This window comes from Melospiza georgiana, chromosome 1, assembly GCF_028018845.1.
Source record: "Melospiza georgiana isolate bMelGeo1 chromosome 1, bMelGeo1.pri, whole genome shotgun sequence".
Taxonomy (NCBI): Eukaryota; Metazoa; Chordata; class Aves; order Passeriformes; family Passerellidae; genus Melospiza; species Melospiza georgiana.
This window is the reverse complement of record NC_080430.1, coordinates 15,200,366-15,339,092: the sequence shown is the minus strand read 5'-3', so window position 1 is coordinate 15,339,092 and position 138,727 is coordinate 15,200,366. Positions and strand designations below refer to the sequence as shown.

The 138,727-nt window shown below is 41.7% G+C and overlaps 1 protein-coding gene across 7 annotated transcripts; it reads right to left on the bottom strand.

Annotated features, from left to right (window-relative positions):
- Nucleotides 1–45,454: 45,454 nt before the first annotated feature.
- On the bottom strand, nt 45,455–120,249 carry ARHGAP12 (Rho GTPase activating protein 12). Of its 7 annotated transcripts, none has more exons than XM_058023424.1 (18): nt 120,168–120,249; nt 114,074–114,825; nt 88,101–88,364; nt 82,927–83,067; nt 81,292–81,372; nt 73,026–73,151; nt 69,742–69,816; nt 66,949–67,010; nt 65,267–65,348; nt 58,723–58,827; nt 58,271–58,369; nt 55,643–55,751; nt 54,785–54,904; nt 51,851–51,949; nt 49,731–49,808; nt 48,820–48,954; nt 48,449–48,551; nt 45,455–48,029 (listed from the first exon to the last, which is right to left on the bottom strand). In XM_058023424.1, the coding sequence occupies exons 2-18, from the start codon at nt 114,740–114,742 to the stop codon at nt 47,855–47,857; spliced, it is 2,523 nt and encodes an 840-aa protein (XP_057879407.1). In that variant the 5' UTR covers nt 114,743–114,825; nt 120,168–120,249; the 3' UTR covers nt 45,455–47,854. The 7 variants fall into 7 exon arrangements, with proteins under 7 accessions (XP_057879407.1, XP_057879357.1, XP_057879373.1 ...); XM_058023374.1 differs by lacking the exon at nt 120,168–120,249 and adding an exon at nt 119,135–119,260; XM_058023390.1 differs by lacking the exon at nt 120,168–120,249 and adding an exon at nt 119,135–119,260 and having other exon boundaries at nt 54,785–54,901.
- Between the last annotated feature and the right edge of the window lie 18,478 nt (nt 120,250–138,727).

Here is a 138,727-nt window from a genome sequence, read left to right as displayed (position 1 = left end):
CCCATTTCTACAGTAATCCTGCAATTCTGCTGTTCTGCTTGTAATCTCCTCACAAAAGGGATTCTAAGCAAAGCTATGGGGTATGCCCACAACGCAAAATTTTCAATATAGGTCTCAATCTTTCCAGAAAATTGCATGTTATAATACAATGAAACACTTAGAATTGAAGAGACACCTAAAACATAACAAAAGTTTTAGGTGTACTGACCAAATTAGGATTTCAAGGACATGGGCCTGAGATCCTAAGGCAAACTGACATGCGATATATCTTTTTTTAAAAAAAAAAAGCAAAGGTAAGAAAGGCAAAGAAAGGGGCCCCTGGAAGGAATACTTTTTGCATTAAGAGATTATAAGTAATAACAACCAGCTGGAGAATGAAAGATCTCAAATTTATGTAGAGATTGTCGAGCTACTCAGACTCAGCATGCCAAGAAGATAAACCTCTCTCTTCCAGGTCAAGTTACTGCCAGGTAAATTATGTCTAAGCTCTATTTGTAAGAAGCAACAGTGACCTCACATGGCTTTCTAAATTATTCCAGCAGATTTGGGTCCCAGATCTTGTTATTACCTTGATGAAATAATCTAAATTCAAATCAGGCAGCCAGGTCTGAATGCCAGGGCACTTCTGTTCTCTTGGAGATTAGACTTCTTTACCTAATGGGAAGGTTGGTGACATGGGGTGGGAGATGGGAAATACTGCTCAGCCCTTGAAGGATCCTGACAGACCATGGACAGGGATGGATCCAATTATCAGATATCTATTTTGCATCCAATATTTTCAATACCAGTTATCCCCTTGCAGCTGACTTGGAATGGTGAAGGAGTGATACCCCAGCTTTGATGTTTCCCTACTGACAATTTTTGGGGAGCACTTTTGGGCAGCAGTGTCTATTTGAGAAAAAAAATTATTTTTACATCTCTTTTGATACAACAGGCATTTTATTTCTAAGACATCAGTAACTGTTCAGCACAGGCACCAAATACAGGAGCTCCTGTATAAACTCCCTCTCTGTTCTCCATGGCCCTGTTACAAAGCTCTTACAGGGCCTGGGCCGGGATCCTTACAAATGGGAAGGAGCACTGTCCCACATGCTGACCCACAGCAAAGTCAGTAGCATTTTTCTATGAGACATGCAAGGCAAAATTTCCTACTAATGTCATATAACAGTATTAGGGCTCTGGGGGCAGAGGCTTGTTGGGCATCCAAGGCCAAGATGTATTGATGCAGTTTCCCCTGCCTATGTTCCCAGATAGAGAAAGAAACATTTTAACAGTTGCAAAGTAGTTGGCTGCCCAGTATAATCAGAGCTCACAGAGTAGGTTATTCTGACAAAATGCACTGATGGTGACAAGGTGAACATTACTTAAACTTCCAGCCAGGAAGCTCCTGAGCATGAAGTGCTTCAGTTCAGTACCAGTGGGATCACAGCCATCTCCTGGTTAGCAGTAACCCTTGCTCCAGCTTTGCTTTGGTCCTGGAGCTACAGATTCAGGGTGTGTCTGTACGTGGGACACTGCCAAATCAGCCCATGTCACATGTTTGACACGAGCTCCGGGCAGTCTGCAGCTAAGTGGGGAATAAAACCTCAGGAAGGATTTGTAGATGCTCACGTCTCATCTGCTCACAGCCCTTTGGCAGAGTCTGAATAGACACTGGAGCCACAAATCCACCCAGAGCAGGGTGCCTGCCTGAGAAACTGCCTGCCAAATATCTGCTCACATGGTAGTAAGTGTGCATAGGGTTTAGTTTAAAAGAGACCTGTGCATGACTGCCTGTGGGGGAAGAGGAGAGGGCCCGAGGTCACCCTTTATTCAGAAAGGAAGATGCTGAAGAAAATCGGTGCTGTGTGTGCAGCTTTCCACCACCTCTGAAAAGCATTCCTGAAAGCTGACACTGCCAGTAATTTTTTGTTTTGTTCCAAGGTGCTCATACTTCAGATGGCGACATCTTGACATTCACATCCATTATGTGAACGGATTGCGGAAATAACTCAGCTCTTACTCTCTCTGTGATATTAATCCCCAGCTGCTGGCTGCAGCACAGAGCTGCCTTGGACTGCAGGCACCCAACAGCCCACCAGCTCCCCAGCCCCTGCTGTGCTTGGCTGCAGAGAAGGCAGAGGAGCATTTCCTAAATCAGCCTTTCCCTGCTTCAAAATCTGAATCCAAGTTGGCACATTACTGCTTTCCTCCTTGCTGTGCAGCCACAGGTGCTTGGGGTGAAATATAAGGCCTTTAACATGAGCATTGTGATAATATAATTTCCCATCATGGGAACCAGACGGGCTTCATTAAACAACGGCTCAAAATTGTACAAATGAGAAAGGAGCCTGCAAATTAGGATACACAGCTCTTGTTCACATGGCAAAACATCATTAGCTTTGAGGTGGGAGACTCTGTTACCTTTTACACCCTGTTGACTTTTAATGCTGGTGTTTTTAATACACATGCTGCGAGCTGGTTTGGAAAATACAAACTGTGGTAATTGCTCCAAACTCAGTTCATCATTCCTGGGAACAGATGTCAGTAGGGAAGGAACCTGCTGAAGGAGAAGGGGAGGAGTGATCTAAAGGGCTGAGGAGTAGAAAAGTAGAATAATCTGCGTGACTGAAATAGGTTACCCATCTGGACACAGAGACAGGGCAGGCACTGCTCAGGGCTCTGCCATTGTGCCTGGTATTTGCTTTCACCACTGGGCCCTTGCACATTCTACAGAATTTAGGAGAAAACACATCAGATGAGGGATACATCAAAGGCTGAAAAACAAATGGTCCCTTTGCTTAAGTGTTCCCTCAGCTTAAACCTTGCCTAGCCCCAAAAAGCAAGGGTGATGCATTTTCTTTCTGTCTGTCTTTCTTTGAGGATGGAAGGAATAAAGAAGGGAGGAAGACCCGAAGTGGAAAAACAAAACCAAACAAAAAAGCCTCCATGGACCCGTACGTGTGAATGCTGCCGAGGAGCAAAGACGTGCTGACAAAACAGGCCAGGAATGCTGAGGCCCGAGTTCTGAAACACATACGGTTTATGTTGTTCTTACCACAAACCAAAAATATGTTCCCATTTGAAATGGTTGAATCCACAGCTGTTTTAAAATCCCTTGGTACTTCTGAGACAAATGATCCAAGTCAGACTGTGCTAACAGGGTCAGTTTTAGAGCCAGGCAAGAGCTGTGACTGATGCAGAATCACTGCAGCTCCATCCTTTTCCACATCAATCATAGCTCAATGAAAATCCTGTGGGGCTGTCGGGCTCTCTTACAATATTGTTTACATTACAAGATGATGTAAAGCTCCTCCAGCAAAACTGCACTGCTGGATTATGATCTTCACTAACAGCAAAAGAGCTTAAGCTGCAGCTGCAGGACAGCGCAGAGAGATGCAGGCACATACCCCCAAATTTACATCTACAAAAGCAGTCATTAATGTTTCATAAAATACACCCATTGATTCATCTCTGCAGGCAAATTCTCTCCCTTTAAACCCATGATTATAAAGCACCTTGGGGCGAGTCTACATCCTAGATGGTCTATAAAGTAACCAGCTTGTATTGTCATAAAAGCTGAAACGGCTTTAATCCATTTCCTCACAATAGCAGTTTTAATTCACTCCAAGAGGGCTGGCTGTCAAGAAAATAGTATTTTTCTCAGATTCACACCTGAGGTCAAAACCTTGCCCTCTGTGCCAGAGCTAATAAATCACATTTCTTTTTTCCTGTTCCTTTTGAACAGTGAGGACAGTCTTTTGCAGAAAGACAAAAAAAGGGTCTTTGCAGGAGCGTGTGCAGCATCGTGGGGGAGGGATGTGGAAAAAGTCCCAGCAGCATCCCATAATCATGTACTGGGGAGGGCAGGCTTGCAGCTGTGCCTGGCCTTGAAAAGAAAGACTCAGCACCTGTTTACTCTTGACTGAAAGGTCTCAAGTTATGGCTGTAATGCTCTAATACACCCCATTAAATATTTGCATATTAAACATACAGAAAATAAAACCCTTTTGAAGTGACAGAGAGTGAATAGCATTGCAGCCTCTCCCACTCTCCACTGGTCCCTCTAATTGGTCCCTCTCATCCTGACACTTGATTGCTGTGGAGGCAGGGTGGGTTTTAAGGCAGAAATTCCCCAGGCATTCCAGTGGTGCACAGCCATAGCTGCTCGCAGACAAAGCCCTGGCAGTTGCCATCACAGGATCCGGGAGCTGGCAGCCTTTCCCTCAGCCAAGGAGAGGAGACTAGACTGTGCCTCCTGCACTGTCAACGAGAGCAATCACAGCAGGTCATGACCTGTCTTCAGCCCTGCTTTTTCACCATCAACATCCTTTTCCCAAACCAAAGGGAAGTCTGAAATCCAGAAATATTTCTTTCTACCTGCAGGCTCTGCCTGAATCCCCTAAGCCCCTGTGAAAGGTCCTCCTAACTACCACAGCTCCAGCTGTAACTAAAGCCAGATAAAACAACCTTCTCTGGGCTGGTCAACAAAAAGTCAAGGTGCCCACAGGGCCTGCTGCCCTCAGCCACCAACAGCTGCATACCATGATGGTTTGGGACCACCCTGCCCACCCACCAATGCCCTGTACTGATGCCAGCAGATGCAATTGAGTCTCACTGCACTTCCCAGCTCAGTGTTTGAGTGCTTGGACAACCTGCCAGGGGGCAGCCATGGGGCTGGGGAGCAGCCATGGGGCTGAGGAGCCCTGGGACCATTCGTACCAAAGTGCCAGAAGCTGGTCCATCCCCTGGCAGCACTGGGAGCATTTATACCAAAGTTCCAGAGGCTGGTCCATCCCCTGGCAGCACTGCAGCATTTGTACAAAGTGCCAGAGGCTGGTCCATCCCCTGGCTGCTCCCTGGAATGAATGCTCTGCTTCCCAGCACCGCAGCACCCAGGCCTGGGCACAGCAGGAAATGTGCCCACACCAGCCATTTTGCCATGCACATTTGGCAGACTCAGCTGAAGTCAGACTTGCATGTGGTTTCAGAGGTAGTCAATGTCTGGTTTGATGTTCTGTTGACATGGTTTGTTTTCAGTTGTAGTTTTAAGCACCAGTCTCACATGTGCTCCTGCCTGCACAGAGTGTTTTTCATTTCAGTGGCAGCAGTGACCCACTCAGCTCACAAGCTGGGTTTGGACCAGCAGCAGGAGAACATTTAAGAAATGACATTTCTGCCTGGGGTATGAACACTTGTTTGGGGCTTTCCAGCTGTACAGCCTGCATGTGAACCGCAACCCCAGCTTTGCAGGGCGCAGGAGAAGAGATTACCAACTCCTGGTGTCCTGTCCATGTCTGGCATCATTGCCAAAGGTCCCAGCATGGCCTGGTTGTACTAGAGCAGCAGATATTGGCCACCTCATGCTTTCAGAGACAACCCTGCAGCAGCAAATCCTCATCTTTGCAGCCCAAAGCTCCCTCACAGAGCAGTGAGGTGACCACCCGGGCACAGCTGGCCCATGGCCTGGGGGAGAGGCAGGTGCAGGAGAAAGCCCCTTTTGGTATCCTGCATCTTTGCAATCAATGCTGCAGTGTGCTCTGCAGCATCAGAGGAAGATGCCTCATGCTGGGAAAGGATGCCTGATGCTGCCCAGTCTCTAGGGGTGTTCCTTCCACTGCCACACACTGGAAATGCTCTGCTCCTGGCACAAAGAAGCTTTATTCTTATGGCAGAGACTTTTATTGTGCCAAAGGAACTTGTCCAGCACAAGGGCCCCCTTTGTACGGCTGCTTCAGCCATGAGCCACATGCAGGCCCAAGGCAAGGCCTGAATGCTGTGGAAGGCATTACAGGGTCTCTCAGCACAGAGATACATTCAGTTCAAACAGTGACATTTTTGTCTTACTTTTGGTGACTGCCAGGGGAGACTCAGATGAAGACAATGGCAGGGAAAGTGTGCATGAGCCCTGCAGACACTTTGTCTTTTCACTTCTGAACAAGTAGAGAGGGAAAGAAGCTCAGTGAGTTCCTGATGTGCCTAATTGCCCAGCAGCAGCAGCAGCAAGTGAATTGGCAGTGTGTGCATCACCCGCACCGGCTGCTTCCTCGCCTCACCATATGTCTGCTCAGACACTCATGGCTCCCATGAACAAGACACATGGCAGCTTGGGCACTCCATAAGGGCTGTGCATGCTGTTCTAGAGGAGTAATCAAAAATAATTCCAAATGTTCAGTGTTCTGGCCTTGTCAGAGACTAGAACTGAGCTCTTGTGGTGCCATTCTATTCTGTAGTTTATTATAAACCTTACAGATGTTGGGAATGTAACCCTGCCCTCTTACCAGTCACATTTTTTAACAAATTATTGAATTAAATGACCAGCTAGGTTGGCATTTCCTATTGCTCTTTACTGACTGGATTTTTTTCAGTCACAAAACATATTCAATCACAAGTTAGCCTGTAAGAAATGGTCTCTCTGTCAGGTGCTACTGCTAAATGACCTTGAGCTAGAATGGTCACAGGCTCTCAGAGGTCTGGAAGGTTCAGCTAGTCCTGCTCTCACCTACAGGATGGCTTTCTGCAGCAGCACAGCCTTGCCTTCCAGCTGGCTCCTGCCTCCATCCCACCAGCAGAAGACAGCACTGCTGGGTATTACAACAGTTGCCCCCTCCACAAAACCAACATTTTTCAGAATTACATTCAACACTACTCTGAGCTCCTACCTTATTGCACTGAAGTACCTCTTTACCAGGATATGCACCAGCAACACAGCAGTCTCAGCTTCTTGGTTCTTGCTTCTGGGGCAAGGAGAATGCTTTCAAAATCCCTTGTCCCTAGCATACCATCAGCTCATCAGCATTAGATGATTCCATGTAATGGAGGTGTTTTGGCCTGACATAGTCCTAACAATGGCAGGATTTGATAAAAGTCTTGCTGCGAGTATTGCATGCAGCTCTCTCAGCATTTAACTTCCAGCAGCAAAAAGTGGACAAGTACATTTCTCTAAATCTGCTGCCCTGTTGCAGGTTCAATTAGGAAAAATCTTGATTCCCTTCTTGTGTCAATGAAATAAAAAACTTTACCAGCAAATAGGACCACAGGTGCAGACTCATAAATTCATTACCCACTGGAGTCTCTACACTTTTCCTTCTCAGCCAGCTTTACACCCCATGCAGTCAGATATGTGAGCTCCTTTTTTGAATTACCTTCAGTGGGTGAACACTCTGTGGAGGCAGGGGGAGAGCTCTACCAGCTCTCAAGGCACTGGGAAGAGCTTGGATCTGGCCATGAAGTCACCCAGCCCAAGGCACATCCAAGGGAGGATGGGGTGTGTGGAGCAGTGTCAGACTCCCAGGCCGTGCTCCTCTCCCCCGGCAGCTGTGTGCAGAAACGCAGATGGAAATGTTTTCCAAGCAGGCACTCTGCAAACCCTCACCCAGGGGGCAGGCAGCACAAATCCTCAAACAAACAGCTACCAGCTGAGGAAAAGTGAGCAGCGTGGCTGTTGCCATAGCTTTGGGCCCACCACTACCGCTGTGCCTGGCACCTCGACCTCCCTCACCTCTAATCCCTCGCCGCCATCGGCCTCGGTGCAAGGCCAGCCTTGGCCAGGCTGCGTTTTTTAATCTTTTCAGGCTGCCAAAACCCAAGCTGTCAAATACAAGTTAACAGACCGAAAACACAGATGTCCGCTCTTGACTGAGTTTCCCATGCAGACTGGACGTGCTCAGAACAGCTTTTAAGGCCAAGGCACTGTGGTACCTTTCCCCAGGCCGTGCTCCTCAGCACTCACTGCCCGTGGCGTCCCCCATGCCCGTCTTTGTGAGCATTGCTTTTCATGCACCTTGGTTTGACAAAGCTCTGCCTTAGACACACGTGGCTACAATTTATCAGGGACAAAAGCAAGGACTTCATGACACAAACACTTTGTGTGATACAGTGCACTGGGGATCAAAGATTTCTCAGCTGCAGTGCTCGAGAGTGGCCTGAGGCAGGGGAATTCAAAGTGTGCAGGAAGTTTGTCTAAATGCCCTTCTTACTCACCTGGAAACAGAGATGCTCTGCTTGCTCACAGGCCTGAAGAGACTTGACCTGCCCAAAGACATGGCATATTTGTATTATTTGTGTGTTGCCTATGAAGAACACAGCATTGGGGATCTCTAGGATTTGCTAAGAGCTGCTATTTGGCACCCAAGGCTGAGTATTGAGCACCTTATTCATCAGCAGGCCTCAGATCTTCTCCAGAAGGCAATTATACCTGGGCTGAAATCATCACTCAGCTTCCATGTCACTGAAACCTCAGTTTCTCTCCTGACACTGCCAATGAAACGATATACTCAATGAGCAGATCAGATCTGTCATTGTACCAGTGTGGGAGAATCCTGATAATTTTTCCTGATAAGTGTAGAAACTTGCCCTTCACCTTCCCTGCTGGCTTACCTATTCCATTCTCTTGACACAGATTCTATTCAGGATGGGGTGTCAAAAGGGGGTGTCAAAACTGAGATAAGCTCTGCATGGGCTACGACGGTGGGTCCTGAGCAGGGTGACCTCATAAAGCCTTAATACAGGATAAACTGCAATAATAAAAGCAGAACCTAATTGTTGGAAGCAAGCAATTGTTGCTGAGGCCACCCAAGCTGGTGACTTCAGGGGCTTTTGAACCATAAGTGAAAGGCAGGTTTTGTGTGCCAGACTGCCAGAGTAAAATCTGATTTCTGAAACACTCACCCACAATACTATCCCTGAGAAGCCACAGCTCATTTTCAACAGTGTCAGAGATACTCAGAACTGCATAAATATTAAAGTAAGGTCTCTCCTAAAGAAATGATCAATACAGTGAAGCAAAAATAAAATTAATGCAATCATTCCCCGCAGTACTGTATTAAGTTATTTTGTTCTCTGTTACTCTGGTCCCGGCTACATTGAGATGAGGTAGTAAGTCTGAGTTAGGTATTTGGGATGCATTTCCAGACAGGTGCATTGTTTTTTAAAATGTTTTTTCTTTTGTCTGAAGCATAAAGAATGGGCCACTGCCAGAGGCAGGGTACCAGGCTTGACAGACCAGTGGTCTGATCAAGTCTGGCATATCCTTTGTTCTTCTGTTCCAATTTAATGCCTGCTGGGAGTGAATTCCAATCATGAAGGGATGTTTTTGCCAATGAATATTTACCAACATCCTGGCTACCCTGGGAGTACAGCTAAAAAACTAACTCCCAGAGAAGTGAACACGTACTAGAATAAACACTTACAGATAAGCCATGAGCTTTTTTCTTTAACACTGAAGGGAACAACATTTGCTTCAATTCCCATGTACATTTAAGACGAAACTAACACAAAGGCACATACTCCATGTGTCATTTTACTAGACCTGGATTTTTAGGCCAGTTATAAGCATATCAATCATGTTTAAAGAATATATTATTTTAACAAGCCATTCATCCTTACAGTCCAGGAGACAAATAGGCAGGTTGTAACCTAACTTTAATTTCCTTAACTGCAGAGAAAGTAACTTGCTAAAGACACAGGGTTTGTGCAGATAACCCCAAAAATTAGAACCAGAAACTCCTCCATCATGTTGAATCTGTGTATATGTCTGTACCTCTCATCTTTACCAACTGCTGTCCCAGTTGTGGTGTGAGGATCAGTTGGTGCTTACCTGCGAGAACTGGTTGATGATGCAATGTTTGTTCTACCTCTCTTCTAATTGCTAAGCTCCATTAAAACAGGCAAGAAATCAATGATACTCTTCCCTGGTCTCACATGGAAGAGCAGGCAATTGCAGCTATGGGAATTGTTGAAGAAGATGAGGTGGGTTCTGTGACAATGTGAAGAGCTGGAGGATGTTGTCACTGGGTGATCGATGCTCCAATCAGTTGGTGAGTTTCAATCACCACACTGCATTTTTTCATCTCTTGAAACAGCATCAAAGATAGGTAAATGTGAATTCTTCCTGGCCCCAAACGTCTCAAGTGAAGCCTGTGAGAACAGAAGGCACCTAAGGTCTTCTTCCCTACATGAAATTCACAAGATACACACCTGCAGAGAGGCTTTGTAGCACAACTCTGCTAACACAGCGGCTGGAGAGAACTGCCCTGGCTTGCATGGTGTTCAACAAAGTAGGGCTGGCAGCCTCAACATTCCGCCTGTCCATCTGCTTAAAATGACAAGATTTTACAATAGTCCACAACAAAGATGGGAGACTTTTGAGTTTTAAGTCTGTTACATGGCATTTGCTCATCTTTTTTGGCATTTCTCTGTAAGAAGAAGGGTTAGAAAGTTGATGGGGAGTTTTGTATATATTTTGGTTTGTTTTATGCTAAAAACATACTGTAAACCCTTGTTGCAGACCCTATGGCTTCAAGAAAAAAGAAATCAAAGCCTCCCCATGAAAGCTCTGGCAGCGCAAATGCTCTGTTCTGCTCTGTGATGTTGACCTGGTGTCCTGCACACAAATCCTCAGTCTCTAGAGGGGAGAGGGTTTCACCTTCCCACTTTCATGTGCAAAATGATGACAGGGCCAGGATTTTCTCAGATGGAAGCTGTTTTGGGCAGAGAGGGATCTAGTGTTGCCAGTTTCACCTTGGCTCACAGCACTTTGGAGCTCTAATAAAAGCCAGGCTCTTGGAGTAGTGTGCCTGTTCCCATGTGTGCCTTTGCTGGCATTCACCTTCTCCCTGCCCATGCATGGCCTCACCACAGGTATGGAAAGAGGAGCAGCTCTGAGGACCTTCTTCTTCTTCTTCTTCCTCCTTCTCCTGCCTTATTTGGGCCTCACACACTCTACTAGTGAATATCTGCATCTCATCAGTGAGAGCAAATGGGCAACACAAGGGAGCTGTTAGTGAACAGCCTGACATAGGAATGCAGATTTGTACCTCTTCTAGTCCTGGATAATTTGGGGTGATGAGATCTGACTGCACTGGAGGGAGTGAGACAGAACTCCAATATTTATACAGGTCACCATATAACCACAAGAAAAGTAGGACAGACAATTTTGGATTAACCTGTAATGTTAAGTACTTAATCAACAACTTAAATATTCTTCAAATTCCCAGCTTGACTGACAGCATCTGAATAGCTTTCTGCAAATTAAGTGGGCTTAAATCTAAGTACATTAGGGCTCTCTAGTTAGTATTGACAGTCATAACCAGGGCTTCAGCTATGCATATTTATGCTACAACACAGATAGGGTGTTCTGTCTAGATTTGGAGGATTTAGGAATTTTTAGAGTTCCAAAAATAAACGTAATGGAATGAAATATCAGAAATATGACATCTGCTCTAGTGCATGATTTGCAAGAGACTGTAGGTCTGTTACTTTGAGAACATTATCATTGCCAGAAAATACTAAGTCCTAAAAAAAGTGTCAACTATAATTTGCAAATACTAAGCCACATTCCTCAGCCATTCCTTTCCAGGGCAGCCTGTCTACTCCGTATCCGTTCAGGATGCTTCTCTCTTTATAGTGCCAGAGAGTCTCAGAGTATTAAATGTACATATCTTCATCATCCTTGCAGGGCCGCAAAGTGCTGTCACCAGCCTTTAAAAGATGGGGAACATGAGCCTTTGGCTTGCCCACAGTCTCTGAGGCAAAGCAAGGAATAGAAAGACTGTTTTCAAAATCCTGGTTTCCCTTTCATCTTTCCTACTGGGTGGCTTGGCTGTTCAGACAGCAGCTTTTAATGTGTGGGTCTGCTGGTGAGAAGTGCAGATTAAAGCACTGGTTCCCCTTCAGCCACAGCAGTCTGGCTTCTTGCTACTGGCTAAAATAACAAAGTCCATAGGCTTGCCAGAACAGGCAACCTCTCTATTTTTACACAGTGCTCTGCAAATAATAAGCAATTTGCAAACAATTAATATTTTATACCAGTTTTTCCAAACGTTGCCTGTCATTTCCTCAGGTGCCCTGAGTGTAACTGCTATTTTATCTTTTCCAAAGTGATGAAATCAGAAGTCCTGTTTACATGGATACAGCTTTTTGGCACATCCTCCACATCTTTAAGAGCAAAGTTCATAACTACTAGCAGAAAGGAACTGTACAAGGGCTTTATAGGGCTTGTGAAGGCTGGTTTCAGTGCCTCTTACTCAGTTCCAACTTTGCCAGGAGATATAGTTCTGACTTAGACACTTACATGATTAAATGCTGCCTCCACAGTGGTTTTCAAAGTTTATTTTTTAGCATGGAATTAACAGGACTTGAATTATAAACTGTTGCCTGGTCTTTCCATCTTCCCCCCTACCCCAAAATTGCATAAATATTTTATATTTACTATATTTTAAAGCCTAAACCTTGCCATATGGGACATGTAGACTGATTGGTTCTGAAAAGAGATGTATTAATAGTGATATATTTTTTTTAATCTGGCAGCCAGAACTGTTACAAAAGAGTGAACTCCCAAATACTGTCCTCAGGCCAGAGACAAAGATAGGGATTTTTGGGGGTTTTTTTCTGAATTACTGGCCCTTACCATTATGATTAGCATAAATCAAGGTTAAACAAAAACAAGTAATGTTGAATTTAAAATAAATGAATAATGTAGAAGTTTCAAAGTTTTCTTCCTGTTTTGGGGCAGCCTGTTAGGGTCCAGCCCAGGTGGTTCACAGTTCACACTGACAGATTTGATTGTCCTGCAAACTTCTGGACCATCCAGCTTGGCAGAGGCAGCTGCTGCAGCCTGGGCTGAACAACACTGCTCAGATAAAGGTTCTGCTCACTGAACCACTTGTATGGCAGTAGCTGCTTCCTCCTGCAGCAGTTCCTTGGAAGTCTAGCAGGGCAAGTTGCCTTTTAGGCCAAAGGTAGGTGCTAAAAAAAGCAACACATTTTATCATATTATTATATGGAAACAGTTATACAGCAAATCTTAAAACTTAAAGTCGCGTCATCAATCTCTGTATTCAGTGTGTCACTGAGAAAACGGAAGACTTCAGGGGCACACCTATTGGACACTTTGAATAAATACAGTTTTCTGTTTTCAGAAGTGTCCAGTACACACTTTGCCAGCATCTCTGAAAATGCAAATGGTGTCCTTTTTTGGTCTTTTTTTTCCCCATATATACATATAAAAAATTAAAATAAGATGGTACTTTGTGCATGATGCAAAAAAAAACCAAACTGAAGATATCTCTTTGGGGGAAAAAAAAAAAGCCAGCAGGCTTCAGGAGTGGCCTGCTTGGGTGGCAGACTTGGCTCAAATGAGGGGCAGAGGCAGAGCACTTCCCTTATCACAGAATCACAGAATCACAGAAATTCTAGGTTGGAAGAGACCTTTAAGATCATCGAGTCCAACCCATGTTCTAACACCTCAACTAGATCATGGCACCAAGAGCCACATCCAGTCTTTTTTTAAACTCTTCGAGGGATGGTGACTCTACCACCTCCCTTGGTAGATGATTCCAGTATTTGACCACTCTTTCTGTAAAATACTTCCTCCTTAATTCTAGCCTGTATCAAGTCATGCTTGCTCAGAGCAAAGAGTTCTGTGGGATCTGCCTTGGAGGGGACAGCTTTGGTAGAGAAAAAGAACATTTACTAGTGTAGCTGCCATTAGCAGGAAGCCAGGTGTAGACTGTGTGAATATTTTAAGTCTAATTTAATTTGGTGCTGGGATTAGGTGTGTGCTATTTATAAGCAAGCCGTGCCAAGTGGTTGCTCAGGTCTTGCAGCAGGTGGGAGCCTGTTTAGTGCGGAGTCAGGGAGCGCTGTGCACGCTGCAGGGTGAAGCTGGAGCTCTCTGAGGCTGGCACTGCCAAAGCCCAGCACACAGAGAGCAGATTTACATTTTCTAAGCACCCGAGGGGTGATTAACAGGCAGAGCATGTGCATCCCCCGCCTTTGTAATCGCATCCCTGAGAAACCGCGCAGCCTTTTGTGCTCGGTAACATTTGCATGAGGTGAGGACAAGTGGTTTGTTCTTGCTGTAGGGCTCTCCCTGGTACAGGAGTGCTTTGGTATCTTCCTCTGGACACAAAGAGCCATTCCCAGCCATGCTGGCAGAGGGCTGTGGCCAGGAGCTGCGCAGCACCAGCAGTGCTGGTGAGCAGAGGCCGGGCTCAGTGTGTTCTGCAGTTTGCTTCACTATCTAGATACTGAATTTTATTGGACACACGGCCCTAAAAGAGTTTCCAGAGCAGTAAAACATTGTCAGAGATAGGAACAGGGCATTTAACCCATTAGATCTGGACCAGCTGCAACTTTTTTCAATGGGGGACACATTTGATCCCAGAAAAAAACCCTCAAAATCCGGACAAAAAGTGCTATAGGGAATAGCTGAAATTAGGGGAAACTGCTAGCTCAGTTAGTGATTCTTATTTCCCATGTCCCTTTGTTGGGGCATGGAAAAAATTTCACAGTGCAGTCTAAAGAAATTGATAAAAAAAATATATAATGTCATTTTGTCTCCTACTTGCCATACTAATATTACATTATTGCAAAAATAAACCCTTCAGATGGAGCAGGCACGTTCCCTAGACATTCAGTCACAGCAGCCCTACACTTGTGTCTGCCTGAAACATGACAGGCACCCAGAAAGGCTGTCTGCTCGTGGCAGGAAGTTTGTCCTGGCTGCCCCAGCACTGCCAGGTGCTGTGAATGTGCCCACTGCTGACTCACAGGACGTCTGCGCATGGCTGCTATGTCATGCAGAGAAGACCTCAAACACTGCTTGTCTGGGGTTTGGATGCACATTGTCCTATTAACTCCTTTCTCCTCTTCCCTGCAGTTTGCAGGCAGTACTGAAATGGGGGCAGGTGGATAATTCATATGAAGGAGGGCAGAGCTGCTTCAGGGCTTTGCTGAACAACCTGGAGAATCAACTGAGAAGAATCTCATGAAACTCAAAAACGACAAACACAGAGTCCTGTACCTAGGATGAGACACCCCCCCACAGCAGGACGGGGTGGGGGTGAAGCAAACAGACAGGGGTTTGGCAGAGAAGGATCTGGGAGTCTTTGTGGACCAAATGTGGGACGTGAGGCAGCAGTGTGCCCTTGCAGCAAAGGCAGCCAGCTCCTCCATGAGCTGGGGGAACATGAAGCAGAGGCAGCAGGCAGGGAGATATGAGAGTGTATCTGGAGCACTCTGTCCACTTTTGGGCTCCACAGTACATCAACAAACAGGATTGAGTCCAGAGGAGGCCACAGAGATGGCGAGGGGGTTGGAGCAGGTGATGTATAGGGGGAGGCTGAGAACTGGATTTGTTCAGCACAGAGAAGAGAAGGGAAAGCTTCAGGAAGGGGGTCCACAAAGGGGCAGGTGGAGTCAGACTCCTCAGTGGTGCACAGTGATGGGCAGTAGACCAGCTGGAACATGAGAAAGTCAAATTAGCCAGTGGGAAAACCTGATTCATCAACAGGGCAGAGGAAGGTCCTGACCCTGTAACAACTTTCCAGGGAGGTTGTAGGGTCTCCATCCTTGCAGATGTGCAAAGCCCAGCTCATCGACACCCTGAGCAATGTGCTGCAGTTGACCCCCTTCTGAGCAGCAGGGTGACAAGATGGTCTGCAGAGATCCCTTCCAACCTAAATTACTCCGTGATTCTAAGGCATGATCCAGGCTAACTGTTCAGTTGGTCTCTTCAAGCATGTGCTCCAGAGCACAATTCCAGGTTAGGTTCTTTGAACTAACAAGCCTTTTACTCTTTATTGAGAGCTTAGAGGGGTTATATGGGTAAATAAGTGTGCAATATTGGTTGTGGGAATATCCTCCTTAATTGTCTGTAAGCCTGACGACACAAACACAGGTGTGAATGCTCAATTCTACTGAAATTGCTACTAGATCCTCCTTTTTCTGGAAATCACAACCTGATTTCTGAATCTTTTTGTTTCTTAAAAAAATATTAAATACTTATTTTTTCAGCTTTCCAAAAACCTCAGATAAATTCTATTAGTATTGCAAAGCATTTAAACACATGCCCAGCTTAATGATTACAGATGTTATTGGTTAGACCAAGGTACTTGTATCACAATCCATCTTCAGACAAAAGTCAGAAGTGTCATATACTGTATTTTTCACTGGGATTTTCTGTTTGCTGCTTGTTTTCACTGTCTCAGTCATTTGTTGTATGCAGAACTACATGATGAAATAAGAGAACGGTTTTTTCTCTATGCAGAACTACATGATGAGATAGGAGAACAGCTTCAAAACTGCAGAAAAAACCCAGCAAATTCTGGCATGAATAGCAGTTTAGGATTTCCTAGCATTCTTTTACCAAACCATCTCAATACCTTTTCCTAGGTATTTTTAGTTACTTGCCATGAACCTACTAACGCATCAGTGCATAAGCTATCTGCAGGCCAGTCCACACTGCTAATTTAGCTGGAGATTAGGCCAGGAGCTTTCTTATCCTATGTTAATTTATATTTGAGCCCCTAAACCTGGGTCATTGAGTGACCTCCCACTGTGATCTAGAGCTTTCTCTAACCCCAGAGTCACTGGCCAGTGAACTTCTTAAGAAAGACTCAATTTTTCCCTTAAGCACCATTTAATTGAGAGTAGTTTTCCTTCCTGTTGGAGAGAATAGTCAAAGTTTAGAACTTCCGAGTACCTGAAGCTACTATGAGCTTATAAAACCTCAGGCAAGTCCCTATGACTGCTTGTATATATGATTTTATGGCATGAACTGTAAAACAAATACATTTTAAAGCCTCATCCTTGCATGAGAGTGTTTCAATCTGTTGTGACAGTGTCCTGTAGCTGTGCTTTTCAGTACATACTTGCAGTCTCAGGCCACAAAGCCAACCAAATCCCCTTTCTGCTTGGTCTGAAATGAATAGAGGCTATCAGGTTGTACTCAGAAAAATGAGAATCCAGCCTCCCTCTGGATTGTCGGTATATGCAGACACTTATAGCTGTCGTGAAACAATGAAACTGAAAGAGGTGAAGTATCTCCAAAAGCAACCTAGGTATCTGGTTGTCCTAGCTCTGATTGTCTTGAAAAGCAGAAAATTCCCTCCATTTTCCATTGGCTTTCGAACAGCAATGATTGTTTTTGAGCATTGAGGTACCTTATGTGCTAAGGAGGTTCTTAGTGCTTTCATTAGACCAGAATGAAATTAGAAATTTAATAACCAGAAAGATCTGTTAGATCTTTCTACCATTTCCCACCAACAAAAGTTACAGAATGGAGTAAAATAACAGCAGCACATTTTGTCTCTTTATTTTAGATAGGATTGATTGCAGCACAGAAAGTTTCTGCTTAAGGTTATCCAACAGGAAAGTGCTGGATGTACAGGAAGTGGAAGGACTTGTCAACTCTTCAGAGACACTTTCTTTGCAAAGGTGAACTCTTTACCAGAGTATTTGACACACGCAGAGAAGAAGGTGTTAATCTGTTCACATCCAAGGCACAGTCTGCAGGCTGCTGGTAATTGCTGCCCCATAAATGTGCTTGTCATGCCTCCTTAGTCTTTAAATATCCAAACTCAAAATAGATGTCTGTGCAACATGTTGAGCCCAGCACTATTGTTTTGTGAGGCAGTATTATTCATTTAGCTTCAGCCAGCTGCTCTCTATATTCAGCCTGGAGGAACAGACTGGAATTTGTAACCAGACAGGCAGGCTGGGAAGCTATAACTTATTCCCTGGGCTGATAAACCAGTGCATCGAAAGTACAGTAAACAAACGCCCACTGGAAACCCATTCCAGGGCTGTGTCCCCTCCTTTCCCCTGCCACAAATAGCAGTGATCACAAGGGAACCTGCCTTCATAAACACATACCCTAGACCTTAATTCTAGTATCAGCTGCATGACATAGTGTTGCTGGTATGTTAAACACGGCACATAACAGCAGGATACACTATTAGGTCACACATGGCAATATAAAACACTAGGTAAGGTTGATGCCTTCTGCTGGGTGGGGACCTGGAGCAGGTCGGTTGTTTGTAACTACATTGCCCTCTACTGACAGATGCCCAAAGAGGTTGAGACCCTAATTCGGCTGAACTTCACTCGAGAAGAGGCTGATGGTGAGGCAAAAGCAGGAGGTGGTGTCATGGCCCAGCCTGGCAGGAGAAACCAGCATTCATCTCCTTTGGTGGAGACACCATTTATTCTAGTCCCAAAGACAGGTACTCTGCTATGAATTGATGTTCTCCACTGAGACAGTCTCCTTCTTTTCCTTTTTTGAAAACAAATAAACAATTGTCTGAGCTGTTTTCTCTGCATTCTTCAACCTTTTGTGGACATTGGAAGCAACCATGTGCATAATCCAGCTGCAGGCAAACAACCATTGTGAGTAGGAGTGCCTCCAGCCCTTCTGCATCTCCCTGCAGCTGTGTGGAGCCTCAGCACAAGCACATTCTCTGGCAGCTGTTACTGGTGCTTGAGGAACAGGCATCTTCACAGGGCTCCACTGGGAGGTCTGTGTCCATGTGCTCCTACAAGAAATAACAAAGCAATGGGTGACTTCTCCTCAGCCTCCAACAGCTCCCAGTCCATGACTGTGACTCTGTGCTGGCCTGTGGGAGTTGCCAAGGCTGACAGAGCACTGGGCTAAGCAGGCACAGCCTTGACTTCATGTGTACACCACAGGCTCTCAGCTGCATTGTGTCTGGCCTCCAGCAGAAGCTGTGCTGTCTGCTGCTGGTAACAGGCTCTCACTCCCCATATGTCTTTGAACCACCTCCAGCAACATGTGGGTTGCAGAGGAGATGGCACTCATCTGTGAAGCTGCAGTTTGAAAGGCTGAGAGCTGGCACAGCAGATTAAAAAGCCTGTGAACTCCTGTTCTGGGACAATGGTGTTTTACTGGGGTACTTCACTTTCTCTGGCCTTTATTTACTTGAGGCAGTACCAAAGTTTTAAAGAAGGCAAATGCAATTCTACAGCTATGATAGCAAGGAAAGTTACATTGTATCTTCTCAATTAGCAATTCATACCATCGAGATTCATTTATGTATGTTCCTTAATGTAGGGAGAAATCTCAGATGCCAAGTATTTTCCCAAGGGAAATTTCCACTAGTGCCTTTGCCATAAAAATTCAAATAGTAAAAACATCATGTCAGTGCTATGCAATTTTTCATGTCTCTAAAGATACTGCTTCATACCAAGAGAAAACAATAGAAGAAACATATTATCTGCATAAGAAAGTGTGTGGAATGTATATGCATGTGTGTGTGTCCCTCTCTACAACAGGATTCATATGATTAAAATCATCACATTTACTTCAGGCATGAATTATTTTCATTCAGTCACTGGTGGATTTGAAATGAAAACAAGTGGGAACATCTGCGAAGCTGACAGACTGTGGTGAGTGTGTGTGTGAACTCGCCCTGTGGGTGAGTTCAGAGGAAGGAAACCAGCCATTGATCAGCTCACCATCAGGTGTCATCTCCATGGCTGGAAATGCTGGCAAGGAGGGAAGCTGGACACGGGAAGGAACTGAGCAGCAAACAAGCCATGCGTGAAGCCCTGGAATAAAAAGTGCAAAAACAATGAAGCTTAGGTAATGGGAGAACTCCTGCCATGTAGGAAGAGGAACAGGCTGCAATTCATTCCAGCCCAATCACTCCAGGACAAGCATGTAAATCATCTGAGTGTGCACACAAGATGCTATTTATAGCTGTTAGTTGAAGTACTTCTTATTTATTGTTGTGTTTTTGCAGAAGGAAACCCACTAGTACAGGAAAGATGCTTCTCCAAGTCTCAAGTGTTTCCTGCAAATTTTATATATGTGCTTTAGCCCAGCTTTATTTATGTTCACATTCTCTGTTTTAAAAAGTATATGGATTAATGGTGCACTGCTGGTAAATATTTATTTATACCAGTGTGATGCCCTCCCAGGGATCCCTGCAAAGGTGGTGTGGGGCATCCCTGGGCTGATGAGTGTGTGCATCTCCTGCCAGGTCTTCCATTATCTCCTCCCTCAAGGGCACAAAAGGCTGAAACATGAAACGCCCTGGGCTCATCCTTACAAGATAAATAAATAAGCAGCAGGCACAGGGCTCGGTGGGCTCTGGGCTGCTGGAGCTTGGAGGAGGAGGAGGCAGCAGGGGAGTGAGAGGGCACAGTGAAGGTCAGCTCTGGCTTTCCCCTGGGACTTTGAACAGCTCAGCTGTTCCCCACTAAATGCTCCAGGGTGACCAATGCTTTAGTCCGGAGTGTGCCTGAGAGAGCAGCCCAGCAGCTCTGCTTCCCCTGGGGCTGCTTCCCCTCTGCCACCACTGCCTTGCTGGGAGCACTGGTGTAGGGCAAAGCAGGAGCCCCAGGCACCACCCCTTTGGCCCAGCAAAATGCCTCTGAGGCCTGCCTGTCTCCTGGGAAGGCTGACAGTGCATCCCTAAATTGCCAGCTCTGCAATGCTGGCAGGCTTGCATGGCCCCAGAGATTTTTCCTCTGCCCTTTCCGTCAGTGAAAACCCCCCCAGCTGGTAATGCCCATGCAGAAGGAGGAGTGTTTGTGGGGCAGATCCATTTACACTATTGCTTCTCATGGGATGAGACATGAGGCTGGGTGGTGGTTCCCACCTCTCTTCCCGTGCCAGCTGGCTCCCCATGGAAGCATTTCTGTCCTGCCTGACTGCTACAGCTCTCAGGGCCCTTATCTGGTGGGCTGGAGATCTGTCCAGCAAGGAGCTGGGGTATCTTGGATACTTTGTCCTGATTTGGTTAGAGGGAAGCAGTGAGAGAGTGCTCAGCTGTAGGAATTGTCCTCTCCATTTGCATGCCTGTGCAACCCCATTTCACTGCCAGTCCTGCTGTAACCATCCAGCTCTCCTTTACTGAGGATCTCTGTTTAACCCTTTCCTGAAACATCAGCATCATTTCTGTCCTTCCAGAGAGCAATACACAGATCTCAGTTATTGACTGAAGGTGTCAGGGGCTCCTGTTAGCATCAGTGAGGAAATACCATTCAGTTCCTTGCTAAACAAACATTTAATGCATTGTTAAAAACCCTCCCGTAAGTACTATTTAGAATACCAGTGCTTTAGTTTTAAACAAAACCCATTCAAGCAGTAAATCCATTGGCTTTTCTCACACAAAATTTCCCCTTTGTTGCCACTACACATACTTGTAGGGAAAGGTCACATCACAGCACTTGCACTTCTGTACTTCAGTATGCACAAAGAAACTCAGTCCTCTCCAAATGTCTTTCAGGGTAATTTTCCTGTCTTCTTAGTATAACTGCAATTTGCAGTCCAGACCTGAATTTCTTAGAGCTGGAAAAGAAGAGTATCATCTTATTTGTTACCTAAACACTTCAAAACCCCTTCAGCAAGTAACCTGGGTATCTTCACAGCCAACAATATTTTCCTCTTATGACTTGACCAGCATCTTCAGCTGCAGTGAGACTCCCCTGGAGTTCTGCTTTTGCACCTACACTAACACAAACTCATTTGGCCAATTAGTGCACACACCTAAATTTAATTTCTACATTTACAACCTCTCTCCAGGCTGAGATCCCTGTCTGTCTCAGCAGAGCTGTAGTCAATAAAGAGGAGATGCATTCCCCTGGTAAGTTTTTGAGTTGAGTGAACTTTGTCAGAAGTTAGAAATCAGAGATTTTCTTTGCTTGGGTCCTGCCAGCTGAATTGTCCTGGACACCATGTAGTCAAATAAAAAATGCATCTTTGTTTCATATGATTCCTCTCTTTTGCTTATGCATTTCCCATCACAACTGAGGTGTGAAGAGGGTGGATTGTTCCTCCAGTTTGAGCATTGCAGAATGAGAAGTAACCTAGGGAGATCTCACTCCATTCACAGCACACAACGTCCAATTTAGTATCTAGGTGGAGTTTTCCAGGTTCCAGATTGTGTTCATTGCCTTTTGCTGTGCACCTCTTAAAAGAGTCTGGCTCCCTCTCCCTTCTTCCCTGCCAGCCATTAGCTGTAGACAGCAGCAGGAGCCCAGACATCCATCCCTCTCCAGGCTGGCCAGGCCCCTCTCAGCCCCTCCTTGTCCACATGCACAGCCTCCAACAATCTTGGTGGCCTCCACTGGGCACAATTCAGTATCTCAAGGTCTGTTCTGTTCTGGACAGTCCAAAAGTGGACATGGTACTCCCAGTGTACATAATTCTGAATGAGTGTTAATCATGGCTTTCCTCGAAACATGAAAAATTGCCTCAAACTGTGGGAGCAAAAGCAGCCACTGCTGTGTTTCTGGGAACGGGGGCATCATAAACAAGAATTTTCAAATCAAAACAACCTCTTCTTTTCCTGTCTTCAGCTGAGGCTTTAAGCTGAGCATCTGGGAGTTTCTCTCCAGTAGGGGAAACCTGCATGGAAACCACCTTTTCATGCCCAGTGTGTCCTTATAACAATTGAGAAGTGGATTCATTACAAAGGGTAGAGGAAATCGGCTGTTCTTAACTTTATTTTCTGTACTTTTTTGGTCCACAAAACCCAAAGCAAGACTCTTTTTTAATGTCTTGGCAGCAAGGAAGAGGAAGCATTTAGCCCAGATGCTGTATTCTGTGTAGATTATTTTCTATAATATGCATTAATAATGTCATTATAATAAAGTGCAAGGAAGAAATTTGATCTGCTTTGCTCTCCCTGAAGGGAATGCATTTTTTCTCTGCTGAGTGAACCTCCCAGCATCTCACAAACATATGGTCTCTTAGGTGTAAGTGATGCTCACCCGCTTTATTGTCTTTAGCAGGAAAGAACTAAATATGTAACAGATGCTCAAGTACCCTGAAATGAATGTATTGTGCAAACAGAACTGTCATCACAGCCCTTGCAGTCACATTTTTCACCTGTTGTATGCTTGTTTATCTGTAGTTTGTTTTGACAATGTGTAAAATGTTTTTTTAAAAGATTGGAAAACTCCCAGTTTCAGAGCTGAGCTAGTGTCTTATGTCTCCATAGGTGGCACCTCCATATCTAGACTATTTAATATCTGTTTAAAACTCAAGTAAATGTATTCCACTCCCCCCTCCTTTTAAGTTTTTTTAAATTGTGCTAAATTCGTGCTTGGTAATGACAGTTTGGCAGAAAAGAAAGGTGTTTCATCTTCAAACAGCAGAAGACAGTCCTTTTTTGTTTTGCTTGGATTGAATCCAAATATGAACTCATACCTGAATTTGAATTCCTTGCATTGCAGATGTTTTCAGATCAGACTTCAGGTTTAGACCATCACAAAGCACAAACCAAAATATACATTCTGGCTACTGACTCTGGCTTTTTCCTTCTTTTCTTCCCTTCACTTTTACCAAGTAGAGTTTGGATGAGGATTTTTCCTGCCCTCAGGTTCCTCTTTGCTGAACTAAATCTGTGTCATGTCAGCATGTGAGCCAGGTCCTCAGCCCAGGGCCTTCAACAGGTCTTGTATATAATGAATTGTCCTGGTTTTATTAAATATCTAATCTTCATAACAGAAGAAGAGGAAGGTTTGTCCTGGCCTTTAGGGTCATGGCTTTTATATTTCTGTCTGTTAGGTAATTTGTACTAAAAGCCTTTTGGCACTGAGAAGCAAGAAGTTGGCACTTTTGTCCTCCTGGGCACCTCTTCCCAAGGTCTCCACCAGTGCTGGGATGTGAGAACAGCACCCATCCTCTCCTCTCCTCTCCTCTCCTCTCCTCTCCTCTCCTCTCCTCTCCTCTCCTCTCCTCTCCTCTCCTCTCCTCTCCTCTCCTCTCCTCTCCTCTCCTCTCCTCTCCTCTCCTCTCCTCTCCTCTCCTCTCCTCTCCTCTCCTCTCCTCTCCTCTCCTCTCCTCTCCTCTCCTCTCCTCTCCTCTCCTCTCCTCTCCTCTCCTCTCCTCTCCTCTCCTCTCCTCTCCTCTCCTCTCCTCTCCTCTCCTCTCCTCTCCTTCTCTGTTTCTTGGTAGCTTCACGTCCATGGCTGCCAGCCATGCTGCACACAATGTATGACTACATCAGAGTTTACCTGCCCCAGAGCTTTTCTTGTGGCATCCCAGAGACAGGAGGTTTGTTTTCTCTCCACAGGTGTAAAGCTGTGATGGAAATGGTGGCTCCATGGACACTCTGCTTGGTTTGGGGTTGTGCTTGTTGAATTTGAGAACAAGGATGCAAATACCACATGGCAAAAGTGTGGCTAAGTGATGAACTCCTGGCAGATTCCATGCTGCCAGGCATTCTGGCATGTGCCTGGTGGGCTGCTCCACAGCTCACATGTAAGGCAAGATCTCTGTCCAGATGCTCAGAATAAACTGAGTGAAGGCAGTAAAGATTTGCTGATATTCTAGTGGTTTTAGCTTTTATTGTCTCCACAGAATGTTTGAAAACCTCTCTCCCTAATTCAGCCCAGTCAGAAGGATCAGCTTTTCTCATTTGAGGCACTTCATGGTGGTGGTTAAATGGATGGAAGAGAGAAGCTCACACTCAGTGCAATCTGCCTCAGAGCTGCTATACCTGTTTGGCTGAGTGAGCTTTCTCTCTCTTTGATCCACTCAGGCTCTCCAGCCTTGTCCTGCATTGTGAGGCATAAGAAATGGCTTCTGCTATGGGGACTGGCAGAGCCACCTTGCCCTCAGTCAGACCCTCTCTGCACTGGGGCTGGCAGGGACATGCCTGAGGCTACCACAGCCAGGGAGAGCTGTACCTCTGCCTCCTACCTCATCAGCCAATGTGCCATTGCAGGATTTATAAAAGGCTGCAGACAGCTCTGCCTGAGGGATATAGGCTCTGTAGCTCCAAGGGTGTCAATCTCAGCAAGACATAAGCCACTGCCCTTGCTGTAGGACTTCTCTGTTTGCTGGGTACATGGGCCAGTGCACAAGACAGATCTGAGTGTTGCCTAATTGCTGTGCAGGGTTATTTCTTACCCTGCAGCTTGGTTTTCATCACTCTTTGTGTGCTGAAAACCCAGAGGGGCTTGACTCCCTGCAGTCATACAATGTGCAGAGACCTCCAGGACATAACTCAGGGCCATGACTCCAGTTGGCAGATAAGGTCTAAAAAACCCTTTTTGTGCATCTTGCCCTGAGAGATGTGTACTGAGAGTGTGGTGTTAGCAGAGGGTCACTTCTCATGCTCACAGGCCCTGATCCATGGCTGGCTCCACTCTGCACCAGCACACGCTGGGATCATTTTTAAGCTCTGCTGTGATTTTTTGAGGGCTGCTCAAAGGCTTCAGTCTGACTCTGGGATGTGACTCTCAGGCACTGTGCAGCTGTGTTGGCTGACTTGCCTCCTCTTGTTTGCTGTGGTTGGGGCACTTAGATCTCAGCAGAAGAGGAGGTGCCCGAGCTCCTTCCTGTCCAGCTCACAGGGGAAATGGCACCTCAGCTCCTTCTCCAGGCACCCAGCAGCTCAGCCAGCCCCAGGAAATGGTACAAGTGCAGCTCTGCACCTGCAGGAGCACTGAGGCAGCCCTCACATGTAGTGTCTTTGTTGGGAGGGGCAAAGGCTTTCTAACATTGGCACACTCACAGTCCAACTTCCTTCTCTTTAGCTGCTCCAGGATCTGCTTTAGCCTCAGTAGGACTACTCGGAAAGGCAAAGTGAGCAGAGCCTGACCTTTGACATTAAAAAGTGTAGTTTCTTCATCCCAGGCTTTCTTCTGTTTACTGTGTTCATCTCTATGTCGCCTAATTCCTGGTACCCAACCACGGCAATTTTAAAAAGTAACAGCTTCCAGGATCAGTCCCTGCTGCCCCTCTCGTGAGTGACAATGTGCCTGGAGGGCTCAGAGGTGCAGGTCTTGGGGATGCACAAGCACAGTTTACAGGGATAAAGTGGGAATTGTGTCCCTGGAGGCCCCTGCTTCAGGCCTCCCTGTGGTCAGGCAGGCCTGGGTGTCTGGTGGGACCCTCAAACCCTGGGCAAAGAACCTAAGTTTTAATTTGATGTGACCCAAACAAATCACAACTTCTCTGTTTAAACAAAAAGGACTCTGTCTTGTTAATTAATTTGTTCTTTTCTCATAGTGTAATAATACCTAGAAGCAACACAATGACTGTCCAAATCCTTATGCCTTGAAGTGCTTTCAGAATGAGATACTACAGAAAGTCTTGTACTGGTAATAGAATATTTTTAGAAGCCAGAAAAATCTTTGGAAGGTAAATGAGGATAATTCTTTGTGTTTGTTTACTTCACAAAGAACATATCTAAGAAAAACTATTGGTATATCATAATCTTTACAAAACTGTTATGATATACCAATGTTGTGGTAGTTAAGCTTCAGCCAATTTCCTTCAGTTCTGCAGCTTGCAGGCATGCATGAAGTGGCAGAAATTCCCACCTGTCTTGGCACCTGTTGTTCAACTATTTCAAGAGGCATCTCTCATGGATTTTTTGTTTACAGCTTCATTAAAGGCAAGGCACTCTGAACCCCACTTGATTTAGAAGAACGTGTGACATCTTGCTGCAGTGGCATCTCCAGCATCAGAGATGTTCACTTGTTCACTTTGAGATCAGAACTGTAGAAAACTGAGACTATTTGCAAAGCACATTATGCTCTGACTGAATACAATTTCAATAGGCATTTATAAATTCAAGCAACAATGACCTAAGTTAATTTGACCCTCATTCTCATCTACAATATCCTGCATTTTTCCAAATGTAGGTTTTTATGGCTATTGTTTAAACTAAGGCTAACATTGATCAACACAGGTTTGAATACCAGCCAAAATATCACTAAATACAATTCTTTGCTAATTCTGAGCAGCTGCACCTTGCAGGTTCTGTATGAAGTTGGCCTGCTGGCCTGAGAACAATTCCATGAAGAAGGAGTGAGTGCTCTTAGCAGCAGGGAGGGTTTGGCAGCAGGGCTTGGCCACTGCAGTGTGCAGCCCCCTCTCGTGGGAGCTGGCCCTGCTCCTCCTCCCCTCACTCCCAGGGATGCAATCATCCCAATCATCCTTTTCATTGCAAACCTGCAGGCTGATTCTCCAACGATAGCATCTCTAGTTTCCAAAATCCATTATGGTGCACCTGCAGATGTCAGTATAGCCTAAAAAATATATATTTTTATAAAGGTGCTCCTAATTACTGGAGGCTAAGCCATTTATGCAAAGCTCATGACCTCACTCAAGACTTGGGGCTTCTGTGAGGGAAAAGGCTCCTGCAGGAAGTGTCCAAATGCTTCAGCCCACAAAATCAAAACAACTGGAAGGAGACAAAAGGGGCAGAGGATGGAGAAAGTGGCTGGCAGAGCACAGGTAGGAATGGGTTGGGCTTTCTGGTCTGTGCAGCAGAGGCTGTGGCTCAGGAAAGCACAAGCTTCACTTTGCTCAGAGGTGAAGCAGCTGTCCATCAGTGCACCTAGAATTTCTCTTTAGGCTGTACTTCTAAAGGGAACACATGCTGAAATAGTGTTTCAGGACACATTATTTGCTTTTAGAACCTAAGCCCATCTGTTTCAGCCTGGGCTGTTAGCCCAATGTAACATTTGCAGATGAAATATGGGCATTGTGCATCATCTTTGTGTATTTGCAGGAGGTTAAAAGCGTGCCTGTGGGTGAGAAGCTGGAGCCTTTTTATTTCATGTGATTTCTGCTTTGGAGAAAAAGGCAATTATAGAGGTCAGATTTCCTGCTACATTCTGAATTTTTTGGAACAATAATGAAGATGGGACAGTTATTCTTCATTTGTCCCTCATGAAGTTAATCCTCTGTGCTCAAGGACACTGCCTGCCTTGTGAGCTGATGTCTGTGTATCACAAATTCAGTCCCAGCAGGGGCTATTGCTTGAGGGTTGGGCTTGGTGGTCCCCTCCAGCTGAGAATATTCTGTGATTCTGTGAACACAGCAGCCTTTCTGCTGCCAGGGAGGGCAGAGCTCTTTGCAGGAGGGTTGTGGAGGCTCTTGCTGCCTTTGTCCTGCAGGCTCTGAGGTGGGAGGAGCTGGGTTAGCTCTGTAATGCAAAGCTGTAAGTATGTACATCATGATTTTGCAGCCTATCCCAGGTAACCTGCCTTGGAACTGAGCAGCAGATGAATGCCAAATAGCTTTCCTGTAAGGGACTTCACACTAAGCCTTTTAGGAGCCTGGCTTATGGCAAATACCGTGGGGATAGAGCACAGCAGCAAACAGCCTGCACAAAGCTGGCACAACTCAAGCCTGGTGCCTCTGCAGATCACTCAGAGGAAAAGCAGCACACCTGGCTGAGCCCCTGCCTGAGCAGGGAAGTGCCTGTATGTGCACAGGTCACTTTTCCTCTACCCCCCAAAATCAAGGGAGATTTTTTTTAGGGTTTTTTGGTTTTTTTGTTGTTTAAACGTTGGAGGGTTACAAAACACAGTGTCAGCTAGTGGCTCAATGCTGCCAGCAGCCTGCACTCCAACACATGGCCTTTGTGCCCATGGAAAATCAGTGCAGGGGTGTCTGGTAAAGGTTTGCCTCCTACATTAACTCCATCCTGTGCCAATCATCTTGTTTTGGCTAAATAGGACCATGAAAACGTGTGACTAACTAATGCCTGCATGTCCCATAGGTAGGGCTTTGTGTCACAGGCCCTGGACTGAGTTCACCTGAGGCTTTTTCCAGGACATTGCAAGTACTTGGTCAGGGTCTAAAATTAGACAGTTGCAGACATGGAACAAATGGACCCCCACAAACCCAGAAGAAGAGTCCAGGACAAGAGAACATGGATGTGACTTCTCGCCCAGGGGTGAGCCCTGGTGCTGCCCATGGAGAGGTGCCCCAACAGAGGCGTGCCCAGGGAGGAGCGATGCTCTCAGGTGTGGATGCTCTGCTGGCAGCCTGCACTGCACCACCTCTGCCCCAGCCTAGCGGAGCTCCATGCCTGTTTGTTGGCTGGTTTACCCCCTCAATCTGTATGTTTTAATCCAATAAACCAGTGCAGGCATGCAACTAAAGCAGAGGAATGGAACAAAAGCTGTTTCTTCTACCCAAGACAGTCACACTAAGCAGTTAAAAGCTGACAGCACAACAGTAAACAACCACTGTGTTTGGCACTGAGAGTTTGCCCTAAGCTGAACAAACTGAGAGTTAACAGAAGTCTTCCAAGATTGGGTTTGTTTTCTGCTTTTCTCATCACCTGTCCATGGAGAGAAAAACTTTGCAGTTCCTCCAGCTAACCTCTTTCCCCTGATGTAAGAGGATACCAGTCCTTGCTACCTTCAGACTGAGTTGGAAAATAAAGAAATTACTGGAGAAATGAGAATCTTACTGAGTATAACTTGTCTTGCTTCTCTTGATGTAATTCAGATCTCCTGAGTTTGCAAATAAATTATATTGAGGTATACACCAGACTCAGGATATAGCTCAAGCCTTAGGTCTAAGTAGAAAAGCAGCCCCTTTTCTCTCTCCTAGGACACATTGCATCACCAGTCAAACTGCTTTTGTCAAGAGTCTCTGAGGTTGTGACAAAGTGGGGACCCACAGCATCTTTGTGCCTGGGGTTGAGGCAGCAGAGGATGTCAGGGGAGGCTGAAACATCAGCTGCATGATGCTCTAAAAGTGTCACTTTTCCTCCCTGAGCCCCAGCAAAGCAGCCAGGGCTGCACCTGCAACAGAAGCAACAGCTTTTCAGGAGCCATCTCAAATTTATCCCTTAGAATAAGCTGTGTCTGAGTTGCCCAGTGACCTATGGGTGGTGGCCAGTAGTAAATGCTGGGAGGAGGAATGTATTGGATCTGTCTGTACTGTAAGTGCTCCTGATTCATTCCTACCTGTTATCCTCTGTGTTTGGAATCTTCCTTGATGCCTTCAGTAAACTTCAGTTAAGTGACAGACCCCGAAATAACCTTTTTTTTTCCTGCCAAGGGACATAATTTAATGAACAGCAGTGGTGCTTAAAGTTTTGCTGGAAATGCAACAAATTAAAGGCAAAATGGTGCTAAGTTGTGTGGCCGTGTGTTCCTAGGAAGCCTGTGCAATGCTGAGCTGCCTCACTCCACCTGCTCTCTGGTGGCTCAGGTCCTGCCTGAAGCTCTGGCAGTTTTACATTCTACAGCTCTTGCAGGAAAAACCTTCAACCAGCAGCGTTGCAGCAGGCAGGAGTGAGAGTCCCAGTGGAGCATTTCCCGGCATGGGAAAAACGCACCAAAGAGAAAGCTCTCACTGCAGTGCTTCCCTCCTATTAGGTTTTCAAATAACAGATGTTTCCCTCTGACATTTCACAAAAACTTCTCTGTGAGGTTTTCACTGCTTTCCAGACACTTTCCAGTTAAAAGAAACTTATAAAATTGCCTACTGTTTAACACCTGTTTAATATCAAGGCGAGTGGCCACTCACGGTGCCTGTGCTAGCACTAAAGGACCACTCTCTAAACGTGTCACTTCCAGTTTCAGCTCCTGCTGTGCTGTGAACCAGGACATGGTGGTATCTTTGATCTCAGAGGGATGTGGAGAGCACAGGGAGCAAATATGGAGACTTGCAGGAGCACGAGTTTGCTGTAGTGAGTATTCCAGCTGTGCCCATATGCACCTGTAGCAACAGTCAGTCAGAAGTTCTGGAGAAATTTCATAGCAGGAAACTATGGAATGACTTTACTAGGCCTTGTCACTCAAAACATGTTTATGTCCTGAATATATCAGCTTAAATACCATGGATGAAGTGGCCTCTTATTTCTTTAATGATATAAATACACAGCATGTTGACTTGAAGGTTTTTGGCAGAGCAATCCTGCCAGTTTGTGGGTTATGCTGCAGGGAACAGAAAAGCACGATGTTTTCAAAAAGGTACAGTACTGGCATAAGAGCAGAATGATGCTGTAATTGCTGTAGTCTGCTTTGTGCTCCACTTGTGCTTATTGACCTTTCCCAGCTCCCTTTGGCTTCTATCTTTTTCCTTCTTTGTAACCAGCTCTTGCTCATCATGATCTCCTTCTACTGCTGCATCACAAGTACTAATTTCTAAGGCAAAACCTCTCAAAGCCTTTCTTTGAAAACCTCTGCCTGAAGAGAATTCTTTTGCACCAGGACAGCTTCAAAAGGCACCAAAATGTAGAAGACTAAATTGTTCTTTGAACATCCCTTTTCTTTGGACATGTTCATTTTCTTTTGAAGTCATTGAATCCACAACCCTATTACACACATTCTCCCTCTTGCCCAATGCAATATTCCTTCCCAAGTGTGGGTTTTGTGCATGTGCAGTAGGCAGTTTGTGGTGTCAAATCATAGTCAGTGCAAATTTTCAGGGTTTTTGTATTGCCCTTAAACTGATACTTAACTGTCTTGTAAATCAGCTAACAAGTGGTAGGATGTTCTGTGGGGGTCTCTTCAGATTCCTCCGAAACACCTGGAAGGGACAGCAAGAGAGTAAAAAAAGTCCCATGGCTCTCTGTATAAAACTTGTGGTGCTGGAGTTTTTGCAAATTCATCCCATGCCTAAATATGTCAGGAGACTGAAAAACACGGGCTTAAAATCCAACCAGGTTTGCTGAGATTCCCAGTGAGCTCCAGTCTGCAAGCACCAGTGACGTCTTTGCCAGCTGGGAGCTGAAAAACTTGATCTGCTGCATACCTGCTCCCAGGGCTCTTGGAGAGTTCTCTGACAACCTGCCACAACTAGACATAGTAAGGTGAGCTAAGGATAGCTTAGGGTAAACTTCCATTTTTCTCTTCCCTTATTTGGACTTACAGCACAGGCTTAACTTTTTAAATGGCTTTCTTTGTCTTGGCAGATTGCTGTGAACTGCACCATGCCGGGATGACGTTTTAATATTAATCTCACTGTAAGACCAATTTAGGGCTTCATGTGTTTTCTGAGATGTTCCCAACATCTGTTAACAATTTGGGCATGAATGTTCGTTTTTGCTCTGTCAATGGGTGCAGCCACTATTCCAGCAGTCAATAAAATCGTGGTAGGAAGGGAGGAGGCTGGAGAATCATTGCCTGCTGGCCACCAAAGAAGCAGAGGTAGAGTGGGTTTTTATAGTAGGAGTGCTAGTAAAATATCTGTATTGTATTTGAATACCTGTATATAGGCCTTGCCCTGATAAGCCCAGGTTGTTTTTGATGGGCTGCAGCTGCGATGGCTGTAATTGGACTGCAGCTGTAGCTAGTGAAGATAACTGTGATAAAAGGGAGTGGGCTTGGCCAGCTAGGGAGAGCCTGGAGGGAGTCCTGACTAAAAAGCAGCAACAAGCAGAAGAAGAAGTCTGTGCTGTGAAGAACTGCCCCCAAGAAATATCGCCGAGAAGGTACGAGACTTTAGAAATATGATTGCGGCAGTATAGGACTCTAGAAATATAAAACACAAGCAGAAGGTAACAACAGGTTTTATTGCGTTCTGCTCCTGCTTCTTCACAAGACCCTAAAGCCCAAGTGCTCAAAACATTTTAGGTAGTGCAAGGCTTCCTCTGAAAGTGAGGAAACACTTTTTCATGTGAAGGTGATCGAACGCTGGCACAGTGCCCAGGGGTGTGGTGCAGTCTCCATCATTGGAGATATTTAAAAGCCATCTGGGCATGGTCCTAGGCAGCCTCCTCTAGGTGTCCCTGGCTGACCTCCAGAAGTCCCCTGCAGCCTTATCTCTACAGTGATACTGTGGTTCTGCCTGCTCCCATCAGGGCAAAGTTCCAGAGAGCCTATTGCTGTGCACGACAGGAATGGTGGCACTGACTGCCCATCTGTACCACAAAGATCTTGCAGTTCTTCTGTGGCTTTTCAGCAACCTGCTGCTGGAGTTACAGCCCTGGCAGGAAAACCCCTGAAGGCCACTGACACGGCTGGCATTTCCAGAGCAGCTCCAGTTATGTGTGCCAGAGCAGGGTCAGACACAGGGCCGACACTCGGGAATGTCCCTCTGGGTCCCTGTGTTTTGGTGCAGCCCGTAATTTTTTGTTCCTTTCTAATTTTTGTAACATGAAGAAGCAAACATGGAAAATCTTGTTTCAAAGCCCAGTTTGTTGTAAAAGATCAGGAATGTCAAGGCTGTGTAGCTGTAGTTGTTTGGAGAGCTGTTAACAGCCTGGAGGAATCTATGCAGGGGTTAGAGGTTTGCTTGCCTCTTTTTTAAAGCTTTTCCTTCTGCTCACAACTGGAATTAAATAAAGAAAAATAGGAAAGGAGCTTTAGTAATAAGAAACACTATAAGGCGTTTTTTTCCTTTGTAGACTTTCTATAAGCAACATTTTGTCAATTGTATGACATTTCTTCCTGTGGCTCATTCCTTCACCTGGCCTGGATGGCTCCCTCTGGCCACCTCACACCTGGAGACTGAGGCTCCACCATCCTCCTTGCACTGGCTCTGCTCAGTGTGCATGTGCCTGACAGAGCAGGTGTGGCTTTGGCAGAGATTTGTACCTTCTGACCCCTTGTTGCATGCCAGTTCCTGCAGCAGCATGGTCTCAGTGAGCTCTAGGAACAGCACAGTGTCCTCCCCACACGGGTGAGCTGTGGCTGTACTCACAGTCCATCAATTCTCCCTCCTCCCATCACCAGTGCATGACTTGCAGGGTGGAAAGTTTGGGGAATTTTTTTACCAAGTTCTCTTATCTGCAGAAAAATTCCCTGAGTTGCTCCCTTGTCCTGCCTTGGAGATGCATTTGTTTCTTGGTGTGGATATTTTTGTCTTGCTTTCAATTTTTATTGCCTTGTTATTTTTACTACTTGCTTCACTTTGACGAAGGCTTTTGCTGAGCCTGATTTCCAGAGGGGAGAAACTCCTGCAGATGCTGTCTTTCACCCTTCTCAGCATTCTGCATCCTGAGCTTTAGCCTGATGGCTTTTCTCCTTTCTAGCCTGTGTCCTGGCAATGTAATATTACAGACAATCCATGACAGAGCCCAGCAAAGAGGAGCTTATACCAATTGCACAGGCTTTTTTTGTAAAGACATCATCTTGCTCTTTTAAACAACTCTGTTATTTGAACTAGTGTGTAAATCTTGGTAATGCAGTGTGGAGCAATAAATAATTAAACCATTCTTTTGACAAACAATAAAGACATACCTTTGACATTTTTGGTTATAAGAACATGTTTCTTGTAAAAGCTTTATTTTGCATACTTTAAATACAGCAAATATTCATTTCTCCAATGGCTCTGTTACAGTGGGAATCTTCATCTTGTTTGTCTGCACAGCTTCCAGTAAGGTCATTCAGCCAAAGCAATTAATAAAAGGGGCCTCTAAAATTATGGTTTCTGAAATAATTTTAGTTTTGTCCTTTGCGCCCCACAAGGGGAGGTGTGGAAAGCTCATCTGGCATCTCATGGCCCCTCAGTGGGCACATGTTCAGTGCAAAGATATTTTAGCTGGCAACCTCCAGCTGGAATTTATTGCCCATGTGCAGTCTGAAAGTTTTCACAGACTCAAAAATTGGCCAAATTTGGTCAAGCTGCATGGAAATGACAAAATCTCATTACTAACATGAGACCTCTCAGCCAGTTTCTGAATTTCTGCCTTGAACAATAGATGTGCTAATGCTCCCCACTGAAGGCCTCTCACCTCAGGGTCTTCCCCTGAGCTCCTTCTGAGGTTTCTCTGAGCAGATTTTGTGACAGTGCCTCCCAAACACTACAAAGCAAAGTAGAAATCCCACACAGCAACCCTTGTAAACTTTTCTGCCCTTGATGGGTTTATCATCCACCAGAAAATGATCTTATATTAAGGAATTTTGGACTGCTTGCAGTATTTATAATTATAAATCCCGACATGCCTTGGGAAAGGGGTGGAGGGAGGTGAGTGAATAAAATGCAAGATGAGGAAAAATAAATGGAAGGAGATAGGGAGAATTGTTAAAAGGATCTAGAGGTAAAGGCAAGTTGCAGCCTTTACAATGTAGGAGAAAACCCCAAGAGTGTGGCAGTGGTTAAGCTGGGATGAGACACCCCAAAGCACTTTCCCTAATCATGTCCTGCTCCCGGGTCATGGAAACTCCCAGCTAGTGCCAGGTACTGTGACCTTAAAGCAGTATTTGCTTCCTCTGGTGCAAAGGTTTTTAAGTCCTGTGTGTAAGCAGAAGCTGCTTTCAGCCACCCTCTAACCAGGGAGCTGCTCTTTGGTCTGAGCTGGGTTCCTCCTCTGTGAGGTGAGCTGGGCTGCAGAGGAGATGCTCTGTGGGTGAGAATTGACCAGACTATAAGCATGGTCTGTGCCTCTGGCACACTCCTTATCTTCCTTGCTCACTTGGCTTATCATATCCAGCAGCACACAGGTCTCATTTCCTCTTCTTCCCCTCCCTGCAAGCTTCTATTGCTTCAGTGAGTCATCAAATACCCACGTGGGGACTGGTGGAAGATGGTGATGTGGTGCTGACTGGAGCACAGGGAGACATGCAAACGAAATATTTTCTGCCTGAGTCTGACCAGCACTAGTGAAGCCAGTGCCTGTCCCTGCCCCACACAGAAAACTCTGCTGGGCTCTGTGCAGGGTCTGGCTGTCACCAGAGACCCCTGTTAGGGATTAAGAAGAGGACCAAGAGCTCGTGGCAGCTGCAGGAAGAGGCTGCATGAGCCTCAAGTGATCCTTTGGGGATGTGATGCAGCATCTGACTGAGATGCTTCCCTGTGTGAACACTTCACAGTGCTGATCTGCGCTGACTCACAGAGCTGAGGCTGTACCTGATTTCAAACTGCTCTGCACTCTTAGGCTGACTTTCAAATATCTTTCCTGCAAAGATGAAAGATGCTAAGAAGTAGGTCCTATAGCTGCCTCTCACACTCCACTCTCTCTTACATATTAATCCAATAAGATGTAAAATGATAGACAGCAGCCCTCAAAAATGTCATACAAGGTGTTCATTAAAAAAAAAAAAAAAAAAAAACAGTCCAGCTTTCAAAATGAAACTAATATAACTCACAGCACTTCTGTCCCCAGTACCAGAAGGCTTAACTTTGGGGGACATTTAGGAATAAGCAGTGTTTAAAAACAAAGAGGTTGGAGGTACAAAATGTAGATCCAGACTGCATGGCTGCCCAGGCCTGGGGTTCAGGTTAGGGAGGGATGGAAATCTCAGAAACAGGCAGCTCCACAGACCTCATAAGCGTGAAGATGCTTTTCTTACTTTCTGACTGTTGGGGCCTATTAAGTACACCAGAATTTTTAAATAGTGCTTTGGAGTCAACACACCATTTTCTTATTTAGCCAGTTGGGATGAGTGGTGGTTGTTTACAACCTTAATGAATCTGCACCTCAAGACAGGAGGACTGCATGTGAAGTTTAATTAAGATTTGCAGGGGACTTTCTGCTCTCACCCACCCCCAAGCTGCTAGTACAACATTGGAGGGAGGTTAAGGCCTCACTGCTGAGCACAGATGGTGAAGGTGCAGAGGGTAGAACCCTGTGGGGGCAGCATCAGCAGCAACAACACACTCAAAATCCTCCCAGTGGGGCTGTGGATGTGTTCACATCAGCACCAAGGCTGTGAACAAGGTAGCCAGTCCAACACAAACCTTTTGGCACCATGCAAGGGCAACTTCTAAAAGAGAAGGTATTGTCTGCACGCTGCTTTTATGCACTTATACATCATCATGTGCCAAAAGCAGAAAGGGAAGAATTTTGAAAACATTCTCTTCTTTCTGTGTTTGCTCTGGGAATAGATAAATATTTCACATTAACTGTGTTTGTCTGCCAATTTTTGTCGTGAGAGCGCTATCTCCGAATTGTAGAGCCTGTGAATTATAGTGGTAAACGCTGTATTGCTTTGACCTTTTGAAATGTCTCCAGCATGACTGGCTGCCTGTCCTCCCCTTCCCCCAGAGGTCAGGCAGGTTGTAAATATAGGCGAAATGGAATAGCCAGATAATCAAATTGAACCCATTTCACTGCAGTGCGGTGCAATCACAGCACAGCGAAATTCCATCAGCGTCGGGGCTGCATTTCCAGCGCCACGGAAATCGCTCTGTAACTGTCCACACAGCCCCAGGAGCAGGGCTTGTCATCTGCCACAGCCTGGGCTCTGCATTTTTAAGCCTCCTTTAGCAAAGAAAAAAAGAAATCCCAAAGCCACATAAAAAAGGGTAAGGAATAGGCTGACATTTAAAAAAACACATCATCTGAAAAGAATTACCTTGACATATAGGATGATTGATAAGTTATATTTGCCTTGTTGGTTGGTTGCTTTTTTTCTTTTTCTTTTAAAGACTCTAAAATGCTTCCTCTGCTCCAGAGCAGATAACAGAATTGCTTGCTGCATCACCTGAGTGTGCCTTCTTCAAAGAATAAGTACTTTAGTCATTATATTAGCAACAGCATTGAAGTACAGCACATAAGTAATGATACAAAGAGCTCCATAACTCTCATTATTCATGAGGATGGAATTTAGGAGCAATGTCCCTTGACCAAGCAAGACAAAAACCTGGAAGTTGAAATCCATATAGGTGTTTTTTGGTAGTAGGAGCCAAGCACAGCACTGTGCTTCTGTTTCTTGCAAGCCCAGAGATGTTAGCAGTAGGGTAGCGGGGCATAATTGATGTTTACTTACAATCAGCATCTTTCTGTGCCAGCAATCATGGCAGACTGAAACTAAGCAGGGGAACCAGAAACCCTGCTGCTTTCAGCTGTCTGGAACAATAATTACACAGTGCCACGGCACCTCTGGGAGTCTGGCACCATTTATCCTCCGACTCTCGGCGTTGGTTACCTGCCACAGAGCAATCCCCAAAGCAACCAATCCCCAACATCATTTTCATACAAAAGGTGGAGAGAATGATAATGGCTATGCTATTGCTCTGCCTTCAGAAACCCAGGCTGATGGCTTAATTGAGGTTAAAATAAGCTCCAATCAGAGAGGTAAAAACTTAACAGGGCTACTTAATCTTATATAAATACAAGAGAGATACAAGTGCATGAGGAGAGAATAATAACTGACTCTGGTGAGGTTTCTATGGAGAATAATCATTAGCCAAGCAGTGAACAGATTGGACTGGGAACAGGCTATTTAGCATTCATGCCCTGGTGGTAAAGGCTTTGAGCTGGAGGCTAATTTGAATTTTAGGGTTGGGTTTAAAAGGAATAGAAAAGAAAAGAAAAAACCCACCCTGTCTGGAGCAAACAGCATCAACCTAATTTTTGTCCTAGACCGTGCCAAAGAAATTCGCCTGACTTTTACTCTGTCACCTAAATGCAGATTGTCTAATGCAAGGGAGAAGTAATTGCAGGGCAGGAAGGCTTTCAGTTGTCTCGGGAGCAGGGATTTGCCCTGCCCAGGGCAGTGTCCCCAGCCCTGTTTGTACCTCCTCCCTCTCCCCACACTCTTTGTAAAGCTGAGCAGGCAGCCCAGCCTGCTGCCCTTCAGCAGCAGCACCGGGAATGCTACCAGAAAAATAAATTTTAAAAGAGTTTGATTTTTGCTTTACATTTTCATTCTCAGAAATAATTCCTTTTTTAGAGCTTGAAATGAAAATATTTACTCTTTCGCAAATCACTGGAAAGGTTTGGCAAGACTCAGATGTTTTTATTTTTCAGGCTTGCAGATTGTTGGTTATCTGCTTTGTTAAGTTAAATTAGATGGTAGATTTCAGAAGTATTTGCAAACACCTCTTTCATGCAATGGCCCTTCAAATAGGAGCTATAATTTCAATCCTCTTCTGCTCTGTTTTTTTGCTGTTTTTCTTTTTTACCAGCTGCTCGCAAGAGTGATTTCTGTAACAGTTACTTTCTTTTAAACAGACTATGTGAAAAAATGCAATAACTAGCTGGAGATGTGCAGATCCTGCCAAAGTACAGTTTCTGGGCTCTTTTTTCCTCAGTATGTATCCCAGAGATGAAGTGATGTCTTTCCCAACCAGCAGCTCGGCTGACACAGTCCCATACCAGCTGCAGCTGGATGCGGCCTCTGGATCTGTAGCTGGGGACAGATGAAGTTAGAAGCATGTATGATACTGCTGATTGTATTTCAGAGTTTATATATTTTGGTGTAACTTAAGATCCAGTCTCTCCTGTTACTTTTTACTTAGTATTTAGTAAAGCATATCTTGTTATTATACAATTTCAAAAACATGTTGCATGCACTATGATAAAATCTGTGGTTTGCTAGGAGGTTCTCCTGTGTACTTACTAGCTTTGCTTATAACTCCCCATTTTCCTGATCTTAGCTGGAAGTCCTTCAGATTATGCCCATCAAGAGATAAAAATAAACTGCAGGCTGCAGCTCGGTGTAGCTGGATGCTCCATTACTGTTGCAAAGTACAAGAGTCCTCAGGAAAGCAATGAAAAATTACCCCTCTCCAGGCAGTGAAAAATGTCAGGAGCCTCGTGGTCTCTGAGGCCTTAGCAGAGAATAATTGTGCTGTGAGCAGATTGCTCTGTGCCAGAGGCCTCACAGCACTCTCAGAGGGAAAGCTGTGAGACCCCCTCAAAAGGGAGCTCAGAGCCCTCACATGGCACTTTTTGGGAGAAAGCAGGGAATGATAGAACACCATGCTCCCAGACTGGCTGCCTTCATTGAGGTGAGTGGTCCTGTGCCTTCCAGGACTGCTTACAACCAGAAAAATGCAGGATAACTATGATCCAACAGATAACTGGGTAGGTATTTTTAACAAACTGAGCTGTGACCGTCGTTCTACTGGTGGCCAACAACTGGACAGTAAAACAAACAGAAAAGGAATGTGAGGTCCCAGGCAAGGAGAGAACTTGGCCTGGAAATTTTCCTGGAATACCCACTTGGCCCTGTGCTTGTAGGCACTGCCTGTCCTCTCCAGGGCACTCTGCAGACAGAGCATCCATCCCACCCTGGCCCAGGCTGTGCCTCCTGCTCGTGCCCATCATGGTAAGGGCCAGCCCAGAACTTTGCCCTGGTTGTTGTCCCTGGAGCTGGGGCCCTCCAGCCCACAGGGAGCTGCATGCAGCGTCTGACTCCAGAATCAGGATAAAAAGAGGGATTTTTTTGCAGCCTGGTAGCATTCATAAGTGTGCTCTGCAGAGGAGATGTAATGAGGATGATGACCAGGACCAAGGATGACCAATGTGATGAGGTCAAGGCAATTCTGAAGCAATTTGTGCTTAATGGGTAACAGGGGCCAGAATTTGTTAGATATTTCACCTCCCTAGGAAAGGGTCTGACAGAGCCAAGTTCATTATCCTGGGGAGAGGTGACAGTGCTGTTCTGCCAGATTGTGCAGGAGCAGGGTTAAGGTTGCAAAAAGAGGACCAGAGTCCTCCTAATTGTGTCTTCCCTCTCTTTTCAGTGCTTTAATTATAAAATGTGTTTGTGCAAGGCTGTGAGATGCTGGGCAGCTTGGTGGGGAGCAGAGCTTTGGGGGCGGGCAACAACTTTGCCCAGGGTTTGTGTGCAGGGCAGGTGGGAGGGGGCCCAGATGGTGGGATCAAAGGAGCAGTAACTCACTCACTCTGACTGCACCATCTGCTCTGCCCTGGCTTATAATTTCCAGCTCTTTCAACTTCACCCAGGATTTGGTGACTTGTCTGGGGACCACTTTGTGTGAATAAAAAGGGAAATGGAGGCTCTGCTTTGCAGAACTTGAATTTCTGGCAGGAAGGGGATTGGCCATAACCTCCACACAGCAATGCACTGTGGGGAAATCATTACTAGACCCCAAACTACCACTGAATGGCTTTACAGGGGTTGAATTAAAGGCTTTTCATGGGTTCCTGTAAATGACAGGAAGTTCAGCTTTGTCACCCTCTTCCTGGTGTTGCAGGTGTAATGTTGATCACCAGCTCACATAAAATAATAATAAATAGCACCTCTGTTAGTTCTTTTAATTTGTCAGCCAAATGTGTTAGACTAAGCCAAATGTGCTAGTACCTTATTTTTATTTTAATCTTGGTTCTGAATGTTCAGAGCCTTAATTTTTTGTACATAATTACAAGATGCTGAGACCCATTACGAAGTTAAATAGTTCATTGCCACAACAAGCTTTGTCTCCAAAACAATAATCAAGCTAGATGTGTTTGGTGTTTCTGTGTCCAAAACCTCTTCCAGCTGCCACAAGGTAGCTAACAGCATGGTCCTTCAATGTTGACATTCATCCCATGAGCAGAAAGGTAATTCCAGCTTTTCCTTGTCTGCGCAGGGCTCAGCTGGAGGGCAGCTCTTGCCCAGGTGACCTGACTCATGGAAACTACAGAGCAGAACAGGACAGAGTGGCAGCTGTGATGGGAGACACAGAGGGGAGGGCACTGCCAAGAGGAGGGAAGGGGAACCCCAGGGTTTTCCCCACTTTGTGGCCCTTGCCCCTTCCAGGATGTTTGTGAGGCTTTGTGGGGCATTCTAGGGAGAAAACAGCAGAGTGTGCCAGGGCTGCTGCTTTGGTGACAGCTCCTGGAAGCCATTCTTCTTCTTCCCCATCCAAAGTCTGGTTTTGGGGTCAGTGCAGTCCCTTTGCAGTGCCCTGGTTTGCCAGTGCTGCTCCAGGCTCCCTCACCCTCACACACAGCCCAGCCCATGGAGCAGCACTCTCTGCCAGTGCTCTGGTCCCTGGCACTCCAGAAAAGCTTTGGCTCACAAGGATAACAAGAGTTACCTACCTGAGTGCTGACATCACCTAAACTTGCTGTTCTGGAAAGGAGTCAGAGTAAACAGCTCCTCTGCCCAGACCCAGTGCAGCTGCCCATGATGGTTTTCACTTTCCTCCCTGATAATTAGTGCCTTGCCAGTTCTCCTTGCCAACTCTTCTGAGTAGATTTGTAAATTTTGGAGCACTTTGATATATCAGCTGTTAATGTGAGGTTTTGCTCCTCCCAAGGACATGTCCCTGCAGACGTCAAGCAGAGTGATTTGCCCACCAGCAGGGCTGTGAGTGCTGCCATGGCTGATGAGACAGGTTTGCTCAACTGATAGTGCTCATTTAGGACAAAAATGGCAAGGAAGCCTTTGGCCAGAAGAAGAGCTTTCATTTGCTAGAGACCATGAATGGCCAAGTGGGAACAAGGAAGCCCATGGCTAAACAGGAGGCTACTGCCAATTCCATTCACTGATTCTCCAGAACCTGGGAGGACTGCTACAATGGTGATGTCTGGCTTGCAACGTGCCCAGAGCCTTAGATCACAGCCTAGCAAACGAGAAAGGCAGCAGGAAGGAAGGAAAGGCTCTGGTCCCCAGCCTCTGCCTTGTACAACACGGGCAGCACTTCTGCCATCTGAGACTGATGCTGGCAGAGCAGGATTTGCTGTGCCACCAACAGCAGCGCTCAACATTTCACTGTGCTGCTTTCCACCCTCATGTGCTCAGGCTTTCTTTTAATGTCAGGGATGCAAGGAAAGCCCAGAACACATTAGGACAACCACCTGGGGAGTTAGTTATGATTTTTAAAAGCTAATGATGCCGCCCACTGTTCAATGTTTATAATAAACTGTCTTCTCCCCCTCTTAACTAAATTGTGCTTATACAGGGTGGGAAGCTGTACCCAAGGGCCCTGAGCACCTGGCTTGCTGCACAGAGCTGCTGCACTCCATAAATAGGAAAGGTGGACAGAAAGTTATTCATTTTCATGCATTTGAACGGGACAGGCTGGGAAGCTCGGGCAAAAGAAAGCAACAAGGATGATCCTGGCCTACAGCTGCAGTGTTTTAATGCAAACCTGAAGATTGTGCTGTCCTCTTGGCAGCTGGCTCACAGCTCAGCCTGCCCAAGCAATGCAGATGGGGATTCAGAGGTTGCATGGAAACACTTTGCTTTCCTCCAGCCCTGTGCCAAATGCAATTCCTGATTGCTCAGCTTACAGACATTTCTGCAGCACCAGAGGAGCAGTACACAGCCTGCTGTAACTATCACCTGGAAAGGAACATTTCTCTCATTCTCTAGTCCCTGGTTTTGCCCTGATGTCTGCTTTGTGCTGTGTCTATGGCTGAGTGGCCATGCCTCAGCCCTGCCAGGGAAGCAGCGCCCTGGGCAGAGCCCAGCACATTCCAGGGCTCCAGACTCTTGTACAAATAAGGAAGCAAAAAGTCCGAGCTGGATCAGAGCAGGACTAGTGTGTAGTGTGTCAGTGAGAACAGCACTTCAGCTCTGAAAGAGCTTTGTCATAGCAGGAAACACAGTGGCACCCTTCAACCTGCCAGAGGAGGGGATTACCTTTGGCACAGCCATGTCTCAGTTTTTTCCTCACAGAAGAAAGCTGTGAAGTTGAGCAGGTCACATGTGTGTGGCAGGGGCAGGGGCCTGGCAAGGCCAGCACCCACAGAAGATTCACTCAGTCACTCAGTGCCAGGGAGAACATCCCTGCAGCAGCAGGAGAGATTGGGGACAGCACTGTGCAGCTCAAGCCCCTGCAGCCAAGCACCACCCAGCCCAGGCTGATAGGAGAGGTTTTCTTGTAAAAAGGTGATTTTTCAGTTCTGTTTCCAAGTTAGTCACCTCCTTTACTGGAACAATTGGAGAGGTGCATGCAGGAGCCACCAAGCCACCACCAGCTTAGCATCAGTCTCCTCATAAAGGCAGAGAGCACTGGCACATCAGTGGCCAGGAAACACTGCCAGGGGTTTCATTCCAGTCATTTGGCTGCAGCACTTGATGAACTAGACAGGCTGACCAATGTTTAACATGTATTTTCCAATGCCTGATATAAGAAATGACAGCTTTTAATTACAGTACCTAATTTTTTAGGGGACAGCTGTTTCTTTCACATTATGAATTAACAAGCCATTCTGAGCAGATTTGTACTGTGCAAACAGATCTGAACTAGCTATGAAGATAGTTTAGCTTGGAGCTTTATTTTTTTGGCATACTCCCCGCTTTTGAGCTTCATGCATTTGTTTCTTCTGTGTGCTGAGGTTGTAGCAGACAGGACCACCTGTGCTTCTCAGGATCTGCTGCCACAAGGGCTGGATCTTGGATGGGGCCCTCAGTGCCACCAGAACAACATTGCCAAACTGAGAACAAGTTTATTTTTTTATTGCACAGATGCTGGTTGAAGGGACACAGTTCTTGACTCCCATTGGCACTCAGGTGCTTGTGTCCAGGGAAGTTACACACAAGTGCATCCCTGAGGAGCTGACACACAGAAGCCACTCCAGAAAAGATGGAGAAAGGCAGGCACTGCTGCTTTGCAATGGTACTTAACTCCACCTGTTTGCAGAGCAAATTACCCTTAAAAACATAGCTGGGCCTTCATCTGTATTTTAAGACATGCAAAGGAAGAAAAATAGAAAATAAAAAGCAACTCCAGCCCACACTCTAGGCAGCCTGGCTCTCTCCCAGGTCTCTGGCCCGGATTCCTGCAGTTCTGAGTGAATGTTTCTTTGCTATCTTGCTTGTCCATCACACCTGCTTTGTCTGTTGCCTTCAGTGTTCTGCATTTACTTATTCCCACACTCAGGATCTCTCTCCCCTTCCCCAGCCCACTATATGTTAGTGTAATAAGCTGTAAAATGAGATTCTATGAAAAATAAAACTGACACTGTACCAGCTTGTTCCACTTTGCATTCCAAGTTTGCTGAACACAACACAGATTTCTTTTATTTTTTTAAAGTAGCAGCTGAAACTAGAATCTGTTTGGGGAAGTTGTAGGAAACTAATATTAGAGCTGCCATTTAATTCTCAGGGCAATAAAATGGACTGAGAGGCCAAGTCGCCTCTGAATGCCTTTCATGTTGGTTTGTTACACAGTGTGAGCTTGTTTTACAAGTGCTCTGTTTACAAGAATGCTGGGGGAGCTGGAGAGGGGGGGAATGTTCATTTAAGCCCCACATTCACATAGGGCTACTTTTGTAAAGGCCTGATCCAGTCCTACCAGCTTGTGCTTGCCCACAAGACTTCCCAATTGTGGAGGCTAATTAAGATTCTTCAGAGGAGCTCTGCTCTCCCCAGCGGCTGCAGGCAGCCTCATCAGACATGCTGTCCCTCCCCCTGGGCCGGCAGAATGCCCCACTGTGCCTGCCTTACGTGATGCCTTATGAATTAACCAATTGATTCTGAAAATATCACTACTTTAGGGCTAAATAAAGCCGTTCCCTTCAAGGGGAAAAAAGTCCAGCATAGGAATAAACTGATACTGTGTTACCTATAAACTCCCTTCTCTCTCATGCTGCAAGGCGAGGATTCGCTTGCCAGGATACAGTGAGTTGAGTACAAAGGGAATTTATCGTGGATTTCTGTGAAAATAGGGAGGCTTTCCTGAGCCTGGACAGTTAAGCATGACCTATCCACTTGCAAGTAAATAAAGTTTCCTGCATGCAACTCAGAATTAAAAAAACTAGTTTACCTGAAATGGTAAACTGACTGTGCATATTTGCCTTGCCTTTTTTGTGCCCACTTCTCTCTCCAGCTTCAAAATGAAGAAACCTGCAATCAGTAGAGATCAAGCACAGCTGAAAGTTGCTTGGTACTACTGCTGTGTAGCTGAACACAGCTCTAGTGCTGGAACAAATATTTCAGCTGGCACCAATGCATAATATTGCTCCTCCAGTTTCTCTTGAGTGGTCATGGGACCCAAAAATTTATATTCAGGTTTTAAATTGCTTTTAAACCAGAACTAAATCTGATATAGAGCCTGAACTGAGGAATATAAAAAATTAACTATGTTTCATCTGATACAGATAGCTTTCCCCTGGTGAGTTTGTGCAAATCCCTCATTTTGATGACTTAAAACAAAGCTAACTGCAAGAACAAGACAGAATCTTTCAAGCACTGAAGAAACGTAATGTGGTGACATACATAGTTTCATGTTGACCACAACAAATGTACCACTAGCTTGGATTTTCTCCTCTTCTGAATGTCTCAAGTGTTTGCCTACACCTCCTTCAATTAAAAAGAATCCTCTCCCCTCCCCAAACTAGAAATTAGAACATTAAGACAACTTCACTGCACAAAACCATACTAGATATTGTAATAACAAAATGCTTTATTTTTGGGGAATACAAGGAAATGTGTGACATCCTCATAATCAAATTGCTTTAAAAAGGCATTCTTCCTTTGAAAAAGGTAACACTTGCAACAAAAGGTGACCGGTGAACAAGCCCTCTCATGTAGCAGCAGGAATTCTTCCTTTACAGCCAAAGGCAGGGTTTGAATAATGCACAGCCACAGATTCCATCTCAGTCAATATTTTCCAGCAGGTCGGGGCACAGGCTCAGCACTGCTCGGTGACAGCCCAGAGGGAGGCTGACACCACACCTCTGAGACAGGGCTTTCACAGCTCTCACCCAGGTCGCTTTGCAACAAACCACAAGACTTCACCATTACCACAAGAAGACACTGAGAAAGCCACAAGGTTACTAATCTCCTCGCTCATCTCCAAAAACTTTTCATGCAAGCCTTATGAAGTTCTCGTGAAATTCTCGTACCATCAGTCTGGTTAGAGCTCAGTGTGTCCCCACAGGTCCCCTCTGCTGCCAGCCAGGGCTGTGTGTGACAGGGACACAGCAGAGCCAGGGCTACTGACACAATCCCCTCCTCAACGTAACTGCTTCCTGTACAGCGGGCTCCAAGCTGGGATGTGTTTCAAAGACTGCAAATTTATATCCATAAATTACTTCTGCCCTCTCTGAACCTCATGTTAGAATTCAAGTTGTTAAAGAAGGGGACTGGGAAGTTCCTAAAATTGTCAGGTTATAAAGTAGGCATTCATATTTCAGTCCAGTGTGACAGCTCTTTGTCACAAGTGGTATCCATCCATGCTAAGGGGTGAGATACATTGGTCTTGTTCAAAGGGGGCTCGTGGTGTCTGAAGTGGGTATGGTAAACTCTAAAAGAACTATTGGTTTTCTTTATTCAGGTTAGACATAACAAATATGTCAGATACAGCAGTTAGTCTAGAAAAATACATTTAAAAAAATCTTCAGCAGACCATGCTCCCTGTAACAAAATCTTTCAAAACCAATTTTACAAATTATTCTACATTAATGTAAAAAGAAAATCTTAAATTTAGCATAGTGGATTCCATCAAACATCTATCTATCAAAACATGACTTTCACTATCTGCAGATGTTAGAATTCATAATACATTTTTCTAATGTATCCTGTACATATTAAATAATCTAAAAGGCTCTTCTTGTAGTGCATTAACAATTTAGCAAGCACACTCAGTATTTCTCCAGTACCATTTGCATTACAGTTATTTGCCCGCAAATGTAATTAACATCTAAAAGTGCACACAGTTAGATCTCCCTCCCTCCCCATAACCTGTTTCCCTGCTGAAACCCAGACATCCACTGGAAACATTATGCTACTGTAGCTAATCTACCCATGATTAGAAATGTGTCACTAAAGTGTTCTTCAACTATACAGGAACTGACTTATATACAGGAATCAAAAGGACAGCCTGTATTTACACCAAGAATGAACTTCCACTACCACAGCATTAACCAGAACTCAATACAGTGTTACAGTCGGTATTTACTTAGGACTTTAGCTTTAGATCAGTATAACACAAAACTTAGCTCAGGACATACCCTGAAAAAATGAACATGTTTATTAAATATTACTTCTATTATGTCCCACGACAAATAACCGTAGCTGGATATTCTTACAAGTTCAGTGTTTGAAATAGTGTAATAGTGTGCTGCTCTATGAAGCAGCAAAGAACTTCCAGAGAGGCTGCTGGGGAAAAAAGAGGAAGAAAGAAAGAAGTAAAAAAAATTCTAAAAAACAAACAAACAAACAAAGGGGAAAAAAAAAGACAAAACAAAAACCCCAACAACAGAAAAACAGGAAATAAAGAAGAACAGAGGGCAGCAGACATGAAGGGAAGAATTAGACTTAAATAACTAAACCAAACTGTTAGCACAAGTCTAGGACAATCAGGCATGCAGAAACCCCTTGGAAAAGTGTCATACAGATCTAAGTAGGCTGTAATAAACAAGCTTAAGATGTAACTTCACTGAATTTTTCCATACTGGGAAAAATGGTAGGACTTTCCCCCATCATATGGAAGAATTTTGAGATTAAATTCCAGATTATCCAGTCTGAGATTATTAGTTTTACCCTCCAAGAAATCCAGTGTATGAACCTATATTAGATTTTTCCAATGATACTTTAAAAAGGCAAACTAGAAACTTTTCAATTAATTTTTTATATTGAACTTTTCAAAGAAATCTGAAGTGTTTTCTTTAATTCGCATTAAAGTGGTCAAACATTTCTCCTGTTTCTTCCCTCCCCAAAAGTGCAAAAAAACAAGTTGCTGCTTGGTCCACAAACATAAAACATCATATACAGCAAGAGGTTTTTCTTCTGATGGAGTACTGCTGCCAACCCATCACTTCCAGTTTCTCCTCCAAGAAAAATGTCAGCGTCCAAAGATGGAATTCAATTCCAGTAGAATTAACTCTACAATCTGATTCTGGTATACAGTGTGGACTGCTATGTTACCAGTCTCTTTCTCTGGTTTTAATAAGGTTGGACCAAAAACTATTGCTACACTTTGATAGGTCATTCGGTTCTTTTCTCCATTTTCTACAACTCTGAAAGAGAAAACAATACACAAGAAGAGATTTATCAGTGTTGGGGCAATAGGATAACAGAAAAAGACACATCCCAAAGCAAATGGCTATTCAGAGTATTTATTTAATGAGCAGTCCTGCTATTAAGACATACAGCTGCTGTAATTCCTCTCTCTATGAAAAAAGTTCTGTTTTGAAATGTCATTCTTGGTCCTCTCATAGTCCCTCTAAAGGACTTGGCAGCAAACATCACAAATATGCAACATACTGACTCTAGTCTGGTGCTCTGCTAGCTCATATCCAAACAGACTGATACATGCTTTTTATCAAGTCCAATATAAAAAATGCAGTAAGAACAGTCACTTGGTACTTTAAATTGGATTCTTTATCTTTAAGGAAAGATCAGCAACACAAAGCCTTTCCTTCTACCTGTCACTTACCTTTTCAGGTGTCTAAAGAGTACCTGCATCGTGTCCTGATTTGGTTTTGGCAACTGTTTGATTAAATCTTTAACAGCAGGGACACGCTGCCGTGGTTCTTGCTCTGCAAAAGGGTGAGGTTGAGAAACAAAAGTTCAGCATTTTTGTTTAAAACTTGAGAACAGATTTTGAGAGGCTGGGCAGGAAAGCCGCGGTTTGCGGCGCTAATCCGAGATAGGACACTGCCACCTCCCGGCCAGCCCCGGCAGCACCGACAGGAATCCCGGACAAGTCACCCCGCTCACAACCAAAACATCCTTCTCATGGCCAAAATCACGTTTGAAACTGTACAGGACTTATCCAAACACCATGTGCAAGTTCTCCAGACTTACTAATTGCATTGACAAAGTCATTGAAGTGGTTGTAAGTGAACAGTGGCTCTGGCAATTCTCTGAAGAACATTTTTAGAGCTCCTGTAATGACATGTATATCTTCCCATTTACTGTCATTCAAGTCCAGCTTCTCATCTGAGAGAGAGAAATAAATAATTAATGATAATATTACAACTATAAAGGCTCTTTTTCTTTTTTCATTTTTTTTTAATAAACTCAACTTTTCTTCTGTACTTATTGATTTCAAAGCAGTGAAGACTCCCTCTACTTCAGCACATTCCATATCCCAGTCTGGGATACAGAGCTGCAGCAGCAGATGGAGATGGCTAAACTCTGCCTACTGCACTACATACAGTTCCCCTACTCCTAGGGCATTTTCCAGAAGGGAATAGGAGCTGCTGACATAACACAAAATTTACTGTTAGATCCTGTCAATCAGGAAATGAGAGGTCAGATTCTGGATGGGCTATGCTAAGAAGAAGGGGTTTTATACACAGAGTACAGTGAAGAGGAGCTAAGCCCTCTCCCCACTAAAAGGCAGTAGCAAATCTCACTAAATAACCCATAAACTTACAATTTTAATGTTAGTAAAAGCTCAACATGCTTGCTGTTTTCCCATAAGGCAGTGAGATATTTTGTTTGAAACAATTCCCCTTCCTCAAATTCTATTACCATCTTTTTTTTAGAATTCTGTTCTAGCAATGCCTCTAAGGTTCACATGAGACTTAACCTCCAGAATATCAGGTTAACTGTATGTTACACAGTCAGTTCTGTAATTCTGAAGTAACTTTACTTCAAGGATGACAGCCATTTCTCGTGATATGTTACAGAGAAATCCTTTTCTTTAGCTTTCTATGGACTTCAACAATCTGAAAATATATGCCATTGTAATATAACTGGAGGAAGCTTACCATGATTGACTGCAAATCTCAGCTTCTGTATCACTGCAAGATTGCCACTAACTCTGTATAAGCCATCAATATCTAATCCTGAAACAAAGGGATAAATCCATTTTAATAACTTACATATGTATAGGTCTAGTAGACCTAGTAGCAAAATTAAAAGCAAAGGAAACCCACCTTGTAACAAAGAAATTAAAAGTTAAATTAGCTTGTTTTGATGGGCAGGGCATATAAAACAGAGGGGTTTTAATTTGCTGGCACAACTTTGGCAGCATCAAGCTCAACGTAATCTCTAAAACTTCCTATTCAAGAAGTAATGAGGCAACAGCTCCAAGTTTCCCCAATGAGATCAGATGTCTTGTTTAAGATGCTCTTGGTGGGTGGGTAGGGAATACATGGGAGTCCAACATGCAATAACCAGGTATTTTGTGGATACAATGTTCAATTTTTAATGTATGGTTAAGAAAACCCAATCAAGTCATGCATAGAGAGCATCTCAAAGTTGTCAAGTGACCAGGTTTACAAGAAGGAATGATGCACATGCACACTCAGAGCTACCCAACAGCCCACAGAACTAAAATGGGCAGCCCCTGCCTCACAGGATTGCACACTCGACCAGAAAAGAAGAAAACTGTGTCTCTGTGGTTGCTACTGCAGTTACTCAGCAGTGATTAGGAGGTAAAAAATTTATCTGAAAAGCCATTTGGATGCAGCAGGTGAGTCAGTGCCACTGAGAGGGTGAGTGTTGCCAGAATACCTGCAAGTCCCTGTAGCTCCTCAAGGAGTTGTCTGATGCAACAGAGCACAGTTACCAGCACCATCTGACATATCCCTTTTCCCCAAAATCCACTACAGAAAGAACTGATCTGAAGTGTATTGGCAGAAGGAAGAAGACTTGGAGAGGTAGGAAAAAAAAGCTGTTCATTTCTGTCAGCTTCCCCTCAGGTATTTAAAAAAGGAAAACTTCACTATCTTCACTGTAGTCCTGCCTTTAAAATAAAAAAAAATTAAAAACCAAAAAAAAAAGGAACAAAGCAAGGAACAAACCCCTTTCTCACAATCTTCAGATCACAAATGGAATAAAGCCTGCAGCCACAAGCAAGGTGGCAGTTTGTCAGAATGGAGTAATGCAATGTAAGCAGTTTTTCTCCCCTCCCAGGCCACAAGATAGAAACACTGACAAAGAGGACTAGAGGCTAAATGAAGGTCCCATGGAAGGTGCCTTAGAATTCACATGTACTCCCCTGTAACACTTACCCTGATACTCAAGGGACTGTTCTCAGATTAACAGACTGGTAAATATCTGAATGATGATTATGGAGATTCCATAATCCCCTCTCAGTCATCTTTTCCAAGAGATAAGGCAAAGACAACAGCAAGAAACAGGCAAGAAAACCCACAGAGACTACAGCCAAGCCAGGAGTCACAACCAACAAATTTTCAACAAAAATGTGAAGATGTGCTTTACAGCAGAAAACCCAGAATGTCACATGTAGCTTTCAAACAAAGTGTTCTCACTTGTTAGGTAGGAAATACATATTTTTCAATCAAAGCAAACAAAAACTGAGTCAATATGTGGACACTGATAATCTCCAGAATTGCACAAAATACAGTAATTTGTGTAACTGGCTGAAGGGCATCAAACAAGCAGGCTGGTCTTCTGGCAGTCAGTGCATACACAGAGCAGGAACAGAACTTTTTCCTCAAAGCTCATTTCAAGGAATTTTTAAAAGAAGTGATTGCTAGCATGCTTAAACCTTCCAAAATGAATAGTTGCATTTCAATAGTCTCATTTTTAATCTGGGGGAAAAAAAAGAAACTTGATGAGCCGAGCTCTTCTACTACTTCTTGTACTCCCTCTTCCTTTGCAGCCTTGCTGCCAGGGGGCTGTCCTGCCTTTTCCTCAGCTTGAAATACACTCAAGCAGATTAGGTTCTCAGATATAAGATTTCCTTCCCTCTCCCCACTTTGGATCCCACCTGTGTCCTCACTCTTGAAAACCCAATGCTAACTCCAGATACAAGTCTCAGATTAGCTTCCCCAAATAAACCAACAGCATTTTAAGATTAAATGTTCAACATTAAGAGTGGTGAGCTAGAGAGATTTGTAAACAAAAAATTCAACCATACCATGTTCCTCAACATGCTCAATGCACAGCTTCACGAACTTTGGCACCGTGCTGTTTTCTCTTTGACACAAGCTGGTGAGATTTGAACCAAAAACTTGATCTGGAACCAAGTAAAGAGACTGATTTACAGTGGAACAGGACACGAGTGACAGAACTAGTTCAGGTTAAAACAAACCTCTACAAAGGGCAAAGTCTACTGGATACAATTGTTGCAGCATTGGAGAGGAAATAGGAAAGTTTTGAAAAGAGTTCTCAGCAGCTCCCAGCGAGAAAAGCTCCCAGTAAGAAGAGCATCAGCAGCTACACAAGAAAGGAAGTTTTGCTACTGAAATCCTTTTAATCCATCAGGTGATACTTTATGAGTCATTTCATCAATAATGTTATAAGAAATGTAATGGATGCAAATGTGTCCTGTTACACTCCATTCCTGTCCCAAGATCAACATGCATTTATTGCAATCTTTGTTAAAAATTCAAAGAGATTATGAACTTTAACCGGTGTGAAAGCTTTTGGCATTCCTTGGGGAAAGAACCCTGCAAAATGTCATCTTTCCTGCACCCACTGTTTAACACAGCATTATATATTACTTTTTTTTAATGTAGAGTCTTCTGACATTATTAGATTCTGATGCAAATTTGTAAATGACAGACTTTTACCTCAGAGCTCTGAATGGATGCAAGTCTGACCATGCACAGGCAACCTGGCTGCAAAGTCAGAATCTAAATACAGATATTTATGGGCAATGGTAAATCTGAATCTTATTTTCAAAACTGCACAATCCAGGGGGAGAATTTTCCATCATAAAGTGAAGCAAAATTGAAAATTAGCTTGGACAGAGAGGAGAATCTTGCAATGTCTCAGTGAATTAGCAGCATGTAAATTCTTCTTGCTCAGATTGTTATCACCAAAACCTTTGATAGATCCATTTCTATGGCTTTGATCAAAGATGCCAAAATAATAGATGGCCTCTTCTGCTCAGATGCATGAGGGTGACATGGGGTCTTGAGACAGAGAAGCAAAGATTCCACTCTGAAATGGAAGGGGTGTTTGTTGGTTTGTTTACTCTGTTAAATTAGATACATAAGTGGCCATCTTCCCAGAATCTGGTGTGTCTTACTTCAGAGCTTCTGCAAAAGAGAGACTGCTCCTGCATTTGCATCATGCACGGCACCTAGCCCATTTTTCAGGTTCAATAATTTCAGTAGATTAACAACTCTTACATCTTGACCAGTGCTTTGGGAAACCCAAACAGCACACCAAACCAATTTTACAGTATGAAAATGGGCATTTAATGGCATTCTTAGCTGGATGTGATCAGGCCAGAGGTCCACACCACCTCGGTGCTGTGGCAGCTACTCACGCAGCGAGCTTTATAAGCAGAATCAGTAGCAAAGGATTGAAAAAGCCCACGCAGCAGAAAGCCAGGCTAGCATGCAGCTGTGGCAGGTAAAGCAATGCAGATTAGCTAGCAGAAGAAAATAGTAGCATGTAACAAAGTAATTTGCTACAATTGCCTTCGACTTTAATAATTTCAACATACACAGAAGTAGTATTTTTTTCTTCACATCTTAAAAGTAATAACTGTACTTTTGATTTTCCATGTAACAAAACTTTTACACAGCTCCTTCTCCACTTAGTGCATGCTGTTTCAAGTGGATTTTTTTTCTTCCAGAACTTTTCACTAGTTTTTCTGCTCATACTGGATTTTCAAGCTTTCCATTTACTAGGTTTGTTCTGCAGCAGCCACCAAAGTACACTGGGCTTTTAAATGAAGACTTCTGTATTCTTCATTCATACAATAAATGTAAAGCTGTACAGTGCCCATCCAACTTTTAAAACTTACACCATGCTTTTAAATAAAAACCAAACTCCTCATTCCTTAATGCCTTTATTAAAAATCCAGTCATTAGCACGCACATGTACAAGTTAAACTTGGCTTAGTGTTCACTGTTGCCAATGTCAGAAGTTATGTCACTGAGCCATGACATGAATATTAAGTTGCAAAGCAGAGCAAAATGTCAAAGTCTGGGAATAATGCTCCCTTATTCCAAACAAAATTTCCATCATTTACAAGTAAATTATATTTGCAGATACACAAATATATCAAATGCCACATGCAACAGAAGCACACCTGTTAAAGTATGCAGTGAGGCAAATCACAGTAGGATTTGGTCTGGTATTTGCCTACCCATATGCTATTTTCACCCTATTAGAGCACCACCTAAAAGTCCTGCTAAAGCATACAAATAAATAAATAAATGAAGTTTTACAATGAGTACCAAGTCAATAATTTACACAAATACATTAACTGAAATCTGTGCAAATACCATTTTGTCAAATTGTGACAAAAAGAAATCTTTCATAACTTTGATTCAAGAGTATCTGAAACAATTAAAATAATGTATACATTCAAAAAAAGTTATGGGAAAAAGATGTTTGAGTTAAGACTCCTGTAACCTCATCCTGGATTCCCTAAATATTTAATTTCTTATGATATGGCACATGATTGTCTGGTTCCACTCGGACTAAAACACCTTTGGGTGAGCACACGCACTCAGCTTTGTACCCAAAGGGCTGCTCCTTCCCCTGTTTGCACAAATGAGGGTCAGATATCTGGATTTCCAGCTCAGAAGGGTGGAATGCAGTGCTTCTTAGCTAGAGAGTCCAAGTCCAAAGGGGCTCCTGGGCCCCCAGTTCTCACTGCAGTTCGGCCAGCACGGAGCCGAGGGAGAGGCATCCTGCGAGCAGTTTAATGGCCAGTAACAGCACTCAGAAGTACAGCAATCACCAGTTCCACTATACATCCAAGACTTTTGTTAAACCAACTATACACATGTATTTTACTCTGAAACTAGACCATTTTAACCCCATTTTACACATGAACTACTAAATTCAGCTTTTCAAATTATGTCCTTTGTTAAAAAGGTTCATTTACCCTTAATGTAGCCTTTTTCACGGACAGCTTGTAATGTAGGGCGCCGTGTAAGAAACTTCTTGAGCTTCGTTTTGGTCTTTTTCTGATCTGTGGAGTCTATATTGCTGGGTGCTTTCACTGCTGAAAACAGAAACACATTTGGCATTACTACCCACAGAACCAACACTGCATTTATCAGCCAAGGAACCAGCATTAAAGAAAAAAACAATTACACTCCAAAACACAAAAAATCTACTCAAATTTGCAATTCATCCCTAATTTTTTCCTTTCTGGAACTCCTTGTAAATAGCATCCATTTCTCAAACTACCAAGAGACAACCCTATCACTAAACACTTGCAAAACCAACTAAACAGTAGCTTGTGTATGGAATTGATGTGGAAATTTACAAGTGCAGCTATGTTTCATAACCCGTCCTGCTTCCCATTAGGTTAACTATCTTGAGAAAAACAAATACTTTTTTGAAAATTTCATATAAGAGCCTGGAAGGAAAGGAAAGAAAACAGTTTGTCTGGTAAGTCAGATACTATTTCTATGCATTTGACAATACCCTGAAAAAAATTAATTTCACCATTGCTTATTTTCTCCTGTTTTAAATGTGTCATACAACAGGAGCTAAAGACATTTCACACTTCTTTTCTTCTTCTTCCCTTTTTAAAGTATGATTAATAAAACATGGAAGAAAATTTACCAAGTGGTACCAAGATGCAGAATGAACTATATTAAGATTGTTTCCAAACTCCGTTAGTTTCATTTTTAGCTGTCCTTTAGAATTCTTCCCCATTTACACAAAATACTGAAGATGCAGAAAATGAAAACTGCCATCGCTAGAATAAATTAATGGAAAATTTTCAACTCACAACGAAGCTTCTTAGAGTCTTTATTTTCTTTCTCTTTCTCTTTGTCTTGTTTTTCCACTCCAGGGGAATCTGGTACCTCATCATCTAATGCTTCATCAGACTCTATTACCTGTGGGATTTAAGAAGATATGCAGTGCTCAGTTTGCCAGTTCAGATAATACAGCACTAACACACACATTGCCTGCAGACAGTTCTACAGTACACAATTTCTCCCCCTAAAATGACATTCAGTTTGTTCTTTCCTGAACTCTAGATGTTAAACATCTTCAGAGACAACTCTCATTGGCAGAGTGAGTAACTTTGAGAAACACTATTTATTCATAAGGCTCAAAAAAAACGTTGCTGGACATTGAACAAAGTACAACCAGTCTTTCATGATAACACTTCATTACATCAACCCATAAACAACAGAAATTATTTTTGGTTGGCCTTATTTTCCATATCCAATAGACAAACATCAGCTATTTAATGGTCCTGCCACAGAAATGCCTGACTGATGGAGAAGAAAAAAAATTCTAGAGCATTTACCCAATTTGTTTTCTCTTTAAGTAAAATTTTCTTAATAGAAAATAGAACTATCAATTGGAAAATCTCACTACTGTCAAAACATACACTGAATTCACTCTGAAAAATAAGTGTACCAGTGTCTAAAATTCTTTCCCAGTGTTCCTGCTATCAGCATATTCTCCTTAAACATTGTCAAGTGAAAACACAGATCATGTTGAAGTGTGGAGGCAGATTCCAGAGTCTGCTATATCACCTGCAGCCCAGGCTATGCATGTGACTGCAGACATACCAGGAAATGGGGAAAGAAGCTTCCTCAGCTTCAGTACAACATATTCCCCTCCCAATCTGTGCATGTCTTACTTCACTTCAACTGAAGTCAACTGGATTGCTATGCAGTCACCAAAATCTGTCTGCAGAGTGCTTTCTTTTACAAGAAAGGAAATCCTAAAAAATGAGGCAAGATTGTGCACTCCAGAGCACTGAGCAGCAGCATGACTTCCTGGACTAAGCTGTACTTTAATCTGTTACCTTTAAACACCTTCATTCCTGTTCCTTTTCCAAAGCTTTGGATAGCCTTTTTACACATCACAGATCAATATATTCAACTGGCAAATAATGTCCCCATTAAGGATCCTCTGCCACTCTTCAAGAGGCCTCAAAGCTTTTTAGGATTGGCATATTTTAAAACTATTAAATGCTTTGGAAAAAAGTCAGCTGGGATCTAGTTTGTACTATGCAACAAGTCTAAAGTAATAACATGAAAATTTCCATGTTTAAAAAAGAGTAGCCACATCCTTTGCAGGTTCCTCTTGTACAGGACATTGCCACAACAGAGCCTGAGGGAGCAAAGAGAACAGAATCTGATCTGCATGTTCTTTTGAAGAAGATCTTGTCATGCTAGCAATAGTACCTTGGTCACGGGAAAGAGATCACAGCTGCTATTACCGTAAACTTTCCAAAATTAAAAGTTGGCTTTAGATCTGATGGATTTTTGTACCCAAAGCTTCAATGCTTCAGATTATCAGGTACTCTAATGCACTTTCTTGACTTATGGCTTGTAGTCTTGGGTCTCTTGGCTACCAGCTCCCAGCAGTATCCATCACCATTTCCTCCAGAATGCCGATAAACTCTCCTTATTCCACCATTCCTCAACCTAACAAGTAATACCCCACATCTCAGCCTATCTCAGCCTTTCCATTTTCACTCTTTTTTAAGCAGAGATGGAGTGGCCTCAGTTGTGTTACGCAGGGCAGACAGGAGAAAGGATCCCTGAGTGACTCTTGCCTGGGTATTAAGGGCCATGACATTCCCATACCAGGAGACAGCAGATTAGGAACTAAGCCATGAGTGCTCAGAAAGAAACTCAACCATTCATATCAACTTGCTGTGTTTTGGTGGAAAACACTCATATGTGAAAAGCACTAACAGAGCTAAGAGAAATGAAAGACACTGACTGGCATTGAAAGTAACAAAACTGGAGCTTAGGGACAGCAGCCAAGCCTGGAACTATTAAAAAGTAAGAATATAGATGAAGCAAACTTGATAGAGAGCAATACTTTCTCCAAGATCTCCTCCAACTTCTGAATTAAAAAATTGTTAATCCTATTTGGCAATATCAAAAGCAAACACTTGAGCACTTCTCTGATAATTAAATACTTGGCATTATGCTGTCAGATAAGAAGAGATAATACAGTATTTTGCCAGGACTTTTAATCTGCACTTCAGTGCAGCCATAATAAGTGAAGAGCAGTATCAAATGCTAATAAATGTATGTCATTAAGCTGTCCCTTGACCATCCTCCCCCTTTCATTCCCTCTCTATCAGAACCTTTCAGGTCACTGAGACAGAACAAGTATTTGGCCAGAGAAGTAAGTTCATTTCTCAGATGGATGTCAGCCCACACCTTCTGCATCTTAAGCTAGTGGACCATCTTTATCCCTTTGCTACTATTAGTTATATTTCACTTACCACCACCAGGAACTGCCATATCCTCAAACTCCTGCCTGCTCTCAAGAAAATCAGTAAATGAAGATGCACATGAAACTTTAGAAGCTGTTATATCAGTTAGTTTTCTAAATAATATTACTGTGAAAATAGAACCTTCATGATACAAATACATACCTGATTGTTGATGGTGTAGTTAAGAACTTTATACCACTCATTAATAAAGCTGTCATTATCTGATTGAATTAAGAGCTCAGTACCTTGGCGGGTTTTTAGCTTTAAAGAAATAGAAACAGATATCATCAGAAATGATAAACACATAATAGTTCAAAAGTAAAATAATTAAAATAAAATTAAACTTCTCACTGGCAAAATTGTTAGCTAATACACAGACACTCCAGAACATTTACCAGGGAGGACAGCCTTTAATAGTCTGCTTAAAACTGCAAAACATATCCCATACAGCCATATTAAAAATGGACATTTCTTGCAGGTACTAACAGCTACATCTAAGCAGGTAGATGTGGATAAAACTCCGTTTTATGAGGTTTTAATTTTAAGCTTAAAGAAAATTTCATACATCAGTAATTGAAGTGCATATAATTCTGCATTTAAATAAAATAATTTACCTCAATAACATTCTTTTTGCTGGATTTGTCCTTCGAGGCCCAGTCAATCAAAGCCCCTTTGAGATCCACTGTAAATTCTGGCTTAGACTGATTAACACCAAACTTCTGGAAAAAATTCCGAACAGTGATGATAAAATTAAACCTGAGGAAATTCTTTACAGTCTTGCAATCTTTTAAATGTAACATGTATTATTTACAGTCTGTACAACTTAGACCAGATACAGTACTTTGCCATGAATCAACAGGCATGTCACCAGGAAAACAAAAAACCTTCCACGGAACAAACTTTAAGCACGTCTGTTACAAGCTGCTCAGCCTAAAGCCCTCAAAATTCTACAAATTTAAATGCAAATCAGATTCCAGCAGATATTTTTTTCCTATGACTAATGGCAAAAGTCCATACAACATTTGACTGTAGCTTGATTTTAGCCAAGATAGTCCCAAGCTTTAAACAAAACCAGCTAATAAGTAACTGAACAAAACATCCCCCAACATTCTGCCACCTAATCAGCCGTTGTATACAAAACCAAAAATCAAACCAGAAACAGTACACTTGCTGGACAGGAATCACATCCATCCACACTGAAAGAGCACTCTCAGTTTGTACATTTCTCTATTTATAATTTTTAAAAAACATTTACCCCCCAACACTTATACTTTTCTGTAGTGCTTCTATTGCAATACTGGAGTACGTCCTACCAAGTAAACAGAACTCACTGTCTGTCTACTAAAGAGCAAATAACCCACAAGCAACTCCTTCAAACAATTTGGAGGAAAACCTCAGGGAGCTATTCTTACCTGCGACCTTCCCATTTATATTAGATATCAGAATTTTTTAAAATAAAGTACTTTTACTATGATTTCAACATACACCACATAGCTTTGAAATGTAATTCCTCAAGGAAACCAGTTCAGCAGCCCACACAAACAAAAAGCTCTAATTGCAAGCGACATGAGTAAAATATGGAACAGGGAAAGCTGGAAGTCCCTCAGTTTACAGCACAGAAATTTCATGCTGTAGTTCCAGGAAAAGCTTGTAGCATCTGCTCCCCCAGAAAGATTCTTATTTCTTCACGAAGCCTTTGATGTGTGAGTGCTGCTCCTGTGACAGCTCTGGGGGACCCAAGCCCCAGGACAAGCTCCTTGCTGCAAACACAAGTTTCCAGCCTGTGCAAGAACAGCCATACCCAAGGGGAGAAAAGATGGTTCAGAAAACAGGACTAATCTGCTGCTTCTGAATAAACTCCCAGCATGGATGTTAATTAATGCTAATTGTGTTTCAGAAAGGCTGTTTACCACTGGAAAATCTCCAGTCTAGAGTCCTAACGGCAATGAAGTGTTGAATGGAAAGCAGCATCTTAACTTCTTTATTTTACCCACGAAATATCAGAATAGGGCTGTACTTCTAATTTACCCAATGCCAATTAGCACTTGGGAAAAAACTTCACACCACCTTCCACTTTCAAACTCAATTCTCAGATACCTCATCCAAGAACATTTCTCATTGATTACAGCAGAGCTTTTGAGAGAAGCCCAGCTCAGCAGCAGAGTCCAAAGAACAATCTCTGGGCCATTTTGGCTCTTGCAGCAGCTGCCTGTTCAAGAGAAAGTCACATAACTGCTGCACACACACCCAAAGTGTCCCAGACGCACTTCCTGGCTGTCTAGATCAATCTTGCTGCGTGTTGGAAAAAAATTAAATCAATTTATAGAGTTTGGCACTGAAGAGAACAGGAAACTAGTGCCAAAGTCCTCTACAGGATTGGGGCAGGGGGGTGATTAGTTAAAACCACAGCCCACATGATGTTGAGATTCACAGGACAGGACGTACTACAGGTGACATCAGCACTTAACAAGAAAAAAATGTCACCTGTCAGTGCTGCTTTGACCAAAAGAAAAGCCCTCCACTACAGTAGCTTGCTGAATCCACACCTGACAGATTTCTGCACTACCTCCAGCTTTAAACTCTACCCCTCTTTTTGGCCTGAGTCCCCTCAGTATTTCAGAGAAGCACAGAAGAAAGCAAAAACTAAAGCCAAAAGGGAAAAAAAAGAAGACTTTTACCACTCCTTCACTCAAATGTTGGCCAAACTGCTGTGTGAGAGCCAAGGATGGGGAAACCCAAGCAAATAATCCCAGCTACCCTGCAAAGCTCTTCTGAAACACCAACACATTACATTCTTGTCACAACCTTTTTATTCAAGGACATTTTAAATTTACCATGCAGGCTCTCCCTTGAGCTTTCCTGTCAAGGTTCTTTTCTGCTCCCAGATCTATGAAAATGAGATGCCAGCAGCCATTTCCCTCCTCAAAGCTTTCAGGAGCAAGTGCTGCACAGGGCTGCTCACACAACCTGCACACAAAGGTTGCTGAAGGCAACTGAACCCTCCTGAAGCCAGCAGGTTCTGCTGAGAGAGCTCAAGAAAAGCCTTTCCTTTTGCATCTGCTGCCACACAGATACTGCTTTCAACAGCGCTAGCTAGTCAGCACCAGTCAAGAGAAATCCAGCTCTTACTGAGCAGACACCTTACTCTTTCTGGATTCCTCTTTTGAGCTGCCTGGGAATATTGGAAAGGGCAGCAGTAGAAGACAGAAAGAGGGAGAGGTCTATATGTGGTGCTGCCAGCTGTCCTAGATATGAAGCTGTCCCACAGTCACTTGACACCTTTTTTTGGACAAAAACATAGTCATGGGATGTACTTATGCTGGTTGCATGGGAGAGGTAACTGTTTTGAAAGAATAGGGTGCTTTCCTTGCTTTAGATAGAGAGGATGTTGTGCAGCTTAAGGATAGCCTTAAAGATGTGTTCTGACATCAATAAATAGAAGGCCTTTTCAATCTTTCCAGGATTTTCTCCAAGTCCTGGAAGCCTGCACAGGGACAAACCACACAGTCTGAACTGTGACACATTCTAGCACTCTTTGGAAACAGAACTGGAAATTATTTATTGGAAGACTTTGGATGTACAAATGACACCTGGCATTCTTGTAATTCTGTTTCTAATAAGAGTTGGGTAGGATGCTCTAATTCCAAGTCCTCCCCTTCCATGATAACTGTGGAAAGCAAGCTGTGGAGAGAGAGATGCACCTTTTTGGCTGGCAGGGGAGTTTCAAAACTACAGCTTAAGCAAAAAAAAAGCGGGGGAGGGGATGGAAATTCTTTATTGTCACAGCAAAATGATGGATTGTTTTTAAATCAGACTGATAGGGCCATTTGCATTCCATCAAGTTTTCACAAAAGCATGTGAGATCCTGCATAATCAGCAGTGCAATACTGATGAACTGTGGTAATGTACACATAACATCCTTGGCTAAAATCACAGTTCTGTATCAACAAGAGTTTGCTCAGATGAATCTTGAAGAGCATCTATTTCCATGATGTTTGGGAAGTTTACAGGCTTAGTTTGCCACCACTGTACTTGTCACTGAGGGCATGTCACTATTACAGACAGCTGACAGATGAATCCTTCTAAGCAGTTGCCATTTTCTTTGCTTTAGGAAGCCCTGTCACTTTGACAATAATACATCTCATTCACACCAAAAACTGAATGAAAAATACTTCTAAAAAACATCCAGATGTCCTTATAACAAGTAGCCTTTTACAAGGCTACCAAACTGTCCACAAGTTCTCTGTTCCAGGCTTCCACATACAGAGCAATTAATTTCACAAACAAGAAAAAGACAGTTGCATCATTTTAAACACAAGGTTAATTAATGAATTTTTGATAGGCGGCTCTTCTGTGCTTGGCATTTTCAAAACATAACTACAGATGCTTAAATTACATATAAAAATCCTACAAATTTACATCAGCTTTCTGTATGTGGAATATTGCCAGAACATACTTGTTCTCTTTTCCTTTCACCTCTTCATGCATAACATTTACATTTTTGAGTATTCCCATTACAGCTAGAATTATCAAATAACATGTACACCATTGTATCAAAAGTATCATAGGCACCATAAAAAGATTCCAAATTAGTAGTGTTAGAATGAATCAGACAAAATATCTGTTAAAAAATTCAGAATATCATGCTGCTTATTAGTCAAGGCACTAGTGGTTCAAATAGTAGGTAAATTTGGGATTATAATTCTAGCACCAATGAACTAGGTACGCTTTCTACTTTGTTCCAGTGGAACAATTACAGGATTATTGCAATAAACTTGTGTTAATCTGCACCTTGGATGACTTTCAAAAACAGCAAACAAGACACATGAGCTGTTATATGTAGTGTCAAAACGAAATCTTGGAAAAATTCAATTTACTTTCAGGATTAGTGGCAAATAGCCTTACAGTGACAAGAGGCATGCAACAAGAACACATACAGTGATAGCTGAAACTTGGGCAGAGTTTACATAGGTGACAGCAGGTCGATGACTGAGAGCATTTTTCCAAGAAGAAAGCAGCGAGAGCAAGAGCTCAGGAATTGAGCCCCCTTGGCAAAATGACTTGATGAGAAAAAGGAAGAAAAGTGATGAAGTCAAAAAACAATGCACAAAAAAAGAAGATATGGTCATATCAATCACTAGATGAATGCTAAATATTCTCATAAGGTGAAGAAGAAATGTAATTCTTATCATATGTCACACTGTTAGACTTGACTTCACCTTATCAAAATATAGACACAGAACAAAGTTTGAGAGGTGGAATTTTGAATACCTAAAAAACAAAAATTAATTGCCTACAGAGACCAAGAAGAGTGTGTGCTCAACACTCAATTACGTACCTACAAAGTCAGCTATGATCATGCAGGTGTAAAACATTAGGTTCTTGAGAGAGATTCTCTTTTAATATTTCCAGCTTCATTTTATTCTCTTTGTACTGTTGATATCTATTTTGCTGACCCTACTCTAGCGCTCTACACTACACACAATTGATAGTGTCTCACAGAAATATTCTGACCATGGGACTTCTGCTCCACTTAAATTATCAAAAGAATTTACACATTTTTAATTTTAAATTTATTTGTTAAGATTTTTATTTATTTTTAAATTATTCTATCTGGCATAGCATGACTTACACTAGTGCTCATAAATCATGCAGCTCTGCTTATAGCTTATCTTTTATGGATAATAAATCTGGGCACACATCATCATTGTCATATATTCATGAAGAGTTTAGCATTGTGTATTTTAATGATATGAACATACAGCTGTAAAGTACAGTTCTTTTGATTTACAGCCACATCTGAATTAAGAGTATTAGTAGCTGTAACTGAGATTTTGGAACTTGACTAGCTACATAGGCAGAACTTTTACTTTGCAATATGCCTATTAATATCTAAAACTGAAACACTTTTTGGATCTTTGGCTGCAAAAGTCAATCACAGAAGTGACCAAAATCCACTTCCTGCCATACAGTGGAACTGACCTTCTTTCATGCCTTTCATTTTTATTGTTTTTCTTTCCTCCCTCTGCATGATCATCTTGCCCAGCTTTACCTTTTTCATTCTCTTCTACTCCAAATTTTACTTATCTATCCTCATCTACTTTCTTCCAGCCACCCCTTCTACAGAAGGGGGGAAAAATATATTTACAGGTCTGAAAAAAACTCAATACTATGGAAAGGAATTGTCAATTCCAATTCATTATCCATAATGAAGCACAGCAGGAGAAAGTGAGGCAGGTAGAAAGACCAGTAAAACACAGCAAGACAGCACAGATCTGTAAGAGGCAATTTTGCTGGAATTGACGTGACAATACATGAAAATAATGAACATTGGCTCTGGTGTGTCTTTACTTATTAAAGGGGATCCACACAGTTTAATGTCAGACCTCCAAAAGAGGCTATGAAAGCCATACATAAAGAGCCATTTCTATACCTATTAATGCAGGAATGCAGCTGGATAAATACAGCAAATTTAATGATAGTGCTATTACACTAGAGGTGATTAAAAAATTGAATCATCATCATGTTCAGTGTGATGTTTCTCTTTTGGTCTTCATCAGACAACAAAATAAGTACAAGTACTTATCATGCGCTATGAAGACCAAGAACAAAATATGGAATCCAGCAAGACAAAGACTAAATCATAAGACAACAACACTGCATTGCTCAAACAGGCCAAGGCAAGAAGCCATGTGTCAGACTATTTTCTTTATTATATGTATCACATTCAAAATTACCTGGAGTATACAAAAAAAATCCAAGAATTGTAAAACACACAAACTGTTTAGACAAACACATTAGTAAAGAACACTAAAGTATCTGGCATGGAGAAATAACTTCTAGCCTAAGAAACACCTGAATGTTATCAGCTTCTTGCCTGTCAAAAATACATACATACATCTGGTTTTCTTCTTACTCTACATAATAATTACATTATGGTTACGTGAAACTATTTTATGCCAACTTCTACACAGGTATTTTTTCAGGTATTAGGTGCAGGTGTGTGTGTGTGTGTGTATATATATGTATATATATATATATATATAGATATAGATAGATATATATAGGTATTTAGGCCCTGCAAGTAAGAGGGCTTTAGTTTATGGTGCTTTACATGACTAACACTTCAGTGAGGGTGGGGGTTGTTCCTGGGCTTACCCAGCCAGTTCCACTTCCTTGGGTTTTAGTGAACAGCAGCGATGACCCTTGTAACACTGCCCATGATGACATCCAATTCTTTCTGTAAATAATTGTAAACAAACATAAAATAAATTGACTCTGAAAGCAGATATTTAACCCGTCGATCATTGTTGCTCAGCTGACCTGTAAGTTTATATAGTTAAGCACATATATAGTCATTAGTGGCATCAGTAAGTCCTAATTGCTATCATATTTGTAGAAGGAAACATATGTTAACAATCCCAGCCTGACCATCAAAGTCTAACTCAAACAAAGCTAATTAGTAGTAGAAGCAGTACACCAAGAGAACACCATGCAATTATAATTTCAAAGAGGCTAATCTGGAACGTTCAGCTCCCTGTGTACTTAACAGAACATGCCAAACTACTGCATAATTCTGAAATTCACTGATCTGAGATGCAACTGTCCCATGTTTATGTAATAAGCTCATTTATATTGGCAAAAAAGTACTTCCTACACATCTGAAAAATTAAGAGAAAGAACAAGTTGTTTCAGTTGTCTGACTATTTGATTTTATGCCAGCAGACCTGTCCTCCTGAGGTTATTAAAAAAAAATCTTGACAAGCCCAGAATATCAATTCCCACTGCCCATGAATTATTACTTAGCAGCTCTCAAAGTGACAGGATGGCCACGATGCATCTTTCTGTTCAGCAGTGCAACAATCCAGATCAATGATTCCAGCAGATGCAATGTAAATGATGACAGCACATTGCACCAGCAGCAGCTCACACACACTGCTGTCTACCCAGCCCCAGCAAACTCTCAGTAGAACTCTGAGGAGCCAGGCTGGAGGTCAGATGTGCTGCCCAGCCAGACTGGACTAGGTCAGGGTGGCTCTACAACAACAGCTGGGTGTTGGCTATTTAATCCTCAGAACAAGCATGCTTCATGTATCACAACTCTGGGAAACACTGAACTAGACAGAACACACTATTAGATCTAAAAGATTAAATTAACCAAAAAATAATAAAAAAGGGGGGAAAGGCAAGAAGCAAATCTCAATTAACTCTGAGGATGCCACACCTCTGCAGTATTTGCCATTGATTCAAAACACCAGAAATGCAGTTAGACAGCATCACCTGATTACACATTATGATTTATAGTGCAAATTGCTGCCTGGGACGCAGAGGAAAGTTAGAAATTAGGTCAATCACCTACAGGAGACTGACACTGGGCAAAATACTGCTCCAAAGCCTTCACAAGCACAGTGAAGGGAGAATTAAGGAGCACATGGATGTACACTCCTTCAACGTTAAAGACAGCACGTGAAAGTCTGAAAGCTCCTCTTACACTGATTTTATCCAAGGAACAAGGCACACTATAACATATACAGACTTGTTCTTCAGTAAATCAATCAATGAATCAATCCCATTTTAAAGAGCTGTCTCTCATCAATGCCCCTTCAGGAAATGGCTGGCCTGTGTGAAGCCCTGATCCATGAGCCTCTGGCTCTCTGCAGTCCATCAGCTTTAGCTCACTGGGACAAACACATGGGCTAAGGTTAAGCTGTGTCACACAGGAAAACCTCTAAGGCAAATTCACACAAAAAGTAAGAAGTTGCAAACTCCAGTATGCTGTCCTAATACAAAAGACCTTGGATAAACCCTAAGCACATGCACTTTTCAAGTCCAAGACTTACCGAACTTTCTTCCCATTTTCTGTGATTTTTGTCACATTTAATAACCCATACTTTTCTTGACCCTGTAAGATAAGAGTAAGGCATAAGAAATATAAAAGAAAACCTGCTTCTATTAACATCACATCACAGAATTCAATCCCCCAAATAATCCATTTCTGGCTGTAAGCCATCTTTGCTCATGCCATAACTTCAAGAAACTGTCTTTAAGCATATTTAAATATTCAGAGATCAGCAAAATCAAAATTCCTCTGGGAAAGTACTTATTACCATTCAGAGGGTAAAAAACTTTCCCTCATCAAGATCAAGGTTCTTTGGGCAAGCCAAATTAAATAATTTGTGATAGTAGACAGTGAAAATTATTAACGTAAAATTTAAAATTATTTACATAATAGTAATATAATAATACCATAGTAGTCCTTTACTAAAAAAGGAGGTGGCTGACAAAAAACTAGCCTAGATTCCCATATAAATTCTTCCTATTAATTTTAATATAATTTCATATTTTAAATAAAACATGGTTGAAGTGCATAAAAAATTCACATATTCATGTTAAAAACAGAAGAGTGAAGCACTTCTTTGATGTCCTCTTTTCTTCCTATCCCCATGGAAAACTACTTAGTTATGTCTTGTTGATGAAAACCATCTATATTAGTATGCCTACCAAAAAAAAAAAAAACTGGAACACCAGTCAGTGATTGATGGGAGAAGAACACTGCTGAACAAGAAGTCTGTTTGCAAGTTTCAAATACTTGAAGTATTTCTAGTCTCTGTGTAAAAATAATGAAATGAAGGAATATTTGAAAAGCATTCTAGGATAAAAAGATTCACTTAAACCATCACCTTTAAATGAGGTATGAAAAGCTATCATTTTTTTCTGACACCCCAGCCTTGTCCAACCAGCCAGTGGTGCTAAAAGAATGCTAAATTATTTTATCATCAATTCCTTTTCAGTAACAGCTTCTAACAGTTCCTAATGTATGTAATAGTTGAAACAATCAACTAGGGAATGGATCCAAGTGAGTTTTATCATTAAAAAAATGACCTCAATTCTAGACACAATGAAAATAGAAGATAAATCCTCTTTAGAATTTTCCTCTCAATCTCAAATTTAAATAGACCATAACTGCAAAATACAATTTTGAAGATTTTTTTTTTCTGGGATACCATGGACAACACTCTTATCAGAGACACAGATCTGTTTTTCATGGACTTTAAAAATTCTACCTGCATGTTGCAAGCCCAGCATGTAAAATACAGAAAAGACACATTATCAAAGACAAAGATGTTTAGCTGGTGGATCAGATGTTACTCCAGTCCAGTGGTAACTGCTGCTCTTACTCAGTTTAATATCTTCACTGGGCTGAAATGCTTTTCCAAGCCAGTGACAGATGCATTATTTTCCAAAACTGGTATTTTCAACAGAAGAAGTGAGCCCCTTCCCTCATCCACTCTCCAAAAGGCCAAACAAAGGAATTATCCCATTCTTTAGATTACTCTGTTTGTGATCCATGTGGACCAGCAGTCCCAAGCATTGCACCCTTTTAACAAGCAGAACAGCCTGTTGCCAACTTTCACAGAGATTGAGCAACCTGTGCTCACTCCCCAAAATAAATCATGGGTTTTGTCACTTACTCACAGTGGAACCAGTGGGGATGTTCCAGAGAATTATTCAGAGCAAGGATCATACTGCCCTACTTTGCAGCAACACTAGGGGGTACTAACGGGAAAATTAATGGAATCAGGAAAAAGAAGAGGAAAGCAGGTTAAGGATCAAAATTCTCAAAATTTACCAGCTTTCTTTGGAATATTTGAATCCCAGGGAATAGCTTAAGAAAATACAGATGTTTTTTCTATTACCTAAATCAGGAGTGCAAAATACAGTTTCAAAAATTCAAGATCCGAGCCAAATTTAAAGAAATTAGATCACATGCAGCAATAATTGCTTTTGTGTGAGGTTATCAGCTATGCTTGCTTAATAAAAAAATGTTTATTTTACTGTGAAAAACTGTTTGAAGTGTTGTGAGAATGGATTATCAGGACTAAGCCAGAGAATTATTCCCCTGCATGCAGAGTAAGGAATAAACAGGAGAAGTTGTGCCTTTAATACCCTGAGGTTCCTATCACAGGGCTGGTAAAACTGACCAAGTTAGTTATTTCAATGCTACTGTAGTACAGTTCCAAAAAAAAAAAAAAAAAAAAAAAAAGGAATGAAGTTTTTTTTTATCCATTTCCTGCTGTTTAAAAATGAATGGTCATGTTTTAAATATAAACTGAAATTTTAAAAAGCTGTTTAGCAGACTAAGGGTTTTTTTTCCCAGAAGTTATTCTACTAAAACAAAAGGACACAGTTTATTTATGCTAGGTCCCCAATGTCTCTTTAATAAGACTGACACACAAGCCAAAATTAGAGATATCAACTATTACTAGCAGTGAGGGATTCTGTGAAGAGGGGAAATTTTCTGGTTTTACTGTTAGCATTTTCTAGATGCTATGTAAGAAGATGTGACTGTTGGAGGAAGCAAAGCGAGTTCTACATCACTAGGCACAATTTGGCCACAGTAAATTTTTGACTTAAACCTACTATCACTAAGTTGCATTTAAAACAAGGACATTCACATTTTTTCCCGAAAGCAGAGCTGGATGTAATGCATTCCTTTTAAAATGCAAAGCCTTCAAATAGTTTTATCCCATTGTTTTTCCCAAGAACAAGAAAGCTTGCCCTCAATTCTCTAATCATGAATAGCTCAGTTTCTACAACATCTACTTATTTATTTGAACATTTTGCATACTGACTGTGGCTTGATGCTTTGGTGAAGAAGGAGATGATTCATTTTCAGGAAAACTGGCCTTAGAAGCAGTTGATGATTCCTATAAAATTCAAATAGTCAATGTCAACAGATACTGTTATCATCTTTTATACAATTATTTTTTTTAACCTAAAGATGCTTTCTCTCTCTCTCTCTCTCTCTCTTTCTTTTAACACACTCATACATTAGAAAAGTACCTCTTTTAGGCATTCATAATATTCTCAGACAGTTACATTCTAAACTCACTTACTAAACAGTGTTCTTACAAGGTTTACAGACAACACTCAAACTGGGCTAATTAGTACATAACCATTTGAAAAAAAAGATAATAAATGCTGCATCAGCATCAAGCAAAGGCTTCATCCTTATAAAGGGATAGATTTTTTGCATGACATTGCTATTACATTTTAATGTATATTTAAAATAATGGCTGATTACATGATACCATATGCAAATAAAATGATTTTTAAGAATACAATATGTTTCTGTGTGGTCAGTAAATACAAGATTAGCAGAAAAAAATTATATATATAGAAAAACACATACCAACTTTATTAATTTTTGTGGCTCATGATCATTAATCTCCTTATAGTCAAACACTGAAAATCTCTAGAAATTTGGTATTTTGTTTTGAACTGTTAACAACAGATGAAAATAAAATACTTAATCTCTGAAAAGTAGAAAAATTGCCCATCTGAGGGGGGGAAAAAAAAAGGCATGTGCATTTCCTCTGAAGTAATGATTGCCTTGCACAAACACACTGCTTGAAAATCTGGTAAAGAATTTCAAATGGAAGAAAAACATCACTTGTTCTCTGTTACTGTTAACACATTTCTCCCCCTCTTTCTTTTTAAATCCCTTGATAGCTCTCCTAAACCCAGTTTGCTTTTGCAGCATTACATAGCACTCTGCACACTTGTGCTTTAAAATTCACTTGCAAATCTACCTAGAAGTGACCCACTAGTTCTTTTAGTAGCATAATAACAGAGAACTTTAGCACTCCTAAGTAGAACAGCCTAAATGTTCCATATTTTCAGATGTCTGCAAAGAAAAAAAAATTTCAAATTAAGAAAATCAATTGTCCCTCCCAGGAAGGTATTTTTTCCTATGCTTATCAAATTTTTTAGCTGATGGCTATATCCAGATATGTGCCACAGCCAATAAACTGTTAACCAGTATGTTTGGTATCATCAAATTCTCATGAGCCCTGGCAACCCATACTTTCATCCTGACACATTTCAGGTATTCTTTTGGCTGCCCTATTTTCATGCAGTTGAATTCCATTGTTTTTCCAGGAAAAAAACAAATAAGGAAAATAGACAGAAAACAGCTTCCCTAGGAGACAGCTGAAAAGAAAGTTTGGGGTTCATGTGGCCACCCAGACAAATACCAGCTGCTTTCCTTTCTATTTCATGCTGAATTTGAGGCAGCTTTCATACAGCAACAGCAACTCTGGAACAAGAAATCCAGTATTTGTGGTAATGAAACATTCCCTTTCCACATACTAATTTAAAGCAGAATATATTAACAGTGTGCCTGCTAGTGCTAATAAAACAGCTGCATTAATGAACTAAAAATTATTTGTCTTTCCATAAAACATTAGTTTATTGCTCCACTACATGTTTTAAATTTTCTCAAATGTTGTGCTCTGTATAAACTATTTTCTTCTCACCAATAAAAAACACATGCTGCCTACATGTTTGGAGACTGTTAAAGGAGCTTTAGGCTGCTGACTTAAGACTTCACAAATGCAGCTCAAATAGAGTTTCTTTTGGTTATTACCCATAAAATTTGTGCATTTTCATGTTTGCTTCACTAGGTTTAAGTTCTCAGTATGTGAACTCTGAGCCTTGAAGAAATGTAAACAGCTCCACTTATTTAATGTTTTACAAAAGCTTCTTCATTCAGTGCAGCACTACATAAAGTTTTTTTACAAAATGGAAACAGCAATATATATTATACCAAAAATTAAAAAGTTAAGTCTTCCTTTGAAAGCGAAGCCAGAAGTTCAAGCTATCTCCAACAAAATCGTTCATTCCTGTGAAGCATAAACTGCACATGAGGTTAGAAGTGTCCACTCAGCCTTGATTTATCAGGGCTCCATCTAGGCTGTGTCTCATGGAGTGCCACAAGACTCTGAGTACAGAAGGATGCAGGAGGCGGAGGAGGGAGGGGAAAGGAGCAGCAGCAGCATCTCAGAACTGCTGGAGCTGAATTAATGCCCAGAGGTGCAAAGTCCCAGCCAAGCACGGCCCACTGCCTCCTCAGCACCACACATGATATATCCCAAAGTGACAACTCAAAAGCTCAAGATCAAATCCAATAAATCCTGCTCTGAAGAGCTAAGTCAACTCATGGAAAGCAAGTCCGTTAAAATGGATACAACAGGTCGAGCAAGTAAGGTTCTGGGCAGCAGATCCATTGTCATTACAACTATTGTGTTTTGTCCATTCAAGTTTGGTTTTGACATCTGTGATTACACAAGGCCACTCATAGGCCTTTCCTTACATTTTCAAATCTGCAGTGGTTTATTTTTTTTTCTCTGAATTTTAGGAAAAGGGAGCTTACAATGCCATTTCTTAGTATTTCATTCTGAGAAGTTTGTGCTAAGATTTCAGCACTACCAAGTTATTTTATTTTCCAGGTATCTTGGGATGGACTGCAGTGAAGACACAGAAACCATGCTACCACTGTACATCACCCATTTCCTCCTGCTCAGCTCACATCAGCTCAAGCAGAAGCAGAAATGGCCCAGCACAAGCAGAAATGGAAAAAGTCAAAGCAGAGGGAGAGCAAGGGAAGGCCCAGACTCCTTGCTGGCCTAAACAGCACCTCTTCCTGTACAGCCCAAAAAGAACATGCCCTGGGAATGGGCAGAAAACAGCTTTTGTTGTTACTGACCCACAGCATTTTTCAGGCTAAACACCAGCTCAGCTGTGGAGGATCAAAGCCAAGTGTTTCAGCACTTTCAGTACTGTCCTCTGCCCTTCAAAAACAAAATTACAACCCTGCTGTAACCATGCACAGCTTTTCCCCTGAACTAAGGCTAGTTAAAATACTTCAAGGACAATAAAAGAGCTACTATTCACAAAGTAACAGTAGTGAAGTTATTGAACAGCCCTTGTTTTTGCTGCATGTTATACACAATGATACAAGAGACCAAAAGAAAAATGAAATTTCAGAAATTCATGCATAGTAACTTCTGGCACATTAAATGCATCACACATCAGAAACAAGTGGCATTTCAGCATGCTGATAACTTGCTCCTACCTTGTCATTGGTGTCCAGCACAATTGTGCTGTGCCTCCATTTTGTTAAAACTATTGGTTCCTGTAGCCTCCTGTCCAGACTCCTACTCTTTATTATATCTCTCTGCTGCTGTGGTGAAGCATTATACTAAAAAAAAAGAAAAATAAAATTTTAAATAGAATCTAAATCATGCAAACAAGACCTGGACATACCACTCATATGCCTAAGCAGTGCAAACTTTCAGACTTCTGATGTCACCACCCAAGTGTGTGAGAACAGCCTTGGTTTTATTCTGCATTTAGTCTTCAGAATTCTCCTTTCTCCTGTAGTCCTCTCTGAAACAGCAGCTAAGACTGGCATGTTGGGATAATACTCTCAGTTGGCAGAGAGGTGTTTGATTTCTTCTGCAGCAGATGTTGCTGATTTTGCAACCCCCAACATGGTATTGAGAACCACCAAGAAATTACAGGAAATACAAAATGTAAACATTCACTCTTCATGTTGCATTGACAGAACTACAGCACCTGACCAGCTCTTGTGTAAGAAAATCTGTGATCCTAACAATATTTAGATTGTTATGACTGCCTGGTATGACTCTGACCCAAAGATTTGGGATGCCTAGGATGAGGAGACATGAGAGTGAGGACTTGCTTTTACAGAATAAACACATCAAATTGCTTATAAAATAATTTGCTGGTTTGGAATGTACTTACCATATACAAATGTACACATTCCATAAACATGGAAGATAAATATTTAGCAGGAAATAATTTTAAGACCTAGCAGAGCTGTAATAACCAAGGAGAGACCATATTTATCATAGGTTTTCTAGTAACTCAAGAGCATGCAAACTCGCTGAGAAAATGTGAGGTTCATGAGAAGGACAGAGCATTTAACCAGATCTCACAACTGCAGCATATTTTTCATTAATAGTGCTGCCATTTTACATCATCACAATACATTATAAAAAATTCTAAAAATATTTCAGACAAAGTGTTACACTGAAAACACAACAAAGAAAAGACAACATCGATGTATGGGGGTTTTAAGCGATTTACTAAAATCTCATTTTTTTAATCAGTATCAAAAGACTGAAATCCAAACATACAAAGAAACTTAAGGCAGCATTTGTGGAGTGATGTAAAGCACTAGAATCCACTAAGTAGGAAAAAACAAAGAAAAGTGAAGGTCTCCCTTTAGCTAAAGCAATAATCTCTGCAAGGACAATGAGTTCCACAGTTTTGATATTGATTCCTGCTATAAACTCAGAGCCTCGAGTGTTCAAAGGCAAAATAACCTATACCTGCACATACCAACAAAGCATGGCAAGGTTTAACCTAAATAATATGAACACTAAATTTAACCAAAATTGCATAATACAGTTATATTTATTGCACAAATAAAGAACCAGCATTAGTACTGCTGTAGCACTCACAATGCTTGAGTTAGCTTTGTATTTTACTATGAGCAGAGTTAGTGCTCCAATAAGCCAACAGATGCTTAAAAGTGAAATAACTTTAGCGTTTTGTTACATTATTTTAATGAGCACAAGATAAGTAAAACACTCCCAAGTGAATGGATGTTGTGGAACTGAGAATAAAATTTAGTAGTTCATGTACACACAGAAACAGATCAGCTGTCACTGCAGAAAGTCACTTCTGAGCCTGCCTTTGTACTGGCTTCAGCACATTTGCACTCACATGACAACTGCTTCCCCACAGTGGTGAGGTTTAACCAGCTCTCAGTTTGTCTCCTTGTTAAATCAGAAGCTGAGCTGTGATACTTGCTGAAAGGACCCTAGTGCTGGTTTGCTTCCTCCTTGAGGAAATATCCACTCTGCCAGAGCTCCTGCTACCCCAACCACAGCAGCACGCTGAGCAACATGCAGCAAAACTGCCTGCCAGCAAAACCAAAATCTAAACAACTTCCAGCAAACTGTGTCTAAATCACAAAGGATGAAACAAACAGGACTCCCTGCAGCAGCTCTAACCCACTTAGGTGGGCAGTTCCAACACATTTCTTGCTATGAAACAGAACTGTTTATTTCAGAAATAGATTTACACATTACTGACACTGGTATACATTATTTATGGAAATCTTCCATGCACTTTCCATTTGAGTAACTGAAGGAATTGAATGAACAAATATGTCTTTTGAAGTAATTTATCTTGAATTTAAGTACATTTCAGAAGTTAGGATATGGGCACAGGTGATTGTACTTAAACGGTGCCTTTGATACTATCACAAGCCACAGGAGTGAACTTCTCTAACAAACAATCTCACCTTGAAGAGAAAAGGAACTGTAACATGAAATTCAAGTTTTACTAAGCATATTTAACAACAAAGCAAAGCAACAGTATATGGAGCTCATCAACAAAGCACTGCTAACAACTCAGGAACACTGAGATCTATGCATCTTAGCAGCTTAAATAATTTGCATTGGTGATACAAACAGTGTTGGTAAACTGACAAGTCTTTAATGGGAACATTTGACATTTCTGCCCCATTTTCTCACAATAGAAACTTCAAATAAATCTTTTTTTCTCAGATGTATAAGAGGTTTTTTGTTTGTTTTATTCATTATAAATAGTAAAACACACTGGGAGGAAGGATGATGTGGAAATAAAGTTTTGTGTTTCTGGGCTCAGGACAAGTCTCCACTTTTAAAATACATGAATTGGTCTGTGATGTCCAAAGAGAATCAGAGGGAGACAGAGGCACCGCTTCCTACTCTGCATTGTCCAGCAGAGCTCACCACCCTCTAGACCAGGCAGTGTCCCCTGGCCCGGGAGAGGTGGCCAGAGCAGGAAGGCTTCCCTGCTTGGGTGACACTACCCTGCTGCCCTTTGCTCTGCCCCACCCCAGCTCAGTTCAAAAAGCCTTGCAGAACAGCTTCAGGTCAGTTCCCTGATCTCTACAGGACTCCCACCTGCACAGGAGCTGCTCTCTCTCCTCCTGCATTTGCAGTATTCACCATTGTTTAACAGAAACTAGGTCGGGCTTGCCTTGCCTCAAACAAAATCCTGGTTTTACATAACCATAAGCAGGCTTTCTATGCCTAAGACTTGGTGTGATCCTGAAGACAGAGATCAGGCAAGGCTGTCCTCTGCAATAAAACTGACCCATTCAAGACTACACATTGCCTGGTGGGACAGCCCCTTCTACACCATGTGCTTTACCAGCATCTTCTTAGGGTGCAGTGTTTGCTTCCTAACTCTAAAGCTTTTTAAAATCCACATTTACACACTACTGCTCCTTGGAAATCCTCCCCAAACTCAAATTTGTCCCAATACACTAATCCCTCTGGCACATCATCCCAGGTTGCTCTCCATTTCATTGGGAGCATCTCTTATCACACAGGGGGCCCATGAGCAAATCGTTCATTCTCTGACTGCACACACCAAGGGATTTCTTTGAAACAGTTCTCGCTGTAGTTCAAGGATACCAGCAGTGTAAATTTAGGTCACAGAGTATTCTTTTCATTGCTGAATTTGTTCAATACCTTCTCCAGCTACTTAAAGACTTTCTTTGCCTCAGTATAAAATTTTCTAACCTTCTGAACTGGCTGAGTGACTTCTATTTAATTTTAAGCTGATACATGGCATGGCTCAAGGCTCTGTCCTAGCCTAATTGTGGCTGAAACAAATGTAACACCTCCAAGTTATTTGCAGCAGTTGTCCCCATTCTTACAGAGATAGCACAGATCTGTCAGTTTGAAGAAACAGAAAAAAGATTCTTCTTGGTTTGTGTTAGCAACATCTTCAGCCAGACAAAGGAACTGGGTGGGCTAAGGGAGAAAAGACTGAGAAGCAACCAGTACTGAAAGCTGGCAAAGAACTGAAGTGAAGCATTTTAGACAACCTTACTGCAATCAAATTCAAAATAGCAGCATTTAAAAACATTGTGCTATCCTAGTACCCTTTAGCCCCTCATATATGTTATTTGTAGTTGTCCCAAATGACTGTCTGAAATAGAAGAACCTTCCTTAAATTAAAGCTGCCTCAGAACAAAACTACTTTCTAGTGCTCCTACTGTCCTTGGCTTTGAAGAAGCTTTTTTGCTGTTGTGATAGATGTAACACCTATGTTACAGCTTTTGCTTTTCTTATCAACTAAATCAGTAACACATTTTTCTTAAACCTCCATAAATAAATAGGATTGGTTTTGCCCTTTTAAGGGATTCCATTCCCTTCCTTTCTCTAGGGAATGAAGATTCTCTGCCAGAGGAAGTCAGGGTGGCAGCAGTTGGAGCCTCAGCCACACAGAAGGAACAGAACCCAGGCAGAATGAAACCATGGCACAAGCAGCTCGAGCTCAAACGTACCAGTGACTGAAAGACACCTCTGGATAACCCACTTTGTTCACTTTGCTGTCTTGGACATCCATTGCTTCCCCTTTTAATCAATCCTCAGGGTCACCAGAATTGCTCATCTTTGATGAGCACCCCAAGTCCTTGCTGATTGCCACGGGTCCTGCTGTGTGCCCAAGCAAAGGCTGGGGGAGGCGGGAGCCACTAAAGCCCAAGACAAATGAGGAAGATCCAACCAGGTTTTGTGAGTAGAAATACAGATATTAAAGAGAAAGGGAAAAAACCCTGACTGCCTTCTCATACTTAAATCAGGTTTGTTTTTTTAACAACTTGTGTTGTTAAAAACCACCTGGATCCTTGCACCAACTGAGGCTGTCCCATCTTTCACCAGGCAATCCCAAATTTAAGCACAAGAATGTCACTACTGCTAATGGAACTGCCTAGTGCACTGACTTGCAGTAGACTCAAATGCCAGTACACAGGGTAAACCTCAAATCCAGCAGCACAGCTCAGAACAAGACAAATTTACTATAAGACAACCTAGTTTTATTTACATGTTCTCATATTTACTTTCCTTCACCATTTAATTGCATGATATGTTCTTGATATGTTACCTGCCCCCCGTTTCAGTGTAACTTTTTCAGCTATCATGCTCTGACAGTTTTCAGGTGTCCATCAGGAAAACCATTCACCAAGTACCAGAACTGAGGCCCCTGAGCTCATCCCCATGCTGGCAGTGCACAGAGTGAACTCACAGACTGCTGCTCCATTAACATTGCCAAAAATGAAACTCCTCCAGCTACTCCTTCCTCTGTGGATACAGCAAGGAGAGCTTATGCTGCAGGAGTCTGTGAGAAGAACACAGGCAATTTCAATATCACAGTCTGTAAATATTAACACTAAAACTGAGTTCACTCCAGAGGCTTACAGTAGATACATTTTCTTCCAAAGGCTACTCTTGGATCAGGGAGCTTGCCCAGAGGAAGGCCAAGCATCATGCTCTTATGTCAGGTGTTGGCCTAGGAATGCATTTTGAAAATCTGAAAGATTTTTATCTCTAGTTTTTATTAGGTTATCCCTTATAACTCTCCTTTGAGCTATTCATTTTGATAGTTATTCAATTTCCCACTTTTTTTTTTTTTGTCACTTTGATAGGTTAACTTTTCTTGAAACTTCAGAAATTAGGGAGTTCTTACTCCTGAGATGAGTTTAATTCCCCTCACCCTTACTAGAAATTTCTCATTTGCTTAGGTCATAAAACCCCTATTAGAAAACTATGTTTCTGGAATAGGGCTGTAGCCCTTCTTCAACTGAATTTAGACAATATTCTTTTACTAAACAGGAAAGAAACATATTTTACTATCTAACTTTAAATTGTTCACTGGGGTTGTTTGTTGCTTGATTGTTTTGGTTGGGGTTTTTTTAAATAATTGGCAAGAACCAAAAACTGAATACAGCAGAACACTGCAGATGAGAAATCTCAGTCCCCTGCAGGATCTAGTAGAAACTATGATTAAAATATTATTATCCATTTTAAAGATTAATTCAGTATGTTCTTCTTTTCCACTGCAGAAAGCTGGGTCACACTCATCATGAGCCTTAATAGACTTTTCAGCAGTTGTCAAAGCCACTGCATCTGAAACATCATTTTTAGCCAGAGGCATCCAGCTATTCCTAGATGTTATTTAAATCCACATGACTGGAGGGCTTTCTGTGAGACTGTCTAAAGTAATTTGTTTTGTAACTGTCCTCCCTTCCCAACATATACCCCCACAATTTCTAACACACATACAAGAACAGAGTGTTATTCCCAAGCATGTGCACATTTATAGTTAATTCTATTACTCTGAAGATTTTTAATGTCACAGTATTAGCTCAGCTAGTGTGCTATTTCCAGAAATCTCTGAACCATTCTTAGTTCTAATGAAATCCAGATTATTAAGAACCATCTAACAAAAAGATTCTATTCTTTTTCTGGTTTATAGTATTACATGACCATGCTATTATATCACTTTCTTTCACAAGACTTGGAAGGAAATATTTGTGCTAAATACACTGAGGGGAAACAAAACAAAACAAAAAAACTGAGCAAGAGTAGGGTTTTTCCTAGTAACTTACTTTTCATTTAAGCAAGCGTAACAATGCTGAGATCCTTCTATGTTTTTCTCTCACTGCTCAAGAGAACTTTCAACATAGATTATTTTTCTTCAAAGCACTTTTGTGGTCTGAGTGTTCTTTAATTCATTTTAAGTACTTTACAACCAGCTTCAGCAAGATCTTTGAGAGACTAGTTTTCAATCCTGTTTAATTGCTCACAAGCATAACATCTTCAAATACATAGTTACATAAACTAGCTTAATCTTTTGTTGAAATATTTAAACTATTTCACAGAATTTAAAGCTAAAAGCCAAGATTCTGAATGTAAGAGTCAATTGCTCATTTTCTTCTGTTAACCTTATATTTGCTGCCAGTCAAGATTTACTAGTTTTAAGAAGGAATCAAAAAGTACATTCCACCCAAATGAATAAGAAATAATTTTCAACGAAAATTTCTAGCATCAATATGTGATCACTTTCAGATCTCAAATTACAAACCAAAGGCAATGTTTCATTTTGGAAGTGGCTACTAATACAACAGAACTCAGACTTTGTTTAGAATCACTAAAATAACACGTACTATTAAACAACTACTAGAACTCAGTCCCTTATGCCTCCTAATGTACCTCAGGTAATGGCTCAGGATTACCTTTGTGACTTATTCTAATTGGATTAAAGGCAATTTGCTATTTAATTCAAATCCTAACTCAATCTATTTTTGTGAAACACAATTTCTTCCAAGTCAAAACTTTCTGCACAGCATAAGTCATAGAATGAAGTGAATGAATGCATGACATTATTCCCAAAAACTATTTCAATTATATACACAGAAGTAATAATTGCTTCTGGTAAAACCTGGTCTATCAGATTTTAAGACTTCTAATAAATCCAGTAACTAATCAAATGCTAAACAGCTTTAAAAACCAATAGGTACAGATGATATGGTTACATTGAGACATGTTACAAAATTTAAGTTACCTAACACATCAGACTAACATATAGGAGAATTCTCAAAGCTAACTCAACTCTTCAGTGCTTCAGATGATTCTACTGAATTTCTAATTTTCATGTAAATATTTTCTCACAAGTATTATGAAAGCACTACCTATTAAGGTTGCTCCTTTCTAAGTGCAAGCGACTCAAGACACTGATTTTTGTACTGATAAAACAATAATGGAGAAACATGCTTTTTCATATATTTATGCACACAGTTTTGTGTGAAACAGTTTTTTAAATAGCCAAAGTTTTTTATGTAGTTTGAACAAATGGCAGGGAAGACATACATAACATCCATATGACAAATGCCCAGTTTTTTGAAGTGAATATGAGAATTAAATAGTATTAGAAACATCCTCAGACTAACAAGTGTCCCCAGACTTGTCACTTCTCTACAAATTTCTATTTTCACTACAATATTAATAAATATCAGAACACAACTCTGGAGAAACTGTGCCATCCTCAAAAATACCACAAAACTGCTGAAACTTTTGTTTTGTACACTTGTTTGTATAACCACTATGGAGGGTTACAAAAGTCGACAACAGTTTCTCATCAAGATTTCTCCTTTTTCCTATACAGGTTTTCTTTATCACACCAAAATCACAGATGCCATTCTGCAGCCCTGCATAAAACCTTTGTTCAATTCAGCAAAGACACTAGATCTCCTTTGACATCTAAATAAGCTATATACATCCATTTTTCATGTCCTTGAGTACATTTTTTTCCTCTTCACAATCAGAAATTCCACAAAAATGCAATAAATAACAAGAGCAATATCTGAGTCCTCTGGTGGTTAATACCTCACATTAAAGGCCTGACAGAACAGATATTCAGGAAGAGAGGAAAGCCCCAAGTTGCTGAAGTTTCTTTTTTAGGTCACTCACCTTAGGTAACTCCCACTCTGATCTGGAACCATCAGCACTGTAGTAGTATGGTCTACCTTGTTCATCTGCGTGTTTTATCCACTGCAGAGAGAAATGTGATGATAGAAAATGTAATCAGAGTGACAGTCACAACAGAAAATCTCTGAGACCTGAGATTTAAAGTTAATTTTTAATTAAGTGCCATCCACTTCAGCCATGTCTAATGCACAACCCTCCATTAACTAACTGAGGTTAGATTGCAGTAAGAGCAACAATTTTCAGCATCCTGATTTTTTTCTTCTGTAACTCCTCAGAAAGAAGTCCAGCAATATCACACAAGAGATTGTGATAAATAGATTTTTTTTTTAAGATGCCATATCTTATTCTTATCAACATTATGTTGTCATTTTAGGGAGGCACAATTTTTCCATCAGATCTGCATCAGGATCTTATATATAAAATTACAAAAAAGCAGCTCAACAGGCAACTGCTGATACTATGAGAGATTTATGCACTCATTGAACAACTTTTTTAAAACATCAGTGGAAACATGAGATGCAGTCCCTAGAGAAATCATGAAGAAGACAATATAATTTCTGTAACCTGTACAAGCACCTCCCACAATCAAAGAAGTAAACCCACGACAACTGGCACTGGTCATGCAGAAAGAAAAGAATTGTAATGAGCAAAACTCAACAAGGTGATTGCAGAAAAACACAGAAACACTCACAGCAAGGCTCTTGGCTCAAGCAGGTTTCACAAGATTGCCTTTCTATAACTGTGGTAGGAAAGGCTGTTTTTTATCAATCCCAATGGAATTAAAAAAGAAGGCTGCATATTTGCTAATACATAGGACTGTGCTTTACAGATGTTTGTCAGAAACTGATTAAAGAGAATAAAATTCTAAAATGGACAAAAAAATACAACTATTTTGAAAATTATTGCAAATAAGACTTGCCTAATTCAGCTCAAGAACAGGCGGTGCTATAATACAACAAAGTACTGTTTCAGTGAACTTCAGAAGTTTAAAAAACTAAAAATGCAACTTCAGTGAACTAACAATGCACTGCTTTACAAATATAAACAAATACTGTATTTTATCTTAAGTGGGAGAAATTTTTATGGCATGCCCAGTAAGTTGTCAGTAGCAATTAGATAGCAAAAACAGGGCATAAATCTGCTGATATGGCTGCAGTTTAATTAAGAAGTTTGTCTACATCTGAAAGCAGTAGTGAAAAATCTCTAATAAAGGAAATTATGAAAGCGGTAAAGCAACATTACATTCAGTTTAAAAACATTTATGTAGACAAGAGCAGCTCTTGACAGTAAAAAAAGACAGTAAGAAAAACTTTTTGGTATGAAGATCAATCCTGAAGTATAACCAAAAGAAAGGGGGAGAGCAGGAACTAAAAAATAATACATGGTATGTTCATTCAATATAATCTGACACACAACTGGAAATAAAACTTCTTCTAAATAACAAAAACATACATAAGCAAAAAAGTTCACTTGCTAAAGCTTCATGCACATTTAAAAAAAAAACAAAAGGAGCTACTGGTGATGTATGCTCTCCACTTTTGGAAACGTAGGTTTCATTTCTAGAAGTGAATTAGTGGGAAAGATTTAGAACACATGATGAGAAGAAGGAAAAAGTACCTTTTCATTAGTATAGTCATTGGTATATAAGGTTTGACCATGTTCATCCAACTCTTCTGACCAACCCTTTGGAGGAGAACCATACTGACTATCTGACTGGCTGTAACAAGAACTGTGGTCGTTTTCTTCTGATGAAAGATGCTACAAGTAGTCAGAAACATACAAGGCAGTTTTGAGAATGAAAGCGCTTTAAAATCTGAAAGATCAAAGATTATTTGACTAGAAAGAGAATAGTAATGAAAACAGGGAGTTCACATTTTTATATGAGAGAATGAGATGCATTTTTACAGTGCAGACAATTCAAAGTATTTTCAGAACTAGCTTTTACTGATAATTTTTTTTCATTTCCACAATATCAGATTTCACTACTCAAATTTAAACTCCAGGGGTTTTGTCTATCCGAATTTTATTCCTACAAATTTACATTACTGATGAAGAGAGTTAGCTTTAGTAATCTGCATTGCCTTAAAAAAAAACAACCTGGGAGCCCTGCTACTTCAGTTTTCTACCACCATCTACCATCATCCCTAATTCCATACCTAAATCCTTCTCCTTTTTTTCAACTACATCTGGAAACACAGGAACGATTAAGGGCAACTTGAAACTTCAGTTTCAGCTTCTTAGATGGCAGCATTTTACAGTATTTGTCCACTGCATCTTAAAATATTATGAATTTCCACTCTCCTCCTTCCAACTCTGATGCACATGACAAAGAGCATTGCAAAAGCAAAGCCTTCCACAAGGCACAGCTAGCTGAGGTTAAAAATTGTTTCCTGAAGGTAGAAGTCAATTATTATCCTAGGAACAAGTTTGATGAGTAATGCAGAGAAAAGATTTTACACACACATCCAACTATTTCTGTACCCCTATAAACCTTGTTCATCCCCTTGCTAACACACTGTAGTCTTATTCTAAGCACCCACTTCATGCAAAAAAAAAAAAAATCTCCCTCCTTTCATCTTCTACAATTATCTCTGTGCTGTGGTCTCCTGGGGAATTCTATGCAGATTTCCTTTCACAATGTCTTGGATCCTCAGCTAGCAGGAGGCAAAACATTAAAGACACCCTGCTACTCAGAAACTACAGGAATAAAATACTATGGTTCAATAACACTGGCATAAGGGTTTTGAGAAAAACTGTAAGGTAGGAGAGAGACACAATTTCAAATTTAAATAGGAAAAAACCTCTCCCAAAAAAAATCAAGTCTTACAAAAAATATTAAATTATCAGAAACTCCCCAGTTTTTAAAATTCAGAAGGTTTAAAGACTATATGTTTAGTGACATATCCAAATGATTTCTGTGTAGGTTTTTGGTGTTGCTTTTCTGAGTACCTTAGCACCTGTGTGACACACACTCCTTTAACTGACATGACCCAGTTTACCAAGCACAGGAAAACCCACAGGAAATTTTTAGACCATTAATTAAGGAAAATGAAAAAATACACATGTCCTCTACAGCTTACAGAATGTGAGCATGTAAACTACGGATTAACCAATGCAACCTCTCTTGCACATGGGGCAATGTGAAATTCTCACCTGCCAATTCCTAACCACTGTGGAGAGGGGAGGAGAGCAGAGGGAGCAAGGTGGGGGGAGTTCTTCAGTCCCATTTTTACACTTGCAGAATTAAGACTGAAGAGTTGCCAAGGGTGCTATTGGCCTCATTTGAACTACTGTTTCACAGGATAACTATATTGTATACATGTATTTAAGTTTACATGGTTTTAATAGTTAAATATTAATTGCATTGACATATGGTAAATCAATGTAGAAGACTTTGGACATTTTTATTATTACTATCTATAGAGATTATGACCTAATAATATAATACATTGCTATTTGCCTCTTCCAAGCAACTCCGGATATTGCAGAAACACCCTACATAGGTAAAACTAAACAGAGGACTTAAAAATGAAAATTCTCCTAGAAGAGCCTCTGTTTTATAGAAGGAATGTTAATGTGTCTATCTGCATGGCATCCATATAATAATAGTTTAGGTGCTGCATGGTTTAACTCATATCCTGTACATTTGCAGACCTAAACTTCAACAGAATTCCTGAGTTATTACAAATTTTACCAAGCCAAGCCACTCCCTGTCCCTCAGCTGTCAGGAACAGCTGCTAAAGCTGCATCAACAGGGTTTAGAGAACACTGACTAAACCTCGTTCCTCAGCTTTCAATTTCACTTTCAACACTTTTTCAGCCTTAACTGCCTATATGTTTTTTTCATATTGTTCATACTTTATCTCAAGTCTCATCCCCAGTTACACTATCCCACACTTAGATAAACCCATCTTAAGCAGACAGGTGCCTTATAAGAACTTTGTTGTGACATTAAAGAGAATTGCAGAAAAGGTCCCCATAGCATTGCTGCTATTGTCATTCTTGGCTTTCTTCTGTTTACAGAGAAAGTTCCTGGGGGCAGAGACCAGTTCATCACCATGCATTTACTGGGAACAGCTACCTGTGTCCCTCCTATCACTTCACCTTTCCAGCTTTTAACATTGCTACTACTTGTGCAAGTGAAAATAATCAGGAAGAATACTAATTAAGGAAGCTACCATCCCTTTATTACCATTTGTTAATATTAAAACAAAAACCATGGAATGAAATCACATTCTGGACACGATTTAAATCTCGTTTTGAAATTCAATTAAAACCCATTGCTTTTGTACAGCTGTTGGGTAATTTGTGGATGTCTCCTTCACATTATGATCTCCTATCCAGGTATTAAGGGTTTGTCTTCTCTGATATAGTGACATCTCATTCCTTTCAGTTCAACTTAATTAAATCACTTCACTTGACAAATTCCTCCTAGTTACTGTTAAACACTTCTTCCTCAGATGCATCAACAAATCACTAATACATTTTATCTGTAATTCCAAAATCTTATACACCTTCTTACAGCCCCTATCCATAGGACTTCACTGCTCCCCCATATCCCATCCATGTAACATATAACATCCATTTAACTGTCATGACCTACTACTGTTTTCTTTGTGCCATGTCTGTGACCAGCTACTTTAGCAAATAAGATACAATTCTGCCCCTTGTTAATTATCCAATAAAATTTGATTTCCTAATCACAGAGTTCAAAGACCAACTCTAAACTATGTCACGTTTCATATATTACTCATATATTATAATAGCTGATCTCTCCACTCTCGTTTTTACATCCCCTTCCATTTTGCTATCTAATACAACACAAGCTCCTCTGAGGACAAATTAGTAGAAACTAGCTTTTAATCCTTCTGCATGTACTCTTTTATTATTAAAAGAGTATAAATCAGGCTAGCACAAAAGCCAACTTACAATTATTAAGATATATTAGCTCTAACTTTCCCTATCAGACAAAATTTGAGATGTCCTACATTTTCCTGTAGCTCAGGCTTGGATCTCAATCTTTACTTTATACTGGATTAAATACCCAGAGGTTCCAAAAAGGAACATGAACAGTGTAGTGTGAAGCATGTTCCCAAATGCAGAACAGAAAAGAAACAAAAGGAAAGAGGGGTGGGGGGAAAGGCAGCTTCAAAAACAAAACATGACTGCTGGGAAGTGGACTGACATGACCATGCAATGTGTAGCTCTCCCTAGACCCATGTTTTGATAACCCAACCAAGACAAAAATTACCTAAGGAGCTTATGTTACTGGAAATACAGACTTCGTGTCTATTTAAAAATCAAATTATGTATCTCCAGTGGTCTCACAAAGACTGAAAACTTGATAGACATAACTGCCTGATGGCCAACTTGTGATACCTGAAGCACCACAAATAAACAGAAGAACTGAGATGAAAGAAGTTATGGGCAATTTTTAAAAAGTAAATTAAAAATCAAGCATTCCAAAGATGCAACCATGTGGTGAAGTGATGGTACAGATGTATGAGCAAGAGTCAGAGGGATTGCTTGCAGATGGGGAGGAAGAAAGAACTCTTGCAATTCTTCCATGAAAAGAAGGAAGAACTACAATAATGAGAAAACAATTACCAGGAGATGGAACTACAACAATGAGAAAACCATTACCAGGACAAGGAGAATCACTACTCAAAAAAGCAATCAGCTCACCCAGACTAAAACCAGTCTTATCCAGCAAAAGAACAGTCAGTGATAAATTAAGAGACCATCACCAGAGATACCAAAGGGACAGGCATAAACATTACTCCTGTTTGCCTGTTGCTGCCATTCACCTGAGGCAAGAAAATTTGGCTATTTAAATGCTCCTGGATGTCACAGCTGCTGTGAAGGCCAGTGCCAAAGGAAATGAAAGGTTTCCATTTCCCTTTCTCACCTGTTCCTCTTACTACCTTTCCAGAGGTAGACTTCTGTGACAGGCTTCCAGCAATCAAAAATTTGAGCAGTCCACAATTCAATTTTAAAATTAAACTCTGGTTTTATAGCTTAGATATATATATAGGATATATAGAGACACTATATATAGTTGTCACAGGAGAAAATCCACCAAAAAAAAGGTGTATATATATTTGAAAAGGGAATATAGAAGTGAAATATGCAGAAGATTTTTTGATAAATATTTGCTTTCTCTTTCCATCAGGAAGCTGGTTAACCTCAGTACTGGTTGGACACAAGAACATTATTTTATGCATATCTAAATGGTAATATCCATCTCCCAACTATTCCTTTGCTTTATCTGAACCACTGCAGTTCAGATAAACACACTCCACGATCAGACTTTCCCTAGCAACTGGCTGCACAGAATAAATTGGCACCTCAAATATTAGTCCAAATCATCTTTTAACATAAATAACTTCACAGTAAGCTTCAACTATCTCAAGCAAGGTCAGCAGCAAAGCTTTACCAAAAGGCTCTGCAAAACCAGAACTTTTACATAATTAAAAACTCCATTGATATACCTAAAGAATATGTTCATGGTCTGAATGGAATCTAGTCAAAAGTAGCAGTATCTGTTATGGGGCTGTTTTTACAGGCATTTTTTTACAAGTTGCTGCTCTTCCACACAGTTACACACACATTTCTATACACAAAAGCAACCCAAGAGTGAAACTGTTGACCACTTCATAGCAAGACACATAACCAAAAAGACAAAGGAAGACACTCCTTGACGCCTCAAAACCAAGAGATACCAAATCCCACAGCAAAAGACCATTCAAATGCATTACAATCTCATTGCTTTTGATCTCAGAAGGAACTACCTCGTGATCTGCATGGCTCTGGGAATCCCCTTTATTAATGCTTGCATCTCGGGCCCACCGCGGAGGCTTCCAGGTTCGCTCCTGTGATCCTCTGTTGTAGTAATAACAGCGTCCTGTCGTATCTTTATGGGTTTCCCATTCCCCATTTATTTGGATTGGAGCACTTGTAGGTAGAGGTGGAAGTGCAGACTGAGATATTTTCAGTTCTTGTAAGTTAGCATAAACAGGTGAATCAGGCCTCCCTTGGCTTGGTGGAGTAGTTGGCTATTGAGAGAAGAAATGCACTGTTAACGAGCAAATGAATTTTTGAATGCTCCCTTACAAATCAGAATGCAGTAGTAAAACAAACCAACAAACTCCTTCTTTTGTTATTAAATACAAAAGCACAAAGGACAGCCATAAAATGCTGGGGTATAAGAACATTAGATTCTTAATTCTAAGGTAGATATCACAAGCTATATTATTTAATGCTGAACCAATTTTTCAACATTCCTCCTGATGACAGCTGATAATTATGTCTTACAGTGGATTTGAAATACACTGGAATCATCATCAAAAAATTATATGCTTGCCATGCCTTGCTGAAAAACTTCAGCTTTACAGTTCAAGTATTGCTCAGAAACTGGAAGTAATGTGATCTTGCTGAAGACAATACGTAGCATTTCTGAGATGCCACTTATTAGGCAAAGATTGTTCCCCAACCTTTTCACCTCACTGTTGGTACAGCGATGGTGAATGTAAAGCAGCACTTTTGCATTCTCAGCAAGGTCTGAACAGGCAGCTCAGTCGGAAAGATAAGCACAATGTTGTGATTAAGTAATTGACTAAGAAATTCTGAGAAACACCTGGACAGTTTGCCTGTATGCCTTTTCAAACATGCTTATTTGAAAATATTTTAGGCAACATCACCAAGTATTTAAATTACCCCTCTCTTCTTGTAGAAACTAAGTGGATATTCTTATCCACCTTATTTTGTTCACATACACGCACAAAAGTAGAACAACAAATACTCATAAGAAAACAAAACACTAATGACAATTGCTTATTAATAAATAGTTTGCCAATGTAACAGACAGCAGAAATTATGGTTTGAAGACCAAAGAACTTAATGAAACCACAAGTACTTCCAAATGAGCCCCTACAGTGTTTAGGAGAGAAATAAAGCCTCAGATGTTCAATTTTTAAAGCCTAATACAAATACACCATGCAGAGTGTAAGAGCATGTGTTTTCACAAGAACTGTGATTATGAGATTGTGAAAGCAGCTAGTTATTACACCAAATTAAAGAGTTTCCTAGTAATGCACTGCCATTTTTGTATTTTGAGGCATAATATTAGGTATTCTAAAGGAAAAACTATACAATTTATACCATTCCCTTGGTTTTAATTGAGCAGCTTTGCTGTAGGCAAGTCCTTGTGCCTCCCGCTGCTACTACATTACATAAAAGACCTTTTATAATGTACTTTTAAACATTAAAATCATAAGATGCTAATCTAGGCCACATCTAATCATAAATTATCAGGGTTTGCTCAGGCAAGGCAGCGTATCATACCACACAATCAGATACAAACTGATTGCACCATAGGTAGAACCAAATATGGGCAATATCCACAACCAAAGGGGGAAACAGCTAGAGAGGAACTTAATGAGATTATAACGGGCATGGACTTGTTTTGCGTGCCTTTAAAAGAGACAACACAGCTTGCCAGATATAGCAAGCACAGTACATTTCAGGCAAACCACAAGTGAAATGCTGAAAACAAAAAAATTGCAGCACTGGCAAAATCTGAAAGCCAAAACCAATCAGTATCCTCCTATACCTGATTCAAAGGAAAAAATCTGTTACAAAACTTGATAAACAGTAAAAGGTTATTTTTCTACTATCCAAGTCACACATGTTGACATTTTGTTTTGTTTTGTTTTGTTTGGGGTTTTTTGTGAGGAGGGTAGAACAGCTACCTTTGGTAGAGTTGATCTTGAGAGCCTTAAGAGTATAAACAACACTACTGTGAATGAAGACCACCCTAATGTCTTCAGGGATGATGAACCAATTCCCTGGGATGTTGGGGCAGCAATCTTGATGCCTCCTCATTCAAGAGCACAATTTCTGCCTTGGTGTCCAAGAGCCTTCAGAGCTGCACCTCCCACGTAAACCACAGGGTTTGTCATTGAAGTGACACCACAGAACGCACAAACCTCCAGCTCCTTCCTCTCTTTTAAGGAAGTGGCAAAAGTGGCACCACCAAGCACCCTGGCTGCTGCCAAGGGGGGCTGGTGGCTTCCACAACCCTCACCTCCTCCTGAAAAAGCAATAAGGCAGCTCCTCTGCCTGGCCCATGTTTAACAGTCACTATTTTGTTTTAATTAGGACAGCTAAGTGCCATCACTAAAAGAACAGTTGTGTGTATTAGTAAAAATGTTTTCCAAATAGCCTGAAACACAGAATGCTTGGTATATTTTTGCATTGGAGTATTTTCTCAAGCAATAGGAATATGGCTCAGAGGCTTCACATGGAGGTTTTCAACCACTCCAGCATTATAACCAGCACAACTCCAGATGAAACTGCAGGACATGGATGTGCTCAGCCAATACTGGGTTCTCACAGCCAAAGTACTGCCACCTAACTCAGGCAGCACACAAGGTAAGTTTAAAACACAACAATATGAAAGTGTAAATGAGGGATTTTCTTCTGAATACTTAGTGCTTCCAAACTCAAGATACCAATTTCTGGTTTTCAAGGAGAAGACAGAACTTTTCTCCTCAGCAACAAGCAAGACAACTAGCTGTCCTGCCCAGCCAGCCCTCCAGCTCCTTTCATTCCCTGCTGTTTTCTCTTCTGACAGATTTTTCAGGGAGAACTGCAAGATTTTTGAAAGACATCTGGAAATTACTGTTTTCAGTGAAGCATTAAGAAAAAGCAAAGTCACCAATCTGACTGTAATACGCAGCTTAGCTCATAAGTACGTCTTTGAGGGATATGACTCTGTTATCAGGATCTATTTTTAATAACCTTGCAGCACACAAGGAAACTTCCTCATACCCTAAGCCACATGATGAGGTATGTTGTTTTGTCTAGGATTTGCTCAGTTCAACAGCACTCAACTTTAACAAGGCTAATTTTGTCAATATCTTATTTATTGATAAACAAAGCAGCTTTTAGCAAGTTCAAAGTCTCCTGAAATTAACATCAGTGTATGTTCTATGCCAGGGTTGGCAGGAAGGTCAATCCCCACCAGGCTGGGGAGTCCCATACAAGCAGGTCACAGTGCATGGCCTGTAGGGCTCCCAGGTACTGCACCACCTCCTCCTTTCCTTCCAAATGATCATTTTGTGGGTTCACAACTGAGTTCTGCAAAAAACTTGAATAATTTTAAGCCAAAAAGTAGATTAATTTAACTTTCATTTATCAAAATCATTACTTACTGACAATATATTAATATGATTAGACAAAGCATTACATAGACCAAAACAGTTCCTGATCACTTCCATTGGTGTATGCCCAAAACCATACACAGTTAAGGGACATTTAAATATATGCTAAACACTAAGCAGGACTTCCAGTGAGAACTTCCCTCCCTGAGGCCTTTTTTTTTTGCACTATCAAACTCTGACTGCTCATAAACATGGAATTAAACCTTCCCAAAGAGACTCCTTGTCTTCTCACTATCAGAATTGCAAGAACATGTCCTTCAACGTGCCCGTGCATGCACGCACTAAACGCCTTCTACTCCAAACATTTCAACACTCATTTGCCATTTGATATGGATTTCAGACTTTTTCACGTTGCTTTCTCCTGCTAAGAACAGTGAAGGATTCTTGCTGGAAAAGTGATGTAGGAAAATTAGCAAGCAGAAATACTTCTATGACACTACAACATGAATTAAAATTGTACAGCCCATTAAGCACACTGGCAACTTCAAGAACATAAAAGCCTCTCCCAGAGCCCAGTAATGCTCTGTAGAATACTGTAAAAATCTGCCACATTTAACCTCAGTCTCTCCAAAATGTCTGCTCACACTAGATTGTTGTAATTGATAAGGAAGAGAGTTTCATGCAAGCAGGACCAAGTTTCCTTTCCAAGGATCAACACACAACATTCTTCAGAGACTGCACACACAGCACTTTCAGAACACAGTTTTTATACTAGCACAGTAGGAAGCAGATATGGGCCTTTAAAAAAAAAAACAACCCGTTAATCATTCATGAATGAACAGTCAACATTTTTAACAAAGGCCACAGATATGCTATCAGGCCTCTGGAAACCTGAACTCAGTGCAGTGGGCAGAACGTACACATTTCAGTAATGAAAGTACCTTGTGAAGTGGCAGAGTATGGCAGCAACAAAAAGCCAGAAAACAAAGTTCATTTGCAACTGGTAATTACCTTTTTTCCTTTTATAGAACTTAAATTCAAAACAAAAACTTGTAGAACATAACAACTGCACAAAGAATGACTGCAATGCTAGCTTGCAAAACATGACCTACCACACATTAAATTGCTTTCACTATGGTGCCTCTATTAGCAATGAACATGAATGTAAAAGCTTTCATTTCAGTAGCAGCATTCAGACTGCTGTAAGTAGCTGCTAAAAATGAAGAACCTTTTAAAAAAAAGCATATCTCAATACTCCTGATGAAGTTACAAACAACAGATTATCCTTACTCATGCAAAAAAGGAGCATTATATTGAAGGAAAGTAAGGGAATACTGTCTCTACAGAAGCAAGCTGAAGAAAGGAGAACAGGCAAACGCCAAAGCATCCTGAGACTGGGAATGAAGCATCCCAGTTCCCTCAACAACTGAGCTTCTTGCCAAGGAATTCCCACTGTCCTTTTAGGAAGGCCTGGGACTTCAATACCAGCTTTATTCAAACAGGAACGATACAAAAGAAATCTCAAAAACTCTACAGTTTCATGTTCATAAAGTGACAGCTTCAACTGGAATAATTAGCTCATCTTTTCCTTCCTGTTTCTGCTTTTGGTTTATATTTTTACAAACATGTTCCGGACTCTGTCTTCTTTCTAACAGATACAGGCATATTTACAATTTATACCCAAAAAACACACAGAGGAGATTTTTCAGTGAGTCCTCTACTACCTCAGAGGTGAACAGAGCAAGCTCATTTAACAAGCCAAATTAAAATGGGAACTGAAACAACTTTTTAAACTCTAGCCTTCTCCAACATAGGCCGGATAATTCACACTGTAAGTCTAAGGAACATATAAAACAATGAGAGTGAATATTATAAGCCTGTTAACAGCTGATTATAAATTTCAGACAAGCTATAGTAATGCAAATATTTTTTAAGTGCATTGACATTCTTGTGTTCAGTTGATCTGCCATTATAAATTGGTTTAAAAAAATGACACTGCAAAGCAATACAGAAATAAAATCAACTCTCAAATATATCTGCCTAATAAAGGCCATTCAACAGCTAAAAGTATCCCATTTAAAAATTAAGCAGATAGATTCAAAATATTTTTTAATGACTAGTCATAACTTCCTATTGGACTGGAAGCAGTTAAATTAGGCATGATTCACCTTTGCTAATTTTATCTTTCAGGAAATTCTGTATTTTACTTACACTGAACTACAGGCTGAGATATTACTTCTTTCTATTATTGGAGATAGTTGCATACAATTAATTTTATTTTACATACTTCTATTAATATTTTGCTTAATGAAGCCAGATTATGAAACAGTCTTAGGACATTGGGGTTGCCTGAATACGCTTGTGTTATTTCAGCCATGTAAATTCCCTTCTGTTTCAGCTCTCATAAAACAAAAAATTCCTATTGTTGATGAAAATATAAATCTTTATCTAGTGCTACTGTAATCTATCAATATCTAGGTGCATAGCAAAAAGCCCTTCAAACTAAATACATTTCCTTCCCTTTGTAGCCCAAAAGAGGCAACTTAAATTATTTTCATACTCATCAAGATAACGATTCATTTAATTGTATTGCAAAATCCTGCAGTACAGAAAGCGAAAGGTGGCTCCTGCCACACTGACAAGCACTCAGGAACAGGAATGGAAACTGGCTGCAGCAGCAGGACACAGCCTGGGACAGGAGGGAGCACTTGGCTGGGTCTTGGAGGACCAGAGACCACTCCCAGATCATCCATCACAAGTGACTTATCAAAGGAAATTGATGAAAAACCATTTTTCCCCTGTATGCACTGCAAACTTCCCATTCATGTCCCTGCAGTTGCTCAGTGCATGAGCAAACTATGACATATGCACATAGGAAGTTTACAGCAATAAAAGAAAATATACTGAAGGACAGCAACAGTGATGTCAAATATTTTAAAAAACTGAAATAAGATCTTACAATGGGATCCTTTGTCAAACATGCACAAAGATGACAGTGTTTACCGTACTTGTACTTTGCCACTTGCACAATCTAGCTTCTCCCTTCCATAAAAAAGCTTTTGTCCAAGGATATAGACAAAGCTGCTTTTCCTATAGCAGAAAATTTCAATACCATATGAAACACTTGACGTCATGCATGCTTACACGGCAAGCTTACCCCAGTTAGGAAAGAGGAGCCAAATTTGACAATGTTCAAAAGTCAGAGAGTAAATTTCCTTCACTCCTTTTCCCCCTGTTCATCAGATTAAATGCTGATAACTTTATTGTGTGTGTTGAAAGTATCTGCAACCTAATTCAGAAATTTAGCCCACATCTTGAACAACCTCGATATGCCATACAGGAGATTTACACATTTATTTTTCCACTTTTAGGGAAGTTAAATTTCAAGTTGTTTCTGCATTTTAGCTCAATTGCTGCCAGTTCTTGAGCTCTGTGAAGCCCAGAGTACATGTCTGAATGCAGATTTGTGAACCATTAAGTTGTTGGGAATCATTTGTGATCTCTCTCAAGAATATATTCTATACAAACTAAAATAGTACACTAAGAAAGCACAAGAAAAGCCTAGCTTGCTTTTTCCAGTGGAAAATTATCCTGTAATAGGCCAATAGGTACTGCTTTTCAGATGGCAAGTATCACAAGAACACAACAAGCACTTCAGTAGTTTTAGAGCTCTTCCAGCAGAATAATCTCTTGAAGTTTCAGAAATAGTGGAGACTCCTCACTTATCAAAGCATTTACTGTTTTAACTGGTTTAATGTATAGCTGTATGTCTCATTTGCCTCAGAGAGGTGAAACTATTCTTAAAGGCAGATTATAAAGATCTTCATGGAACACTTCTATGTTGTACCCATTACAGAAACACAGCACGTCTAAGAAGTGCTCCTATGAAATATTATTGTGGAATAGTGTAGAATGGTGTCATTTGAACTCATAATAGCCTAAAGGTCATGGAAAAGTTTCCATTACAGTCACTTCAAACTGAATAGCAATTTTTTTCTACACTTTACATTTTCAAAAGTACAAATCCCATAGCCTTTAAGTGTACTTTTGAGGGTCCAGTGCTTACACAAAGCAGTGTAAAGCCAGGAACCCATGAAACTGCAGATGGGAAAGTAAACACCACCTCTGATAAAATTTCCAAGTTACTGAAGTTATACTGAGCAAGTCAAAAACCTAAAAGATAGCTTGAGAACCACTTGAATGAACAAAATGAAGTCTAAATACTACCACACAAGTCACCAAAACCCCATCATTCAGTAGACCAAACACTGTAATATTCTCCTATTAGAAAGAGAAGAAAAAGCCCAGAACAATTAAGAAACTCTATATGTGTATTATAATGGTTCACTTTCACAATAGATAGTTGGGGATTCTTAAAAAAATAGGGAAAATAACTATTTGCAAGAGATAGTTCTAAAACAGAGCAGTCATCAAATATGTGTTCTGTTAGAAAGGGTACTTCATTCCAAACACTTGACAAGAAAATGCAGAACTCCCACTCAGTTTACAGCTGCTGTCCTTTTACTCTGCTGCAAAAGCAGATTTCACTTGTGTGAAACTGCTTCACCAAATGTTGCTCATGGCAGCAAATCCAGCAAGCATTTGTCATGGTAGTGTTTCTTTGTTAGGTGTTAGAATAATTTCAAAATATCTTCTTGAGCTTATGAACATCAACACTTAGAAGTTTTTAATAACATGTGCAGCTGCAGAATATCACCAGTATTCAAACATATGAGCAAAGCTGATGTATGAGCACACTTACTGGGATACTGGAAATACCTTATGGGATTAATTAAGGTGGCAAACCCCAGTGAAGAACACAGTTAACTGGCCTAGGAAGCAAAGTATCAAATCAAATACTAGAAGGGCATCTGTTCGTTTGCCTCACTAATATATTACCAGTAATACATTCTGTTGGGTAACTGGTGGGTTCCAGTCACTTTTTACCCTGTCATCCTCCACATCTGCCTCTCCAAGCATTCCCTGAGTTTATAACCTACAATTACCATTCACAAGCAGCTACACCTCTCATGTGCCCCAAAACTCCAGAGAGCAATTTCCTTGATTACACTGCCCACTCAGGAATAAACCTCAGAAACAGCTGATGTAGCTGTAGCTATTCACGTTGACTTCCACAAACATTGTATTAAAATCTTGGGAAACAAGTTTCAACAGTGCTCAATTTATACACAGGAACACCTGAAAAAGCATATTCTAGGGATCATGACTGGCTAAACAATTTCAAAACATATGATTTGAAGAACCCCATTTTACACACTGTCTAACTCTATACCATTACAAACCAAAACACAAATTATGCACCCAAAGTCTAGAGAAATTATGATAAAATCTATTCATCAAGTAATGTATTCATACTCTAATATAAAACAAACTTGGATTAGGGAAATAATAATCTCAGAATGTTCTTAACTCTGTACACACAAGAGCTATCATTTCTAACACATCAGAATGTATACTATAAAAAAAAACCAAAATAACTTTTTTTCACTTTTTCCTTTTGAAAAAATTGGTCAGCTAATCTTAGAAGAAAGGGAAGCCAAGAGAAAAGTAACTTGCCAAAGTAACTTTAAATGAGTTAGTTACCCTAATTACCCATGCACACAAGCAAAGAATTTCTTTCTTGCAGAAAGACAGAACCACACTGACACTTCTGCTTGTACAGAAGCTCAGCAAATGCTTTTGCTAATTCAGTTCAGGTGACCCAATCAATAAAGCACAGAGTCAGGCAAGAACTCAAAGTTTAGAAAACAAAAAAAACCACAAATTTATTTGTTTCAGAAAATCAAAGATTAATGACACATTTTCAAGACCTAGCTAGGCTGGTCTACCTGCCACTGGCTACCAGAAGGAGCAACCCCATCTGCCTTGCCCTCTGCACCCCTGATGCTGATGTGGCCCTGCAGCAAAGGGATGGAAAAAAACAGAATGGCAATAAACTAACCCTGTTGAGACTTTTAAAACAAAACAAACTAAACTCCACAAACAAACAAAAGGCTCTCCCATATTTAGACTCCTTGGGTGTTTACAGGTCACTGCAAGGTCAGCCAGAGACACCTCTGAAGTGTCTGACTGAGGTGACAGGAGAGCAGGACCTCCTCCTTCAGAACCTCTGTGTTAGCTCTTAAGGAGGTTTAGCTGCCTAATTAAATTCCAAAGGTGGCTGAGAGAAGGAATTATCTTCAAGTATCTAAAACAGAACCAGTTATAGAAACAATAATAAGTAAAGAACTGCCTATTTCTCCCACATACAGGTAAAAAATGGCTAGATTGAAGTGGGGCAAAAAAATTACTTACATATAGAGCAAACAAGGAATTAAATTTTGCAACAGCCTGATCAGCAAAATAAGGAACTTTCCTTGAAAGCTTAAGTGCAGTTTAGTCCACAACCTTCAATAGCACTTGTGGTGTTCTTGCTTCTGTCCCTATGCAGTGAGAAAGAACCACAATGGGGTTGTTCTCTATTTTCCTTACTCCCACAAGGCTTTGTAAACAAGGCTACACTACAAATCTCTAACCCTCATCCTGAAAAGCAGCACATTCACATCTGAAGTCTGAAACAAATGAAGAAGCTATTAAAAGTACACAGTAAGAAGCTGATTTATTGTACAAGTATGCACAATGAAATGCTGGGGTTAAGGCCTTGTTTTCTCTTAAGAAAAATCAGCAGCCTGTAAGAAAGAGCAATACAAGATCACGGTGATCAGAGCATTCAAAAATACAGCTGAAGAGACCTCATGCCACCAAAGAAGGAAAGAAGTAACCCAAGTAGCTCAGGCAGAGAATAACAAATATTTTAAGCTGACTAAAGACAGCTCTTCCTGCCACCTCAGAGTACAGAACTCAGCAGTTGGATGAAAGCTAAGAGTGAAAAGTGAAAGATATTTTGTTTACTAGCTGAAGTCCCACACTTGGAACGAAAAAACGGAATTCTGAAGAACATGGTTTTTGTCAGCATTTGGAGAAAAACTGTTTTAAACATTGAACATTAGATCTAACACGTTTAATACTTTACATCTGAAGTATAAAATAAAACATTTTCCTCACAGCATCTTGAGAAATTAAAAAACATTACTAATATTAATTTTTAGTAAGAAAACCTGGGTCAGGAATTTTGGGAATATCTTAAATCAGTTTAAGCCAGGGAAGATGCTATATTTTCCTCTCCTCTGCAAACCACCAGGGTATCTTAATACTCAAAATAAGTTAAAACCCAGAAAGTGTCATAAAATCATACCAGTAAGGAAAGAGGACATTTTCTCTCCCCTCCCTCTGCATACTTTCCCAAAAAAGAAAAAGTTAAGGACAATTTTCTTCAACCTGTAGCAAAACTAAAACAAGAGGCTACCACTGGATCTAGTCATCCTTCCAATTTCAGACCTTCCCACAAATGTGAGGAATGAGTTATGGGCAATCAAGCTTTTCAGATTTCAGAAAAAAAAAAATAGGGACATAACCTCATTTTCAGTTCACTGAGGTGGTTAGCCCCCAACAATTACTAAGATGCAAAACAAACCAGAAAAGAAAATATACAGTGCTCTACTTTGTGGGATTAATAGGCATTTTTTTCAGAACAAGCAAGTTCAAGAATGGACAAACCTACCTCCATGTCCAGAGATGATCAAAAGGCAGCAAATTCATCTCTACACTAAAAAGCTGTCCAGCACAGAATTTAAGTCACCCAAGGCAATACCTGAAATGTGCCAACGAGTGGGAATATTTGTGCTTCAACTGTACTTCTCCCCTGACTGTGAATTATCAACTTCACCATCCTCAGAACTGCAGCTGTGAAGTCAATTCCCAGATACAACTTGCAAAAACAGCCCTAAAATGTTATGAGCTGGCAAACCACACATGTTTAATCAGGAGTAGCTTTACTGGACCTGTGGCCATTTCCCCCTGGTTCGCTTTCACAGCTGCAGCACTGACAGGAAACTTAAAGTCGTTTTTCTTCCCTGAGAAGTTGCAAATACACAAGTGATGAAGCAAGCTGCATTTTGTAATACAAGATAGAGGTCCTGCAAACTAAACGAACTGGGCTTTGGGGCTTTTGCTTAACTTCTTCATGCTTCTGAGTAAATGCAGTGCAATCTAAAATTCAGTATTCATCCTTTCAGAGGCAGTTAATTGTAATTTTCACAGTACAAACATAACTTCTACATGGCCATGAGGATAAAAGAAAATCAGTTGACTTTATGCTACAGTAATCAAGAAAGAACCACAAAATAGCGTCAATGCATAGTGCCTATAGCATGTCTGTTCTATCTTACATAAAACAATTGGTGAAAGGACTAAAGCAGCATGTCACATAGTCTAGAAACTTGTTTTAAAAAGGGAGGGAGAGAAAGAGTGTATTCCACAATACTCAAAAATAGTAATGAATGGGCACATCAACAATTCCCCCAGAAGCTCAGCACAGCTATCCACCCTCCAAAGCCAAAACTAAATCTGAGTATCTCTCCTCTTCCCACAATACTCCTTAAACATAACCCAGTTACATGTTTCACACAGAAAATTACTGCACTATGTCTGTTGGTATGTGTTGCAAAACAGGTGTCAGAATGTGTTCCAATGGTCCCTTATGTTCTACATGGACTGCTGAGCAATCAAAAGGCTTGGTACTATCCATGCAAGATAAAATGCTGTGTTTGCTGTAGATGCCAACTGTGTAAGTAACAGGACACACACACAAAAAGTCTTACACTAATTTTCTCTGAAGATCATTCACTCAGACAAGTATGAACATCTACTGTAATCAAATGTTTAACAGAAATTCCCCTGCTTGTTTGCAGGTCCTTCTCCAACAAAGGTTGAGGTTGAAAGGCCTCCTATGAAGAGCTGAAACAAAGAGGCACAGCCTGCCAGAAAGGAGGAGGAGGTGTGTGAGGGAAGGGAGTCAAGGATTTTGATTTTTGAAGTAGACTCCATCTCCCAAAGCCTGCTGTCCCAGTTATACCAATCCAGAGAGGGTCTGCTAAAGATGCACTGATCATAAATACTGCATCTGGTCTTCCCAGGGCTGGCACTGCATTCAAAGTAGAGCCAGTCTGACCATTAGCAGCACTGCTGGATTAAGATCATAAAAACCTTTTTTGAATTCTGGGCTCCAGGAATGAGATAAGGCTCTCAGAACTAAGACAAATGAGTGAGAGCAGCCATAAGTGAACCAGACCCTGCAATAAAAATAGGAAGCAAAGTTCTTTGTCACATCCCTGCCCACCATGCAGACTGCCTGGGCTCACTGTCTGCTACCACACTGGGGAATGGGGAAACACAGTGACCCTTCTCACTTCTCCTATGATTGTAAGACAAATTCACAACTTACTTTTAGTAAAATAAACTGACATAATTGAATTCCTTCTGCCGTCCAACACCATTTTTCACTGCTGACAAGAAAAAACTGAAAATCATCCAAACCCTAGGCATCAGAGATTCATTGCAATTTATCAGTAAAATGAAGGACTTATTAAACTGCCCTAAAAAAAAAACCTGCCCCTAAACAAAAGACAGAGAGGAAAAAGAAAACAGTCAGATTCAGATATCTGGCACTAACCCTGTCTGAAAGAGGCCACACTAGCACATACATTCACTGCGTGCTCCAGACTGCAAAGCATGTTCCAAATTACTGGGGAGTGAGACATAATCTAAATTAATTTTTAAAACACTAAATAATTTCTGTGATTTTTTTTCACTGAAGTAGGATTTACAAAGTCTTCTGACAAGTGTAAAACCGTGACTAAATTTAGAGAGCATGTTTAAATGGACTAAAAACACACAGATGCTTTTGTTGCAAGGAATCTATTTTGTAAAATAACATAATTTTAAATTCTAATGTAAAAGCTTTCATGTAAGAAGAGTTGTGTTGCAAAAGACACAAATAAATTACCAGCACACAGTACACAGGAATGTGTAATGGCACTCTTGTTATACAGCGTGAGGGAGTTCTGAAAACCTTGTCAAACTTCATTAAGAGGAATGTTATGCTTATTCAAAACTACTAAAACATTTCAGGCTTTTTTGACTGTCTTTTGCAATAAAGCAAACCTATTAGCAGTACATTATAGCTGAGATGGCAAGAATTTGCTAATGGCTTCATGCTGATTAAGCAGCAGGCAGTGTGCGGTGCCCTGTTCCCCCAGCCCTCCCCCGTGCTGCTGAATTCCAACTCCAAGCTCAGCATTCAGGGGATCAGCTGGAGCCACCATCCTTTGGAGAACATTCTCATTGAAACTGCAAGTGTCACAAAGTATGGCAGCACTGTCTGCCAAGCTGTCAGGGGAAAAAATGCTTTAAAGGACATGTATGCTTGCTCGAGTACATAGCAATGTTCTGCACATGAAGCTGTTCTTGTGTTCATCTGCAGAAAACACAGGTGGAATGGAAGCTGAACTTTCTGGGAGTCTCAAGAGAAAAATTAATTCATAATTAATGTGTTTTGAATTACTGGATACACTAATACTTTGCTGTTGATTTCTGTGTTGTTTTCCAGTGAGATTTCCATTGAGCTCATACAAAAAGGTGAATTATGCAAGTGCAGGCATTGTAGGAGCTCTGGATTCCAGGTCCCACGAGGGTCTGCAGAGTAACAGTGCTGAAAGCTGATCAGCCCACTGCCCAGAGAGCCTTCTGCAACACTGCTGGCAGTGCCAGAGCTTATCCTGCTGCATGACTGTTCAGATTTTGCTGTTCAGCCAGATTTAGTACAACAGCTATATTAAAGATAAAAAGCTTATTGGAAAAATTTAAGTGCCTGAATAGGCTTTAGGCTAACATTGCTCCAAATGCTTTTGTCTTCACAAGAGCAGTAATTGAGTATGGAGGGTGATTAGCTCTATCTCCTAAATAACACTTACTGGAAGCGTTAGCTGTGCATTTCTGATTGCCACTGAAATGGGGATTAGAGGACAGGCAAACTCTCTGGCACAGCAACAGCACAGCAATCATAACAAAACCTCCAGTGAAGCCTCAAGATGAGCCTTGCAGTCATAAATCCCCTCAGAGGAATGCAGAGAGATGTTAAACTGCTAAACTCTGCTAAGAACACACACTTTCCATTTTAGCACTTGGATTCATCTATTTTGAGCAGAAACTGAAGGTTTATGGCCCCTTTTGCCACGGCACTGCAGAGCTTTGGGCCACACTGGCTGGCATACCATAGTGTGGTATCCTGGTAGCTGCAAGAAGTTACAAGGATCAGTTTTTTTAAAAGTCACTTGTCATAAACCATGCCTTTATTGATATGATTAGCATAATGCATTAATATGAGAAGATCATTCAACGTGAAGAAGATCCAGACCAAGAAGCTGTTTGATGTGGTTTTGATGGCTTTTCATAGGCTTCTTTCTCCACATAAGCCTTCCCTCAATAAAGACTGAAGCTTAGAGATTACACAAAAACCATTTTCCCCACACTATTCAATTTTTTTAACATATTTAAACAATTTCAGCTAACAAGTAATCTTTTAAATTAAAATTAAGCATCATTCTCCCACTTACTCATTTATCCCATTATTAAAATAGATAATCTAAAATTTGATTATTTTAAAAATCTAAATTCATTTTCACCTGGCAGATTTCAAAGAATGGTCACCATATAAGGCTTTCTAGTCCCTGTATTAGATTTTCCTTTATTAAATCTGTATTCAGATCCAGTATCCTCTCACATGTTTACTGTGTAACACTGAATATAATTAGTGGGTTCTGTGACAGACAGCAAGACTTTTTTTACAAGGTGCAAGACAAAGTCACTGTATAAGGACTTAGAGAGGAGATTACAATTTCATTTCTAAAGGAGTCTGGTATTTTAGGACACTGCATTTCTTGTCTCCCAGTATATTGGAATGGGACATTCACCAGCCTGCCTGAAGCAAACAAACCTTAAGGCAAAAAGCAATAGGTGGGAAAAATACTTAACATTGAAATGAATATATTTTTTGTTTTTCCAGTACTTTGCATGTGTTTTGTGTTTAAAACTTCTCTGACCAGGAAAAATACCTCTGATTTTGGCAGTTATGGAAATGAAGTTCACAGCTCCACTAGAGAAGTATTTTAAAATTAAATTCCCATTATAAGTTGGGCTCCTAACAGGTTCTTTATATATTGTCACCTCCACTATACATAAGTATTCGGCTGTTTAGTTTGCATGTTGAAATTTCTAAATAAACCACAAAAATCCCACATATATTGGCATCTGTCACTTATACTGGAGGGGAGAGAAATATAAAGAATCAAGACAAAATGTCACAAGGGCTTCTAAATTCCCAAGACACTGCCTCTATTCTCAAGACAATGTACGTGCTACAGCACACAAGCAAAACTCTGAGGTTTTGTTAGGGCTGCTTGAACCCCCTCAATCTCATGTATTTTAATGACTTGGGACAAAGAACGCCTCCTATTACATCACGTATAACATTTCTTTCTGGTAATGAAGGATAACAGAAAGCCAAGTCTCATGCCAGAGAAGACATGCAGAGAACATTAGGTCAAGACTTCAGTTTGAAATTTTGCCTTAAAAGACACAATAGGATGAGCAAAATAAGTGGTATCAGTTAGCATATTTATATATTTATATGAGGTGTTTCAAATTTTGAACAGAGCAGGAATATTGCCCTTGACAGCTGTTTAAGACCACACAAAAAGAAGCCTGTACATAATTGTGTCATGGTGCTTCTAATATATTTTTAATTTCCAGATTTAACTGAGCTAGAACAGGTTGTGATCACTCCAGTTTTAACACTGGGATTCTGTTTTGTGAAAGTATACTGAATAGCAGGAGGAACATTTTTAGGAATATATCCAACCCACTGTGCCTAACTTAAAGAAGTTAGAGACTTTTTAAGATCACTTTTGAGGGCTTTTTAAAACGCTTAAGCCAAGCACACAATTGTACAAACTTTTCTCAAAATTCCCAAAATACCCAGCAATTGACTGTATGTACTGCTTACAGCAGAATTAAACAAAGCAATAAAATTCTCATGGGAACCTCAACCAGGTTGCATCTTTTTTTCCCTCTCTACAACTACTGAAAATAGAAGTATTTGTTCTTTCACTGTATTTCTTAGTCTGTTTCTCTCTACTTGCAGACAGTTTGTTGGCACCCAGTGTAAGGACAGAAAGCATGAAACACTCAGCCATGCATTTCTGCAGTTTTTCTTCCTCTTTATTTTCCTTACACTAGCAAGAATGTCTTTCATTTCCAATAACAGCTATTTCTGCAAATCAGGATCTAGAAAAAGTGTACATTTTTCACTGAATTTTGTGTTTCAACATGAAAATGTTAAATTAACTTCCACTTTAAATGCAACTTCCACTTTACTTCAATGCATATTAAACCAGCAATTTTTGTTTCAGATTTTGTTTAAGAAGATATAAAAAGACTGAGTATTTGTGTAATTTTATTTACTTTATAATTCTGAGGCTGCACTCAAGCAGATCCATCCACACCAAGGAAAATACAGAAGGCTGGCTCAGGGCTCAAATCACCATTTAACATAATACTTTGAGAAGCAAAGCAGCAGTTTATGGATAGACAGTAATGATATGAGAGCAGGACAAGCACACACAATTCCTGAGACCATCTATGGGCACAGAATTTAAATGCAGCCCTTCAAGCTACTTTCCTCAGAAAACTGATTGCAAAGAAAGAATTTGTCAATGTAGTACCATCTCAGCACAATGTTCACTTCAATTGTTTTAACAAACAGCAACCAAAGACCTGCAGCAGCTGGAAAAAGCTGTTTTACAGCCCTCACAATGCTGTACAGGCAATCATCACTTCTTAGGTTTGGATACAATCTGCTGAGGCTTTAAAGATTTACAAAACAAGAAAAGAAGAATAAGAGTTTAGAGCTAGATTTTTAGCACAACACTAAGGATTTAGATTTTTCTGTTTTTCCATAAAAGAAAAAAACCCCACAAGCCTAAGTACAAATCTAAGTTTTGCTCCAATGATAGTTACAGTAGTGACTTATGAACTAGCAAAAAGCAAAAATGGATGCAATGCAGTTTTTACATAGATAATTAACTGAAAAGTAAGCAAAACTTAAAAATAAAATTTACACCATGGTGGACGACAACCCACAACCTTGTGAAACACCAAGACAGGTCTCTCTTGGTGACTGAAGCATGGAAAAATGGAAAAACCAAAAGAGAAACTATCTCAAGTTGAGCATCCCTCACCCTATGTCTCTTCAGGCAGCATGAGCCTTCAGGCTGGCAAAGGCAAAAATGAAAGCAAGGGAAGAGAGAGGCTGGAGAGGCTGCAGTGGGTGACTGTGAGGAGCTCAGTGAGCAGATGAGAGAGGGACAGAGGGACAGAGGGACAGAGGGACAGAGGGACAGAGGGACAGAGCTGTGTGAGCACCAGGCCCCTGACAGGGCTCCTGCTCCCTGCCTAAGGCAAGGCAGCCCCAGAGCCTGGCTGTGGAAAGCTCTCCTGGGAGGAAGCACTGCAGGTCCCTGGCATAGCTGGTGGGCACCAGCAGCATGGGGGAATGCATCCTGCAGCAGGAAAAGCACACAGCCTCAGGGAAGCATGAAAATGCCATTACAAGTTAGAGGGCAGCACCCAGGAGGGATCAACACAGCAAAGTCACAGCCAGGACATCTGGATGGCAGAAAATGACAGTACTGACGAGTACATCTCCTGAGGTTGTTGTGAGAAAGCTAAAGTTGGTAGTCACACTACATGAGGTGCAAATCAAGATCAAAGGGCTATCAAGAAACAGAACAGCTGTTCTGGTTTTTTATATCTCATATACACAGAGAACATGGGTATATAGATACACACACACACACACACACACAGAGTTCCCTGTGCCTAAAGCACAATGCAGTTATGCATGACAAACATCTATTTTAGCTTTTCCAGTTGGATGAAGATACACAAGAATTGATAAGGATAGTGCCAAGCATGTTGATAAATCTTCAGTGGTGGGGGCTGGGGGGAGGAGGGAAATACACCTGCATTCAATTTCAATAGGAAAAGCAAATCCAAGTCACTCAAGAACCTCATTTACTGTTGCAACACTTTAGTGCAGGATGAAGCTTCTTCTAAATATCTAAAACACAAACAATAGTTATGTGCAACACTTTCTGTAACATTTCTATGGTACCATGAATCATTTCCAAACAATATCCTGGTGATCTTTCAAGCTGTCTAGAAAATAAATGAGCATGCAATATTACTAGACATGCTGAACAACCAGCTGAGAGTCCAGAAAGTTTGCTAACTGTATTTTTGTTTTTATCAGACGTAACATTTTATTACAGTATTGCATAAGCACACTTGTTACCTGAGTCCCATCACATCAGTGACAGTAAAAAGCAAGTGTGTCCTCGAGTCCTTCACATCTGCTGACTTTGCACCAGACTGTGCCTATCCAGGCTGCCATAAAGGAGCTCCTTACAGGCCAGGGACACTCGTGACAACACTGCCCAGGCCAGCACCACCACCTCCCTGCAGCACTGGAAATAAATATTTGTAGAGCCAGGTGGTGACTGGAGCAGCAAAGTGATACAGCTGAACAACCATCCACAAAAGCAAAAGATGGCAACTGTGTACACTACACACCTGCAGAAAACAGACATAAACCTCTGCTCTTCAGCACTGCATTTAAACAAAATACAGGGAAGTCACTTAAATTTAACTAGATGATCTGAAGATCATCCAGAAGCCTTAGGTAAACTACTTTAAAAGGGAATATTTAAAATGATATTATTTAAATTCAAAATGTAATATGCAATTTCAGATTTAAAATTGGAGTCCAAGTTTCTAATCATGATTTTGATTATAAGCAGGTGAAGCCAGATAATTTAACATCAAAACTCAACATAAGCAATAACCTAAATTCATTCAGACAGCTCCTCAGCTTCTAGCTTTCATTTACAAAGCTTATCAGATGGAAAACTAGAATGTATTAAAATACAGACTCCAAACATTTATGCCAGTCTTCACAGCATCACTGTACACAAGCTCCAAATCTCTGTCAAAAGAGTTTACGAACTCTTAGGACAAATATCAAAAGATGGGGGGAAAATATATCAAAATTACCTCCTTTTCAAGATGAGAGAGGCCAGCAACTGCATGTTATTTCTAATACAGAAACACCAAGAAATTTGCATTCTGCATTTTCGTTCTGCACCATTTCCTACTACTGACATTCTCTATGCCTGTTTGAATGCCTCTCTGCACCAACCTAGCACTTTCATATCTACCAGAATAGAACTATAATCTACTAGAAACCTACTGTCTTTCCCAAGAGCTAGGTCAGCAGACCTTTTAAAATAGAATATTTGTATCAATTTTGAATTTAGCCTAACAGTGTGTTGTCCAGTTACTCACAATCACAGAAGTCATTTGAAAATCCTCAGTTCTTACTGTCCTGAAAGACTGTTTTGTCCAGAAGTATTGTCCTTAGCTTTAGAACAAACTCCCCATAAAGGCAAAACCCATTTGTCCCTATCGTTTTTAAAGCAAACATACCTGGCAAGGCATGTCAGAGACATATCAGCTGTTTGGGTACTAGATATGCACAGATTTTGCTTGCTTTTTTTTTAAACACAAATGTCTACTATTCCAGAGAGCTGCCTAAAAAAGGAAAAAAGTGTTTTGCATTTTATTCTACAGAGTCATACGTTCCCTGATGTTTTGTCACACTGCTGTGAAACAAATGATACTTTCTTTAGGATTCCACAGAATAACAGCACCTTTGTTCTATAGGCAAGCACTGCAATATTCAACAACTGCCTAGATTGTAACCAGGTAAAGACATAGCAAAAGCAATTGTTTGTACCCAGAGTTATGTGAAAGAACAGGAGATGATCAAATACTCTCAAAACAGTCTCAAGCAGAGTTTTACCTATCACAGCCCTTCCTGTGTCTGATGGTTCCCTGCTTCAAATGACAGAAGCACTGCCAACGAGAAAGAGCAAGTCCCCAGCACCTCCAGCTGCTTTCAGCTTAGGCAGCAGAGAGACAAATTCCTTTTCCTAGGGCTGCTTTTCCACCATCCCTAAAGACTCTGTCATCACCCTGCTGAAGCTGGCACCTGGCATGAATTCAAAAGAAGTCAGGTGGGACAGCATGCACCAAAACTCACACGTTGCACACCAGAAATTACACTTTTCTAGGTAAAAACAGAAAAACCAATTCCATATTATGACTATTATTCCTTAGGCAGCACAGCTTGAGCTTCATTTGAGCTAGGAAGTAATTCTACCAGGATAAAAACCACAGGTTTATTCATCTAAACCAGCGCCTTCAAAGTTCCACTTCATCATTTTCTGCACGAAATTAGGGTAAATAGGGGTGCAAGAGTCAAAAGACTGTGTCGGCACTTGCAGAATTTTGACAGTGCACTAGATGTTTGTTTCAAATCTGAGAGCACAACAGAAAGCTGCATGTACAAGCAGATCTGTAGCTTACTGAGCTGAGCATTCCAACACCAGTATCAGAACAAGCCAGTCAACTAAAACCAACTTGTCTCACAGGTCGTGATTTTCTGACACCTGCCTCACACAGATAACACTGGTGCTTGCTTGTATTTTTTTAAAGTAGCTCAATCTGATTTGCAGCAGGGATGTGCAGAGGAGCACAGGATATGGACTGTAGACAACATTTGTGGCACACAAGGGTTGCTCATTTTAAGGCACCTAAATCCAGATTTACTCACCTGGACAGAGAGGGAGAACTATCAGCAACCAGAATTACTTATTAAAATTACAGAGGCTGAGCTGATCACAAACAGCAGCACTGTAAAGTGAAACTATCCACACCTGTTGACACTGCATAGGAAAAAAAAAAACCCACATACACAAAACCAGCCAGGAAAAATAGTCCTTAAAATTATCTGTCCAGAACCTTTCAGTTATTAACATAATTTAGCAAACATTTCAAGCTGTTTACAAAGCTCTAGCAGTGGCTACCAAAATCACAGAAAAAATATATTAAATTAATGTTTTAAAAAACTCCTTAAATTATAAAGCTTTGAGTTCCTTGTCATTGAAAGTTATTCTTCACTTCATTATAATGTGCATATTTCAGCATTTAACATCATTAGAATAACAAATGCTGTTTTTAAGAAGGTAAAGAGACTAAAGGATGGTACTTCAAACATAATTCAAACTACTACATTATACATATCACCACGAATCTGTAAACTGTTCAGTTTTATTAAGAAAAAAAATCTTGCATGCTTCCTTCATACTGTCAAATTACTCATCTCTTGGACAAATGAATGAAATAAAAAAAGTAACATTAAATTTTTTATCATAGAAGCAAACTGATTTTGTGGCCAGCAAAACAGCGATAGCCATTTATTTAAGAGGTTTATTAATGTTTGACCAGCAAGGCAGTCTAACACTAAAAACCTGCCACCAGTCTTTCAACTAAGTGACAAAGCCAAGAACACCAAGACCTCCAGAAGATATGCTGACATTCACAGAAACTGAAAATATTGACTAAAAAGTTACTGCAATCCCATAGAAATTGCAAAGGCAAGACAGAAAGAGCTCTTTAAGATCTTTACTACTCAGAATTAATCAAAGCAAAACAGCCATCCTAGTGATAATCCCCTTTAGTGCTTCACAGTTTATGCAATAGTCAATTACTAAAGAGGATGAAAGACAGAACAATCTTTGCAAATAGGTCACTGTCTATATTTATAATGATTAAAACCAACCTGCTGCTAAAAGTAACTTTTAATAAGCATAAAAAACAACATTTAGACGGTGCCATGTATTTATTTTTAAATACATTCTCTGTCTCCTATGACAAAAGAGGAGGTAACATGCATCAGAAACAAAGTTATTTCCCATAGGTTATCCATTAGCATTGCCAAAAGCAGATTTTAATTTCTGTCTGTAATTTTATCATAAAGTATCATCCTCAAAGATATAAACATTCTTAACATCATCTCTGAACTTAGCCAACTCTCCCTGTCTGCATACCCTCTCTCTCAAAACTTGGTAAGAAGGGAAGCATTGCCCATGGTGCTTTTTAAAGACCATTTTAATGTCTTCTTTTGCTTCAGCTCTTCCTGCCTGTTTAGGCATGCCTGAATGTGTAAGTTTTTTTTTTTTTTTCTTTTTTTACTTCAGAACAATTACCCAGGTCTCTGCTTTTACTGCATACTGCTCAGACATCCCACCTGCTTCTTTCAAGTATTGTCCATATCTGCTAAAGAATCACTCAGAACTTTCCTTCTACTGTCCATATCTGCTAAAGAATCACTCAGAACTTTCCTTCTTCCCCATATGCTTGGCCTCCCTGAGGAATATTTTTGCCCTTTCCTTGGGATCAGAACATGACACCTGGCACCATTTTCCTGAAATTTCATTGAACTTCATTGATGCTTTGAGTGCCACCATTGTCTCAGTGACTCTTACAGCCAGCTGTGCATTCACTCAAACTATTTCATTCAGTTCCAATTCGACCTGCAGTTACTGTCAACACCAGAGATTTAAATCTGGTTAAACTGAAGCTTGTTTCCTCTCAAGCCCTACTTCCTCTAATTACCTCCAGCCTCCCACAGCTCAAGTCCACAAACTAACCTATGGTTCTTACAATGCCTTATCCACCAGAGTGGCAAACAATAGTTATCATTTCTTTGCATAAAAAACATCAAAAATGTTCATTATCCAGTCCTAATGTTTCTCTCAACCAAATCCCTTGCTACATTTTCATTAGCAAATCCTTCTGCTCACACTGCTACCTCTCTGTCCTTCTCATATTTCATCTGCTAAAAAATCCTTCCTTTTTGCATTACTTTGGAGGCTCTGGATCTTCCAGTATTTCCACAGCCAGCAAGCTTATGACTTCAAGACTGTACAGCTGCAGAACCAGCACTTCATTACTGGAAAGGAGGAGGAGGATAATCTGCAGAGAATAATGTAACCACTTCTTACAAAGATCTCACAAGAGAAGCATTCTTCTATATCTCATATATTTGTACTCAAGGACAGTGAAAACACACTGAAGGTCAGGCTAAAACTGAATGCTATCACCTCAACACCACCAAAAAATAACTTACATGAAGGCATTAATAAGGTAATTCTAGCTTCTAAACTTACAAATTTAAGAGAAAACACCTGTAGCTTAGAGTTTATTATAATGCAGACTGCATAAAACTGAACTCCACAGCAGGCAGGGGAGGGAGAAGCAGTCAGTCTTGTGAAGTGAAATCCTGTTTGTGCGTGAAAGCCAGGAACTTGATGTTCTCACTACAGACTAGGAGCAGTAAAAACAGCTTTCTGAGCCATTAATTTCTACACAGCTGATTTCTACTAAACAATGCTCATTATTGAAAGAATTCTAAAAAAACTGCCAAGCTGTTCCAGTGAGAAGGCTGGCACTCTGAACATCTAGACTGAGCTAACGGTGACATCAGTTCTACCACGGCTTTAATCCCCACGGCTACTAAATGTCAAACATTTTCATTGTATTTAAAGAGCTTGCAATTGTGCACCATGAGATTAAGTTACAAAATAAGGCAAACTGCAAGGCATAGCAAGCATCCACACTCTTGTTGCCCAAGATTCTCATAATGGCAAGTGAAACTGCCAAGCATTTTCCACAGCCAAAATGTGGCATTTTTAGCATTTGTCACTCTTAAACACTGTGAAAACTCCCCCATTTCAGACCTGTAACACAGTGTCTACAATACATGCATTGCTGTCCCACTCAAATATAAATGTATAAATCAGTTGTAGTGTAGAATAAAGTATAGTGGGAAGAGAGGAGAATGGTGAACAGATTAAGTGTCACTGCATCAAGAGGCACAAAGTCCAGTGGAAACTGAGCTGCAGGCCATATATTTATTATTGACAAAAGACACCCATGTAATATTAATTCCATCTGCTTTAGAGAAGGAAATGCATCAAATTATAGCCAACACCGAAGAAGGAACTGTCCTACCATGTAATAGAAATTTTAATGTGGTAAACTATTTAAAGTAGGATATATTTTCTAAACATTCCTTGGTATTTTCATAATTTGTTTGGCAATTGATTAATATGGCAGTAACATGCCAACATACACTTCTAAAATAAATATCTAATTATTTAATCACTTTATCGTGCCAAGCTCTGAGTGGTTCATATCAACTACACTGAGCTAGGGCAGTGCTGCAAAGAAAGTGCAAGAAAGTTCATGGATTCTCACACTGTGTAAGACATCACTGAAGAAAAGAAATTAAATTCCGTAATCCTATTCATTCCATAATATTTGGGGGAGGGGTGATGAAGTTAAAACTAACATAAAATATACAAATATTAGAGACATGATGTCCTATAACTATAGAAACTGAACATCAAGAATGAGGCCAAGAACACAGTAGGCTATTGAAAACTACAGATTCTAAATATTACAATAAATAAACATACACACAGTTCAAAATTCTGTAATTCACCTAATCAATCTTGTATCTTTAAGATCTTCCCATATTGACTCGTTCCTAAGCAGCTTTGCCTTCATTGTTTCTTATTAGCAAAGTACTGATTCACAACTCTCAATGGTATAACTTTTCATGTCTAATGTTAGCATCAAGTTTGATTTGAGATACTCTGGTACTCTGAAAACATGCTGCCAAGTGGGATTTACTGTAACAATCAGTTTTTATCCAAGCAAAAACAGTTTCACACTACAGCTTAAGATCAAGAGCAGGGAGCTTTGAACAGAATTTAAAATAATTGAACATGTCCCTAAAGAAAGATGGGGAAGGCAAGTGTGAGGTGGGGAAATTATCTACATACACACATATATAAATATATAATTATGTGTATGCACACAAACATCACTGGTTTAAGAGCAAACCTGGATTACAACAGACTAATTAACTTGGTTACCCCTACCAGAAGTGACCTGATTAAGTCACAGTTCTAATCTTTTGATGGGGGTGGGGGTTGCCTGTTAAAAAAAAAAAATTAAGAAGTGAGAGAAAATGCTTTACCAAAGACAAAGGCCGTCAATGCTCAGTTTGAACCAGAAGTAGGAGTACATCATTCCTGAGATTCTTCCATACTAATTAACAAACTCACATGTTTTGAGTTTTAATCCAGAGTAAAGTTGTGAGAAGCAAAATTGGCAGGGCTGACTCATTAAAACAGTCCACAAATAAAACGATCAAGCCAGAAATTCAACTCCATCTAAGTCTTAAGCGTAATTAAACCCACCAAGACATTAATTTACAGTTCTTATGTTATCTATACACACTTAGGGAAAACTGACAGTAACTTGCACATTTCAACAGGCCAAGTCATGCGGAGTTACAGCAGTAGGCTCCCTTCCTCTGAAAGAAAATCCAACCCAAATTCCATGTCATATTAAAACTATCTTATTATGGAAACACTATTGTTCTTTCTTTAAATCACAGAATAATGTAAATGGAATCAATCCCCATAGCACAGAAATTCTGCATGAACTAAACACATGAACTGTTTCGATTTTAGTAACAATTTCATGCTGAGAGAAGATATTTTTATTTGAACAACTGGAAATTTTTGGGAATAAGTCTCAAAACAGTAGCAGACAATTATGGCAATAACAAAACAGAACAAACCAGACACGGTGGCCATTTTCCAGCTTACCTGCACTTGTTCTGTGGAACTACTACTGAGTTCATCTCCAGACTCTGAATCTTGGTGAATTTTTTCTGAGCCTTCTCCTGCTGAATCACAAGACTGTTCATGCAAAAAGCTGGTCTTCTCTATTTCCAAGAACTCTGGGCATGGGAAATGACCCATGGAAATGGTTCTAAACTGATTGGAAACCTTGGGAGATTGCAACTCATTGTTGAGTTTTCCATTGTTCTGGGTAAGGTCCAGACTCAAACCAAAAGTCTGACAGGGGCTATTGTTGGGTCCCAGGTTTTGATTGGCATCTCGAACTAAGCAAGACACTTGAACTGGAGAAGATTTTCCAAAACTAGAAAGCTCTGGTGACTTATTCACATTTTCTGTTGATCTCTGTAATCCATGTGTCAACTTCAAGGTGTTATTTGGCAACATGCTTGCCTGCTTCACAGGTGGCATCAGTGCTTTCCGGGGTATTTCCTTCACATATTGAGCTGGCACATAAAAGGGTTTGGAATTTTCGTCTCTTTTGACTTGCCACCAATCATCATTAGTCTTTTTCACTAAGATGTATTTTTCCCCTTGCTTGATCACAATTTTCTTGTCCTTGGCCTCATACTCATAGTCATACTCCACTTGAATGTAAAATTGTCCTGGAAGCATCTTCCCACCCTTATCAGCCATTTCTATCTGAAGATATTTCACCTTTTCAGACAAAAGGTAAGTGACATTCTGTTCCAGTGTTATTTTCCTGTTAATGTTCAGAGCTGTAAGAAAAAAAACGGTATATGTAATCAAGTGGCTGTTTAAGAGCACTTTGGATAAAAATAATTTTGAAGAAATCCTGCCTACTTAGACTAATTGATGGAAAATGCAGTATTTTCAGATATCCTTCTGCGTGTTGAGATAGAAAATCAGTAGAACAACTTAGGTCACTGATTGAACTGTCCTATTCACACAAGCCTCCTGCTATCAAGTGGCTCATTAGCTTCATTAATTAATTAGTTATTGCTTCTATTACTGATTAATATTGATTAATCACTGGGGATTTGGTGAGGGGACTGATCTGAGTCAATCTCTTGCTTACATATAGGCTTAATTTCTTAAATGAACTGTTAATACACTAGTTTCAATCAAAATATTCCAAAGATTTATCTACCTTACAGAAAACCTGATCTAACCAAATATTTAAGGGCTAGAAATTAAAATGCAAACAAAACACAGTGACAAAACAGGACTATGAACCAAAATGGGTAATGAAATAATTACTAATACATGAAAATTCTGAAAAGCACTTTTCAGCATCTTTATAATCCAGACAACTGCCACTGCATCCACACCTACAAACAAATTCCATTTAATCATGTAGCATCAATGTCCAAATTCATGGCTGGGAAAGCATTAGTCTTGCCAACTTGCACTGAACACAATATAGTAAATTAACATGAAAGGTAGGATTTTTAACCTTGAAAATCAATGCATGTAAGATCTCCATCATTCACACAGAAAATAGGAGAACTCAAGTAAAATGCTGCCATATTTAATCTTATGAAGATTAACAAACACATTTTTTATTCTTAAATGCCCATTTCATGAATGAGAAAAGTTATGTAGAAACTTGCAGCTCTGCAAGTTAAGACTTTGTGATGAGATTTGTAGCCTTTACCCTGCCACAGAGTGGAACTAATGCAATTCCATGCAGGCACACACATGCAGAGTGAACTCAGCTGCTAAACGGGACCAAGGACAGAAATAACAGAAGAGAACTTCTGGGGAGATCTAAAGCAGAAACCACTAAGGACCATTCAGTTTTCTTTTGCCATTTCTGTTATTTGATCTGAGCCTTGAAAAAATACATTTGGATCATAACTCAGAGACAAAGTAGAAGGTAAAAAGCTCAAATACTACACCAAGACAGAAGTGCCCATCTTTAATCTATGTCTCTCTCCTACACACCATCTTCTTTTACTTCCAAGAAGCATTTCCTACAGGTAACCAGGAAGCCACCACTGTTTCCAAGGTTCCACACAGAAGCAGAAGGTCAGGTTTACAATTTTATCAAAGACTTGACAGAAGGAATGATGGTACCACATTCAACAAAGCTGACAATAGGAACACAAAGCAGGAGAAAAGAATGCCAGGATTCCGGTGTTTACTCTCTACCATAAAATGGTACATTGACATTCAAAGTCTATTTACAGCCTTGGTACAAAACAACTTGCTTACCTGGTATTCTACATAAATAGGTGTTTTTAAGTGCAGCTCTGCAGTTGTTTAGCAACAGCAGCAGAAGGTAAACATGAACAAATTGCAGCTATTCCCACTCTCTTCCCAGTTTTGGAAGCTCTGTCATGCAAATGCTATTTTTTTCTTCTTAGCAAACCTGACTCCTTCCAACACTTCTTCAAAGCTGCTATCAACCCCTTTCAAGGCTTCCAGGTCAGACGCCAGAAAAATGCAAGTCTTACCAAGCTGCAGTCTATCTCAAAGCTCTGTTACCTCAAAAAGCTGAACCACAGAACAAGGTTCCATTCAAAATCTTTCTCCCACACAGAAACCAAAGAGAGAACATAAGCCTCTGGTTTCCCACAGGACTAACAAATGTTTAAAAGCTTGGATTTTTCATTCCTTTTTTTGCCAGTTCCATATGACAACTTCTTGAGAATGCATGCTTAAAATTTTTTCAAGACAGAAAGGTTCAACAGGTTGCATGTTATGCTTTAAAAAACCCAAAATGTTGAATAATACAAGTTAAATAAAACAGAACTGCTACAGAAATAGCTCTACCCACTTTTTAAGTCAATTTTGCAGCCTAATTCATTTCCAAAAAATAACAACAAAAAAGAAATAACAAAAATAAGCAGTACAATTTTTGGTCTTTCATCCAAGCTGCAAAATTATCAAGTCAATAGCAAACATTTGGTAATGTTGAACATATGATTAAAGAGAGACAGGCTGTGTTCAGCCAGAATACTGAAACAGATTTACAAACAGATCACATCATCATGATCAAGCAAGGCTCTAATTCTCCTCCTCAACCCAAAAAAGCAATAAATATGTATGGTACAGGTAGGAAATTAACCCTGAAGATCAGCAAACAACTACCATGGCCTTGATTTCACAGATTCAAATGAATTTATTATTTCTATCTATTATTTATTATTTCTATCTATACTTAATTTTTCTATTCCTTACCATTTACCTGCCATGCTCGATGGCATCCACATTGTTAAAGAAGGTTGAATTACTCTAATTAGAGGATAGTAAGTATGAAAAATCATTTACTTCCACAGAGAACATCTGTAAGCTTTCATACCTTAATACCTTAAATAAAGTCTCAGTATGTGATTGAGAGATTAATAACAAATGGCCTCACTAAGAAAGCCTATGTTCATGAACACCAAAAGAGACTCAGACCTCGCATTTCTCCTGGTGAAGAAAACCCCAATCACTACTGGCAGGTGATCTAAGGTGGGTCACATCCCCGTGGACACACAAGCCAGCATTTCACGGAGCATTCCCGCTGTCCCGCGGGTGCGGGACAGGCCCCGGGCGCGGCAGAGGCGAGCAGGGCTGTCACTCCGCACCAGGGCCGGGAGATCCCTTCGGACTCCGGCTGCCATGGAACCGTTCCCATCTCTTACTCAGCTAAGGCTGACTAAGGCTGCCAGCCCTGGGTGTTCGCAGAGGTCAGCTCCTCCCTTCCCCCGTCCGCCCGCGGGCGCGCCCCGGCCCGGGCCGGCCCTGCCCCATGGGCTCCACTGCTCCCGCCACCGGGCCGGCCCTGCCCCATGGGCTCCACTGCTCCCGCCACCGGGCCGGCCCTGCCCCATGGGCACCGGCCCTGCCCCATGGGCTCCACTGCTCCCGCCACCGGGCCAGCCCTTCCCCATCGGACCCTCCCGGCACCGGCCCTGCCCTATCGGATCCACCCGGCACCGGCCCTGCCCTATCGGATCCACCCGGCACCGGCCCTGCCCCACGGGCTCCGCTACTCCCAGCACCGGGCCGGCCCTGCCCCGTCGGACCCTCCCGGCACGGCACTCGGGGCTCCGGGGAACTCTCCCCACACGCGGGTGCACCAGGGGTTCGGCATGCCAACCCTCGCCTCCAGCTACGTTTTTTTGTGCGTCCCCACAAAATGAGACCGTTTGTATCCAGAGCCGATGTGACAGCTCCAATCACCCTCAGGCAGGCAGGGTTCCAAGAGCTGTAGGTCCGCTCAGAGCTCAGCCTTTCCTGGAGCAACCTGACCCCTGCAGCTGCACCCTCGCCTCCTTACAGCATCCAGCCTTAGCTACAGAATGGTGCTCTCTCGATTGATCCTCAAGTCCATGGAAATGCTTGAAAGAAGCACAGTCCTAAGACACAGAATCATAAATATGATCATATGTGATACACATAGAGTATGCTCATGTATTGCATGAGATACGATCACCCCTACCTTCAGCATTATCCTAGAATTCAAGACTCACTCCCACTCTCTCTTTTGAAATTATCAGGCACAGCACATCTCTGAAGATGAGAAGATTTACTTCTCATCTTTGCAAACCAGGTACCTGAGTCTTGGGAAATAACCTAAAATACTTTTTGCTATTTCTTTTCTTTTCCCCAAGGGAAAAGAAAAGAACAAAAAAAAAAAAAAAAAAAAAAAAAGCGCCCCTCCTAGGGTCAGGGAATTGTTACTTACTTTCCAATACAAGCAGATGATAAATTGTTAAAAGTGCTACTGAGTACTAACGGATCGCCTTAAATTTCTTTGTGTGACCTTGTTCACAGTGTCCTACAAAGCAGCAGCAGTTGACTTGTGTAATCTTTTTCCATTTTCAGCATCAAACTTCACCCACTACTGAAATGAACCCTTGCGCAGTGCTGATACAGAAATAAACTCAATTACGAAGGCTAATTTAAGATAAATTCTTAACAGTTCAGGCCAGATCGAGATACCCTGGCTACACCTCAATAGATTCCATGATTCTGATTCTCCCTGGGCAGTTTTCTTAGGGGTGCAGGCTGTACCTGCATGACCACAGCCTGGGAGACTGGTCCCTTGTCAGACTTCAAACCCATTCATACCTTTCTTCCCAAGGGGCACCACTGCTTGTCCAGCACACCTGATCCTCAGCCAGTACTTTCCTGCAGACCAGCGCCTGCAGGAGCCACCCTCTGCAAAGCACCCACTGAGCATGCAAAAGTTGCACACAAATAGAGGCAAATGGAAAAGACAGATATAACAGACAACTTACAAGCTGTATGAAAACAAGCTCAGCCCTTCGCTTTTTCCTCAAACACACTTCGAAATCGAGCACTACTCGCAAGTAAACTACCTACCCGGAGCTCACCCGTCTTTAAACGCTAGAGGCATAATAAGCAACCATTTAATAATTGCCCGTGACTCAGAGCACTGAATAAGCGATGCATTTTAAACAAGTGTCAGGACAACTTTTCAGCGCCGCTGCAGCCCGCGCCCCCCTCCCCCCGCTCGCTCCCTCCCTGCCAGCCCCGCTCGCTCCTCGGTGCGGGCTTTTGTTAAGTTGTTGACTGCGAGGGCTGGCTATAAATAGCGCGGCTCGGCCCAGCCCGGCCCAGCCACCCCAAGTTACCGCGCTCAAGTTCACACAAGGGCGGCGGATCCCCCCGGCCCGGCGGGGGCGCCCGGGAAGGGCGGCGGGGCCGCCGCTGCCTCCCTTTGTCTCCCGCAGGTGAGCGGGCGCCGCTCGCACACGGCAGCGCGGGCGGCCCGGCCCGGCAGCGCGGCCCGCGGCGGCGCCCAGGTGCGGAGCTGCCTCCCGGCGCCGCCGACTCGGCGCTCCCGGCGCCGCCCGCGGAACGGAGCCGCCACCACCGCCGGGGGCAGCGCGGGGCGGCGCCACCCGGAGCCCGGCGGGCGCGGGGAGCGCTCCGCGAGGCGCCCCGGGAGCGGCAGGGCGGGAGGGCGGCCCGGGGGGCTGCGGCCCCTGCGCCGGCCCGGGCGCGGACGTTCCCCCGCGGGGCCACCCAGCCCTGCCCGCCCGTCCCGGTGGCAGCAGCGCCGCGCTCGTTCCCGTCCCCAGCCCCGTCCCCGCCCTCCCTTCCCCGGCGGGCCGAGGGGCGCGGCGCACGCACCCACCTGCCGGCCGGGCCCCCTCCGGCTGCGGCTGCGGCTGCGGCGGCTCCCGCTCCGCTCCCGCCGCGGCCCCGGCGAGTGGCGGCTCCGGGGCACGGCGGCGTCATCGCGGGTCACGTGCCGGGGCGGGCCCGGGCGGGGGTGGGGCGGGGGCGGTGCCCGGGACCGCCCGGCCCCCGGTGAGAGATCGGCGCCCGCACCGGTCCGTCTGTCCGTCCGGCTGTCCGCCCCGCCGTGCGCGGCCGGAGCGCTCCGGGGCGGCCGCTGGAGCGATGCCAACAGCTCCCGAGTGATGCCGTGTGTGAAACACCCCGGCCTCTCTGTCCCTGCTGAAACGAACAGAGGGAAACAAAAACACCTTCCTCCCTGCAAACAGGCTCGGTCTCACTGTTCAATGGACGATACCTGAAGAAACCACATTTTTTAAGTAGTTACCTAAAGTGAAATAATAACAAACAGTTCTCGACATTTATTTCGAGTTAACTCACTTGGTACCTCTTACTATATTAAAAAAGGTTCTCAAACATTGTTTGAAAATATTTAGGTGGCCTTCATAGCATTTTCAAATTGTAAGTAATCTTATCTTTCCCTTTGAAAAAGCAGTATCTGGTTCTCCTGGTTGCAAAGATAACCTTGAAAGCATGAACTGACTGTAACTGATCCAGCAGTATCTGAATGAATCTGCAAACAGCCTGAAACAATGGCATGGAGATGTGTAAACTGTCTGCTCTCTATTAATCTAATGAAGGATAATGCTGGTCTAACTTCTTCTTTGACTATTTTAACAGACGGAAGGAGGAAGGAGACAGTAAAACCATCAAAAGGTGGAAAGAACAGGTTTGCTGAGGGAGGGACGAGCAATGGGAAAAGACCTGAGAAGTGCCATTAAGAGAGAGAAACAGACTTTTAACTGAAGAAAAGATTTAAACAGCATCAATAGGTTTAATTGAACATGTGGACATATTTTCATATGGAATTGTAGTCCATCTTGAACTTTCAATACTGATAGTTCCTTGAAATCGCATGTGTGTTATGCAACAAACTTGCAAGACAAGTAGGAAACACTGCTTACACCTTAAAGCTTCTTCTCAAGCCTGAGTACTTGTGAGAATGTCCCCTTGACACCAAGGATCATTTGACTTTGGGCTGTCTGTTCACAAAACCTAATTATTAAAATTCTGTTGGTATTGCAAGACTGATAACACTGTCACACCCATGCATTCAGCAGTTATTCACAGGGTCTGGAAAAAATAGACTAGACACTAGCATTTCTATTGGAAGGGAAACAACATCTTGTATGTAGATGTCCATTATCTACCTTTAAAGGCAAAAGAAATGTGTAAAAGGACAATTCATGCTCACTCTTTTGTAAATTACACATATGTGAAAAAGACATAGAGTAATTTTGGATGTTTCTGTCTAGCAGGATTCTATCTGTATGCCCAGTTTTGTTGTAAAAAATAATGTACTTGGGACACTTGGGTACCTCTGAACAAGCTGGCTGCATTTTACCTGCTGACATGCCTGAGGTGTACATAAAAGCATCTCAAAAATCAGTCACGGTAACCACACTGTAATTATCCCTCCTTACTGCCAAGGCTGCACTAGAGTGCTGCAGGATATGGCATTAGTGATTCAGTCTGAGGCACTCTTCCCTCTGAGTCAGGGTTGAACCAATGGTCCCACATAAGCTCAACAGGCATAATAGAGCTGAAGGTGCCAGAAGATATGTAATTTTGAGTCCCTGCCCAAGTGCAGTCATGAAAGATTCCACATTACAAATAAACTGTCCAGCCCAAGTTCCAATTTTAGTATCTGTTGCGTATTCTGCCCGTGAAGGATTTCTCTGCCCTTTCACTGGAGTAGAAAGGGCTCAAGTTCACAACCTTTACTCACCATGACTTGTTTTTCCCAGAGATGTAGGAATGCTGCCATACTCATACCTCAGATGGGACTGCATGTATGTATTAGTTGGAAACATCCAGTAGATGTACTGACCTCGCAAATCCCAGGCTGAAAGAACTGCCAGCTATAATTGCTTTATGTAGTACACGAGAGCTATGGTAGAGAGTACAGGACTCAATTCATGTACCTATTGTGTTCTGACTGTTCTGTATCAAACCTTGCACACAACAACATCAATCTCTCTCTTTGTAAACTGGTTCCTTAGGAAACATCAGTGTTTGAAGTCTCTATCTGTTCTATTATGCCAAACCTTCAAAACCTTTGTCCAAATTTAGCTGTGTTTGCCAAAAGGGAGTTCCCTTAAAGGTGGTTAAGCTCCCACAAAATCTGTGGAAGCAGTCAGCCATATAGAGGTGGAGAAGAATCTGCATAAGAAAGTGACATCATAAACACTGCAATTGTGGGGAAAAAAAGATGATAGTTACTATCTATGATAAAACACAAATCCATAGAAAAAAAGCTTCACAGTTCTGAAAATCCAGTCTTGAAAAAAATCCATTTCTGGTGTTTGAATAAGACATAGAAATGTTGCTTTCACTTCTCATATTCAAAGTTCTCAAGTACTAGTTTTATATGTATAAAAAGCTGAACCTATTCATTTTGAAGGTGAAATTGCCATATTTTTCTTTTCTATTTTTTTCCTTCTGAGTCTATATCAAATCTCTGCAAGTTCAGCTGTCCATTATTTTATGCCTCAGTCACAGTAATTCTAGATGTGTGTCATGTTTTAATTAATTAGAAATGCGTATCTGAGAGTGGCTGCTGCCATCCTGTTACTCATAGTGCCAGAACTGGTGTTAGGTAACCAGCAGAAATGTGCTGCTGAAAACGTGATTGGTATTAAATCTGGGTTGTTTATTCATTGTTTGCCACCCCTCCTTACCAAACATAATCTCATTATGAACTGTGTTGATTCTTTCTTTTGGAAATGACTAAGAAGGCAAATACAAAAAGCTTTGTCACATCTAACAGGCAGATACTGCAAATATCCACCTTGCTCATTTTGCTGTTTCCTCAAGTTTTCACTCCTTTTTAGAGACCTTTTCCCTTTTTGGTCTTATAACCTTAGCAGTGATATGCTCTAGAGAAACCATTCTGAATTTAGACAAATGCACTTATTTCAGCAAATATTTTTTATATAAATAGAATATATTTTTATTTCATTTTTAATCCTACTTACAAATGTATTTTTTACAATGTTTGAGTTTGCCTGATCTAAAACACATTACCTGGGACATCTCCTGTGTACTCTGCTCCTACTCTCAGTTTTTTGACAGCTTCCAGCCTCTCACCTCTATCTAAAAATACTCTTACCACCTACACATAGACATACAATCAATTCCTTCTTTCTGTTCTTTCTCTGTACTACAAAAGCACTTTTTCACAAAGTGCAGATGCTGTGGGCTTTTTGCATGAACTTTTCAATTTACTCCCCATCTCCTGACTCAACTAATAGATGAGCCATTTTTATTTATATAACTGTACATTATATGGAAAATCAATTGACGAGGGAACAATCAAAGTAAAGACTGTAGAAAAAGGAACCCAGATTTCTCACCAGCTCAGTAAAGAACTTCTTTCACCATGACACTACAAAGGAATTTTCTGCCTTAAGGAGGAACTTTTATCCACAGTTCAGAGAAGATGATTTGTTGTACTGTGAAAAATCAGCAAGGAATTTGTAAAATTTTTCCATTTTGCCAGCAGATTGTTTTTGCAAATTGTATTAGGCAGAGTGGACAGTGGCCAACACATGCTTTTTCACTCTGCTCTGTTTGTTAGCCACGTCACCATTGTGATCTTCAACATTCTCATCTCTCTTGGAGCACCCAGTCGAAGCTGTAACAAAAATTCAAACATACCTATTGTTTGTATTTGCAGTCTCAGTTTGCAAGTGAAGGACATTTTTTTGCAGCTATCTGATTGGTCAGCCTTACCAAAGAACAAAGTGAGATTTGTTTTGGTCTAACAGATCTTTTGATTCTGCTCTTGCCAAGAGCTGGTTCCCTACTCACCTGTGTAATTAAACTGTTTATCACCTTTCTCTTATCGAGCACAGTATTCCAAACTGTATCACTCCTATGTGGAACACTAAAATATACCTCTGAGTCACAGCACAGAATTAAAAGTGGAGAAAAGTAATGAATAATTTTCTGACTGAATAGCTAAAGCCTGCAGTAGATGAAGGCAGACTCTTCTTTGTGCTACCTTGGTCTAAGACCTCTGCCTAAGCTAAATCTCAGTCATCTTTGCACAGCTAGTCGTGTCTTGATCTCATCATGGTTTGAGCTAACAGGCAATTAATCCTTCTAATAGTAAGAGCTATTCTTATAGACCTATAATTAAAAGTGCTCATATTCAAAGGCACAATGTAAATGTCCATTTATACCTTGGAGAATTAAGGATAGCCCCACATAAAGGTCTTTAATTTCTATGTACCTTGTATGTTTTCTAATGAAAAGGAAGGATTGTCTATCAACCACTGATAAGCAGAATCCAAATAATACATAGCTTTGCAAACAGAATTAAATAAAATCTGGTGTGATAAAGGTTTTACTCATGTTGAAGTAAATTTTATTATACTGTACCAAATTCAGGCTTAGAGGAGATTCACAGGGGAGTTTCTGGTTCCTCAAATCACAGCAGCTCAGAATTTACTTCAGGGCAAGGGTCTGGCATGACTTGGTAAACAACCCAGTCACTGGTGGGTGCTCTGAAACTGGAAGCTCCAGCTCACACTGCACATTGCTGGTCCCATGCAGCCACAGAGGCTCCTCAAGGTCCAGCAAAGCTCCCAGTGGATGGTCAAAGTGAAGTTACATGAGGCTGTCTGGTTAATACTGGGTGGTTTTCTCTGAGGAACAGCAGAAACTGACAGCCTGGATAGGTTTCCCCTCAGCTTCACAAGCATAGGTAGAAGTCAGAGGAGAGGTTCATCCTGCCCAAGTATTTTTTGGGTATCTATTAGTGTGTATCTACATCAAAGATGGATGACAAAGCTCCCTTCAGACTCAGTGGACTTCTATTCATCACAATCAAAGGAGTCTGGGGAGTAATTCATCTCATCTCAAGGTAGGCACCCATATGTGATCAGATCAATTGCACCCTAGAGTCTGTTCATGTACTTAGTGGAAATCACTGCCACTGGAAATGGTGAATGCCAAAAGTTTTCATGTTCATGAAGAATTAGACAAATTCATGAGAGAAAAATGAGCGACTTAGATTTTAATTTTCACTGCCTGAAATCATATGAAAAATAGACACATGTTTTATTTCAGATGTTCTCCAAATTCTTTTGTTATATAAGCATGGTATTTTTCTCTTAAAGCCATTGCCTGGTCACCACAGAGCTGTTCTTGACCAGAGAGCAATCCTGGTGGAAGAGATTTCACTCTATGCATCCCAGTGACTCACAAAAATACCTAATCTGCACATTGTGATATTCATCTGAGTAAACATTCTTGCAAATCACAGTCTAAAGCTTGGCTGGGAATGGTCCTATTGCAGAACATGTGTGGGAGATGGCAAGCTAGCCTCTCACCAAAGCCATGGGGAGGACTGCTTCCACAATTTCACACTATGGATGATCAAGTTCCAGCACCTGTGACTGTGTTTAATTGACTAGTACAGATGCCACCTTTTATTCTTCCTTCTCCAGTTCCTCTGTTCCATCATAGCCCCTGCACCAACTCTTCTGAATTTCATTCTGCTTCATAAAAATAAAAAAACAATTCTCCTGTGCCAATAGCTACTGCAGAAACAGTCAGGTAGAAGGTCACGACATGTCCATGACAAGCTGTGTTTCATTCTCTCATTTCTGAGTTTTGCTTCTGACCAAAAAAAAAAAAAAAAGTTATTTCAAGTCCCTGAGTGGGCTGGTATGAAGGAAACTATGTGCTGGCTCAGAGTTCTTAGTAATTTTGGTATATCATAGCCATTCCCAAGGAGTCACTGGAGTTCAGGGCCCAAACCCTTTCCAGCCCATCACTCCTTCAAACAGAGATATCTTAAGGAATCCAAGTCCACATTTTGGCTTATGTTTGCTTTCTTGCAAGTTTCTCTGCTGGTTTTTCCTTCCTCTTTCCACTAAAAAGTGAACAGAAACCCTTATAAAAAATTTCATTGCTCAAAGGCTGGCCTAGCAATAACGCTGTAGGTGACACAGTCAGTGCTGCTGCTGTCTCACCTGCTTCTAGCCAGAAATGAGTCATTCCCGCTTTTCACTAGAGAGGAAACCATGGGAGAAAGTGATAAAAGGGGATTGGCTGGGTCTTTGTTATTTTCATGTGGTTTTTAAATAGTAAAATAGAAGTTTCATTAGAAAGAATGGAAATTTTTTTTGTATTTTGGCTCAGCCAGTGTAGTTTTACATCCCAAGCTGATGCAAAGGATCCCCTAGAATGTTTCATGTAGGTCGTGGTTTGACCATTACAATTGCTCTGCAATAAAGAAAGGGAGAAATCAGAGGCTGTGTTGGCTGTGACACTGCACTGCCCCTCTTTGCCATAGCTGTGGTCTCCTGCCTTTTCCCCCAGCCCCAGCCCCAGCCTCAGCTGACACTCCCCAAAATGTTTGTGAAAACGCCTTACCCTTATCAAAGCCATTAAAGCAATCCCCAAACTCTCATAAAAATTGTTCATTCATGTAATCACAGACTTCATTTGAAAAGTCAGGTTTCAATTTAATAAATGCTAAACCTTTTAGAGGCTTATATCTCTTTTGAAGCCCACGAAATAAAAACATGTCCACTACATGGGCATTTTAGCCAGTTCTAATTAGCTCAGGCCCTAATTAGAAAGTCTAGAGGCCTTGTGCATACCAGGCCATGACTTTACCAGTACATAGCATGTTCTCTCCATCCACTGTTTCACATAACTGAGGTCACGATCTCTTCCTGCAGCACGGGAAGGAATATGGTGAGCGCCTGTCTGCAGCCAGGACAGAGTGAAGCTGTGTAGGATGCTGGTTTCGGTCAGGGTGAAGCAGCCAGGACAGAGTGAAGCTGTGTAGGATGCTGGTTTTGGTCAGGGTGAAGCAGCCAGGACAGAGTGAAGCTGTGTAGGATGCTGGTTTCGGTCAGGGTGAAGCAGCCAGGACAGAGTGAAGCTGTGTAGGATGCTGGTTTCGGTCAGGGTGAAACTATGCCCTGGAAGGGGGCAGCCCCGGAGCAGCTGCAAACAGCTGAGCCAAGATAAAAGCCTTTAACACCAAGGCAGATTCACAAGGAAGCAGTGGCGGGGCTGTGAGTATCTATTAAACTGCTGATAAAAGAGTCCCTTGAAGGTGCTTCCAATTATGAAATAATAGCTCTACCTTAGGGATGAATAAACTCCAAAGCCAAGTGAGAAGTGTTCACTGGCTCAGGGTTTTGTTAGCGTTATGTTTGTAATTAATGAAAAGGGAGGGAGAGCTCTCGGGCTTCCTGCCGAGACAAAAAGAGCAAGGAGGGCGGGAGGAGGGGAACAAAATTAAAACCAGGTCCTGACCAGGGTCAAAACAAATTTAAATGTTAGAGTTTTTATACCAAAACAATGACCTTGTCGCTTAGTTCAAATGAAGCAGAAACTGGGTTTAAAATAATGTTTGTAATCTCTTCCAGATTAGCCTGCTAACCACAAGAGTCACTCTAAATGTGCCACCTTTGGTCCTTCTGTCTGTCACAGTTTTGGTGCATGGAAAATACATGAGCAGTCATTTGAACAAAGGGTGTGAATGCTGCTCAGCCCGGAGCACTCCTCAAGGATGGAAGATATCTCAAGCTCAGCCTCTCTGCAGTGAAGATTTAATTATTAATGCTAAGTGGAAACGCAGCAACAGGATTGCAGGCACCCCAGAATACTAAATGGTGTGGCTGGTAGTGATGAAGGACTGAGAAATAGGTGGTAGAGGGGGCTTAAATCCCCTCAAGCAGATACTGAACCCGCACTTTTCATGGCAAGCCTGAACGTTCAAAAGAGGCGTCGCCCTCCCCCAGCTCTGTGATAGGAATACAATGGCATGGCTTTCCCTTTGCTCTCTCTAGGCAGCAACGTTCAAGTGAGTTAGATCAAATCTGAATTTTTTGAATGACTGAAGCCAAATTTCTTGTTAATTTACTATTCACTGGGAAATATATCACCCATTTCCATTCCTGTTTAATGGAAATCGTTTTGTGCATTGATAACCACAAGTTATCCTCAGAAGAACCACAGTATCTACAGTCATCTCTTGGTCAGAAATTAAGGGCAGGACAGTCACTTCTGAGCAAGCCTCTGGACGTGCAGCCTTCTGTGCCAGTCCATCTGGCACTAAATGATCTCTGGCACTCACTGATCAGCTCCATCATAACAGAATAGCAACAGAAACTCTGGACCAGGTACTCTGTGCATGCCAGAAATTGAGTGTTTTGTTAGGTGCTGGACACACCATAATTCAGCAATAAGCATGAGACAGGTTATTGTTGTGGAGGCTGAGAAGCTGCCATGACAGCAGAAGTCAAAATACATCTGCTGATACAACAAATGAGGAAATAATAAACAGTTACCAATTTCTAACAGTTATAGGTCTTCAGCTATTGCTCCTGCAATCAGATATCCCACAAAACAATTACCTTCCTCAGCCCTTTGCATTTGCTTCTCGAAAGAGGATAGGGGAGACATTCTTTTCTCTTTCTCTTATGTGAGTAGCTCTGTAGTCTTCTGCATGTTTTCTGAGTGGGCATTACCCATTCTTCTCACTTTATTGAGCCTTTTTTTTTAAGACATTGAAAACATTCATCTTTGGAAAAGATCAGTACCAGGAAACTCTAAAAAAAAAAAAAATGTCACCATGGTAAGGACAACTCAGATCAAAAGTTTCTAAGTGCATTTATTCATAAAAAGAAAAAAGAAGGGAACATCCAGTGATACTGAAATGCTACAAAGCAGAAACTGAGAAAGGTTTTCACATAAACTGGAACATGGAACTTATTGCCAAAGCCTTTCACCAAGGCCGAGCGTGTAGCAAGATGAGAAAACAAAAGGCATTTACACAGGTAGCCCTGGAACAGCAGCAGTCACAAATGTTCAGGTTTTGCAGCAGAGACCAGCCTTTCATCCCTCCCCACGGTGATTAGGAAACCAGGGCATGTTGTCTCACTTGCTATTTTTCCAGAAGAGCTTAATTTTTTTTACTTTCAGAGGCAGGATATTGGCACAAACAGAGCTCTGAGCTGAAACCATGGGCCTATATTTCTGTGACTTCCTGTAATGCAAAAAATAAATAGTGGTGTTTAATCTTTACAACTGCAGGGTATAAGATATGACATAGAACCATCACTTTCAGACACAAACATGCTCAATCCCCAAGGAAGCATCCTCTACAGACTCCAATTTAGTCAACCTGTGCTCCCTTGTTCATTCTGCAGGAACACATGAAAGTTAAACAGGTTTTCATTTGCTGTGACAAAAGTCAAACTCACTACATTTTATGGCTTGCAAAGTGAGCAGGATGATTAACCATGAATCACAAGATAGAAATTCCTTCGGGGTATTTTCAGGAGCTGTGAAATAGCCATTGGCAAGATGGTATCAGCATTTTGTCCATGTCTTTTTAAAGGTGTATCCTCCATGCTCCCCACTTTGGGCCTGCAGTATTACAGGCTACAGTCATTTTTAGGTCACGCTTCAGTCACACCTTGGCATGTCATGTGTGACCAGCCCCATCACCTGACAGATGGCAGGATGGTAGCTGGGTCACCTTTGAGCCCTAAGGCCAAGACAGGTGAGTAAAAACACATTTACACTGCTGGAAAACTCAAAAGAGAAACAAAGGGAAACGAAACCCAGCTCTCCTCTTTATTTAAACCCCCCTCCAAGCAATTACAGATGAATTATGCACTCTATCCCTCTCCTGTGTATGCGCTCTCTCGCTGGCTAGATTTTAGTAATCTATTATTCATTGCCTTGCTCTCTGTTCCCTGCTTTTCCTCTCCCCACACTGCAGGGCTCTGGGGGCTGCTGGGGGGCTCCTGGCCCAGCTGCACAGACCCTGCCCCTCACCCACTGTGGGTTATTGTGGAAAACCAGCAGGGACTGCCAGGGAATCCACCCCAGCCCCTGGAACTGAGGTCAGGGCCCTAACTGGGGGGGTAACTCCAGTGCAAGTGGCATCTTCGGGGGTGTTGAGGGAACCCCAGGGCTCTGGATGAACCCCAAGCAATGAGATCATTCCACAGAACTGGGCTGTGAGGCAGGTGACTAGGCTTGCTTTAAATATAGATCTTTTCAGGGTACTTTGTTAGATATACAAGAAGACTTCTTTCTCCCCAGGGTTCAATAAATAAACACAAGTGAGAAGACTCACATTTAAAATTCCCCTAAGCAAGCAGGTATTTTAGGAACACTAAGATCTTCAAGACCTTACAAAAGGCAAGAATCCTTCTCTGGAAAAAAGGAATGAAATTCCTGTTTCAGGAGCTCCTGACCATTTCTGCAGCCTCTGACAAATGATCTAATGATCCTGCTGGGCCAAATGTGGGAGGAAAAGTCTACTGTATTTTGTCAACACACACTTTTAAAACAAGTTCTCATGCTTTCATATTATGTGAGAGAACAAAACTTACAAGGTCCCCTTATAAGGGACCTTAAAGATCATCCAGTTCCAGCCCCCTGCCATGGGCAGATACTTTCCACTAAACCAAGTTGCTCAGAGTTCCCTCCAGCCTTGCCTGGAACTCTTCCAGGGATGGGGCACCCACAGCTTCTCTGGGCAACCTGTGCCAGTGCCTGGCCACTCTCACAGTAAAGAATTCCTTCCTAATACGTAATCTAAACCTATTCTCTTTCAGTTTGAATCAATTCCCCCTTGCTCTGTCACTACATGCTCTCTTAAAAAGTCCCTCTCCATCTTTCTTGTGGGTTCTCTTCAGATAGTGAAAAACTGAAATTGGGTCACCCCAAATCTTTTTTTTTTTTTTTTCACTTTTCTAGACTGAACAAATCAAATTCTCCCAACCTTTGTTCGCAGGAGAGGTCCTCCATCCCTCTAATCATCTTGGTGGTCTCCAAGAATGTCCTTGCTGTGCTGGAAGCCCAGAGCTCCAGGAGGATCTCAGCAGAGGGGCAGAATCCCTCCCCTGCTGCCCACCCTGCTCTGGATGATATCCCAAACGTTTGGCTCTCTGGGCTGTGAGTGCCATGGCTGGGCCGTGTCCAGCCTCTCCCTGAGCCCCAGCTCCTCTCAGCAGGGCTCTCTCCATCTCTCCATCTCTCCAGCCTGTGCTGGTACCCGGCGCTGCCCCAGCCCTGGTGTCACTGAACCTCAGGGTGTTCCCATGGCCCCTCTGCCTGAGCCTGTCCAGGTCACTCTGTCCTGTCCTTCAGGTGTGAAACTCAGCTTCAGCTATGTGAAGCTCAACTGCAATCACTGTCAAAGGAAAATTATTTAATGTCTTAATGGGAGATGAAATTGCAGCTCTGATTTGCTGTGTTACCATTTATTCCTGACTGTACATTGCAGTCATTTGCTATCCCCCAGAGACACGCTTTTATAGAAGCATACAGATTACTTTTTATAGTTCTAAATCTTTTACTTCTTTATTTGCAACTTCAAGTAACTTTTTAATTAGCTTCTCAGGTAGCAAAAAGGCTAAGTAAGGTATTCAGTGGGTAATAATCCAGACCAAGGAAAATACAATGTAGAGGAGAAAAAGCCATATTTACCAGACAAGCCTACAGTGAATAGGAGATTTAGTTCATATGAGAGATAAATTTGCAAAACAATTCAAAACAGTAATTTGAAATATTTGAAAATCCAAGCTCTTGCTCTGGAATAATTTTTATTTGAAATCACATGTTTAATCTTCATTTTAGTATCCTAAATATTTGGCTTGACATAAGTGCTGGGAAGTTTAGCACAATTACTAGATGACAGATAGTAATTGTCTTCAGATAGCTCAGATTTACCTCCTAGGCTGAGGAAATCTGACAGTCACTTGTCTCCAGACAAATCAGGCTCTGACAAGATGATGTGCTGACGACTCTCCATTTTCTGTAAATTCTGCAATTTTTCATTCTGTGATTGCACAGAAAGAGAAAGGCAACTGACCTTGTTAAAATCAATGCTCCCCAAAGTAAAAGAAGCCTTTGATTTGGTCAGGAGCTTCTTGTGAAGGCTGTTGAAACTTTGCAATACATTGATTTTTGATAAACTAAAAAATATATCTGCAGAGGCTGCAGTGCCTTCTCACTCTGGGGGTTTGTCACATGTATTTCATCCCCAGATTTATTCCTCTTTATTGACCATAGGATGAAGTTGTTATTTTATTACCCAACTCCTGTGCTGGGGAATATAATGAGGCAAGTGGAATACTCATAGTTGCTCTATGAGTATTGCTCTATTACAATCTACTCTGCCAGGAATAGCTAGTAATAGATAAAACACAGAAAAAGGTGTTTCCTGTGCTGAAGAATTTATACTGCATAAAAGAGAGAAGAGGATGCTGTGGGAACTGGAGAGCCTTGGTGCTGCAGCTGTAGTGTGTGACAAAGAAACCCGTGGCAAAGTTCTGGGAGTTGCAGGGGAGCCCTGCAGTTCCCAATTTCCCTCTTCTCCCCAGGGAATCTATGTCTCTGGGCAGCACAAAAACCACTGCAGCAGAATGGCAGAACTGGCCTTGCTGCTTGTTTTGGGGGATGCTTCACTGGAGTATTTTATTGACTTTTAACAAGAATTAATTTACTGAGAGCACACCAAGCCTGTGCTGCTGGTGGTTCATCTAGAGGTATAAATTAGGGGTATTTTTGAGTTATTGATTTTAGAACTGCTTTAGGGTGGAAATGTGATCTATGTAGCTGGTTCTCACAATTTTCCTGGTGCTGATTGGATTTAGGGGCTGGCTTGGCTGATGCAGAGCCCTGCAACACCAAGCCTGTGCTCAGGTGAGCTTCTCCCTCTCTCCCTGCCCTCCAGCCCACAGGGAGCCTTCCCTGGCCCCAGTTACTGAGTGAAGAGTGGTTCTGTCCTCCCATGCCATGCCCAGGGCCAGGGCAGGTGCACTTCCAGCATCTTTCCAAGCCCAAGGGGGTTTGCACTGAGGTACCACTGATAGATCCCAGCAGGAGCCTGCCCAGAAGCCAGGGGAGAAGCAGGGAGTCCTTGAGTCCCTGCCCATGGTGCTGCCACCCAGGAGATGCCCAAAGAGGGCTCAGCTGGGGGGATGCTGGGCACACCAGAGGAGGTTCAGTTTCTGTGCAGGGAAAGGGAGCAGCAGCCAGGGCTGTGCTCAGCTCCTGTCAGGGGTGTCTTCACTTCTGTCCAGGGGACCACACAAGTTTCCCTTCACTCCTCAACATGCAGCCAGGCTGCTGCACAACATGGATTTAAGACAGTGAAGAATTTTGTTAATAGGTTTCCATTTCAAAACCTGCAAGGTTTTATATAGCAGAGCACAGATTTTTCTGTCAAATCTAATCCCAGTCAATGCCACGCCATAATCTCCTAATTACACTATGCAGTAGGATCAGTCTCTCTAATCCCTAATTATATCTTTGCTAGAAAAATGTTTAGTCTCACTTCTGTCTCTTCTACATGGTCTCCAGCTGTCCAAAGGATTCTCAGAGCTGCTAATAGAAATAATCTGCTGAGGTAGATCTCAGCAGTTTCTTAGAAGGAAACTACAAATTCTCCCTAGAAAGTAATTCAGTTATCCCAAAACTGTTCATCAATTTGACCCAAATTTGTGGGGAAAAATAACAAACAAGCAAACAAAAATGTGATTAATTGTTGGTGACAATTCACCCCACTAAAGAGAGAGGACACTGCAGGATGCTCCTGGCCCCACATCCTTGGACACTTTCAGTTTGCACCGAAAAACCCTCACCCATAAAGCATCAGAGACCCACACCCCTCCTAATGAATCCCCACCCATCAGGGAGCATTTAGCCCAGGAACAGCGATTTCCTGGCTCCTCAGGAGATCATCCCTGCACAAGACATTATTTACTGCTCCATTGGTCACAGCAGCAGGTTTTGGGTCGGTGTGAGACCCTTGTCATTCACCCAGTGCAGGGGGGCACAGCTGCTCTCTGAGGGAGGATTGCTCAGCTGATCATGAATGTGTAGGAACAGATCTGGGTATGGAGCCTCTCCTTTTTTTCTTTTTCTTTTTTTTTTTTTTTTTTCAAATGCAAGGAAATAAAATGTTTTAATGTGGGTTAGATGGAATGGATTTTGTGGACAAGGCTTTCTTTACCTAAAAGAAACACCTGCAAATTTTACATACTGCTCACTTTGGTAATTGCCTCTTTGTTTCTTTTATTAACATTTTGGTTCAGCTGCTGAGCTGAAAAAAAAATCAGTAATTTTCTCAAACCAGTTCGTAATGCTGGGATGGGGCTGCCTCCCTGTTCAGAATAATAATGGTGGTCTGCTTACTGTAGGTGTCAGTTTAGTGACCTGTGGAAAGTCTGCAGTAAAAAAAATGTGGTCCTTCTTCAGTCCTGTGCATCTTCCACAAAACAAAAGAAATCAGTGGTCTGTGCATCCAGCCTGACCACTGAGGCAGCTGGTAGAAGCCCCTTTGCAATATTTCATCAGGACACAGAGATTTAATAACAATTACTATGTAAAAAAATGCAGAGTTGGATTAATGTCATATTATAAGAACTGTGAACCATTAATATTGTAAGAGGGCCATTAAAGGGTAGAAGGCTAAAAAAGATGATCCAGCAGTACCAGGAGGGCTTGGGGACATGTTTGATAGCAGCATTTAGTTCAAAGTGCTTTTGGCAAAACAGTAACAGGCCATGAGGAGTGTGGGTATAGAGGTGGGAGGTGTTTGATGCAGAATGAAATTTGCTTCCTAAAAATCAGTGAGAAAGAGTGGGAGGGGTGCTAAGGGGGAAGCTGGGGGGATCACCCTTCCCCTCCTCCCTGTGGCAGCACGGGACGCTGTGCTGTCTGCACCAGCACCAACCTCCCCCTTTTAACGAGATTGAAAATGTGATTTTAATAAGATTGATAAGGGTGATTTTAAATTTCAGCCTCAGTGGGGACAGAACTTCTTTGTCCCCTGTGCAGGCAGGCAGTCCTTCCTTTCCCTGTATCCAGATGTGACCATGAGAAGGCCCCAGTATTCATCTCAACTGAAAAACCCCAAACACTGGGAAATACTAGGCTGGGAAATACTGGGAAATACTAGGTTGGGTCCCCAAACCAAACACGCCTGACAGTGTCTCAGTGGTGCTGGGGGTGTTTGACAGGACCAGAGGACAAACAGGGTGGCACCAGCCCAGGATGTCTTTTGGAACAGCAAATGTTATTGACAGGCAGCACGTGAGCTGAGTCACTGAAAATGTGTCTGAGCTCTTGGACAGGTATTTTGGATGTGGACACTGCAGGCAGGATACCCAGGGACCAGCTGCATCACCCACAGGTGTCAGAGCCCAGCACCGCCATGGGCACTGGGGCAGGCACACACCACACAGCTTTGCTCACACTCCAGGCTGAACCTGGGCCATGTCAGGGCCATTCCCACCCTCCATGGAATGGGAGAAGCTCAAATGAGAGGAGGGAGCTCTTGGTGTTTGTGTAGGAGGAGGCTTCAAGGAAAGAAAAATGAGTAGGAGAACCTTAAATATTCCCCTTTTGCAGGGGGAGAGCGGGCTCTCACCTGGGCTCAGGATTACTCTGTCACTCAGAGGTGTGCTCCAGGACAGGGAAATTACCATTTCTTCAGAGGCGGAGCTGCAACAGGGCTCCTGTGAGGTGCAAGAGTCCCTCAGCCTGGTGCTGCACAAGGGCTTGACCCTGCCCAGCTGATACTGCCCAATTTGCATAAGTGGAGCAAGATTTTTGTCACAGCAATGGGCCTAAAACTCAGGAATTTCTGATTGCTATCACAGCCCTCTCATTGCATGACTGATGCTCAGCATGTGACACAGCATTAATTATGCATTTTGATTCATGAGTTGCAGCTAATTACTGTTGTCCTGGAGAGTGCTTCTATACTTCATCTTGCTCACTCACACACACAGGGTTAGTAGGAATACATCAGAGATTTGCCCTGCTCAAGCCAGTCACTCCAGAAGTATAAAATAGCAATGAATCTTAGGCAAGTAGTGGCAGAAAAGCTGAGGGCCAGCTGGAGGTACATCCCCATGTCACAGTGTGGGTGAAATTCATACACTCTTCACCAAGTGGGAAGAGCAGATTTTGACTCCTTGATTTGTTAACCTCACATCTTTCCTGGCATCACAGCCAGCTTGGAGGTGTATGTAGTGAAATATGACTGTGAATAATACTTCACACAAGCTAATCTCCCAATTTTTAAGGAGGAGGAGCAGCAGAGGCCCCTTCCAGGAGGGACCAAGGCAGCTGGGGCAGCTCCAGGGAGCCAGCAGCACCCACCACAGAGTCCCTGTGCCTTGGGACACCCAGGTCCTCCTTGATGCAGCCATCAGTGTCCCTGCCCGTGCTGAGCCTGGCTGTGCCTGTCTGTGACAGGCAGGTCCCTGTGTGCCACTCTGTGCTGCCTGAACCTGCCATTCCCCTGAAGGTGCCCATGGATCCGGCGGCATCCTGGCTCCAGCCGTGCCCTGCTGGCTGCTCCCAGCATCGAGGATGTGAGTCACCGGCACGGGGAGCAGGCTGCTTCCCTTCAGAGCACACTGCCCTCTCCTGAGCTCTGGGGGTGCCTTTGGTTGGCTTTTCTTCTCATTTAATCTGCCTTTTTGTGGGCAAAATCCTGCCCTTCTTTGGCAGGGAAGGTCGGGGCAGAGGGAAGATGCTGTGTGCCCCTGCCTGGGGCAGCCTGAGAGGCAGAGCAGGAGCAAGGAGCTTTAGTCTGAGCGCAGCCCTGCCACCTCATCCCTGCCATCAGCATCTTAGTTATTAACATTAATTATTTAATGCTTAATAATAGCTTTCTACTGCTGCCACTGACATACTGTGAGACTCAAAAAATCATTCTGTACCCACATGTGCAATCTTTACACAGAAAAGAGGTCTGACCTCTGTTAAGTGTTTCATAAACCAAGAACAATAAAAGTAGTTTTCCCCCAGGAGCTGCTTTCCCTGTTTCAAGAGAGACTTTCCCGATACTTATTTGTCTGCTTATAAAAAAAGTTTTAAATGTTCAGCAGTAAGAAGTGCCATTATAGAAACAAATTGCACAGAGTCTTCAACACGTGACAGCTCGGAGTAATCTCACTGACAGTATTGCACACGCATTAGAACACACATCAAATGAAAATAATATTTCAGAGGGGAACATATTCCACGTCACTCCCCCACAAGAATATTTCAGAGGGTAGGAGAGACCTGCAGCTGTTTGGAAAGTATTAGGCTCATTGCAGAATGAGTCAATATTTAGTGACATATCTTTTTCCAAGTAAATCAGAGGGCAGGACAAGATCTCCCACAAGCTCTGGGGGTGCTTGTGCAGAAGAGAGGTGGCACAAAACAGCTGCCACCCCCTGCCCTGGTGCCCAGGCGCTGCAGCCACCCCTGGTCCCTGACAGCGAGGTGTCCCCTTGGTCTGCCTGGCAGGAGCAGCTGGGGGGCTGCTGCTGCCAGCACTGGTGGTGTGACCGCAGTTTTAGGAGCCACACTGCAATTTCAGGGCAGTTTTGCTCCTTGGTGAAGGCTCACTGTGCCCCGTGGAGAGGGCAGCAAAGAGTTCTCAGTTCAGGAGAGAGCTGCAGCCCCTGCAGCCAGCTCAGGCTCTGCCTTGGAAACAGAAACACCAAATGAAATGTGAGCTCTTCTGACACTTGGTACCTGCACCGAGCTGGTTCAAGCAGCCAGTGCCCTGCTGGGGCAGAGGAGCTGCTCCTCTCCCACCTGCCAGAGGGCAGCTCATGCACAGCCCCCTGCAGTGGGAGGAACTCTGGCCACAGTCACCAGGCACCGGTGGGGCTGCTGCTGACTTCAGGCTGCGTGGGCTGGGGCTGCACCGGCAGTGAGAGCAGCCCTGCCTCTCCCCACACTCGTGGTGTAAACTCAGTGAGGTAATTCCAGCTGGAGAGCGTCCTCAGGGGTGAGTCTGTACTGAAGGATCAGCAGAACATCACAGTCTCCAAACATACATGCACATGCTTGCATCTACACACATCTTTGTGTATATACACGTGGTGTGTATATATATGTGTGTGTGTGTGTGTGTGTGTGTGTATAGGGGGGTGTGTGTGTGTATATACATAGACATATATACGTGAATAAGTAGTGCAATAATTTTGCAGTGCTACAAGGAGCCTGAGGTATTTGGTGTATTAAGCAGCAGTCAGTTTCTACCTGACTTTAATGAATGTTTGTTAATGCCTGTGTACTAAATGACTGCTGACTGAGTCAAATACAAATGATCATATCAGTAACAAGTACAGAAGATAAACCTAACTCCTCACCTAAATTCATTTCCCTGCTCTCCTTCTCCAGCTGGCATTTACAAGCTCCAAGCCTAGAAAAGAATCCTGCTACAATAATCACACACAACCAGCTACAAGCACAGACCAGAGTCACAGGGATGATTTAGGCTGCAATAGCACCCTGTGATATTTCATTTTTGACTAGCATTCATAATATCACAACCATTCAGGGGATGCAGAAGAGGTAGGTAAGTACCCACAAGATGAAAAGCCAGAG

Bases quoted from the DNA above. Each gene is read 5' to 3' on its own strand.
- ARHGAP12 (XM_058023374.1), bottom strand. From the start codon at position 119,246: ATGCTCAGTGGGTGCTTTGCAGAGGGTGGCTCCTGCAGGCGCTGGTCT. The intron at 81,373-82,926 runs GTACTTTTTCCT...TTCTCTCTGCAG, and splicing joins ATGACTATACTAATGAAAAG to TGGATAAAACACGCAGATGA. The intron at 48,955-49,730 runs GTAAGCTTCCTC...TCTCTCTCTCAG, and splicing joins GAGATTTGCAGTCAATCATG to ATGAGAAGCTGGACTTGAAT.